The sequence below is a fragment of the Condylostylus longicornis genome, unplaced genomic scaffold (assembly GCF_029603195.1).
Source record: "Condylostylus longicornis isolate FDR11 unplaced genomic scaffold, ASM2960319v2 ptg000020l, whole genome shotgun sequence".
Classification (NCBI taxonomy): domain Eukaryota; kingdom Metazoa; phylum Arthropoda; class Insecta; order Diptera; family Dolichopodidae; genus Condylostylus; species Condylostylus longicornis.
Window position 1 is genome coordinate 222927 of NW_026577989.1, and position 144179 is coordinate 367105.

The 144179-nt window shown below is 24.2% G+C and overlaps 2 protein-coding genes across 3 annotated transcripts; one reads left to right on the forward strand and one right to left on the reverse strand.

Moving 5' to 3' along the window:
• The first annotated feature begins 8717 nt into the window (after positions 1 to 8717).
• LOC129606665 (sulfite oxidase, mitochondrial) lies at positions 8718 to 15321 on the forward strand. Its single transcript, XM_055517095.1, has 6 exons — positions 8718 to 8992; positions 9812 to 10032; positions 13388 to 13502; positions 13615 to 13956; positions 14075 to 14264; positions 14324 to 15321. The coding sequence occupies exons 1-6, from the start codon at positions 8958 to 8960 to the stop codon at positions 15143 to 15145; spliced, it is 1725 nt and encodes a 574-aa protein (XP_055373070.1). The 5' UTR covers positions 8718 to 8957; the 3' UTR covers positions 15146 to 15321.
• A 1623-nt stretch (positions 15322 to 16944) lies between these two features.
• Positions 16945 to 112948, reverse strand: LOC129606655 (rhotekin-like). 2 transcript variants are annotated; one of them, XM_055517081.1, is made up of 6 exons: positions 112552 to 112948; positions 18645 to 19087; positions 18395 to 18574; positions 17766 to 18174; positions 17484 to 17682; positions 16945 to 17407 (listed from the first exon to the last, which is right to left on the reverse strand). In XM_055517081.1, the coding sequence occupies exons 1-6, from the start codon at positions 112930 to 112932 to the stop codon at positions 17130 to 17132; spliced, it is 1890 nt and encodes a 629-aa protein (XP_055373056.1). In that variant the 5' UTR covers positions 112933 to 112948; the 3' UTR covers positions 16945 to 17129. The 2 variants fall into 2 exon arrangements, with proteins under 2 accessions (XP_055373056.1, XP_055373058.1); XM_055517083.1 differs by lacking the exon at positions 112552 to 112948 and adding an exon at positions 53801 to 54259.
• Positions 112949 to 144179: the final 31231 nt, after the last annotated feature.

The following is a 144179-nucleotide window of genomic DNA, read 5'->3' on the forward strand; positions in this document are numbered from 1 at the left end:
TATATTTGTTTTTTTATTAACTAGATTATATTCTACTACTAGATTTTTCTTGTATATTAAGACTAAATTGTTTTTATTGTATTATTTATAATATTTTTGACTAAATTTTCAGCTGACTTGGATTTTTTATTTAATTTACATAAATTATTTGATATATTAATATTATTTTCAATAATTAAATTAATTCCATTTGATGAAGAATGACAACGATTCCCTAAATTAATTAATTTTCCTTTAAAATTTTTATTAGATTTATTACATGTTATTTTAATAGTTTGATTACTACAACATCCGGTAATTTTAACATTACTATCATCATCATCATCAACATTACCAATATCATCATGAGTTTTACGATCACCATTTACATCTTTCTTAACATTTTTTTGTTGTTTTTCATTTGTTTTATTTTTTGTAGGGGATTCACTTTTACTGGTATTTTTTTTTGATTGAAATGATGATGCCATATTACTAGTTTGATATTTTTTATTTTCACAATTTTCATTATTATGACTATGATTATATTTTTTATAAAAATTTTCACAAAATATTTGATTATCTACTATTTTAAGTGTTCCATTATTACCGTGATAATTGACATCGGTATTTGACGATAATTCACTCATACATATTTTACCATTATTTCCTGTATATGATATTTTACCGGAATTATTAAATATTTTAATACGATTTGTATTTCCAATTATTTCTAAATTTCCCAAATTATGTTCAATTAAAATTCGATTTTCATTACCAATTATACAAATATATCTGTTATTAGATTTTATACGAAATTCTTTTCCATTACCCACATATTCCTTTTTTTCAAGAATTTCAGGATATTTTGTATTTGGCATTATTGCTACCACCATATTATAATAGTTTTTATTTACTTTCAGTTTTTTTTCTAATTATAATTATTTATTACAATATTTATTGTTTTTTCTTAGTATTATAAATACCGTTATATTTCTTGTTATTCTTAAATAATCCGATATTAAAAATTTATTTATTATTTATTTTTTTTTTTAATACTATCTGTTGCTTGTACTTTTTAAGACTGAATTATTTTTTATTATGGCATGCAAGTTTATATTGGTGTTGAAATCATTAGAATATATAATTGAATGGAATAACAAAATAAATACCTTATTGAACCGTGATTACGGCGGTGAATAACAGAAAAAAAAGCTTTTTCTTTTTATATTTCAGTGGTTGAACTTGAATTGGTTTTGCATTTTTTAATATTAACACAAATTATTCTTATAGGTACTGTTCACTTTAACTTAATCATCACATTTCAATTTAATTTCGTATTGTGTCCTTAAAATATTTTTTTAAAAAATTAGAGAGTTTTAATTTTAAAGAGAAGACAGAGAATAACAGATGATCTCATAATGTTGATTTTCAAGCAATAAAATTACATAAAGCATGAAATACTGAATTGAAATTTAAGGTTATTTACGTTTTTATGATACAAAAGTACATTTTACTTTTTAAGTTAAGCACAAAATTTCAATTGTACCAAAATTCATATTTCTAATCATTTTATAGTCCACCTCTGTTAATACTTATTCCATCTTTTGAATGAATTATTATTAATCGTATAAATTACGTAGCTTTATATATTTATGTGATTGTTTTCACCGATAACATGGTAATAATAACATAAGGTGTCCCATAATGATTTCACTATCGTTATTCGGTATCTCAATCTATCATCTATTTTTTGTTTTCATTTTCAAGTTAGAGTTCTTATATTTTCAATTTTATGTGTTATTTTTCCAAATATGTAAAATTGTAAAGCATTTACTCATTTTTGAAATAGGATTTCTCAAATTTCAAAATATCTTCTAAAATTTTTAATATTTAAAAACAAAGTGACTAAATTGCGAACGACAAAAGACCAAACTATCAGGATCGAACCATAAAATAATTATAGTGCACATTTTCATGATACACCTTATCCACATATGTTTATATGTACGTATGTAAAAAAATAAATGTATGTCCACGAATCATAAAACAAAAACTTATTTTTTTTGTTTTTGCTTTTTATTTTGTTTATTAGTAAAAAATTTTAGACAATTTTAATTTGCGGTTCTTTCCCTTGGTGAATTAATTTCAACTCACGGTAAACTTTCGTTAGTTTTACGAGTATGTACTCAATTAAATTGCTTGAAATTTCAATGTGCTTTTCTTTTTTAATATTGATATTAGTGGAAATTTGTTACCATACTTGAATTTCCGATAACGTTAAGCAGGCAAAAGTGTTTTTGTTTTTTTTTTTTTTCGTTTATTAAAAATTATGTTTGGATTTTTCTTAAGAATTTGTAAGATTAATTTCACTTTCAGCAACATGATTAACGCAAAATTTTAAATGACTATGCAAAAATTGAATATGTATGTATTAATGTACATATTTTAACGGTTTTAAATTGTGCCATTCACATACAGTGCATGTATTATACGTCATGTATACGACTGTCAACACTTTAACTGTTGTCGGATTATTATATGAAGATGTATTTGATCTTAATATTCATTGTTGAAATATCTACATATTTTTTACAAAAATCAAATTTAAGAGCCTGTCAAACTCGTGCATTACGCAGAACTTAAAAAACGCATACATTGCCCTTTCGTCAAATTTCGAACAAAATATTTTTCAAAAGTCAACACAGTCAAGCTCGAGTGCTAGCATAATCAACTACCATTAAAAGTGATATAACAATTATTTAATTAGTCAGATTACAATTTCGGTTTAACAAGGCATTCCGAATTTTTAATTAGTCTATATAAAAACGGGGGGTTTATATATTATATTATGTTATGATTTTGTGAGTGTTCAGCTGAAGTTCCAAAAAACAGTATACATTTCATAATATGGAAGTATTTCAAGTGACTGAATAGCGTGACATTCAAAGCTTAAATTTGATAATCCCCTGAAAATAATTGTGTAATTTTAATGCGGTTTAATTTAATTAATAATTTAAAAATCTAAACTGTATTCTGTAGAAATAACCGCAATAAAACGATCATTATACTAGAGTGAAATTAGATAAATTAAATTTTTATTTAATTTTGATATTTCTAAAGAAATTTAATAATAAATAAAATTTTAATTAATAATTTTTCTAGTTATTAGTTCATTTTTTATTTGTTATTTTTATATACAGAGTTATTCAATTTGACATTAATATTAAAATAATTAATAATAAACAGTGTAATTTTGTTTTAATTTTCTCAAATTTCACGCCTTAAACAAATTTAATTCTTCGAAATTTATGACGTCTAAAACTTCAATTTTTTGATAGGTTTCATAGAAACGCTATTAACAACTTTTAAATATCGCAAAAAATGAATTGGATAACGTGGTACTATGACAATACTAAAATAAAATTAACCGTTATTTTGGAAATTATAGAAATCTAGAATTTCAACTATTTTTATTCATTAACTTAAGCAAAAATTATTTTCCCCTTCTTCTTCAGTTTTTTCGAGATAACGCTACGCAATTATGACAAAATTTTAATTTTCAGCAACTCATTACATTGAATTTGTAAAATTTGTCAAATTTTAATAAAAGCAAAGAAGTGAACACGGTAGACAATAAAAATACTTTTATATATTTTAAATGAGTTATGTAATTTAATCATATAATTTTAGTAAATAAATTTTGCTTTTTTAATTTTTGTAGTCCTCCTAAACGTATGCAATAAAACGAAATTTTATTGTAGTAAATATCTTTACGTTTTAGTTGCGAAAAACAAGTGTTTCAAATTATTATTTTAAGAAAATTTATCACTTTTAAAATAATTCAGTGCTATAATTTTAGTATATTGTATGACGTATTTATAGTACTATTTTAAATGTGTGACAGTGCCACACATATCAGATCAATGTTATATGTATACTAGATTATTGATTAGATATCAATCGAAATTATATGGCTTGCCTGTTGTATTTATGTTTTAATACTAGCAAAAGACTTAAATTTTATTAATATTATTTAAATTTATGTATAACACATTGTAACCTTTTTGTCACATGTACTAATATAAGTATAACACTTAATAACAATATTAAATTGCGTACATGTTGCTTTAAACGTAAACATAGAATATGCAATGAAAAATTATTTAATGTAATAAATAATAAATTTTTCTTAACAAACTTGTAAAAAGTGAATGAATGTTTAACAATAAATACAAAATAAATAGTATACCAAATAAAAGACATACTATAATAAACAATAATTAAGATTATTTACCGCATAGTATATATGTAGTATATAACAGAAATGTAATCTAATTCAATTTTATATAAGGCTTACGTATATCACGTATACATAACAAAATGATTCAAGATTATATTTAACAATTCAACTTTATATAAAAAGTTTCACTGTATATTATGTACTATAATTACTACGCACACATATGCTAATATAGAAAATTTTCGAATATGTATGTGTTTGTATGCCTCTAATCTATTTTTTTATTGAATTCGCAAGTAAATAAATTCATTACAAAAAAAAACTACAGACATAGAAAAAAAATTCGCGTGTATAAATTTGGAGATTTTTGATCTCAAACTTTAAACTTTTTTTTTGGAAACCATAAATATTATTAATCAAATTGGGAGAAAGTATATGTATAAAAACGTGTAATCAAAAATTGAAAAAATTTTACATACATTATATGGACACCTACATTTATATACGTACAATAATTTAGGCAACAAGTTTTTTGTACAATTTATTTCTGTTCTAATCAAAATAATTTCATTTCCTAAATAAGTACAATACTCGTATGAATTAACTACAATATAAGTACAATATGAATTTAGTTTTATTAGAAAAACAAAAATTATTTAAACTATTTAAAATTTGATTTGTCGAACAGAAATCAAATGAAAACTAAGGGCTCGGATAGACATGGAATTTTTAGTTTCGCAACTGTTTGATTGCTTATTTCTTAAAATATTCCACTGGTTTATATTCAAATGCGCACACATGCAACTGTATGGTCGCAAGCAATCAAACAGTTTTTAATTTTTTACAAACTGATTGCAATTTTTGTTTAACGTATTCGATTTGAATTGACGTAACAATTTAGTTGGTTAGATGTGTGTGCAGCGCATTCTATAATCAAGCTATTATTGCAAAATTGAAAACTGCATGTCTGTCTGTTCCCAAATTTTAATCAATTTAAATTGTTCAATATTATACATTATTTATTTTCAGTTTAAATACATAAATTTATGAGGTAGGAATTTTAACATCAAACACTGCTCATTGATTTTGCTCGATACGAATTTAATAGGAATATATAATTTTATTTGATCTATCAAACAAAATGTATGATCAAACAACATGCACATCAAACAATCATACTAAAATTTAATCAAATCAAACAAAATCCATGAGTAATATTTGATAGTGTAAACCCTGATCAAAATTTATCTTTATTAAATATATAGTACATATATAGGGTATATATACATACATATATAGGATATGTAGTATATCAATTATTTTAAATATAACAATATTATCTTTAATATAAATTATTTAAATATTATAATAAACAAAATTTTGAGTTTTTATTTTTATTCTTAAACAAAATTCTAAATTCTACTGTTTTTTTACTTTAATTCCTTGTTTGTTAAATAATTATAACAAAACTAGGAATTAGGTATATATGTAAATATTTTGATTTAAAATATGGTACACAATAATATTTTTTGTTTATACATAATTAATGTATGTATGTATGAATGTTCCATCCTATATAAATATTGACATCGATCTATTTATAATATAATTCTAATCTAAAAGTTTAAAATACTTCTATACTCGTATAAATATATAAAATAAATTTAATATAACAAGTTTATTAAAGTAATCACGTAGACCAAAAATTTTGCAAGCCTTACACGTGTATTTGAAAAATATTAATTAAAAAGTTGATTATTGATAAACGAATAAATACCATGTGTGTATGAAGCTACATATGTATATGCTATTGTGCAGACATAAATTCTAGTATAAATAATAATTTATAAGGAAATGCGAGACAAACTTGATTTTTTTTTAATTATATTAAAAATATTTTTATGAATATTATAGAAGATGAAATGTTTACAAACATGTATGTATGTATAGGAATATATAAACTGCTAGTCTATTTAAAAATATTTTGGTTTTTTAAAGTCAAAACAAATTTTTTATTATATAACAGAATTACAACTCTTAGTTGGCTTCCAATTTAATTTTACATTTATGATTTTATCCGGTACATGATAATAAATAAAACATAATAGTATTTTAGGTCTTAATTTAAGATTATATAAAATTTAAAAGAATATAAAATTATTACACATTATTTGTATTGTCGTAAATCGTATTAGAAATATCGTATTAAAAATACGATATTTCTCACGTAATTACACTAAGTCCTAGAAATACGACATCTTCTCATACAAGATTTCGAGTTAGGACATGATATAAATTCAGCTTATTTTTATTCGGCTTGCGACATTATTTCTAATACTACATTAAAAATTTAAAATTTTTTTTTTGTTTTTAACCGATTTTATTGTTTTTGGAATAAAAATCTATATACCGAATTTAGTTATAAGACATGACTAAAGTACACACTTCAATAATGAACTCTTTCTAGGTAAAAATTCTAGTTAGTAGTTAAAAATACGAATTGAAGTGATATAATATCAACTTAATCAAATTTTTATTTTATTTAATTGGATTTTTTTGGTTTTGTTGTCATATTTTGTTGTTTTATTAAACTTTATTACCTTTTTTTAAAAAATAGGTCAATTATATTATAAAATAGTTTGTCTTATTCACTTTTTGTTTCCATACATTTTTTTTGCCTCCTCAAACGGCAATTCGAGTTACGACAGAAATTTCTGGAATCAAAAATTTCGTATCACAAGGACTTAGTATATATTTTTTCAAACAAGTAGTTAAGATTGTAAGGTTATATACAGAATTTTATCTTTTACAAAATACTAAGTTCAAAATATTTTATTTAAAATGCTAAAATTTATATAGGACAAATAAATATTTCTTAAAACAAAAATTTATTTGAAAAGAAACGAAGTTAAAATTATTTTGTACTTTAAATTTGAATTGTTTAATTATTTTATTACAAATTATACCTACATATATACATATATCAGCATATGGAATGATAAATTTAAATGTTTTCACCTTAAATTACCGTTTACACTTAGAGGCAATCATAGGATTTTGAACTCTACTGTAGAATTCTTCGGCAACTAACGTTATCGTGCTTTAATACTTACCTGACCAATATATTTTGGTATTGTATTTGTATATTCTTCATTTTATTATTCTTTAATATTTTTTTTTTATATTAATTATTCAGTAATATTAAAATTCTAAATGATTGTAAATGATCTTTGAAGAGACACTAAAATTATCCGAGTTTTTTTTTTATCAATTTTAAACATATTTTTTTTTTTAAGCGGCTCTTTAAAATTGTAGTCATATATAACAGTATAACTATATATTATTTTTATATATTGTATACCATACGTTTATTTCATATACATACCTAGAAAGCTGCAGTAAATAACAGAAACGTGCCCGGATAAAAATTTAACAAAAAATATACATGTCGAACTTATGTATATGCATGTATATGTATATTTATCACCAAAAAGGAAAAAAAAAGATAATAAAACAAAAATTAAATGTTAATAAAGAGAAAAATTACCAAAAAAAAACCTGTTTTAAATTGAATTTTATCTCAACAATTTAAATCTACAATTTTCAAATTAAAATTTATGTACATATGCCGTTTATAATACCCATGTTATGTTATGTTATATAATAAACTCAAAACTTTGGTGTAAGTATGTATGTATGGATGAGTTTCATGAAAACATTAGTACAAATTTAATTTTTGTTTTCAATTAAGAATGTTCCCAAAATTTTAAAAATACTTTCGAAACAAAAATTACAAAAATTAAATGTGCCTCTATAAAAAAAGCCGGCTTTAAATATAACAATATTTCATCCAATATCATACGTACATGTGTATGTAGCTATACTGTCTTTGTATTTTCACTGTATGTATATTTTTAAAAAAACACAATACATATCTATTGCACGTAAACAAATTATATTAATCATAAAGGTGAAATTTCTGAACCATAAATACCTAAAATTGAATAATGTTATTTTAAAAAAAAAAAACTAAAGCTTTCAATAACAGATTTTTTATAACATATTCAACAAAGTAATGTAAACATGAATTTCTTATTATACATATATAGGTATGTATATGTTTATAAGTAAAATATAGTAATAATTAAAAACCAAAATTAAAATAATTATTTATATTTTATTTATGTATGTATGTAAAACAATAAATTTTTTTTAAAAATAAATCAATTACATACTTACATTCTATTAAATCCAAATACAATAAAATTTACATATTAAAATACAAACATAACCTCCTAGAACATAATACTAACAGTAAATATTAATAATTTCAACATTTTTTTTCTTTCATTTCATCTATTCAACTCACCATACCAATATCCTCTTCTTTTTTATTTATTAAATTGAAATATGGTGAAAAATAAAAGCTTCTTTTCAATTTGGCTAAATTGAGAGCGCAAGTAAATATTTTATTCAGTTTTTTCTGTAAACTCAACCAGAGAAGTTGTTTTACTATAGATTTTTATAAAAATTAAAAAAAATAATAACAGTAATATTATAAGATATATTTATGTATATATGTATATGAGAATTAAAATTTAATTGAACTTTCACTAACAAAATTTTTATTTCGTATTTAATTTAAATATAAATAATAAAATAAATTGGAATTGTATAAATAAAAGAAAAATCTAGTCAAGAAAAATTTGGAATCAATTAAAAAAAACGAAAGATTAAAATGAATAGTTTGAGAGCACTTCAAAAATCAGCAGGGTAAGTTTAATAAAAATTAGTTCATATGTACCTGAAATATAATTAAAAATTCTATTTGGACATTTTATAAGATTTTTGGAATAGAAAATTTTTGTTTAAATTACAAAATAAATGAGGATGTATGTATATGCATACACTTATGTACATACATACAAATAATTTAATATCTACATAATAAAATCCACTTTAAATTTTTTAAATTGAAAATTATTTTGTTCAAAAAATATTGTTAATGTGAATATAATTTAACGCAAGTAGAATTTATTAATTTTATTGTTCTGCCACCAAATATTTTATAAGAAAATTGTAGTTTTTACAACTATTTTCAAATTGATGACGTCATATGTTAATAAATAATTTTAAATTTTTTTTAAATCCAAATCCCGCACTTATTTTAAATTTAATTTTTTATCTATGTTCTACCATTTTACACATGTTCATTTTTTTTTTTGTTGGGAATTCGATAAAGATGTTCAAATACGAAAACATATGATGTATTTTTTTTTTTCCTAATTGTATGTAATCAAAATGGAATTATGTATGTACATAATGTGTGTTGATATTATGTATATAATATGTAGGTACATAAAAATTTTTATATATTTTTATTTTTATTTTTAGAAGCTTTTTTGTTTTCATTTTATTTAATTTCCTTCTTGCCTTTGGTAATTTTTTTGAGTTTTGTGGTTATTTAATATAAGTAATAAAATATGAAAATCATAATAGTACCCAACACACATGTTAGAAAAATAACAAAATATAATTTATATTATTATGAAAACAAAATGGAAATTTAATTTACATATGATTTTTTTTTAGATATTTGCATAGCCAAAAAAATTTATTTAAATTAAATAATGGTGCGATTATATCTGGCTTACAAAATTCTACTAAAATTCTAAATAATCAAAGAACAATGGCTACTACTGAAGAACCTAAAAATGATAAACAAAAAGAAAAAAGTGGTAATATTGGAAGAGATTTATTAATGGTTATTGCAGCTGGAGGTGCTATTGGTGGTGTTTTATTCGCTTATATGGGTATGTATAAATTTTATCAAGTAATCAAAAATGATTTATTTAATGGTTTTGGAAATTATTTTAGTTATAATTATTTGTTCGTGTACGAATATAAGTATATACATATAATATATTTCTTTAATTATGCTTAATGACCCTCACTACATAGATTTTTATGTATTGTCTTGTTTGAAAAGTTAAAATTTTATTAAACATGCTTTATTATATGCATATATATAGTTATCATTTTATTTATTTTAGGTCAAAAGCTTTAAATTATCAAAATGGTTTTGAAATTACTTCAATATATATATATATATATATTGAAAATTTTTGGAAAAAATATCTACAATTTCATATTATCTCTAAAAAAATTGATAACAAAATTTTATAAATAATTTTGTTTTTTTTTTTTTTTTGTTAAACAAATAATTTTCTTATTTGATTATTTAATCATATATTTTTTGAAAATCCATATGATAATTTGAAAATTTTTATAAATTGAATAACTAAATGTTAAAACAGATTTAGTTTTTTTTTATTATTTTCTTGAAAATTTTACTGAATCTAGTTTAATGTTGAATATTAGAAAATGCTTAGGGTATTTTATTACCTAAAATTAATAGAATGTTTAAATAGATTAACTTGTTTCTATAATTCGAAATCCGATAAAAATTTATGGTTCGTTTGACTTTCAATAATAATATTGTTTATCAATTTGTAGCATAATTTTTGAAAAAAAAAAAAACATTTTTTAATGGCTACTTTTAAAGTAGTTTCATTGACTTTACATACATGCATATATATGAAGTGGTTTTAATGTGAAATCTAAACAAGAACTATAAAAATATTTTGTAAGAATTTACAGCAATAATATTAAAATCAAGGTTATTACAACATTTATTTATTTATTTAAATTTAATTTATACTTTTAGGTCAGTTAACACACGCAATACTTTGTGCATAATTTTAACTTTATTCCTATTAAATTTCGTTATTATAGATGGAATAATTAATTTAAACATTTATTCTTCTTTTCAAACATGAATTAAATTCAAATTAAATTAACATTTATCTTTATATAATTAATAAATACACAACATATTAAAATATTGTTTCCTATACTCTTAATAAAGAGAAACTAAATTTTTTTATAAAATTTGTAAAATATAAAAATTAATTTTCTTTATACAATTTTTCTTTTTTCTCTAATTTTAGAATACAGAGAAAGTAAAGGTGTATGAACACATCCTTTTCATATTTGTTCGCAAAAATGATAAATTATTATTATTTTTTTGAGAATTTAAATATTTTTATGATCTAATGAAGAAGCTTGATAACATTTTCAAATTATTTCCATTTTTAGTTATTAAAAATAAAATGTATTATGCAAGTTAAAAAAAATACCTCAAATATTCATTTTTTTTTATTATTTTTAAATGCATTTAAGCTATTTTAAGAAAAAAATTAAAAAACAGTTTTATTTTAAAATATTTTTAATTCAAAAAATTAATAAAATAAGAATAAAAAAAAATCTTCCAATTAATTGTATTGTAGATGTTTAAATAAACAAAAAATTATTTTTTATATCAATATTAATTATATAATAATATGAAATTAGAACTAACTATTTTGTATGATTTATTTTTAAAAAAAATATACGAATAATAAATGTCGGATAAAATAAAATTAAAGAAATATGATTAATACAATTTATTAAAAATTATATAAAACTCAAAATTACAAAACAAAAAAAAATAAATAAAAATAAAATTCATGGCACAATGTTGACGATTTTTTTTTTTTAGTTTTCTTTGTTAATATAAAGTACCTAAATTGTATATATTTCAAGGCAAAGCATTTAAAAGAGCCTTAAAGAAATAATTTCAGACTGCTATACCATTTGCTTTTAAAAATTTCGTCCTAAATCTTTTTTATTAAGTACTTACAAGCAGTTATGTTAGTTTAATAAGAAATGCCAAGGAAGTATTATTGAAAATCAAGTGCGGCCAATTAGTCATGTAATTGAAATATGAAAAAATTAACAATTGTATTTTCTTCGCTGCCGCAATCATGATTTTTTTTCCTCTTAAGAATATTTCTGATTTCAAAACCGAAATGCTACTTTATTCAGATTTTGCCACTGTACTTTTGGTAAGAAATTTAAATCTCAATATATTTTATGTAGAATTGCCGAAAACATCTTATTCTATGGTTAATTATTTGTTTAAATATTTGCCGTCTATAGGTCGAATACAAATACAATACATATTACGATTTGTAACTTACCAAATACCATCACTGCCATTTTAGATCTAATATTGTAAGTAAAATTATATTTTTACCTTAAGCTTGAAAATTTTGAATATCAAAATATCAAAATAAAAGCAAAACCACAGCTTCAAACTATAAGAAAAAATAATATGTGATAAATAATTGTGTTATATTCTAAAATGAGCTTTTTCAATACGTGAAAATATACTTATATATTTTTTTTTTAATTTTATATTTACTTATGTAAAAAAATATATATATCAGAAAGACGAAGGTCAAGGCTATTAAAACATTATGTATGTAGCTCTAGATTATATTGAATTTGAGATAATATGAAAAGTATATTTGTGAACATGTGTTAAGTATGAAAACAAAAAAATACTGTTAAAAAAATTAAAAATAATATGCTTGTATTATCCATATATATATATCTATATATATATACATATACATATATACAAAGTCAATTCTAAAACAATTCAACTTTAATACTTGTTTGGGAGATAAAAAAAAATTTTTTTAAATGAAAACAGAATAAATCATAAATTTCTCGGTATTTTAATAAAAATATTGTGAATGAGATGGTAATATGGTACATAGGTATATGCCAAATTATATAATAACTGAAAAAAGAATTACATATTATACCTGCTTCAGTTCAAATTAAAATACAAATTAATTTTAGACTGTTGAGTTTAAAATTTCTGGTCATGCTTCTGTTTATTGTTACGAGTATGTTGTTCAATTGTGAATAAATTTACATTTAAATTCTGTTATTTAGCCAAATCAGACTAGTATTACAAAATACTTTAACAATATTTCGAAATAATATGTTTATCTTTTTGTATTTCTCTGTATTTCTAAACCAATTTGATTTGATGCTTAATTTACTTTATAGTATAGTGTAGTTATAAGCAATATATGTTTGTATGTACGTATGCATATTGTGAATTTTTAGCCTTTTCTCGCTTTTTTCAATTAAAATTACAAAATATCTACATAAATGCTTTCGCTTCTATATTAAATTGAATATTTCCAAAATCACCTTAAGTTTAAATAGAAAGGATACGCAATAAAATTAAAAAATATTTTTTGATTATAGAAAACAAACAAGTACAAGCTCAGTCAACTAAAGACAATAATTATGAAAAGTATCATAAGATGGTACGTAAAGACTTACCTACATATAAAATGGCTGATGTTAATAAACATGATACGTGAGTTAAAATATCTTGAAATCGTATATATTTATGTATGTATATTTTATATGGTGTATTAATGTGCGTGCATATGAAAAAAAAAGACGTTTTAATTCAACTATTTATATAGAGAAAAATCAATTTGGGTGACATTTGGTGTTGGAGTTTATGATATAACACCGTTAGTCCCAATACATCCTGGTAGCAAAAATATAATGATGGGAGCTGGCTCATCTCTAGAACCTTTTTGGGAAATTTATGCTCAGCATAAGACACAACAAATTTATGAATGGTTAGAAACATATCGAATTGGTAATTTAGATCCAAAAGATACATTTGTAGCAAATAATGAAACAAGTGGCCCTTGGGCAAATGAACCAATACGTCATGCAATTTTGAAACCCGCTTCCAAGCAACCTTTTAACGGAGAGCCCCCAGCAGAAATATTAGTTGAAAAATTCCTTACGCCACAGTAAGTTTCTTATTCCACTGCTTTTTAAAATTTATTACCTTTGGCCAGATTTTATTCATTAACAGATCCTCCGTTTTTTGTAACAAATTGAAAAATATAAAAATATAATTTTTTTTAGGGAAATCTTTTACATAAGAAACCATTTACCAGTTCCTGATTTAGAGGAAAATTCGCATGAGGTTGAAATTTTGGATGAAAATTCGAAAAAAACCAAAACTTTGACTATGGCTGACATAAAAAAAATGCCGAAATACACAGTAACCGCAACTATAATGTGTGGAGGAAACAGACGTTCAGAAATGCACGATGTAAAATATGAAAAAAATAAAAACGCGTTTATTAAAATTTAACAATTATGTTTTTTTAGTATAAATCTGTAAAAGGTCTGTATTGGGGCAAAGCAGCTGTTGGTAATGCAAAATGGTCAGGTGTTAAACTTCGTGACATTCTTCTATCAATGGGAGTGAAATCAAATGAAAAGCAGCATGTTATTTTTGAAGGAGCAGATTTAGATCCAGCATGTAATCCTTATGGTGGATCAATAGCATTATCGAAAGCCATGGATGAACGTGGAGATGTTATTCTTGCTTATGAAATGAATGGTCAACCGTTGACACGAGATCATGGATATCCATTAAGAGTTATTGTACCTGGTGTTGTAGGGGCGAGAAGTGTTAAATGGATTTCAAGAATTAGTGTTTCAGATCACGAATCAGATTCACATTGGCAACAAAATGATTATAAGGGATTTAGTCCTAGTACCGATTGGGATACAGTTGATTTTTCTAAATCACCAGCTATTCAAAATATGCCAGTTACATCAGCAATTTGTATACCAAGTCCAGGTGAATCAGTAAAAGTTTCTAAGGGAGTAATTCAGATCAAAGGTTATGCTTGGTCAGGTGGTGGTAATAAAGTAGTTCGTGTTGATATAACTGCTGACGGTGGTGATAATTGGATTGTTGCCGATATTATTAGACAAGGTGAAGAGCAACCTGGAAAACATTACGGTTGGGTTATATGGCAAGCAGAAATTCCGGTAAAAAAAAATCAAAAAGAAATTGAAATTTGGTCAAAAGCAGTTGACTCCAATTATAATGTTCAACCTGAAACATTTAAAAATACTTGGAATTTAAGAGGTGTTCTTAGTCATGCTTATAGCAGAATCAAAGTTAAATTACAACATTAAATAATTAAATTTTTTTTTTTTTAGTATTTTTGTATATAGTTGATAATATTCTAAATATTACTTTTAGAAAAATATTTTGAAGGCTGAATTATAGAGTTTATAAAATAAACTTTAAAACATTTTTAGAATTGAATTCATCTTTTAAATAAAATCTTTTTTTAAATATTTTGTATTTATACAAAAATTATAAATATTTTGTTTAATAAATATTTTTTAAGATACTTTTTTGTAAGTTTATACTTATGAAGATGGAAAAGATGTTAATTACATTTCCTAAAAAAAAAACTTATTAGTCAATAATTAATTAAAGATCAACAATTTTGCCATGGATATAATCTACTGAATTATATTCTATACATGTAAATTTCGGATACTTGTCACAAAACAGTTTAACTATATTACTGCGTTCGGAAATCATTCGTGAGTAACTACAAAGTAAAAACAAACGCTACTTTTATTTGTGGATTAGGCAACTGTTATCAGTATTGGTTGAATAGAAGTGATTATGGATTGCATTTTTGAATTTCTTCTTTACCATCATAGTTGTACTCTTCTTAGACAATATGGAATAAGACCAAGTAAGATTAGTATTTAATTGATTTTTAAAGTATTGCAATAGTTTATAATGTGATTAAATAACAAAATTTAATTTTTTTTTTTTTTTTGAAACAGCAATTGTCTTTTTTATTTATTATAATAATTATATTATGTAATATGTAAGTATATTATCATTTTATATATGTATATATATGATATATATGTTTATATTAAATTTAAATTTATAATAAATCATATTTTATTTTTATTTTCTGAAATTTTTAAAAATTAATTTCTTATTTTTTTTTTTTTTTTAAATATAAGAATAGTTTAAGAAATTTTGGAAGTAAAATTTTCCATTGCTAAACATAATAGAATTTTTTTGCATTTTCACGTTAAATATAATTATATTTGCCATTTATTTAATATAATTAATATATAAAATTATTAGATTCAATAAATTTTTAATCATTATTGAAAAATTATAGAAAAAAACAAAATTAAACTCTTTAATTCTTTGAAATTCTTTCATTTAAATTCAATTTGTATTTTTATTAATCTTAAAAATTCACTTGAAATTTTTAAATAGAAGTTTATCTTGTAAAGAGCTTGTAAAAACTGAAATAGTTTAAAATAGAATACATTTTTTTAAAGAAATTTAAGAGAAAGCAAATTACATTTATAAGTTCCAATTTCTTTAAAGTATTTTGATGTTAAATATTTATTGCAAATTGAAAATACTTGATAGGAGGAAAATTCTTTTACATTTTTATAATTGGTATGTTCGGCCCTAATAACATTATTATTGCTAAATTTTTTATTGCAAATATAATTTTAATAAAGAGCTTTTTATTTAAGTATTGAATTAAAAGTTGCTTAAGCATTGAAAGGATTCAAGCACATTTCTTGTTACTTTATTTGTTTATTTTTAGAGGCAACTTTCGAATAAAGTAAATTTAGCTGATAATTAAATAGTTTTTCTTTTGAAAATACTAATTGGAAAATTTCATATTTTTCTTAAACTTATAATTAAATAAATAAATGAAAAATAAATCTAATTCTAATATTAAAAATAAAAAAAAAATTTTTTCTTCTTCTTTTCAATCTCTAAACAAATTGATACATAAATAAATCTAAATCAAAAAACAAAAAAAAAAAAAATTAAATGGAAAAGAAAATTTTATTTTTTAACTTTTAAAAGAATTTAAAAGTTTTTTAAAATACAAATTTTTTTTTGTTAATTTTTTAAATACATAATTTTGAAAAATTCAAGTAAAAACGGAAAGAATATTTTGGTGATTATTAATATTAATTATAAATAATTTTGTTTGCTTTCCAATATCCACTTAAAAATATTGCAGCTTTAAGAGTTCGAAATAAAAATTTTCTTTTATTTGATATTTTTTTTTTTTGGACCTCCTCCGTTTAGTATCAGTTTTCAATTTATTTATTTTCCACTGAATGGCCAATGAGATTTTCTAGAATTTATTGATCCGATACTGCTGGCACTAAGTGTACTACTGCTATGTGTACTACTTCTTCCTGATGAATATGTTCGATTTCTAAAATCATTTAATGTTGGAGAAGTATCGCCGGTACTATTACCATTACTAACATCAACATTTGTAACAATACCGCTAACAATATGAGAATTTCCATTTGAATTTGGTATAGCAAAAATATCCTGAACATTAGGTCGAGAAGATTGTCGATTATCTAATGATTCTAAAACAAAAAAAAAAAAAACATTTTCATATTAATTGCTTATTAAATAATCGAATTTTATTTTTTCGCATTTTACCTAAAATTGGTACTTGATCATAGAATGAACCTTGCCGCGTATTTCTAACAAAATAATTTCTTGGATTATATGGTACTGCCAATTGCATTGGTTCCGATTGACATACATGTCCCCACTGATTATGTTCTCTTATAGCTTTTTTAACAGCTGAATACCATTTTAGTGCATCTGGTGCTGTTTTTGTTCTAAGTATATATTCCTATAAGAAAAAAAAAAAATTAATAAAATAAATCAACAACAAATTATAAGAACAAAGAAAAAAAAACAAAATTATATCATTACTTCAATACTTCCATTTTCTAGATTTGTTACAACCAAATCAGTCTCTCCAGTTCTTAATTTAAGTTTAGTTTCACGTGTTATACCAACAGAACGTCTTGGTTGATAACTTCCTTGAAATGCTTTTTCATCATCCCAAATTTCGACTCTAAATGCTTGAAGTCTTGCATAACCTTGAATTGGTCGTGTCGGTTCTTTTTGTAATAAACATATTTCACCATTTATAGTTGATTGCTCATAAAAATCTGGTTGAATAGCAAGACGACAACAGAAATGACCAAATAACGGTAATTTATTACTTATATTTACTGTTGCATTATTTGGATTTAAACATAAATCATGTGTATGAGCTGTATCTGAAGCTTCAGCCAATGTTAAATGTGCTGTAGCTATTAATTCAAATTTCGGACCACTAAATTGCAAAATTAAACAAAAAAAAAAAAAAAAAATTAATTAATTTGTATGTATTGTGTGTATTTGTGTGTATGTATTTGAATAAAATTCAAACAAATTAATATTTTTAGATCCTGATCCTTGAAATTCAAAGAATTACTAAATTTCTTAATTAGAGAAAATTGAGTACTATCACAAATTCACTTACAATTTAAATTTCAAAATTAAATTTTTCTTACATTTTTGTATTATTTAATTCATCCTTTAAATTGGCTGCCAATTTTCTACCTACTGTTCTTGATATTGATGAATGTATTGTATTTTTTATTTTTCTAGGTGTTGATGCAATTGATAGATCAGATTCCATCATTACAGCATAAACTTCCAATTTTAATTCAAAATCTGGAGTAATATTTGTGCTAAAATTAAATATATGTAAATAAAATTTATTTAATCTTTAAATTATGCTATTTAGAAAAAAATACTTACAATAATATGGCATCATTAAAACAAAGATCAGTTAAATTTCTATCAACCGGTGATAATAAGGATGTATCATAAATTTCTGTTCCAATTTTAGCTAAACAAAAAACTGCAAATCTACGATAATCACCTTTATTTTTAAAGTGATCTGTATCACGCCACATTAATGGCATACGTATTTCACTTAATGAAACTTTACCGCGTGGCTTTGTTTTTGCCAATGTATCTTTATCACGTTTACGACGTTGTAATTCTGCCATATATGCTGTCATTCTTTCATTTGATGTTAAAAGATTTTTAGCTGCTTCTAACATTTGTGTATTATGTGTTGTATGATTATTTAATGTATTTGATGAACCATTTCTAGAATTATTACATGCTGCCAATAATTTTGCAGAACCTTCACGCATTTTTATTTCTAAATCAATTTTTTGTTCTAAATCAAGTTCCTGTTAAAAATAAAAATAAAAATTTTTAATATTATTATACCTAAGATTTTTTAATTAAATTTTTGAAAATAAATTATGAAATTTGTTTTTTTTTAATACAAAATTATTTTTACAAGTTCATATTTGAATTGAAGAAGTTTACAGTTAACAAGAATGTTAAAAATATTCCGAGATTTAAATGTGCCTAAGCATAAAAATGGAAAATGGATTTTTGATGAGAGCATAGAAAAATTCAAATTTATAGCAAAAGAATATGATGATAAATCTGAACCGGAAATTGTATTACCGAAACCATTTCAAATTGGAGTTTTTAATTTTAAATATTCAATGGATCAAGTTGAAGAAGTTGGTGTTTTTAAAGATAAATGAAATATTTTAAAAATTAACCTTATGTTTATATTTAATATTCTTTTAAGATTATAATGAGACGCATTTTTACCCGAAATCCTTCAACATTTGATAGTGATGTAATTACAATTCAAGATGTAAAAAATTTAGTTTTATTTTTATCGCCATCAGAACTAATAACCAAAAAATTTATTGATTTTGTCTTTGAAGAAACTTTTGACAAATTTCTAAATGCTTTAATAATTTATTTTGAATATTTTCTAAAAGTAGTTGAATTTTTATTAATTGAACGTAATAAAATTGAAAGTGGAAAATTATCAGATTCTGAGCTATTTCAAATAGAACAAGTGCTATCAGAATATTTAACACAATATAGATTATTAATAGCCAAAGAATATGCTAAAGTATGTACATATGTATATAATGAATATATTTTTAATTAAATAAAAATTTTGGAAATTTTATATTTTATAAAATCAAGATTCTTATGGGAACTCATGGTTTAAATAAATATCATCATTTAAAGCCTGGATGTAAAATATCAAGAACTAAATCAGATAGTCTTTTTCGTTCTGCATATTTAGAATTTTGTATTCAAATCATATGGATAACACATCATCGAAGGGAATATAAAATAATTGGTGAAATTTTCTCACCTAATTTAAATATAAAATTAAAATAATAAATTATTTTTATAGATAATGAAATGAGAAGACTTTTTGGATCATATCATTTTAATTTGACTGAAAGTAAAATCACAACTGAAGAATATATTAAATTTAATGAATTGGAGAAAAAAATACTTTATGGTAAAAATAATAAAAATTGTAATTTTAGACAACAAAATTCACCAATTATACAAGAAATTTTAAATATTTCAATTGAAAATCAACAAATCTTATGGATTGGTGAGAAAAAATATCATGGAACTGATATAAGAATTTTTGAATTGGAATTAGAATATGTTGTACCAGATAGTCAATTAGCATTAATTGATATTTCTCATGGTATTTTAGGACATCCAAAAATATTTTATAATACAATGTTATTATTAGATTGGGCTACTGTTCGAAATATGAATTATAGTGAAAAATATGATCCTTATCGTTTATTTAGGCGACCATATTTAAAAATACCAAAATATGAGGATTTTAAAATGTAAATTTAATTATAAATACAGTAAAATCCGGTTAGCTGCTCCCCTTTTATAACAGTGTTTTTGATATACCAGTACAAAGTTTCGTCGTCTCATTTTATTCCCCCATTTATTTGTATATAAAATAATTCTTTTAAATGCATTTTTTTCAATAGTACAATTTTACTATTGAAAAAAATAGTAAAATTGACTGAAATTTTTTTTTGCTTTCATATGAAAACAATTCTTTTTATAGCATAGTTACAAACCATTGCAAGCAATAAAAATTTTTATTAACAAACTTATACTATATATTTTGTTGCTAATATTTGCCACTAGCTGTCTCAATCTCATTATTTCAAAATAATAATAAGAAAACAATTGATGTCTATCGAAAAAGGATTGACTCCAGGAGAGTTCGGAAAATCGTTTAATATTCATAGAATAAGAATTTGGATGAATATGTATATATATACATATTTGTGTGTCATTACGATTTTGTTTTATTTTATTTAATAGCCGTTTAAGGCTGTTAAGCGGATTCAGTTGAGGGCATCAATTATGCTGCTAAGAGAATTCTTTTACTTGTTTTTGGCATAGCTATACCTAAGTTTTACGACAAAATATTCGAGGCAATTAACCGGACTTTACTGTAGAATATTTAAAATAAAATAAAAGAATATTTTTATTTTTTTTTTAATATAATTTTAGTCATAAAAATTATGAATCGTATTTTGAATTAAAGGATTTACGATATGAAGAAAATTATTATTATATAGAAAATCAGAAACGTCTTTGGTATAAACGTGATAAAATTATAAATAAAATGAAATCAACTGAATTTGAAAATGATATTTTATCAAAATGTCAAAAAGAAATTGATAATTTAGATAAACCGATTTTTATCGATCTTGAAAAAATTGTTAAGAAATATTTAGATGAAAAAAGAAAATTGAAAAAATCAAAAAGTTAAAATAAGATTCATTACAGGAAGATGTGTAAGAAAGATCATGTTCTATAATAAAGGCAAAATCTAATGTGAATATATTAGATAGCATTGTTAAAGTGTTGGCATAATGGTGCCCTATGTTAGGCTAATTCTTGAGTATGCTTTTCAGTAAGCTTGTGGATATTTCTCGTATTGAATCTGTTCAGAGGAAATTTTTGCGTTTCGCTTTGAAAGGTTTGGACTGGTCTGATACTTTTAGATTGCTCTCGTATGAGTTGATGTTGATTGATTTGCAGTTCTTGAGCGCGCGTAGGGGTTGTCACTTTCCAGCCGTATCCAAAGAAATAATCAAATATGCAAAAAAAAAAAATTTATTTTTTAAAATTTAGTTTTTTTTTTTAAGTTTTTAATAGCACCCCTGTTTTCAAGCTCTCATTGCAAATGCGCTGGAATATACAGTCCTGTCGATTACAAAGAATCAATAATAAGCTTTAGGGATAGTTTTTTTTTTTGTGAAACTGATCTAAGTCCACTTTTCTATACAGTGACGATAATTTTCGCAATTATCGTTGTTAAGAAAATTGAAAAAGAATTTCGATATTGACAAATATGAATTTTTGATCGCTTTGAATGGACAAAATAAGCTATTCATATATAACGTATATGTACACACACACATTTATCATGTAGTAAACATTTAATTTTACATATGTATGTATATATTTGCAATGCATTAAAAATATATAAATAGAATGGCCATTACACAATTTTCACTATAACTAATTACAATTTTAATATTTTAAATTTAAAAATTAATTAAATATTTTTAAATAACTATTCTTAAAAAAAAATTTTTCTACACTATTCATAAATAATGTCGCGTCTTCTTGATTTTACAACATGTATTACATATGTACAAGCATATGTACATATGTTGGAATACATTTTTATTGGAAAAACAAAAATTAATTTACAAATTATTCGTAATTTTATAGTAGTTAACGATAAAAGAACCCTTCTTCTTCTTCATCTTCCTCAACTTCGATTCAATTAAAATAACGAGAAGTATACATTCATGAAATAAAATATAAAAAATGTAGCAAATATAATATCCTTTTTACATTATCAGCATACTAATTTGCCATGATTTCATGTTTAAGTGTAATTTCTAAGCAAAAAACCAAAAAAAAAAAAAAAAAAAACAGAACAGAAAAGAACCTTCTTCTTCCACCTTTTATTCCTTTTATTGTTGTGTCTGGTAAGGAAGGAAGTAACATGTTGTTTTAATTTTTTTTTTTTCCCCCATTTCTTTGAATACAAAATAATATTGTAGCCTGGCATATTGAGCGTCATAAAATCATAATAATAATAAAAATAAAATTATACTAGAAAATTCTGAAAAAGGAAGAAGAATATTTGGTTTCCTACACATACGAGTAATATAATGGTTAGCGTCATAAAAGATAACAAGTATGTATGTAAGTTTATTGGTCTGCGTTATATGTTTATTATATTAAATATAGCCCTTGTACAATTTTAATTTTTTTTTATATAATATATACAATTAGACCTCAATTATATTTATGTATTTTGATAATAAAATTTAATGATCTCAGATTTTAATTTTAAAATTTAGTAATTTTCATTATTAAATTTAAATTTATCATTTCAAAATATACAAGATCTTCGATTTACGACGCATCTGATCTACAACGATTTAGATTATGACGTCTTTGTTTTTAAAATTTGTTAATTCTAATTTGCTGCATTGTTTTTGGCAATGGAAGAATTTAAATTTTAAACAGTGTCAAATTTAATTAAACTGTCAAATTAATTTTGATATTTTTAATACAATTTCCGAAAAAAAAAAAAAAAATCCAATTTTCGTAATATTTTGGGAATTATTCAAGATAATGTGCTAAACAAGAATTTGATCTTATTCAGCACATTATTAACGGTAAAGTATTGAAATTATAACAGTATTTATGATTAATTTCAATTTCACTTCGAAATATCATAATATGGAGTTACGACATTTTTAAAATTATTTTGTAATCTTATTCTTATTATTTAATTGTATCTAGTTATCAAATCGTTTAAACATGAAAAATAAAATTTGTATATATACATATGTTTGTAGATACAACACAAAAAGATATACATATATGTACTTAGTTAAGTGATTTTTTTGTAAAACAACAAAACAAAAATGGTATCGAACATTAAAATTCACTAAACGATTTACAACACATTTTAACATAAAAAAAATGTTGAACAAGTAAAAACGTTTCAGTCGGTATATAAACCGATTAAATTATACCCAACACCTTTCATTGTTCTATAGCAATTACTCGAACCTGCCAAACAATTCTATAAAAACTGCACAAATATGTTTGATATATAATTGGACTCATAACTGCCAAGTTTCATGAATGTGACTTAATCATTTTTCCCCAAATATTAAAAATTAACTTTTGGAGTTGCATGGCAGCTATCCGAACCCGATGTCCGAATTGGTCCAATTACAATAGCAGCCGTCCTTGGGATAAAAGAATCAACTTGTTAAAGTTTGGTGTCGATTGCATTATTCTTTTTTGAGTTATCGTGCGATCGGTTTGGTGTCGATTGCATTATTCTTTTTTGAGTTATCGTGCGATCGGACGGACATGTCTAAATCAATGCAGAATTTTACGCTGAACAAGAATATATGTACATGTCCATATCAAAAATGACTCCTTCAAGTGGTTACAAATTCCATACCAAAGCTAATATTACCTTCATGGTATATATAAAAACACAAAAAATATTGTATATTAGTTAAGTTCGATAAGGACATTTAAGTATTATACATAAATATAGTAGAGAATATAAAAGTATGAATGAATGCAATACACATTTATTTACGAACTTTGTTAAACAATATTGTAGTGAACTCATTTTGCTCTATTCAGTTGTTATTGAAAAAAATGCAGATATGTTCATAGTTACTTAAAAAATAAAAAAAAATTACCAGATGCAATTTATTGCATTCAGATTAAAGATACAATAAATTTCAAATTGAATAAAAATTTTTTTCTGATATTTTTTTTGTTATGAATTTGTTGTAGCTGACTTTTTGTTTTAGAACATTAAAAATGTTTTCTTTTTCTCGGATATTTGTTGATCTAGATTATTTTACTTCTTTGTTCTAAATTAAATAACACGTGCTATTTATGTATATCATTATTAAATTTAATCCCTCTCAATGAATATTAAAGACAATTAAAATTTGAATATTAAAGATAATTAAAAATTTAAATTAGTTTCTTTCATAATTCGTAAGCAATTTTGAAATTTAATGTTGTAAAAATTCAATATATTTGATTTGTTATAAAGCACCCTATAAAATATTATTGAAAATTAAATTGGACTGGAGTTCGAAATTTATAATATTATATGAGAATTCGCGGCTAGAATATGATTTGATTGTAATTTTGATCTATAAAAAATGTACTGTTCATATCAAACAATTACAATCTCTTAGCTTATAAAGCTAAGCTTTACAGTATGAAAATAGATTGTGAATGCAATGTAGACTAACACTATAATTACAGTGAGCGTAAATATTGATGATATTGGGAACAAAAATATAAAATTAAACTTAAATTACTCTAAAAATTCGGAAGAATTTTTTATTTTAACTCACGTAAATTAAGTTTGAATTAAAAGATCAAACATTGTTTATTAATTTTGTATGATATAAAAGTTTGAAAGAAATGTTCGTGAATTTTTGTATTATGTTTGTGAAATTTTGAATTTTTTATGTAATTGAGTATGTGGACTCAATTTTTTTTTGTTGTATGAAAATGAACTCATGGATTTGTTGTATGAAAAATTTAGAATACCATCTATTTCATGCCTTCAAATCTTAATTTATTGTACAAATCCTGACTTGGACATATTTACGTATGTTCATAAACCTCAAGTATGTCGGAACGGAACTTTCAATACTGTATGTGCACAATACACAAATATTTATTTAAAAACTATATGTTTTTCATATTTTTCCGCCTATTTCCCATTACAGGGAAAAAAATTAAAATAAATAATTTTAATACTTACATTATTTTTTAAAAATTTTATGCACTACTTAATCTCTATATAAAAAAATAAATTTTTGTTATTATTTTCCTTTTAAAATTTATTATAAAAATTTCCAGTTTCTTCTTATTGTATACCAAGCTACTGTTGTAAAGGGAAAAAGTTTTTCTTATATTTCTCCGATGAAAATGAAGAGAAGGAAAAGAGCCAATTCAAGTAAACAGATTTTATTTTTCCTCTGCTGCATATACAAATATACAAGATCAAAAAAAAAATATGGTAATATGATTCCTTATTTACATTACATAGAGGTTATCATTTTTTACAGCATTTTAAATATTTTGTAAATAAACTTGTTTTTCATGAAAAGATATGAGATTGCATTTTTAACGCAATACTTACATTGAATGTTATAGAATAAGCAGAAGTTAGTCAGGCTCATAATATAAATATTTATATTTATACATGTACATCGGTATAATTACATGCCTATATATATATAAAAATATAAGAGGTTTATTTAGAATTTATATTAGATGCAGCCGGTAGTTAAATTTAGTAGGCAAGGTGTACATATATATTAATAAATAATATTGAAGAAAGGAAATTTTGTAAAATATTAGAAGATATGTAAATAAAAATTTATATAGTTACTGTAAATAAAAAAAATTTTTAGAAACTCCTGTGATGTAATTCAAGTGTATTTGATTTTGTAAATTTGTAAATGGTTCTTTTTTTTTTGTTTATGTAAAGAAGTTTATTATTTATTTTAAAATTTTCGACTACTATCTTTGATATTAAATAATTATGGTAATCTATAACGAAATAATCTTTACTGCTCTTGAAATCTAAGTCATTTGAAGTCACTTGAAATAAATTTCATATAAAAATGTGTAATTAATGAGAGACCATTTTCAAATTCCATATATGTTGACTAATAATTTCAGTCATTTGCATGTTAAAATCCGTATTATAATAATCTCTCTAATATTGTAGATCATTAAAAACAAAAATTTATTTTCTTTATTTGTTTCATATTACGAGTATATGCCCGACGGATTGGGCCACGAAATATCCGCAGTAAGGTATGCTTGTGGTAAGAGTCCACTAAAATCCAATAGAAGTCGAACGGACTCACAATGAACGGCTCTCTAGTTTGCGACTGATCCCTGTGGGACGGCAGAAATTATATGTGCTGCCTTACACGAGGCGGAATTATTCTCAAAGGCTAGGAGAAGAAAACTCCGAAATAAAACAAAACAAATGCAATGAATAAAACACAAGAATTGTATACCCTAGATGGTAATCCAGTAATACTAGAAAATTTATACTCTTCGGAGGTTGGTCTCATGAATTCTGGTAGAGACTATTTATTATATGGATTAACTTGTATTATACGAAACTGTAGAAATCTGCAACTTAGCAATTTGTTTGAATTAAGACTAAACTAAGTGTTGAAATTAGAACAAATCTCAGTAATGCGATTAAGGTTCGGAAAATGCACACGACTACTTACTAATTTAAACATTCCAATTCCAAAAATTTCTTTTATATAGATAATTGTTTCGTAAATGGGAATTCCTCTAGTGTAAATGGGAAATTACAATATGGGAAATTTAGTACAAAAAATTCATTTTTTGTTTTGCAATTATTTAAGTATAATGACCAAAATTTTTGGGTCTCCAATTACACTTATTATGTACACAAACCATAAGATTTTATTTTTATCATAACTTTAAGATTCTAGAATCATTTAAGACGTTAGTAAAATTTTAAAGACATTGTAATTGTATATACTGTTATACATAGACGCTTGTATAACTTAATGTATTCTTAAAAGTGTTAAAATTTGATTGTCTCTTTGTATTTTTCATGTTTTTTCTGTTTTTTTTTGTTTTAAACTTGAATTTTTTTTTTTTTGTATTATGTACGTATATAATATGTGCTTAAACCTTGAAACATCAAAATAAAATAAAAAAAAAAACTTCTCTTTCCTATTTATTTTTTATCCATAATAATAATTTTAAATTGAATATTATATTGTGTATGCATACATGTAAATATGCATGTACATATACATACTTACATATATGTGATGTCTTTCAGCTGTTATTTTCATGTCTAGGCTTAGAACTGATTTATAGGTTGAAACGTGTATGAAAAACAAGATTCACGAATGACATTATAAACTATTTGTTTATTTATTTTACTCTTTTTTTTTTCTCTCCAGTCTTTTTTATTATTGTATTGTAATGTTGTTCCCTCATATGGTCATAAAATTGCATTAAAATGTCATTTAAAAACGTTTCTGTCTTTTAATTTTTTTTTTTTTAAAGCAATTTTCTTTATAAATATTATAACAATTTTTATATTTTCTCTAAATTTACTCATTTTAAAGTTATTATGATAATTTATGGACGCATTTTTTAAAGTCGTTATTTTATTGTTATATTATGCTTTGTGCCTCTTTAAAATATAATATTTGTATATATATATATATCAAGTGTATATGTATACATATATCATATATATATGTACATATGTTTATGGAAGTGAAGTGCATAGGAAATTTTTGTATACGCATTTATTTCAATTGCTATAAATGTTGTAAGTATATGTATATATATATGTATGTACATATATATGTATGTACATATATATGTATGTACATATATGTATAACACAAGTTGATAATATTAAAATTCTTATGTTATTTTTGCTTAAAAATTACCATTGTATAAAACCTTACTTAAATACACGGGGTGAACTTGTAACGTGGTATAATCTCTCGGAGGCAGAGAGATGGGACAATTTTATGAAAAGAAATCGCCCCATTATTGAGTGAACTTGTAACGTGGTATAATCTCTCGGGGGCAAAGAAATTCGACAATTTTATGGAAAAAAATCGCCCCATTATTGAGTGAACTTGTAACGTGCTATAATTTCTCTGGGGCAAAGAGATGGGACAATTTTATAAAAAAAATCGTTCCTGAAATAAGAGCGGGGGGGGGGGGGGGGGGGGGGGGGGGGGGAGATGGAGAGGGTTGGGTTCAACTGAATATTTAACCCTCAAAATCCCAGTTAAAAATTTTTGGTTTCGACTTAAATAGCTATATTTATAATTTCCATAATATTTATTAAACGATTATATTAACAAAAATTTATAGGTCCACTCTTTTTACATCATACATAATATGTAATACCTATATATAGATAGGCAACTAGTCATGAAACAAGAAAAATAGCGAGAGAAAATTACTTTTTCCTTGATAATTCGAAAAAAATAGCATAAATGAAATAAGAGAGAGAGAGAAATATTAAGGAAAATTACTTTTAAAAATATACCAAAATTTGAATAAATTGGAAAATATTTCGTACTCTTTAAAATGAAATAAAGAAAAGCCATGTATAATAAATTAAACTGTATATAAGTATATGTGTGTATTGTCCATACAAATGAACTTAAAACTCGAACTATAATAAATCTTTTTTTTTTAAATGAGTGAATGCAACAAAAAATATAAATGCGTAGGAAAATTGGGAATTTAGAATGACAATTATATTTGATAAAAGATTTAAAAAATTAATAAAATAGTAAAATCAAACCTGACAAAGAGTATTGGATAAGATATAAACATATGAGTGTATGTAGGTATGTATATACTAGTACACTAAAAAAATACATATACAATGTAAATGTAAATAAATCTGTCAAAATTGGTTTTATATTTTAAGGGAAATATCACAGATTTCTGCAATTTTCTTAAAACTGCAAAGCATCAAACGAGCAAAAACTAAATTAATTATTAGTTCCTAAAATCACCACAGAGAAATGCTATAGTAACAGTATGCACAGAATTAATTGAAAAATTTTGCAATTAATTTTTTACAATGTTCACATTTTAAACTTTAAGTGTAAATGCCCGTTAATGCATTTAGAGTGAAAGCAAAAACTAAAAAAAAAAATCTAAATCCGTTTCGCTATAAAGAAATTATTGTTTACATACTATTTCTGCACACATACGAGTAATAATAGATTTTCAATAAAAAGAGAGAAAAAAAAAGAGAATACAAAATTCCAAAAACAAAAATTCACAAATGGTCGTCACAATGCAAAAATAAAGCAGACACGCTAAATAAAAACAGAAAACAAGAAAAAAATTAATAAAAACATAATTGCACCTTGCGCTTTCTTGTCACTTCTATGGCATATGACTTATGTGCCATAAATCTACGTATATATACGTACACATATACGCGCTCATATACATAATATCGACGAAATTTGTTCATATTTGGAGGAGTTCCTGTATAAGGTCGTGTAATGTTTAACCATAAAGAAAAGTAAGAGAAAAAAAGAAAATCTAATGATAATTTTTATTTTTCTTTTTTCTATTTACGTTTTTACTTTTTATAGCGGATGATTATTGTATTTAAAGCACATTAAAATGCTAATTTTTAAATTATTGTGAATAGTTTCAAGTGTTTTTGAAAAAAAAACAAAGAAAATAATCCCCTCTATTATGTATATCGGTATCGGCCGATAAACGATAATTTATCGGCAAAATTTTGTGTTTGTATTACCAACATTGTTTATCGGTAAATTTTATCGGAGTCAGGAAAGCTTTTTTTCCCTGTATAGGAAACGTATTAGCTGGTATTATGAAAACGATAAATTGTCGGATTTTCCCCGATTTAAAAGCGGGTACAAATTTTTAGACGACAGATTTTTTTTTTTTGCAAAATCTTCATTTTATCAAGGAAACTGGTGTAATTAATTGCTTTTTTAAAATGTAAGCATTTTTTCTAAATTATTTTTTTTCAAAATGTTATTCATATATTTTATTTAGGTTTAAAATCGTAAGCAACAAAAAACAAATTGCGCGGTTAGTAGAAAAAATGGAAGAGGACTTAAACCTGGCAAGGAATGATAATCTGAAATTCTGGATAAATCTAAAAAATGTGTACATATTATATAAATAATAAAATCAAATAGGTACATAAACATACATTTTGTTGTCTAAATCCAATGGATTAGTTGAATCTCTTATATGTCGTCTTTGAATAGCTCGCGTTTCTTCACTAACTACCGTTTCTTCACTTTCAAAATATAATGCGCGCGACATTTTCCCAATATATGTATATTTTTATTTTACAAATTTAACAGAAAATAATTTGCTTAGAACAACTTTTTAGCACATCAAAACCAAATTCAAAATAATTTTAAAAATTTTTTGAAAATAACTTTTGAAAAAAAACAAATGTCATTGGAAAAAAAAAAGTTTTTCTCCAATTTACAAAAACAAAGATTTATATGAAAAAGCTTCTTTTAATCGGTTGAAATATTTTTATCGGTATCGGTTCATAATACAGAAGAAACCTAAAACCGATTAGAACTGCCGATAATATATCGGCCGATACCGATGTTCATAATAGAGGGGAATATATAAAGGAAATTATTTGGAAATAATTATATTAGAGCAAAAAATGAGAGAATGAAATATTTAAGTGGTTTGAATTATGTAAGGTGTAATTTTGGAATTTTGAACTGTTATAATAATTTAAAAAAATAATTTAGCAAGAATGAGGAAGACGAATTAGACATAAATGACAGTCACTTATGAAACAGTACGTAAATAATATTAGGTACAAAAGGTACATATTATATGTATAAAACTGAAAATTATACATGAGAAAAATGTGAGAATCATCTGAGAGCGCTCAATAATTAATATAGAGTTACAAGAAGTGAATATAGGAAACAAGAAATTTCTCATAAGTATCGATTGATTCTCGAAAGTCATCTGACAAAAAAAAAACTAATTTATAGATTTAATAGTCCAGTATGAACAGAATAAGTTTCAATTTTACAATCTTCATCAAAAGTTTCACTTTCTCTTTATATTTCGAGAATATTTTCTAATTAATAGCTTAAATATTTTTAAAATTCATGAAAATTATTCTTATTTTTTAATTTAAATAAACAATTAATTGCATAAATTATTTTCTTTGCTTAATCATCGAAATTATTTTTTTTCCATCATGTTCAATGAGTTTCAAACAATTACGCTAAATTTCTGATAATTGCTCAAATAATTACTTATATAAGATTACATCATTTAATTTAAGACTTATTATTTGGGTGTGATAAAAGCAGGCCATTTTTTTTATAGATATAAGAATACAACAGAAACGAAAAATTAATATAAGAATTAGCTTTGCCTTCGGTTTGTTATACTTACATATATTCGTAGGTACATTTCGTCGCCTGAGTACAATTTTGATCCACACACCATTTTCGGGATTTTCAATTAAGGAACAATTCTATAAGTTTCCGAGGTTGATCTTTCAGAATAATGCAATCCGTTTTTATGTATTATTAAAAAATTTTATTTTAAGACAATGTTGGGTTAAAATTTTTTTTTCAATTTTTATACATATTTGAACAATTTTTTTATATTATGGTATATTAATATTCAATAATTAGAAATTTTATTCAAATTAGGTAAAAAGTAATATTTATACTTAATATAGTAAATGTAATAGGGTTACTTTAGTAAATGTAATTTATAGTGTTTTAACACAAAAGTATTTTAATTAAGATTAAAATAATATTAAATAATTCATAGTTTTGTGGTGTGTATTTAAAAAATTTTCGAAAAAATGGCCACTATACAATATAGCATATTTAGAATATAATTGCAGTTCTGATGTTTCGTGGCCTGTAAACTTTGCATTCTTAAAAAACCAGTTTAAATATTATAAATTTCACAAATTTATGAGAGACACGCTATTCCAAAATTTTTGATTTAAATACTTAGCAGCTTCTATAAATTCTCAAACTTTTAAAATTAATCTTAATTAACCTATAGATACCTTCAACTTTAATGATAATTTCTTAATTCCACGTATAATTTTCGATGAAATCAGCAAAAAAAATCAAAAAATAAAAAAAAGCAGAAGCATCACCTGGGATCTGTTAAATATCATAAAAAAAGTTTTTTTTGTATCACAAATTTCCAGATTTGGAATCTCCTACACTATTAAAATTAAAATGATTTTTTTATTACAATGAAAAAGAGAAAAAAGGCTATACTTCTAACTAAAAAATTAAATAAAATTTAATTTCTTTATTCTTATTTATGAAAATGCTACTTTGCCTTTGATTTATTTTATCTCTTTTATTTGGGTTTTTAATGTGCAACGAACATTTGGATTAAATATTCCCCCTTTATTTCAATTATGTTACGTTTTTCCTTCTCCCCTCTAGAATATGAAATGTAAAATTTGTGGAACGAAATTTATTAAGGTAACTTTGCACTTCGAAGAAGAAATTCAATTTAGTTTTGATTTAAGAAAAATGCTTTTGTTTTTTCAATTGCTTAAAAATTTTTGTTTTTTTGTAGATCAATGAATTTTGGTAATGCATTAGCAAATATTCACTCCACGGTCCAAATCGTAATGTGCTATAACACAATAGAATTTGGATGTTATTGTCTACAAACCCGAAATGATACTGATCAAATTATGTTATATTGCTCCATTTAGGAAATAAATTTGTTGTTCAAAATTAACACCAGTTGAAGTTACACTCAGCGAAATCTTAGCGGATTCAATAAGAATGAAATATAGCCAATCCACTATTTTTAGAAAAAATTTAAAGAATAAAGAAAAAAGTATAATTTTACGGCTATATTTTTAGGTAACGAATTGCATTAGAAAAATTTTTGTAATACATATACATATATACACATAGCATGATTGGCAACATTAAAATAATTAACAATAATTTCTAGCGAGTCATGTAAAAAAACTATTAACAAGTACAAACCACCTCTAGGTACAAATATGGAATTTATTTACGATGGGAAAAAATATTCTCCTCTCAGCTGTTTAAAAAAAAATTACATTCAATGTTCCAAAATGCAGTATTCTGGACTGTCAACTGGGCTGGTATAAGGGCTTAAATGATTTTCACTGAATTTTTTTTTGCGGTATCATCCGCGTATATTTTTTCTCCTGCATATATAAACAGTACAATAGTAATGGATTAAACTGCGACTAATAAAAATCAAAATAAAAAAAAAAAAAAAATTTTTTATAACCTTTTCGTCTCACCATTAAAAAATTTTTTTACGCTTTAATAATGCTGATACGCACAACCAACACTTATTCTACCTTAACCGTGTTAAATTTTTAATATATACAAAATTTTATAATAAAAATGGTTTATTGTTAGTATTTTGAATGAAAAACAAAATTTAGAACTTGTGATTAAGATAAGACAAAATGTTAATGAAGACAATGTTGCATCTATGCAGATACGCCTTGTATCATCAAAATATTCTTTAAAATAAAACAAAATTTAAATTTTGCTATAAAAAGTTTGGTAAATTTTTTATGTTTGGAAAAAAAAAATAAAATTAATCCTACATTTTCCGGAATTCCAAAAATAATAAAAAAAACTGTTAAATGAAGTTTGTGTTTTCATAAAATTTTAATTGAATCATTTAAATTTTCCTGGTCAACAATAATTTTGTGACTTTCTTCACCAAAATTTTATATTAAATGTGTTTCCGGTCAAAAATCACAATTATGTGGTCAAAAAAATTAACAAAACTTTTTGTGGAAATTTTAGAAATTTTTAGAAAAATTGTCAAGTTAATGATTAACTTTCTTTTAATCTTATTTATTTTGAGAATTTTTTAATAAAATTCAGAATTTAGTAGTTGTTCTGAAAATGATAGATAACACATGTGATCTTTGTAATTAAACTAACCGTGACTTCAATAATGCGATTACCACGTAAACTTTACAAAGTATCACGTTCCAAAAAGTTAAGTAAAAAGTCTTGACATTGTACACTTTTCCAAAATGCGTTCTATACGTAATGGATACGTAAAATAAAAGTAAATTGGATATAGAAAAATCGAGCACGCTTCTCTTATACCTTGTCACATAAATGTTGCCAGAAATAACCAATTAAATAAACTAACATTTATTTTCAACATTTGCACAGAATTTTAAATTGAAATTGTCAAACAAACGTCAAAGTACGTTTATTAAGTCGATTAATATTGTAAAAATTGTATTCTGAAATGTATCAAAAGTTTTAGCAGTTTTTTTTTTACAATGTAAAGGTATTGAAAGCTCTGAGACGGTACTACAATCGTATTAATACCGTACTTAAACTTTTTATGGAGCATTATTAAAGTCACGATGATTGTCGCAATATCAAAAATATTAGAATTTTTAAAAAAAGAATTTGTTTAGTTTCTTTCCAATTGCTTTCAATAAGTTCCATATTGCACTTTCATATCATTGGCTAATTATTTAGGACTACAACCAATTATAACTCTGCTATAAGTACGAGTATTGAATAAATTTTTCGTATTTGTTTTGTCAATAACGCTGATTAACCCTTTAATTACTCATTAAACTAGACCAATGGTTTTGTATTTTCCATACCCTAGCGTTGCTTTAATTAACATTAGCTCTAGAAGGGTTATAATATAAAAAATTAACTCGATTTCTGAAAGAATGACACAAAAATTGTTTTGCTACATTAAAAATAATTTTTTTTTTTTTTTCAAAATACAACAAAAATTAAATTTTTCATTTCTTATAAATATTTTTAGTCTGTTGCAATATTAAAATGAAAATGTCATACGATTCGTTAAGATTTTAAGAATGAAAATTATTTTAAATTTTTTCCTTTCCAAAAATAGATTTTCCCTTTTTGAATCTTTGAAAATTTTATAAAAATAAAAAAAATAATTTTCTTTTTTCGTATTGTAAAAATAAAAGACCATAATGAGATTTTTATAAATTTACCAGAGAAAAGTATATTTCTCGAAGTATGCAGAAACAAATCATGAATTTTACATACTTAGTTCTTATATAAATAATATCGAATGAGCGTATTTAATTTTCCCCTAATTTAATACTACATATTACAATAAAGAATAGCATAGGTTCAAAATTTTACACTGTACACAATATGCCATTGAACTTCAATGAAAATTTCATGAAAGAAGAAAGTTTAGTTTAGAAATATAGCTGCATACAATGTAGACAAGAACAATTGTACTTTCTAAGAGATTTTATGTTCTATATTTTGTTAATTTAAATTTACAGTTGGATATGTAAATATATTTATATATATTTATAGAGAATTAACTTCTAGTGTAATTTAGAATTTGAAAGCATGATTTCTAATAATAGGAGCATTAATGTATAATGTACATACTTGCAATTTTAATGTGTTTTAGTATAGACATTCACCATACGAGTAATTTGTCTTTTCGTCACCAGATTACAGAAACTTCACAGTATTATAGATGTACATATTTCGTAACAGAAATCTCAACTTTTCAAATTGAAAAATAATTGGGTGTTCACGTCACTGTCACTGTCATTAAAGTAGTATGTATAATCTAGTTTAAACAACCAAAAATTATAAATAATTGACACTTAAATTAAAAATTTAAAATATTTTATTTTTATAAGCGGAATTTTTGCTTATTTCAAAATAATTTCAATAATCCTTTCTTTGGCAAGTATTTAAGTATGTGTATAAGTAAAAATATTTTATATATGAATGGGAAATTTTGAAGAATTCAAAATAAATTAAAAATTTAATTACTAATTAATTGTTGAATAATATTCTTAATTATACGAAATAATTTTTAGTATACATTTTAGAATTTATTATCAATAAATGAAAATAATTGCTATTGCCAAAAGCGTCAACAACAAAGAAAAGGTGAGGTAAAATTGCTGTAATCAAATTGTAATTAAAAACGTTGAGAACACCACTACCTAATTGAAATTCGAAATTTTTCACACCTTTTAACGAAAATGCTATAAAAAAATATTTTCTAAATCCAATTATTTTAATAACCTTAAAGTAATTTGAATAATCAAAGTATTATACTTTTTGTTTTGTTATTTTCTTTTTTTTTTTTTTTCGTATAATTCTTATTTATTGTCATCATACGAGTATAGTAACCATTATACTTAAATCAGACAATTAAGTTAAAAAATATTGTACATAAAAATAATAAATTAAGACGATCAGAAACCGCATCTCTTATACAGTAACAGAATATGACAATGATGAATAATATACAGACATAATAAGTGTTATATTTAAGGTATTTAAATATATTTATTGCAAAACAATGTCACCACCTTTTTAAAACATATCGGCCATATCTATTTCCGTCTTTCAATTCTTTTATGTCTTTCTATTACTATGAGATATAAGTAGTAGATTTTTGTTATACTACATGAGATATAGTAGATTTTCAATGGTTTTAACTCTTTTCTTCTTGCATTACAAATACAAAATTTCTTTTCTTTTTAAAAGTGTACATCGTATTTGAAAAAAAAAACACTTTAAATATATTGACCATAATATAGTAAAACAAAACTGCATTGCAACAACAAACTATTATACATATATATATATATACGGTATTATATATTATGTTATACAGTACAGTATAACAGTTTACGAAATTTTTAAACGAGTATAGTAAAACAAATTTAATACTTTCATTATCTTGAACATTAAACACTTATGAAAGATTTAATTGCATAACTTTTTTAATATATTTTTGTTTTCATTTTTTTGTGCAAAACCTAAATTTCAGTTATATTTATGTTTTGATATGCCCAACTAAAAAAATACAAAAAAAAATATAAAAAGAAAAGAAGAGAGAAGAAAAAAAAAAACCAAAGATAATCCTATTTCCCACTTTTATAAAATCATGATAGTTCCTTTCACATCATAGGTGGCAATATAATTCACTTATATGTATGTACATACTTGTATGAACATACTACGTATATGTATGAACAACTATAAAACATAATAAATATAATGATGATTTATGACTTTAATGCATAAGAAATGTAATAATAGGTTTTATGGTATATATATAAATTTATAGATAAGATGTATACGTCGGCATATACATATGTACATGCATACATATATTTTGAACATTAAGTAGTACAAAATTATACTGGAAGCAATAAATACAGTAGGAATATTAAAATAGTAAATACAGTAGGAAACAAAATTGAACAACAAGGTTATATAAGATGAAAAAGGGAGAGAGAGAGAGAGAAAAAAAAACGTCATTTATAATGTGGAATGAATGAATTGTTCCTGTTTTATGATGTTTCAATAAATATTTTGTAAATAGCATAATAATAGATAATATTGAATTTTTCTCAAAAAAACAGCAGAATTATTTAATTAATTTTAGTTGAGATTAAATTTAAGATTGATTTAAATATAAACGAAGATTGTCAAATAAAATTTAATATACGAATCGAACATAATCGTACGAATCAAACTAATTTGAAGTATTAGGAAGAGCATATATTCAGTTTTGAAAAAAGAACGGTATTTTTCTCTGCAATTTTTATGTATAGAAAGTAAGAGTAACCTATAAATTTAAATATTTATTTCATATATAATTTCAATTTCTCATAATAAAAATATGAAGCCATCTATAGGAATAAAAATTCAAATATGTAACGATATATTACCTCTCATTTACTCTTAATATATAATGTTACATAAATAAGTTAATTGAACTTTGTACATTGTGTCTAAGTGTGATTTGAAATTTAATGAAATGATTGTATGATTCGAGTTTGATAAGATTTGTATGATTCTAGTTTGTTTGAATTAAATTGTATAACTTGTTTTTGGTTAACTTCTTGTATGATTCAAATTTTATACGTATAAATGTAGTTTAAATATGGTTCAAGTCTATAAATGAATTTTTGTATGATTATAATTTTATCTATAATTTTTGTATGATTTCGACCGAAATTTTGTATGATCGTTATTAAGTACAGTTTTTTTTATATAAAATTATTTGTATATGAATTTAAAGTTAAAAATTTTTATAAATTTCAAATTAAATATTTTAAAAATTTTAACTTGGCATAAATGTTATTCGTTTATAAACTGTTTATGAACACCTATACTTATGCAATACAATACAAACGCTTACTCCTTACTACTTATTCGTATAAAATTCAAAGAATTGAAGAACTATAATATGTACATAATATTTTAATAAAAATCTTTATGGTCTTTTAACAATAATAATAATAATTTCATATTTCTTTTTTCATTTTAGTATAACCAAAACTATATACATATACAAAAACATAGAAGCTGAAAATTTTAAATAGAAAGAAAAATTAAAAACAAAGAAAAAATTAGTACTTGAATTTCTACTTTTTTTTCTTGTTAATATTGTTGTATATATATATGTTATATATATATATATATATATATATATATATATATATATATATATATATATATATATATATATATATATATATATACTATGTTATATACCGTTTTGTGCATTCAGTGATGCAAGTAAAAGTGCATCATAGTGGAAAAACTTCATTATATATATATATTTTATATACTTAGTTTAAATAAAAAATGAGAAAAAATATTAAATGATTCTGACATTGCAATCTGATGGCTGAGTATTTTCTGAATTAGGTCTATATATACATATATATATAATTTTTCTTATATTCGGTGTTATTATTATAAAATCTCTGTTCTTAACATGTCGACATATAATTTAATTTTTTATAAGTTATTTTTTTAACTACATTTCTTAGAATATTGAGTCGTTTTATTCGAATTCTTCAATCGAGATAAGGTCGTTTCATTGAAAATTTGATCGAAACTTGTACTATACATTTAATTCCGAAACTATAAATAAGAAGATTTTCCTTTAAAAATAAATTTAAAATTTGACCTCTTTAATTAGACGCTCCCTTTTTCGATTTACAACAATTAATTTTTTTTTTTTTCCCGAATTTGATTAAAATTGCATATTTTTAGGAACGTCATACAAATTTCATATTAAAATCCTATTCTATACATATCTTATTTCCTTTAAAAATAATTTGTTATACGTGTTATTTCCATTTTCAGTTAAAATGCTATTCACTCTTTACCGTATACAAATTATTCAAAATGAAACTTTAATTGATAACTGTAATTGAAAAAAAAAAAAGAAAGAAAAACAAAAGGTCAAAAAAATTTCTAATTTAAATTATAAATTCGAAGCAAGCATATACAAGTTTAATTGAAAAAAATTAATTATTGTCTCTTCACACAAAATAATATGCAAATTTAAATAAATTTCTATTATACAATATATTATAGAAGAAAAGAACAACAACCTCAAAAATTCTTATTATAAATTATGTACACATTTATATACAAAATTATAACTTTTATTCCATACACACATACATATACGTATACCTTAATATTTTCCTTTAATAGAATAAACATGAACTCTCTGTTTTTCTGCATGATGTTAAAATATTATTCTCTTTGCATTATCTCACTTATTATGACAGTAGATATATATGTATATTACCAATTGGCTAATTGCTTGTTTATGCAAAATATTATATTTACTTATATGTATATAAAAAAATAATCTCATATTTATTTTTCTATACATACATGTTTTAATTTAAGAGAAAGACAAGGTGGGGTAAAGAATTTTAAAATTGAATTACATTCAACTTATTCAACTAATAGGGAATCGTTTGCTTATTATATTGAGCATTGTTCCTAAAGTATATAGAGATGGCAAGAAAAAACAAATGATTTCACATGAAAATTTCATGTTATGTGCTCTGCTGATTTGCAACTTTTTAATAATTATTGTACTTCATCTTAACTGTTTTCTATCTAACTTTATTAATTATAAAATGTTATTTTGGGCATGTTATGCTTTTTGTTTTTTTTTTTTTCGAAAATTGCATATCAAGATTATGGTATTTTTTTTTTCTAATAACGATCATGTACTGTGCAATAATCGGCATTATCGGTATATATACACTATAGCTGAATTCATTCAAATGATGAACAATTTTCCTTCTCTTTTTTTGCTTTAAATTTTATCTTGTACACATAAAATTTACGCATGAATATTCATAACTATATTTTTCATTTCTATGTACATATATGTACATGTAAGAGTATAATAATATTTCTTATATATACATACATTATATAAGTATAACTAAATAAAATTATTTTTTATTATGGATGAATTTAATTTAAAGTACACATGTACTCGTACCTATGCATATTTCGGTTGAACTCTTTTCGCTCTTCTTTGTTCTAAAAAAAAAAAAACATCGAAAAAAACAAAGAAGAACAGTAACGTAAATTTTTATTTTATATTTATATATACATTTGTATATATGTTCACATTATATGTTACATAGATAAATCATATTAAGCACACCAAGCATGCAACTTTGATCTATTTAATATATTCAAATTTTTAACTACCATATTATATATAGTTATTTAATCCTTTACTGGCTGCTAGTAATTATATCGTTCATTTAACCCTTTCGAACCGGTTGATACACATATGTATCATAGTAAACTATTAAACTATTCCGAAAACTGAGTCGAATTGGTTATAAATAGTTTGATAATAAAGCATTCATTTGCAGCATTTTATTTTAATATTTAATTTTAGTAGTAATAAAAATTTTTTAAATATATAAAAGATATTTTGCCTCTTGATTAATATTATGAGAGCTGAATTTGTATAATTTTATTTGGAAGTTTTGAATACAGTTAAACTTTCAAGCAACAAACCAAGAAGTCTAAATATTTTTATTGTAAATTTGCCGTCGTCATTACAATTGTTCGTGAAATACAGAAGTTCGTTATATAATTGGTCGTTGAAGAAAAGTTCTACGCAGTATTACGAAAATATTATGTACATCAATTTGCTTATTCACACACATATGTACATGAATATTTTACGTATAACATAATATATAAAATACGCAACAGCGTAGAAACCAGTATCAAATATATGGTCATCAACAGAGAGTCTTATATATCAAATATATAACACACTCTATTAAAATAATGTTAACTATTATATTCTTTAATAAATACTATTGCATCTGGTATCCTTGAATAGCAATCATATATTATAAATTTTATTAGATTTAACATATAGATTATTTATAGAAATATTTCAATTCAAGTTAAAATAAAACACAAAAACTTATAAATATAAAATTGAAATTCCACACCTTTTATACAAATTATTCATATAACATATATCCAGTAGACTGAGATCATCTGATATTCAATAATTACAATATAATAATATTATATAAATATCTAAATTTAAAAGGAAAAAAAACATAAAATTTCATGCTGAGGGTCAATTTATTTTAAAACAAGATTACAATATTCTATACGTAAACGTAACTATATAATCTTTATAATATACATAAATATATACATATGTATGTATGTATAGACATATATAAACATAATCGTACCTAAAATTAAATTTTCGAACACAATATCCAAAATATAAAACAGAAGTGAATGAAATGAAATAGACAAAAATGTTAAGTATAACATAAAAATTATAAAATTATAACTGCAAATAATTACGCCCTCTATATATACTTTTCATAATTTAAGAGAATCTATATACATATTGTATATAAATAATTAAGATAGTATTAATACTGCGTTATACTTTAATAATAAGAACTCATTATATACTCACTATGTATGTGTGTACCTTCTGAGTAAAAAAATAATTAAATTAATTTAAAAATAAAAGTAAAAACTGTTATACTATTTTTGTTTATCTAATTATGCAGTAGAAAACCATACCCAATTTTTTTTTATTCCATAATAAGTTTATTTTTGTTGAAGTGATCCCTAGAGGTCAGTATAGTGTTTAAATGTTTTCATTTCAAAATATTATTATATTATAGCGATATATATTATATACGAATACTATAAAGAATTTAAATATACAAACGTACGTATTTAATTAATTAAATATAAACTTTAAAAAATTACATAAAATTACGTATATAATGTGAAGAGAAAAAAAAAATAAGGCATTAAAGAAGTGGCTATACTATTAAACGGTTCATTGGACTTGTATAACATTTTATTTAAAAATAAAAAAATTGAATAGAAAATTGTTATACTTATATAAAAATTTTAATTTGCCAACTAATATTAGATTAATTTAGATAATAGATTTTTTTCTTTCCTGTAAACACTATATTTATTTTAATTTACAATCAATTATCAAAAGAATAAAATTACCTCACCTAAAAAACATCAAAGCCGACCTACAACGTATACGTAATTGGTATAACACATAGGAATTGTATATGAATTACAACAAAGCAGTTTTATATAAAAACCTTAGGAATATAAACTTAGCAATATATACAAGCATATTGTGTAGATTTGAATAGAATGATTGTCACCTAAAATGTTATACATAACTACGAGTATATTCTAAATTTACATTAAGAAGCTTATACGAAAAAAAATATTACAAAGGAACTGTGCGCATTTAATGTTGACTATAAAATTGTTCGATATTTACCTTGACTTCTATTATTAAAAAATAGTAAAAAAAAAATAAAATATAAATTGAAATAAATGTTAATTCTCACAAACGTTAAGACACACAAACTCATACAAATATTGTAAAGAATTACGTAGATGAATAGGTGAATTTTAAGCTGATTACAACAAGATATTCGATATTATGGTATACGATTTGATATCGATTGAACAAAATAAAAAATAAAAAATATATTCATTTTTTATCTTTAATTTTTTTTTTCTGATTAACTTTGAAAGTGTAAAAATTTGAATTCGGAATCATTTGTTGTATACTATATTCTTATTACATAATATTCTACAGGATTATAAAGGTGGAAACATGATAAAAAAAATTAATGAAAGAAAAAACTATTAAAATAAATTAAAAAAAAAAAAGCTCTTTGAAAATTGGATTTTCCACTTTTAAAAGAAAATTAAATTGAATTTTGTATAATAGTTAGCACCTACATTTTTTTTTTTCCAATACGGGGGAGAGCTCATAAAAAAAAATCGACGACGCATTTTCTTTGAACTTCTTTTTTTAGAAATTAATTATAAGGATGGCAAACGTTTTCAATGTTAAAAATTTAAATAATGCGGCAGCACTTAACAGATAATTGCTAAGCTTAATCTGTAAGTGTTATAACTAAGTGATCTTTGAAAAATCGACCCCATTTAACAACTTAAAATTATCAAACGTGGCAGAGAACAAAAAATTGTGAAATTTTTCAAGATGTTTTATCAAACAAAAAATTGTGAAAGAGCATATTTTCGGAATTTTTTTAGAGATTTCAATAATCTTGACTTTGAAATAGTACGGTATACTTTACAAATTATACATATTATTAGCTGATACCGAATTAATATTACTGAAATCAAGGAATTTCGATCTTACTTATTGGCGAAATGAAATGATAAAATTAAATTTTCTAAGCTCTATGATTTTTTCGGTTTCAAATGAGTATTTTAAAATGGGCAAATATGGTTATAGAAGAAGTTAGAATTCAATTTTGAGGAAAAATTTATTCAATTGGATTAGAAAAGTTTAATTCTACTAAATGTAAATTTTTTTACAGTTTATATTAGTTTTGAATTTTTGAAAAGAACTGCTCCCACACAATATATAAATGTAATTATAGATTAAGTTGAGAAATTCATATAAATTTTTAATTATTACATTAAATATTTGAACTAAAGACGTTCGAATTGAAACAGACAGTATAAAAGAAATCCAGATATGATTCAAGATTTAAACAAGCTAAAAAATTAATACCACAAAACCCTTGTTTCATGATAATTCTATTCTTATTTCTATTCGCATTTATGATAAAATTTTTGCTAAAATATTGAATTTACTAAATTTGGAAAATGAGAAAAAGTAATAATATTTTTCTTGTCTTTATAAAAATTATCAATAAACAAATATTATTCAAGATTAAAGGAAACAACATTTGTTTAAATATAAACCGAGCCGAAAATAAACTTGAACTTGTCAAATATTTTGAACAGATTTTAATTACAATCATTTTAAACAAGAATTTTATAATAATTATTAAAAAAATAATAAAGAAAAAAATTATCATTAGAAATGCTCTAGGCTAACAGAATATAGTAAAGTTACGGAAGTGTGAATGTACATGTAATATATATGAATGTATACGTATATGTTTGTACAAGCAAGTTTGTTTAATTATTGTTTATTAAAAAATTTCGAAATATAAATTGTAGTGACAATGAAATTTGTGGAAGGTATGCATATATGTAGACGCACTGGTAGTATAACAGTACTTAAAATGAATAATTTCAATCATGATATTGAATTTATATTTTGGATATAATTCAAGAACTGTCATTCACAAATGCAGTAGCTATTGTTAATTTACTGTATTCTAAATGTAATTTTGTATTAATATAGATGTTTTTTTTATAAATACGAGTGTCCTAAGATAATAGTCCTAAATGTACAGCAAACTGAATTCAAACTGCGATATGGTACAATAATGACTTTAATTTGCGGTATAGGCTATAAGTAAATGGCAGTGAGATATTGCCATATCTGTTGGAAATATAGTAGATACAGAATTTTTATTTTAAATGCGGCAATTCTGATTACAAAATTTTTTTAATTTCCGTAAAATTTATAATATTTAATTTACTTGGCTGTTACCTCATTAATCCAGTTTAGCAGTCATCTTGTTTATTCAATTAGATTTTGTAAAAATTGTGCTTATTGCACTATAAAAATCGCTTTTCTTACATAATCCCTTTAATCTTTATATATAATCAATGAAAATACTTAGTAAAATCTAAAATCTACTTTTCACAATTCTATATTTTCCTATGCCTATAATTATAAAATGTCTATTTTGGTTTGTAATATTTTCCTGTATTTGTATAGGTACATTCGATTTCGATTATACAAATAAGAGAAAGGAAGTGAAAGTACCAAACATATGGTTTTATTTTTAAAATTTTAGAAAGAGAAAGAATATAAATATTGTGTATACACTGAAGTGAAGTACATTATACAAGACAAACTATACCTACATATATTCATACATGTGTACCTATAATCAACTAAATGAATTTAAAATAAGACCAAAAAGGAAGAAAATAAAAAAAAAACTAATAATCTAAATTTAGAATTTGAAAATCTGTTTAAACGGATGCACAATTTACAGAACATATAGCAGAAACAGGAGGAGCGGAGTAAGTAAGTTTTTTTTTTTATTTATTTTGGAATCCCAAAACACAAAACAAATTTTATTTTATTTATATAATTTGCATTTGTGTTAGTACAAAATTCTTGTTTTCTTCCAGTTGATTACTATGGGGCCTGATTGACGTTAAAAGTAATTTCTTGTCTCACAAAATAAATAAATAAATAATGGGGGATGGTATAAATATTAAAAATATTAAATAACCTTGAATTCTAATTAAAATTTAAAATAATTCAATAAAATTTTAATTAATTCACAATTTTGCATGTACGACGAATAATTTCTTGAAAAATTAATTTACACACTTACATGACTCGAATGTATTTTTGATTAAAGAATTGTAAATTAAAATATAAATTTTATTGAAATTTAAAAAATTATCAAAAATTTTTTGTGTATACCAGTAATAATTATCAATGATTTATTGTGTCTGATTTGAGAAATAAGTCGTGCAATTGAAACGTAACAGTAATCTGTAATATGTAAGCAAACAAAGTCAGATGATAATTTAAATACCTATAGTCAAAAAAAAAAACTTCACTTCATTTAAGCAAACACACATCAAACAAATTCAAACTTTCCAAAACTAGGTCTTCGTAATTTGGTTGGTGCTCGCTGGTATGTGCGCAATAGTGATATTCATAGGGGTCTGGGTGTCCCCAACTAAGTGAGGAGATAAGGAACTGTGCCATGAAACATAGGAGGCGTTAGTAGAAATTTGTAAATGTCGGGGCCTCCTAACTTATAGAGAATTTTGGCAAAATGATTGAAGGCAACGAGACCTCTTAAAGTAGCCTAAAATGCCTTTCTTCACAGAATATCGACACAAAAACACGATAGAGTAAAATTAAAGGTTAGTCAGTTTGACTAGTTTTAGGAGTTTAGGTCTGATGACAGATTGTGTCCGCCTATCCTTTGTCTTTCGATGATTTTTTTAACACCTGTATTAAAAAAAAAAAAATTTTTTTTTGATAATGACAACAATTTTAAAAAAACAATAAAAAGTTCATTGAACGTTGCGTTGTCAAAAAAGCAATTCGGGTTCTCGGGTTGTACATAAATAATATTGTGAAGGTTAACTTAAACTTGTTTTAACAAATAATTGTACAAAATTACTTTATTAAGTAAACGATTAATATTTTATTCTCCTAAAATGTTCTCTTTTTAACGCAAACTTTGTGTTAAAAACTAAAATTACTGAAAAACAGGAACGTGAACGGGACAACATTCCATTTACGATCTGAATTTCCTCATTATTTAAATTACTCTCGTTTATACTCTTTCTATTTCAAATTTTTTTTCAAATTCTTAAAATATTTTTTTTTCTACAAAACAATACCCAAAATGATAAAAAGGTTTTATAACAATAACAAAAAGAAAAATAATAAAAATTTTTATATTGTCATTTTAAAAAACTTTAATAATAACCAATTATAAAACATTAATTTTTATTTGAACAAGCGATCATAACTATAGCCCAGCTTTTATAGAATAAAAAAAAAATGTATTGTTCTAAATAGTGCCTTGAATGACTCGAATTTAAATTTTCCTCTTCCCTTTTTTATGTAATTGCTATTTCTACACTATCAATTGGTTTTCTGTCCTATCATATGTTTTGTCTTTTAGTCTTTTGTATATTCATTTAATCAATCCAATTTTTAAAAATTTTTAAATCTGAACAAATCCGGAAAAGCCATTAACCTTAATTTACACTTAGAAAAAAATGTTAAACATTTTGTAGAGACAAAAAAAAATTGCTTTATTATTTTTTGTATCATTAAAAGTTGAGATTAAAAGAAAAACGAAATAATTGGTAAAATTAGATTTTTCTTTGTTGGTTCTTCTGTATAACAGTTTGTATAACAAACTTGTATAACATAGCAATAATGAATTTTCAACTATAGAAATTCTTTATTTCATATAGAAATAAAAGAGTAGTTTAAATTAATTACATAAGAATGGTTTGTGCTCATTAAACTGTCATCGCAGTAATTTCAATTTTCGACGAAAAAAAATTTTTCGAATGATAAGAGTTAGTAGTATTTGGAAACTATTGAGCAATAAAAATAATTACAATTAATTAAATAATTTTTTCAATTAATTACAAAATATTATTGTAATCATAATTTGATTACATTAAGTACATATATTTTTTCAATTGTCTCAATGTAATTTGAGTTCAATAAAGGTTAAGGTTAATAATCTGATATGATTTTTTTTTAATTATTTAAAATTTATATTGTTTTGAATAATGCAAACAACACCCACAAAAATTTTCAATATTTTTTAAGTATAATTTTTATAATTACATATTTTTACTAACTGTACTCTCCATAAATGTACTCAATTAATTCTTAATTTCAAAATGAGTTTTTTTGCATTTTTCTCTTTCTCATGTAAACATAGCAAATTTTTTACATACACATTTTTGTTTTTGTATTTTTCTTATCGTTTTTTTCATATTTTTTTTTTAATGATCAGCCAAAATGAATGGTTAAAACAACAAAAACAAAAAAAAATTAAAATTTTAATGTCAATACACCCAAGCTTAACTCAATTTTTGGTGTGGTGCGGTTTAGCCATCTATGATCTAAAATTTGAATATTAAAGCTTAAAGCGAATTTAATTTGTGAGTAAAATAATGTTTTTCTACTTTTTGCTTTTTTTTTTTTTTTGTTACTTTCAAAATTAAACGATGATGTCAGATTGATATTTTATAATAGAAATGTCAAAAATAAAAAAAAACGGTATGTATGTATGTAATTTTGATTGTATTCTGACGGCCGATTTAATTGAGTTCTTTGTCTTAATATTTAGCAGGCATATTAATTTTTTATCACCTAAAGCCAATTTTAATATTATGTGTGTATACGTATATGTATGTATATATGAAGTTTTAAGAAACTAATTCCTTTTGATATTTTCGCCTTCAATTTAATTACGCGATGCAACTTAAATATGCTAAGAATTTTTCTTTATCGAATATTGATTTTGAATATATGTACGTAAATCTCGGATCATCATTGGAAGTAATATGAGAAGAATAATTTTGTATATTGGATATTGATATGGTGGATGCAACAGTATGTGTGATTGTAAGAATGGTGTCGATGGAGAATAACATTATAATTAATCATTTTTAATAAAATTCAAAATTTGATAGTTATGCATATTTCACATATGCACACATATACATATGTAAATGCTACATAATTGTACTGATAATAATTTATACTGTTATGAAAAAATAATAAAATTAAAAGGAGTGCTATTATTTGAAATGCAAAATGTTCAATAAATTGCATATAATAAAAATGACAAAAATCCTTCTGATTTCGGACCAATTGACAAAATTTTGGAACCTTATCATTAATGTTGAATAAAAATTCTTTTATCTTATGTCGAAACTTCATTAAAATTTCGTATGCCGATGCCAATGTCCATGAAAACGAAAAGAGAGGAAAAATGAACGAGAGAAGAGTTGAACATTAAAATTGTTGTTGAACTTGTATTAATTTTTTTTTTGTGCAAAATTCGATTTGATTCAAATGAAAATATTAATGGTATCATAGAGGACACAATATGTACCGAATATATTATGTGATCAAATGAAATAAATTTTATTTGCAAATACATAAAGAAACTAGGCAATGTGTTCGAATTTTTTTTTCAGGAAAGCATGTCTTAAATATATGTTAAATATGTTAAATATATGCTGGTTTATTATGTGATTTTGACATAAATTTGATATTTCTGAGTTTTGATCGCGTAAAAGTCAAATATCTGAAAAGGGAATTTTGTTAGGACGAATTGAATGTTCTAATGCCAAAACTCGAATTTTTGACAAAATTATCACTTACTACTTAACCCCCTTTTTTATTGTTGAACCCTCTTCTTGTCGTAAGACATAACAATTTCAATTTATAGTAAATTAACTACATTTTTATAAACACGACATTTAATTGCAATTTTATTTCTATCTTCTTGAAAATTTTTTCTTGACTTTTTTTTTTGGAGCTTTTTAAAAAGAAATTTAGGTTTTCTGTCGTTTTTTTTTTGTATAAATTGAATTTAATGTAAAAGTGGTAAATGATTGATGAGTTTTCAAGAACACTGCATGGATTTTCATATTATTTATTTATTTTTTTTTTCAATACTGTTGTTCTTAATTACATTTGAATCTCGCCCCGTCGAGACAAAAGATTATGTAAGAAAAAAAAATAATTATGTATGCTTTCGCATTTTTTGCATAAAATAAATAAAAAATCCGAGATAATGCCACATTATTGATTGAATAAATAATTATTTAAAATGTATTTATGTGTGTTCGTACATGAATTTGTATACAAATGCAAAAAAAATAAAATAAAATAAATAAACAAATAATTTTCAAGCTTTCTAAAAATTCTGTACAAGGCACACAAACTCTCTCTCTCTCTAGCATACTTTTTGTTCTTAATTGCTTTCCATTGCATATTAATGAATAAATATTTATCTTTGCTGATTTAAAGTTCCATTTTTTATGTGAGGGCAAAAGGATAGCATATTTTTCGGAAATTAATTTTAAATTAATGGAATCATTTAGATTTTAGAGGAACGATGATGGTAAATGTAAATTTTAAGTAAAGAATATATAACAAAAAAATTTTTTTTGGAGAAATTTATTTTCAATAATAATGAAGATTATTTGAGGAAATTTTTGATAATCATAACTTTTAAATGTGTTTTAATGTACAAAATAAAAGGATAATTAATTAAAGGAGAAATATCTTAAATGTCATGATTCGGTAAAAATATAATTATTATGAAATTTATGCATTTAGAGACTAAGTTACATAAATATGAAAATAATTTTTTGAATACTAGAATTTGGGATACCTTAAGGATAATTTTCTTTAAATTAAAGTTCAATTTAGAAGAAAGCAAATTAAATTTATCCGAATGTATTAGGTGGTCTGTGTGATTTTGACCTTAATTTCTTATTAATCATTGTGATTCCGTGATATAATTAGTCTGGAGTTCTTACATTCAGAAAATGTTATAAATTATTTTAATGTTGTATTGCTTTACAGAGAAATTATAATTAAGTATAACGGTTTTCCTTTTCCTGTGGTATTTATATCACATTATGTTATGGGAAATTTTAAGCAATTAAGTATTGAAATAGCAGACAAAAACTGTGTCAAAAAAATTATTGTTTGCACAGAGCCTAGGGTTAGTTAGAACTACATGCAACGCGACAAACTGTGACTGGATCTCCATCGCACTAAGGATATGATATCTATTCTCCGGAGAGAAGTCTTAACGGGACGTTATCTTAATGGCGAACGTGCCAGGAGGATGATTCGCCCTGCGAATGATCTTTGCAGGAGTTTCTGTGACGGATTGGCAAAAAACAGGCGAAAATACTGTTAATAATTTTTTTACAGACTACGGCCCTGGTAGAAATGTAAATGCCAAAAACCTTGCCCGGTGTCTGAAAATTTCCGAGTGGTTCATGTAAGAACATGAGATTTTGTGGATCCATTAGTATCACAACGTGCCAGAAAAATGATAATTTAAATTACCGTAAAAGCTGTTGATAAAACGAGAAATTGTAAAATTATTAAAATAAAATTCTGTAACGTCATTATTACCATTTATTAATATGAAAAAAAAAAAAACTAAAAAATTTCTATCACGATCCCGTAATTATTAAAATTTTTTCATATTTTCTAAGAAAAAAAAAACCAAACACTAAATAATCCTTGATAACTACTTGATAGGAAGATCGTATCATTCTGATACGACGGTTAAACGGGAACAAGAAAATATAGATCGTGGGCTGATTCTTCTTCTAAACACCATCATTTTTGTTAACCACATATACAAACTCACATATTATATGCAAGTAAACAACATTATAATATTAATAAATTATGAACTACAGGCTTAATATCGTGATCTTATCAATATTAGTTAAAAGAAATTAAATAAGAGATTTTTTTTTTTTTGAAACCATCAGTTATCATTTTTATTCCCTGGAGATTTTTTTTTCATTCAAAAAGAGAACTTTACACATTCGTTATGCTATATGGGATTATTTCCTCAATAGGAAGATATTATTAAGGTTCTGTAAAAAATCTGTAAACTTGTTTTTTTTTTTATTTTTCAAAACTTCTTATTAGAAATTTTAAATTTTAATGTACACATGCATATGCGATTGTCCATTAGTTTATAAGAATACATAGAAAGAAAAAAACAATAATTTTTTCATTTTAAAAGAAGTTTTTTTCAACCCACATTTATTACTGTTTTTTTTTATTCTTCTGGTTTCCATAGAATTGTCTGCCATTACAAAGTTGAATTAACATTACAAGTTCATATACACATACAAGGTAATAGACTTTGTAAATAAGTCGTAGATATATGTGAAGATTCTAGAACTTAAGAATGTTATTGAAGTTAAAGAGTTCTTAAATGAATCAAACGCGACCCATTTTCGTGATTTCATTTTGTTTTTGTGTTCGAATTTTTTTTTTATTCTAGTTTTTTTTTGTATTGTTTGGCTATTGTTTTAAAGTCTATAAAGAGCAATTTTTGGACAAGAAGTTTTGTTTTAAGTTTTTTTGTTTTTTAATTTTTTTTTAAATCTATTTTCATCTTCAAACACGAATCTCATCTCTTCTCATAATCTCATAAATTTCTTGACTAAATTGTTATATTGTATAACTAAATTTGTTTTACCTGCTTATCGTTGAATGAGCGATTTTAAAAATAAAAAATTTCCATCAATTGTGAGATTCAATTAAGAAATTGGGAAGAACACTAATTTCTAAAAACTAATTTATTTCATAAAAACAATGAAAACTAAAAAATTTGGAGAAGGTTATAGTGCAGATATAATTTGAATTTTGCAGAGTGCTATTATATTGACTGACGTTATATCAATTGATACGATTTGTTGTAGCAGACGGTAAAATGAGAAAGTAATGGCATGCCATTAGAACTATATGCATTGTCAGTTTTTACAATTGTCCAATTATTTATTGTAAACTATGCATTGTCAAATGACAAGTTGCAAGCAGATACCATATATGAAATAATAAATGATGACACTAGTTTGACAGATGAAGAAAGTAATATTTGACAGATATTTAATATTTACAATTTGCTTAATGTCATTTCAAATTATAATGCCACAAATAGAGTAATTTAATAGTACAAATTATATTCTGGCAGTAAGAGAACTAATTGTTAAAGGTGGTGCTTATGCCCTACGTGTGAGATTTTTTATAATTATTATAAATTCCAAATATGTATTAACTATAACAGTAAATACAGTGATGGAAATAACAAAAATATTTGGGCTCATTCTGTATATCGAATCGATAAATGATAGTTTATTGTAAAAAGTTCGATATTTACCGTACTAATTTCGATATTTATATTGTAAACATAAAACTTATGCATGCAAATGGTTCTTGTCTAAAATAAAATTATGTAGACTTTTACGTAATAGTGATTTGATATTCGGAATAAGCAGCACTAATTGGTTTTATATCTTATAGGAGAGTACTCGTATTAGAAAAAATTTATTTTTGCAATTAGTTGCACTTTAATTATGAAAATGGAAAAATTGTATTATGAACATTAAATCTTCTACATTATTATTTTATATATATATATATATATTATTATTATTATTCAATTAAATTATCTCAGTCTTATGTTCTATATAACGTATATATACTCGTAAATCCATTTAGAAAAAAAAATTTATTGATTCTTAACCTAGATTTCTAATCGAATAATTTTCTTATTACATTAAAATAATTTTTAAAATTGCTTTTTAAATTGCAAATTATGAAAATTTTTTTTTGAAAAAATACTTTATAGCTAAATCTTCTTTTGGTTAAGTTTTCGTTGCCTTAAGTTATTTTAAAAATTTATTTAATACTTAATTTTTAACAAAATAAGAAAACAAGAAAAAAAAAAACAAAATCAATGTAAAACTTACCTTTAAACTTGATGCAATTTGCCTAATATAATATAAATCCAAATCTTGTAATACTTCAAGTTTTGGTGTAAAATCAGTACTAGAATTATTTTGGTTTAATTTTTTACTATTACTGATACAATAATCATTATTATTGCTCATACTGTTACAATGATTATTGTGTCCATTACTGTTACTATTATTATTTATATTATTATTATTATTGTTATTATTATTATTACTATTATTATGATTATTAAGATTATTACAGCTGGATGCTGTCGATGGGGTACTACCGCCAGTACTATGACGATTATTTTTTTGTGACTTAGAATTATTATGACTGCTGCCTCTTAGAGACAATGCCGCTAATGGCGGAAAACAGGATTCCATTTTTATATATTTTTATTTTTAATTTTTTTAAGTTTATGTCTTAGAATAATATTATTTTATTATTTTTTATTTATAATTTGATTTTTCTTATAATGTAAGGTATATTATGAATTAAATTATATATGTACGTGTATGTATTTGATATAATATGGCTAAATAAATTATTATTAATTTTTACTGTAATTTATTATTATAATTTTTGTATAATAAAAAATATTTCTGAGAGAACTGAGAGTTTCTTTTTGTTGTTATTTAACACTTATTTTTTTTCCAATTTTTGATTATTATTTTTCTTGTTGTTGTGTTGTTGAATTTTTAAAGAGTTTTTTACGTTTCATTTTTAAAAAATAAAAATGAATTTTCATGAATTTTTTGCTAACAATTTCATTTATTTAAATAAAAGTTTTAATATTGTTTTTGTTTTTGCTTTAAAATTCTGAAATAAAAAATTTTAAAAATTTCATTTAAAATGAAAAGTTGTTTTTTTTTTTTGTTCTAGAACATGTATGTGGTTATGATATGATTAAAAAGGTAATATTGTTGTCGTGCGGAGTTTGATAACAATATTATCGACATAATGACTTGCAATTTATCTCATTTTTAAGTTAGAATATTTTAAAATTTTAACAGGTATTCTAATTTCATCAGAACTATTTAAAATAAGTACTGTTAAGAATACGAAACGTTTATACAATAATATCTAAAATTACAACTTGTTCTTCAAAAATCTTACTGGTTTGTGACTTGGATACAAATATTTGAGCTTTAAATATGAAATGATATACATATTCAAACATTGTGGTTTATAACCTTGATCATTAATCATTATTATTCATTTTTTCGACAATTACTAAAAATATTCTCATTTTGATAAATTATTGCAGTTACGATTGCAATATTTAAAAATTTAATTAATACGAATTTTCTATTGAAATCACAACTAGTTATTACAAAAGATACTGAAACATTTGGATTATCATTTTATAACAGCAATACTAAACACTTCAATATTGCATTTCAATATTGAGCTTAAACCTTAACACACAAAAAATATATCTTAATATAATAAAGAATCAAGGTTAAATGAATTAGTCAATCAAAATATATAAATCCAAATTTAATATCACTTAATTTAGAACTATAAATGGCATATTTAACACAGAAAATTATTTCATTAACAAATTTTATTATTGTAACTTTTAATGGTTATTAAATGAAAATTTTTATAATTTTTAATCATAAAATTCATTAATTTTATATTTTAATATTGGAGTTGTTCTTCAAAACTGATACTTTTTTAATGAGACCAAACAGCAGCAATTTTTGCTAAACAAACTATTTCAGTTAATAATCATTTAATGTCAAATTTTGAATTATAATTTATAACCTAAAAAAAAAAAAAATTATTTTGAAATTTATATTCAAAAAAAAAAAATATTTTTTTTTTTATAATGAATTGAAATAAAATAAATGTAAAGGAAAAAATCAAATTTCATTTTGTTTACATATGAAATGGCATCAAATTAAGCGGATTATGTTTGATGATCGATGAATAATAGCATTCAATAGAAAATTTTGTATAAGAAAATAACGGTAGCACTATAAGAAATTAGAGTTGCCATTTCTTTTTTTATTTTGGTGTATATTACTTTTGTAAAAACTATTATATTTAATAACAATTTAATTTTCGGACCCAATATTTTTGGGTTAGAATTGTTTGTAATAAAATATTTAAAGTTTGGACAATATCTAAAATTAAGAGCGATGCATATGTCAATAATCATTGTGATATCATCAAAATTGCAATTTTAACAGAAAACATGACATTTCAACATCATTAAAAAAATTCCGAAAAAAAATATATTATCAACATAATATACTAGATTTATATAAGATCAATTCATAAACCTTTCACAAATGACATAAGTTTTTAGTTTTAAAATTTTATGACAATTAATAAAACAGGTTAACTTTTAAATATATAAAAGTTTAAACACAATATTAAATGTTTTGAAATTTCTAACTTCATTCCACAATATGAAAAAAAAAAATCAATCAATTAATTCGATTACAAATAATTTAATATGAAATATTCACAGCAAGAAATTATAATTTAAAATCTTTGCCAATTCTATCACAACATTTTATAATTAATTACCGTGTGCGTTATGAAACATTTTAGACAATTAGAAAACGAAAAACCAGTAACTTTATGCTGTTTCTTACTAAATAAATATTTTATATTATTAGAATTAATTTTTTATTGAATTAATCAATAAATACACATGTATAAACAAAAAAAAATTTCTGTATAAATAAAAAAAATTGCTCTAAGCGTAATATTTTCATTCAATTATAATAGTTGCATACAAACAATTTGCAATGAACAAAGAAATATCAAAAAAGCAATGCCGTTTTGCACGTAAATAAAAAAAAATAAAATTTTTTTTTATAATTCTTATGTCATAAGACTATTTGACACTTTTGACATTTTTATGACTCAGTTCAATTTTAGCAGTGTGCAAATTGTGATCAGTTCAGATCATAATTTTAGTAAAAAAAAAAAATATTTTTTATATTTAAAAATTATTTTATAAAAAAAAATTCAAGAAATACAAAACTTACTTTTACAACACAGACAAAAAGAACACAAATTTTATGTATGAGTCGAGTGCTTTTTTTTTATTCACTTTACAAAATTATTAAATTTAAGAGAGAAAAAAATTCACGTGACTGCCTTAGGTCATTATATTTTATTTTATTGTAAACGAAATTTCAGAAGAGTAAAACAAAAAAAAAAGATTGAATTAAAAGGCTTGACTCTTAATTTGATCTGAAAAAATTATTTTTATTTTTTTCATATTTTTATTATTTCTCTTCAAAGATTACATCATGACAATATTTTATTGAGATCACTATTGTTGTTCAGGATTACATAAAAGAATAATAAACGTTTTGATAATTCGAAAATTAAATTTAGTTATTTTTAAAACTGATAATTATTACGAATTTAGTGAATAAAATGACACCATTATTTACATTACACTAACATTAACTCTTTCCGACCCTTTGTTCATATTTTTTACTTTGTTTGAAAAATATGATTATAATAATACGATATTGAAAGAGTTGCTGACATTTCCCATTCAATAGTCAAACGAAAAAAAGTGGTTAAGTTTTTCGACGTCCCGCTAAACATGTGTCTAATTATAAACTTACTTATGGAGAGCTTAAATATTGTATATTGATTCGGGTCCTTTTACAATATTGTCACAGAAATAATTTAAATCGGTAAATTGATAAAATTAAATTAGGGTTAATAAACTATCACAAAAAAAAAAATTTAATTGGAACACTTGTGATGAGTAAAGAGTTAAAATTAAACGTGCGTGTAACGAAAAACTGCCTTATAAATTATCTAGACTGATTATCAGTGTGTCCCAATAATTGAATGAAAATATCAATAATAAAACTTTAAATAATAAATCGTAACGCATTGAGCTTATGAAATTTTCAATGAAAATATATATATATATATATATATATATATATATATATATATATATATATATATATATATATATATATATATACTCGGATATATATATATATATATATATATATATATATATATATACTCGGATATATATATATATATACGTTAATATGTATAAAATAGCACAAAAAAGTTAAAAGTTTATAAAAAATTATGTTATTATTAATATATATATATATATATATATATATATATACATGTATGTATGTATGGCCGAGTATGGCCATTATAGAAAAACATTCAACCAATTTTTTTTATGAAAAAAAAAAATTTTTAATCAAAAGCTTTTTCGAATTTTGTTTGTTCTTTTGTCTTTGGTCAGAGACGTCATGTTAAGAGCTTCCTTTATCAAGTCAATTTAATTTAATCAATTAAATAAAGATTTTTTTTTTATAAATGAATTTTAATTGAGATCTGATTTTAATTTAAAAAAAAAAAATTCATTTGTTAAAGATTTAAATTTGATAGAATCAATTGGAAAAGTTTTTCATTTTTGGCATTTTAATAGTTTCAACATTATATAGGAATGTTGTGTGTGTGTTAAAATAATTACTATATAAGTAAATAAATAAATTTTAGTATAACTAATGTTTATAAAATTAAATGAAAGTAAACAGTAAGCAATTAAATAAGTTGGAATTTCTCTAAATAAAATGATACGCGCATAACGATTTACAAAAAAAAATAATTTAGGCATTTTAGAAATTTTTTAGTTTTAAATTGAAAATTTATGATTAACGCATTAAAATTACGAAAAATGTCACTTATCAGATTTTATCAATATTAGGTATTTAATTTTTTTAAATTCCTTAAGCTATAATTATTTAATCATATAAAATAGTTGAGATTATATAGACCTTTTCATAAACGCAAAGTATATCACGATAGCAAAAACTGCGCTATACTTGTGTTCATAAACAAAATGTTGCTAATATAGTTTGTTCATAAACATTGCTAAAATTTTCAGTATATGTATAGCGAAATTCGTGTCAAGCAGTTTGTATGACAAAAATATAGTCTGTTCAGCACATTATGCCTTTGTAGTATTGCGTTTTGTAGCTATTGTTTTGCTATATTGCGTTTAGAAAAAATCTCTTGTACATTTATTTATTTATATAAATATTTTATTTTGACTTAGCTAATGACAAAATTTCTATTATGAAAGACATTTCAATTTTTCTTAAAAATTTTCCAAATTTAAATTTCTAATAGAAATTTGGAAAGACTTTATGAAATGAAAGTGAATTTGTAATTTTTGTTTAAAGATTTGGTAAGAATCGAAAAATTAAACTATACTTATTGGTATTATTTAAGTGACATACAACATAGCCATGTTTAACACTTAAATTCAATTATTGAGCTCAGCTTAGATTTACTTTTGACGGTATAGTTTAAACATCATCATTATAAATTATAGACACAATCCATTAACATTATAAGCAATTGATTGTGTCTATAATTTATAGTAAAATTAATGAAAATTTTAATTAAAATTTCATTCAAGAACCTGCACAATATTTCAATTATAAATTTGAATTCAGTGTGTAAAAATCACTTGAATTTTAACACTTTCACACAATTTTATTGAAATTTTTTTTTCTCTCCATTTTATTGTCAATATTCAATTTTATTTAGAATCGAATAAATTTTCTTTTTCTTAAATAATTCTTTTATTATATTTCATTTTCATTTCATTTATTTTAATTTTATATGTCTATATAATTAACAACTCAATTTATTCTGTCATATCTACCTATGAACTTATATAGAAGTAATAAAAACTCCATTAAGAGAAAAAAAAATCTATTATAAATGATGGGATTTATTTAAACAAAAAAAAAATCAACAACAACTATACACCGGTAATAAATGAATAGGATAGAGAAACTTAATTCGATACCTTTTGAAAAATGATAATAAACAACTTAAAAGAAGAATAAAGAATAAAAAGGTTTGAATTTAAATTTCCACACGAAGGACATCTAACTATTTATTCTTCAATAAAATCCAAAAAAAAGAACAAAAAATCAAAAATAGAAAACGTATTTATTCAGAAAACCTCAATCCGATTTAATTCATTAATTTAAATGCGTAAATTAATTTATAATTTCAACACATATACAACCTACATATATAAAATATCCCAATAGTATATATACAACACATTGGTATACAATTTGAATAGAAAAGGGAATTATGCGTTAAAAATCATCACAGAAGGCAATAATACAGGATTGTGAATAAGATCTGCTCTGTTCTTTGTATAGTAAATTTTCATGTACGTTTTTAGCAATCATTGATATTCACGATTTACAAATGAACCAATAAATGAACATCGTACCGTCTCAACAGTATACAAAACATAAAAAAAAAGCAACAACAATTTTTTTTTTTCTTTGCTTTTTATAATTTATTATCATGACACAAAAGAGAGAGATACCCTTCTCTCTTCTCTGGCATTTTTTTGGTAAAAAAAAAATTTAAATGGAAATGAAAATAAAATAAGAAAGAGACAAACCAAAAAAAAAAAAAGGATTTAGTATTCTTAGTGAGTTTTTTTTTTAAATTTTGTTTATACCTATGCAGCATTTCTCAGGTTTGAAAAGCAAAAAAAAAAAACATAAACCATTTCTACGTTAGCCTTCAGAAAAAACCTGTTTCTTATTTTGTGATTTGTTGTTTTTGACATCGGTCTTTCTATATTATGTTGAATTCATGAAACAATGTTATTAACGAGGGATCATAAAAAAAAAAAAAATGCTAAGGTTAGACACCTCAATATAATAGATGTTGAAAACCAACTCTGAAAGTATGTAAATTTTATTTAAAATTCAACCCTTTTAATTTTTTTTTCTTATGAACTTTCTCATGAAATCATTCGTTCTCATGGTAGGAACTTGAAAATTCAATATTTTATTCATTCCATTTACATTTCATTACAAAATTTTCCATTTCAATTTCAATTAGAATGTTAGTTTAAATATGAGGAATTCAAAAAAAAAATTGGCCTTGATCTTTATTTGCAATAAATTTATTGGAACCCTAGATAGAATTCCCAAGCGATCTTAAAAAATTATTGCTATAGACGGGTAAAATGTTTGATTTACATAAAGTAGAACGCTTCTTAATTACAATATTTTCTAATTTGATAATTCTATTGCATACTTTCAGGAGAAACATTTTTAACCGAATAAGGCAATTTTTCGGATTTCGGAGAACTATGATCTAAAGGGAAATAAGGGTAAGGGACTAAGAATTTTCTGAAAGAAAAATTTGTTTTTAGACATAAGATTTATTTTAAGATTTATTTTGTAAACAACAGATGCACGCGCACAGCAGTTATGTAAACAACAGTAGAAAAATTAAATATTCAGTAAGAATTCAGAATTGAACAACGTCTCCTTGTTTAGTATTATTATAATTATAACAATGAATCATAAAAAAATTTCACTATTCGATCAAAAAATCAAAAATTACATGAATCATCGAAACACACCTCTTATTAGAATATAAAAAGAGATTCTACAAAGTCCTTTACTTATAATATGAGTACATTTATATATGTACTCACTTGGGTCTGTTAAACGAAATTGAAGAAAAATAAAAAAAAACAAAAAATTATCAGAATTATCAGAAGAACGTATCCCAATTCAAATTTTCATTGATTTTTTCATTTTCTTCTTAGGACCAATGCTACGTCTTTTTGTTTTTTTTTTTTTTTGTGTACAAGTACATCTTACATTTTCAATCACCTGAACTTTAGTTAAGGTTTCAGGTGATTAAGATTTCTGTATTATTTATTTACTATAGTAAATTGAGTATCGTTTATTGGCGACTGTTCTCCTCTTCATGTTATCGTAAGTTTTCGTTTACTTTTTTATATATAAAAAAAAAACAAACTCCGGCCAGACAAATGAAAATTTTTTTTTGGTTTTTTTAATAGAAAATCTTAAATTGTATTGCAGGGATGACTTTATCAAAAAAGAAAGAAATGATCCAGATAGATGAAAAAAAAAATTGTATTGAGAATAACAAATTTAGAATGAAAGAAAGGATTGAAGAAAAAAGGAACGTGTTAAGGGGGGGCAAGGGGGGCAATAAAAAAAATGAATCTTCTTAATTTTTTTTTTTATTTTCTTTTTCCTTTTGTGATTGAGGGAGGCAAACATCAAAAAAAAAAAAAAAAAAAGAATTCACTGCAAGTTGAAAAAAGAAAGAAATAAAAATTAAAAATAAATAAATGTGCCGTCAGCATTTGAACTTTTATAATAAAAGAAAACAAAAACTGTATGGGATGAAGATTAGTTCATCCATCACTTGCACTCTTATACAATGTTACAAGTAATTACATATTATGGTGTATTATATACAACTCTTTTTTTGGTTTGGAAAAGGTCCAAAATGATAACAATTTTTATTTATTTATTTTGGTTTTCTTCACCCAATAGGACAACGCTAGAGAAAAAAAAAAAGCCAGAGATGATTAGTAATTTTAGATTGAAGAAATTTTTCACAGTTTCACTTGAATTTTTAATTTGAACCTATACCATATATAGCAGGAGATTCATTAATTAAAAAAGTGTAATTAAGTATTTTTTGAAGCACATTTCTAACAAAAATGAAAACGATTATTCTTGTAGTAGTTTCATTTATTCCGAGTATTGTTTTGCGAAATTTAAATGTGTACACCTTTAAAGATAGAAGCTGCAACTTAATGCACAAATAAATTTTTAAATTTCTAACATAATCTCTAAGAGAAAACTAAAATTTAACAATTTCTAATAAGTAATATATTTATGCAAGTGATTTCTTTCTTCTATTTTCCAAATATTTAAGTATGTAGTATATTTTCTGAGAACAGATATTACACTTTGATCTTAGCCATAAGGCCGATAAAGCGAGAAGACTTCTTTGGTAGACGGATCACGGGTATTCCAGACATTGTAAGGCAGAACCGATATTCACTGAGGGTTCTATCGTGGTTTGTCACTGGGCATGGGACCTTTAACTCATATTCACAAAAAATTGACAGATCAAATACGCAGCGATGTAGATTCTGCGACCAGGATACTAAAGACTCCACTCATGTTCTATTTGAGTGTGGTGGCTTGGCCCACACTAGGTACAGATTTCTCGGGGTCTTGAACTTGGATTCTAATGAATCGTAGTGCATGACGGCCCTGTTAAAATTTATCGGCAGGCTGAATCTTGAGTTCTAAACAACTAGTGCGGAGTTGCGCAAAAGGCCTGTATGGTCGAGGTGCTGATTAAATTCGCCCCATACATAACATAACATATTTCCTGAGAAAATTCAAATAAAATTTAGTGAAAGTGTATCGAATGCTCAATATTTACCTTTATCTTAATATAAGTATGAAATTCAAAATCATTTATTTAAACTATTTCTTATATATTTATATTTCATTTAAAAAAACAAGAAAATTTTGTTCAAGCCTTAAATTTTATAATTATAACAAAAAATTAACTAGAAAAAAAAAATTCTATTCAATTTGGAAGAGTGAAAATTTTTTCAGTCACACCTAAAATGATTTTCATCTAAAACATACATATGCGAGAGGTACTTATACAATTTCACAAATAATTACTCGTACTCATATTTTAAATACTCACATGAGTACATTAAATGCACATATAAAATGTGCTGTGTACCAATAACATTTTTTGTTGTAATAAAATCTTTAATTGACCCAATGTTTTTTTTTCTGTTTTTGTGATCCCATATATAATGATAGTTCCCATCTATCTTATAAGTAAATAGTGTGACAGAAAACATTAACAAATAAAAATTTATAGTGATAGAAAAGAAGAAGAAGAAGAAGCAAAAAAAAAAGTTTCAACCCATCTACTTTTTTTTTTGTTTTTTTTTTTTTATTTAAAGAACTTTCACTATTTTCAAAGAGATTTTAAATAAAAAATTATTGATATCCCATTAAAAACTATCAAAAATCGCTTAAAAAAAATATCACAAATAAAATGAAAGAAAGAGAAATCGAATTCTTTTTTTTATAATTGAAAGCAGTTTTTAATTTTTTTTTTGTCTTTCTATTTATTGATTTTATTATGATTTCCCATGTATAATGCAATAATTTAAACATACACACATGTATAATCATTAATTTTATAAACCATTAAAATGAATTTTAATTGATCAACTGTTAGAAAAATTTAAAGTACACACATAGGCATTCATAAACACTATACATACACTTACATATACACGGTTATATTGAACTGAAATTGTAATTAAAAAATCATAAATTTAATAAGACAATGCTTTCATACTCTTGTATAAGTAAACAAACTGTTATACACACAATATTCTTTTTAATTAAAAAAATAAATTTGAATAAAATCTAATGAAATTGAAACTATAATGAGCTCTTTATGTTTCAAGTTTTCAAGAAAATTTCAAGTTTAAATTAAGTCTCAAATATAAAAAAAAAAAATTTTCTAAAATATTCTTAAAATATTTTTTTTCTCTCTCTCTGAAGAGTTAACACTTTGCTCTCTAAAATGTAGAATTTTAGAAGTGCAATTAAAGAATGTAATGATGTAATTGTGTTGGAGTTTAGAATTACAGAGTAATTAAAAATGTATTGAAAAAAATTTTTTTAAAAGTTAAGTAATTATTAAATAAACACACCCAATAATGGTTTAATTTATAATCATTAGAAATTTTTAATCGGAAATACTACCTGGGAGTAATTTTTTTTGGATCACACTATGTTGTATGTATAGAAAATCTTACTTCTTATTAAAATCTTAATCTTATAGGAGAGCAAAGAATTAATATGAACTTTTAATTGCCGTAAAAAATCTAATAGTTCAACAATGTGAATAATTTTGAGTGAATATCTTTTAAAAGATTCCGTAATCAAATCAAACTGTCACATCGATAATATGCACTATTAAAAGGTACTTAAATTTGAAATGAACTCATCCTTTTAATTCTATTTATCATATTTCTCGAATTGTATTTATGAAAAATGTAAAAATAGAGTGCTTTTCGGAATAACAAATTTTGTGCCCTCATAGATAAAGAAGGGACACAAAAAATGGAAAATGTATGTAAATTATATAAGTTCAATACAATTTCAATTTCATTTCTTAAAACTGTTGTAATTTTAAAAGGAAATTTTAAGTTGTATTACAAATTATTATAAATACACATGTACTTAAATCGTAAGTTTATGAAAATTTTCAACATAAAATCGTATATAATTTGTATCTATGTTATATACAGTAAATTGCTATAAATAAATCTATTTACTTAATTATGTAAATTTAAATTGGAATACTTAAGCGGGGAAATCAACTTCTTTATCAATTCTACAGTTAGTATATGATGTGAGATAGTGCAACTAAATGTTGTCATAATATGTTAATGCTTACATATACATTCTTATATACAATAGAACATAATATTTTAATTCAAGTATATATTATACAGGGTATAACAAAATAACAATTAAGATTTGAATTTTTATGTAAATTATTTGTTTTATTTCAGAATTTGTTCAAAATTTTAGAAGAGAGAACATAGAGAACAGAGATAACAGAGAAAGAGCCTCAATTGGATCTAAATTGAAAATAATAGTTAAGCAGACCAAACCTATAAAGTAAAGGAATAATGTAAATAATTCATAAAACGTTCCATTAATGAGAGAGCACGAATATGCAATTGCTATTCAAATAATAACATTAAGAAACTGAATTTTAATAATACTGTACAAACACATTCTGGAGAGAAACCATTATAATATCTATGCTACTCAATTTTATGCCACTCTGTATTTATCTTAAAAATTATTCAATTCGATTTAATTTTATTGAATTTTTTTATTTTTTTTATTATTCAAAGTATAATATGCACAATTGCATAAAATAAGAGAATTGCAAAATTTTTACATGTAAACACACTAGTATATACCTATATACAAAATAATTTATAACATACAGATATGGATGTAATATCTTACATTATTGTAATTTACAATTTTTTTTTGTGTAATTTTAAAAAAACAATTTTTCGTGGAATTTTAAATTGAAATGTATGAAGAAAAATTACTTTAGGCAAATTAATCATAATTGAATATTATAATTTCTCTTTTGTCTGTTGTATAATTTCTTCAATTTTATCCGCTCACTTTAGACTCACCGATATAGTTCTATTAAAAATTGTTTTTATTCCAATAATATTTAATTTATTTTTTTTTTACATTTCAGTGGCTTATAATTAAAATTTTATAGAACATTTTATTTTTGTATTATTCTTTGTTGTCCGAGTCTCGTTTTATTGAAATAAGATTTTTAGCAAATGATTTTAACCTTGTTCACTTAAATTAGAAGATAAAGTTGAAATTAATTGAAGATAACAAAAAGAATAAAAGAACATAAAAATAAATTGAAACTCATATATGCGAGTAAAAATATGGTATTTTCGTCACTATAGTTCGGTAGAAAGAACGTAAAAGAAATTTTTGAATTAACAATTGAATATTCTTAAAAAAAAGACTATTCTAAGTTTATTAAATTGGATCTTTGGAGTGGTTAGTAACAAAATAATTAGTAAAAAATGAATTAAGTAGGGAAATTGTTTTTATATTTTTTGATTTAGATATTAAAATTATTTCTACAAGTTACATGGAATAAATCGTTTCCAATGCTAGAGCCGAGAATATAATCAACACGTTTATTCAAAAAATTCCTGAATGTTGTTAGGAGAAATTAAACGCCAGTGAGCTTAATATAAGCCAAATCTTAAAACCTGATAAGTGGAGATAATTAGAACAGAAAAGTAATCGTATTAAAATAAAGACTATAGTTACTAGAACTTGAAATTAACTCTAAATTCGACTCCAAAAATCGAAAGACCAATGAAAATGAAATACTGTGAAGTTTTATTAATTCACTCACTTTGTCAAAGAAATCGATTTGTGTATTTTGTTTGTATTCTTGTCTATATAATTATGTTAAACTAACAGTTTTCTCGAAGTTGGTTCTTCTTTTAAGTTAAAACTTTTTTATCACAGGTATTCAAATTATTTTCTTTAGCTTAAGAACAAATGCAACCGTGAGACCTTTAAAATATTTAGCAGTTCAAAGAACATATTGTTAATTGAAGTTAAAACTTTCGCTAAAATAAAGTATTAGTCATATGAAAAATATTATTTTAATATTTTGATTTTATTTATTAAATTCGAAAATATTACACGAATACGAAAGTCAAAAAATCAATCGAAAATCAATTGAACACGTCCCATAAAAAAAAATGAAAAAGCAACGTTTTCACATACATATTAACATACGTTATATGTATGTATACATTTACGGTAAAAATTTTATCGTAATAATTAACAAAAAACAGCAACAACATATACTCCACCGCGCGTAACAATAGCGAAAGAAGGACGTAAAACGAAATGAAATAGATATATTTTTTTTATTTTTTTCTCCTTATTTTTTTTATTCAAGTAATTTTACATATCTGTAGGTATTAAAAAAATTATTAATAAATTGTTACATGTTTGTATATTAAAGTGCAAAAGTATTGTACAAACAATGCGTTGCGTATACGTACAATCTGTTATACTCTTTTAAAATTAAATAACACCTTTTTTGGGGGGACCATAAAATAATTTTTGTGATTTTCATTTTTTTAAAAAAAAAAAAAATTATACTTTTATTTTGACATATTTGGCATTTTAACAATATTCAACTTTTCAATATAAGCATGATTTGCTAAAATACTTACAAACATACAAAACAACACAGAAAAAAAAATTGCAATCATGTTTTTTTTATACCTACATGCATTAATCACAAAGGGAAATTGTTTTTGTTTTGTTTCTTTTATTATTATTTAAATTTATATTCAACATCAACACTCAAAGAGAAAATAAAACAATGAGATTTTTTTTTTGACATTTAATAATTGAGTAACAATAAACAATATTGAAGGAATAAAAATACTTACTGTCAGGTCAGGCATTACTATCAATAATATGAGAAATTTACCTTTTATAGTTTGACATAATATTAAATAATAATAAGTATTATTGCATTATAATTATTATAATCCTTAAGTTTTACACTGATAAAGGAATTGAGATTATGTAATTTCGTGAAACTTTCGTTATAAAAAATTGATATGAGTAGCAACAATTACTTATTACAATATAGAATTTGAATTGTTATTTCTATATAAAATATACTAATTATATTTTTATGTAAAATTTAATTTTATGTTAAGCTTACTAAAAAGTTGGGAAATTTTAAGGATTCAATTTATTTTATTAATTAAGATTTTGAATAAAGCAAATGATAATTTATACATAAATCAAATCAAAAACTTCTACATACTTAATACACCTTCATTGTAATAACTTATCGCTTAATTTTCTTACTTGCCATTGTATTCAAAGTATCGGAATGTCAAAAGCATTGCTTTAATTAAACTTTTAATATTTCAGTTAAAACAGCAAAACTATTTAAGTACTTAGATAGTTACTGATAAGATGTTGCATAAAACGCCTTACTTTATGCAAAATAATATAGATATGTATGTACAGTAAAACACGATTAAGTGGATCACGCTTAAGTGGATTTCACGCTTAATTGCATCAAATTTTCGTGGCTTGTACTTTTTTCGATTTTTTCATATAAAAAAATTCGTTTAAGTGGAATTCGGATAAGTGCACAACACGCTTATCTGCACATATATTTTTTCCCTCATGTAATACTTAATATGTAAATTTATTCGGTTAACTGCACATGCCTGTTTTTATTTAGCATAAATGTCAAAAATGAAAAACTACACTCTCAACTACAAAATAAGAAGAGCAACACTATGTAGCTACACAAAATATTTTAGTTTCTGTCATTGTCAAATTTTGAGTGTTGAAAAATTAAAGTTCAGAACCAGTTTTTAATAAATTCAATTCTTTGACATCGGAGGTAATTTTTTAAGTCGACTTCGTATAAGTGGAAAACACGCTTTAGTGGACAAAATTTTCTTGGCTAATCGATTTCCACTTAACCGTGTTTTACTGTACTCTATTTAAAACCACAAAAGGGATGCTCAACTAAGTATTTTAAAAAAGTAGAACAATTTTTTTAGGCCATTACAGCTCTATTGAATATAATAACTCCTTCCAGGAAAAATTTTGGATAGACCATTAATGCGCTGAGCGCCTCAAATATTAATTATTTTCAAAAGTAGATCAAGTTGTTAGAATAAAAAATATTTTTAAGTTTGAATTAAAATTTTTCAATTAACACAATAAATGACGTAATTTTTAAATTTTATTTCGGCAATTGTATACAATAATTATACAGGAAGATTATATTTCGGGCAATTATTTTTTTTTTAGGCCATAAGCGATATTTATATATGATAGACCTCAAAAATTTACAATATTGCAAACATATGGTCGTTTTATTTTAAGATAAATGCTTTTCTTTTTTTGGAACTAAAGATCAAATTAACTTAAAGTTTAAAGTTGTATGGTGAATAATAATTGTGTATAATAATTCAATGATATCATAATTATAATGGAATATAAAATTCTAAATAGTATACGGAAGTAAAAAAAAAACAATAAAAATACAAACAAAACTTGTCAAATTTATAGACGCGAAATCCAAAATTCCATATGTTCGACATGATTATCGCCATAATTTAGATTAATTTTTTTCTCTTAGCAAGTTTTAAAATGATTCATTTCGAATTTATTAATTTCAATATTATTCTATATTTTTGTAATCAAATTTTAGTATGCTTATTGTTTAATTTTTATTGGCAAAAAAAAAAAAAATGGCAAGATTAGTTCGTTACCACCGTGAACTCGAATTTTATTCTTTTTCTATTCTACATTAGATCGGTTTGATCTAATTATAGAAATGTAATTAAGATTTAAATAGTTTTTTTTTATTTCTTCTTTATCATTTCTTAAGTCTAGATAATATGCTCTATTTACTTATAGGAATTATTATTGAATTGAGAATTTAAAAAAAATAAAATGGAAATTTTCTAATCATAAATTATTGGAAATTATCTTGGTTTTTTTCTTTTGTAATTTTACCGGATATCATTTTGATGTTTTGTTCTATTAGCGAAAATTTTTATTCTTTAAAATGATTATTAGTTGAAAATATAATAAACTTAATGGAACAGCCAATTTATAAAAAAAATGCAAAATAAGTTCGACAAAGAAAAAGAAATAATTGATTATTACGGTTGATTATTTGTTGTTTAATAAAGAGCAAAATGATCTTCTTATATTCAGTTTTAAGTCATTATAATGAGTGGAGTGTACAATTAAACATAAAATAAGTTTCTTCAGTCTAGGAGTGAGTAATATTTAAAATTTTCGATATTTAAATTTTGAATATGATTTTAAGAACAACCATAAGAATTATTTAAAAGCAAATGATTTAAGACAGACTGATTAAGAAACTGTAACTCCAATTATGAATGTATTTACTGCGAGAAGAGTTTCATGAACTGTAGTTGACAAATGTCAGTTTTTCGTATTCAATAAGGCGTAGGTTGAGGTCTGTCGTCTCTGTCTTGAAAATAACAAAACCGAAGGAGTACTTATTGTGTGAATTCGAGGTATTAGCTCGCCTACGATTGAGATGCTTCGATAGGGATTTTGTGACCCGATGGAAATTTCGCGACTTAAGGTGACTGTTATACTGCATTTTTTCAGGGGTCTAGATAAAGTTTTAATGTAGGTGAGAATGGAAATCATAAAAGATCATGTGGGTCGATGTAAAAAACGTGTAAAGGCTTTGGTCAACTATAGGTAGTTTTTCTTAATTTTTTTTTTTAATTTAGTGTTTTTTTACAGAATAAAATGTAGATTTCACACAAAAATGAAGAGATAAAATTGAAAAATAATAAAAAATTTTTCAGGAAAAAATATGTTAAATAAATTGTAAATTTTTAGGAAAAGAACTACACAATTATAGAAATCTAAAAAAAATTTGTTCACTAATTGACAATTCATGATTGCGTGACTATTCACTAAAGACTTGTCAATATTCTTTTCTGCTTTCCTTTAACTAATATTAATTAATCAGCCATAATTGTGACTTGTATTCTTTAAAATAACAATTCTTTTATAAATTCAATTCAAAATATATTTTGCAACTGGTTTACAATGAAGATAATGTGCAATCTATGAGTAAATTTAAATCAAAAGAGAATTCACTTCCGTTTTTTATAAAAAATCAAAATAATTCAAATTGTATAACAATTATGAAAGAGAAAAAATTTTGTTCACAATTGGCACTAAATTTATTGTTAAAAAAAAATTTTTTTTCAAAAAATTTAAAACTTAACACTCATATTTCATATTAAGTAATTAACACCTTACAGATACACCATATCACACTACTATATTTATATACGATATTAATTAATAGTTGATCATTATTCATAAAACATATTAAAGTTTTTTTATGCGCGCAAAACGTGTATAAAACTTAATTGGGAATTCACTTTTAATCGACAAATTTATAATTAAAATATTCAAATAAAATACAAAAATTAATTTTAATTAAAATTTTCATTTGAAAATTGACAATATCTGACACATGGAATAAAAAATTTGAATTCTTGCACACACACGTACATACATGTGTATGTGTACATCTAATAAATATTAATAAAAAGACGAACAAAAAACAAGTTATAAAAAAAAAAAAACTTAAATTCAAATTTTTGTCCATTAAAAGTATTAAAACGAAAAAAAAAATGAGCCCTGAAATGCGTACCCAAAAAAAAAAAAAAATCGACACATACTTACACATTTCGCATACAAAATTGCTCGGTGGTTTCTCTAAATTTAAATTTTAAATCATTTCTCACTTGTATTTTTATTAATTTTTTTTTTTTTGGTTAAAATTTTGACCTTCAATTCTGGATTTACACGAATTTTCAATATATTGAATAATTTAAAAAAAAAAAACCATTATTGAATTTCAAATGAATTCAAAAGACTAAGAATAAAAATTCAAAATATTTTAAAAAAATAATAAGTGAAATAACAAGTGAAATAACCAAAAATTATTCGAAATCGAAATCGATTGTATTTACCAAAAGTATCGATCAATTTCATTTGTAAAGAAGTACAATTCATAACACAGTGTAATGGTAATCTTGTCCATGAAATGACATTTATATACGAAAAGCAAATGTACTTTATATACACACTTTTATGCATATATTAATTATTTGCAAACAGAAACAGCTTTGAAAGCAGGGCTGACACAGAATTTCTGATGAAGATCACATAAATTTCAAAAACAAAATAAACCATCTGTTATTGCCGTATGTATATAATAATCAACTTGCAACAGTAAAAGCTTATTTATAAAAATGTGGACAAATATTCATTCCGAATTTTAGTTAAATTTGCATTAAGCGATAAAGTGAAACTGATTAAGACAGAACCGATACTTTTGAGAAAATTTACAGGCTAATCGTGTACCTCGATTTCTTTAACTCACTTTTTAATGGATATTTCATTTTACTTACGATTTACTAATGGAATGCGTGCTATAATTTTTTTCCACAAAGTGAATAAATTTATAGCATTCATTTAAAAAAAAGAGATACACAACACCGAATAATTCTTCTCACTCACCCGAAAATTACGTTATACAAATATATATAATAGTTACTCACTTTCTTCTCAATTGCCGTGTAAAATAGCGATATAGATCGATTAGGCCCTTATTTTAAAGATTTTTGAAAAAGTACCACCGCACTTATAGAACTCAGGTTAATATTATTCTTATATTTCTTTTAAAACTAAGAATTTTTCGAAACAAACCAAGTTCCCAGAACAGATACATATATCATATAGATCTATAAGGACAGTTCAAAATAATTTTATTGTTATATTATTTTGATTTTGTATAAAGTGAATTACTATATGGCCCGCAATTTGTGATTTATTCACTCTCATCATACTGGAATTTGTTATACTTGTATTTAATTGTATGTAAGTATATTAAAATGTTTTATCATTGATATACACAAACAATATTTATATAATAGTATATATACCACTCTACTATAACTAATTAAATTGAATAAGTTTGCTTTCATTTTCATTTGAATACCTTATATGCGGAAAGGTAAAATAAAATTGAAAAAATCTCAACAGTGAAAAAAGATGAATAAAAAAAAAACAGCAGAACTCATGGGAATCACACGAAATTCTATTAAATTGTTTGTAACGAAAAATCAAATATTAAAAAATCACGTTTTATTTTTGTATCATTTTTTTTTTTTAATTACTTACAAAATTGAGAAAATGAAAGCACCTTTTTTTTATGTAATTATTATTTTTTCTTATAATTATTATTTTTTTTTATTCTGCATTTTCAACGTAAAAGTGCGTAATATTGAAATTTCAACAAATGATTGAAATAAATAAAAGAGGTTGTTGAATAATAAAATCAAATAAAATTAAATAAGAGGAAATTTTAATTAAGCATTGAATTTATTCTTTAATATTTTATATAAAAATTGTAATAAAAATGCTATTAAATTGCATTATATACCTACTGCCTGATAGATGGGTTTCGAGTCGATTCTTATATACTTGATAATGTCATAATATCTGATTATTACAAGAAAACTTTAACTCAAGAATTTGTACAGCAACTTTATGAATGAAAATTTCAAATTTTATTTTACATTTTACAGTTATTCATTAAAAATTTGTTTGACAATAAGTTCCGAACTTTAATAGAACACATTCAATTAAATTATAAAATACTTATAATTATATTTAAAATTATTATTTCCTTTAATTATTTAACTGTATAGTGTTGACGAGTGCTCGAGGACCTTTAAAATTTTGATTGCAATTTCTTTTCGGCAAAATTTCGATTTATTAAAATTAATATGTCGATTAATTATTATTAAAATTAAACTGATTTTAATTCGACTCCCGATATAACTGATGATATTATAAAAGAAACCTGTTTATTGAAACGTGAACCTAAAGATGATAAAATAAATAATAGGAATATTTTACTTTTTTCGAGATTAGCCATTTTCAAAATTTAAGAAAATTATCTAAATAATCGACTCAAATAATAATCAATTGAACATTACCATATGTCGAACTTTAAAAGGGCCATTTTTCAAAAAGAAATTATATTTTATATTAATTCACAATTATATTATATTAATTCATAATAAATATCTGCTTATTTCACATAATAAAATTATATAATAATCAAAAACATGAACTACTTATTCCCTGACTACCTGTTCGATGCTCTTGCATCAATTCTGCTTATACGACGATCGTTTTGCATCATAGAATTTGTCATATCGTAAAATTTTTTATTTTTTTTTTGTACAAATAAAGGACTGTTAAATTAAAATATAAAAACTGTCATCGTGAATGAAAATAAAAATAAAAAAAAAAAGAATGTACGTTAGAATTTATAACCACGTTTCTGGTTTTTTGTTTCTCTGGCTGTTTTTTACATTTACTTACTCATTGTTAACTTTTTAGTTTTATTAATATTCAAGATTCGCAGAAAAAACATGACAAATCAACGTTTATGACTAGTAATTCTATTATTAATGTTTGAATTTAAAATTCTAAAGTAGCTTTAAGAAAATATTTTGTTGTGTGGAAGAACGAAACTTAATCATAAAATTCTATTATAAAAAATTTTTAAAATAAAAGTTTTACATGAAATGAATTTTTTAACTATTAAATTTTTTTTTTTTATTTTGTACCGAATTTTTAATGTTAATAAACTTTCGGATTATCATACATAAAAATTCAATGACGTTCAAAATAAAATTTTCGAACGCCTTCACTTTAGGCTTAATATTCATAATTCAATATTCTTGGAAACAAAAAAACAAGTTAAAAAGAACCAAAATAAAAAAAATTTTTAAGAGCAATAAGAATTTTTTTTGTTATAAGAAAACTATTTTCAAATTCAAATTAATAAGAATACTTATTTCTAAGTCTACAGGAATTTTAACTGATTTAAATTACTGATTTTGTAAATAACTCTGCATATATACATAATACTCAAAATACACAATCATGTCTACTTATGCATAATTATACATTTTTTGTTTTCATAAATATTTCAATTCTTCTTAGAATTTTAACCGCCTATAGGCCGGGTTTTATAACACATTACTATTTATTTAACCCCCTGGTATGAAAATTTTTAGTGAAATTTCTTATATTTTTTAGTATTTTTTTGGAAATGTCAATCAGAAATTTGCCCATAATGTGGTCGAAAATCCGCAAATAAATGAAACTGAGCCTGTGATGGAAAAAATTTAATAATATTAGTAATTGAATCAGAAACGTAATATAAGTAGTAAATGAATCAGTACCTATACCTATAAAATTAAGTTTTTTTTTTTCGAAAATCCTTGTCAAAAGTCTGTGTTCTTTACCATTGTAATTTGATAACAATATTAAATAAATTTCCTTATATTCTAATTTCTGTATAACAAATATGTATATTTTACAATTAATATGTACCAGACTAAATTAACATTAAAACTGCAAAATTGGTATAAGCTTTTCAATTCTAAATTAAATTAATTTTACAATAAAGACTAATTTCGAAAATTCTGACTCACATTCGGTTAACATAACTGTGTTAATAAATGTTTAAAATCAATTTTAAAATCTAAATTTTTTAAAAATGTAAAACAAAAAAAAAATAATTTTAAAAGTACTGCGTGCGATTCCATTCGATAAAAATATTCAAATTCAAAATTATGATCTAATAATGCAAATATTTATTTGAATAAATAATGAAAAAGGAAAACAGGTTAAAAGAAATATATTAGTTAAAAGGTAAAATAAATACAAAAAAATATAAAAAAAGAAAACAAAACAACAAAAGGGAAATTTTTATTTTTGTTTGGTCTCTGGTCAGTTTTAAGTCACCTGATAAACTTTCTGTTTTCAATAACACAAGCAAGAATAGCGGGTGAATTTAAAATTGTAAATTAAAAAAAAAAAAGGTAATTTTTTTCTAAGGTCTTAAAAATATTTTGGTGTTTTTGTTTTTTTATTATTTTATAGTTTTCGTGATTTGCATTTAATGATAATAAATTTTTTTTTTTTTCTGAATTTTATGAGTACAGTTAAAGATAAAGAAAAGTATAATTTAATTAAAATACAAAAAATATGAAATTTGATTAGAAATTTTTTTACATTATTTTTAAGAACAATAAAATTTTTTATTTACAGTTGTATGTACATATATATCTAAAATTTAACTGTTATATTAAAATTTTAAACAAGCAAAAAATCATTATAGAATATAGAAAAAGAAAATCTAATAGAAATACTTAATTCGTCTATACAGTAAAACTTTTATACAATGAACCATTCACATAATGAAATTTTTTAATTAACGAAGAAATTATTGTGTAAGTGTCGGCAAATTTGCAATTTAATTTAATTTTATATTTAATGAACCTATCTCATTCGTATCAATAAATTTTATCAACAAAATATATGTATTTTACGTGGTTCGTTATATAGAACTTGTACTGTATTTTAAAAAATGTACGTATACCTGTACGTAGTTCAAGGTAATCCAAGTAAGTTGTGAAAATATTAGAAATTTTGTTCTTCAATAAGTTAAATTTTTAATTTTCTATCTTATAATCTTTTCTAAAGTCCTAAATTCAGTGAAATTCACCTAAAGGCGATTTTTGACATTTTAATGTATAAAAAAAAAATTAAAAAAAAAAAATCGAACAAAACTTTTCCAAGTCAATCAACTACTAGGCATACTTTCTATAATTTTTTTTGAATTAAGTAAATATTTTTACTTTAATATTCTTAAATAAAAAGTAAAAATAAGAAATTTTAATAACATAAAAATTAATATTGAAAAATGAACTAGAATTTTATACTATAATTAGTATAACAGTTATATAAATTGTTATATAAAAGTTATATAAATTAGTAAACAGTTATATAATCATACTATAATTAGTATAACAGTTATATAAATTGTCATATAAAAGTTATATAAATTAGTAAACAGTTATATAATCATACTATAATTAGTATAACAGTTATATAAATAATATAAAACAGTTATATAAAAAATTGAATTTTTTTTTTCAAAATATTTATTTCTGCTTTAAGAAAAATTTCTGTTATACTGAAAGATTTTGTTATACATATTAAAAAAATTATATGTAGTAATTCTACTCCAATTTCCTACATATATATACATGCCTACACATTAATTTAATTTAAATTGTGGTGTGTACACCTATCAATTATCTTGAATACTGAGGCATTTAAAAAAAAAAACAAAAAACAAAATATTTTACCCAAAATGCAATTTGCACCAAATTTAATTTTTTTTTTTTCAAATTTTTTAAATTCTAAATTTTTTTTGTGGTTTCTATTACAATCTATGTATTCAAATTGCTTACATCAGTTCAAAGATCATAGTGTTATGCAATAATATTGTATATAACCTAAATTAAGGCATGTATGTAGGTAATTAATTTGATATTCGACTATATAATTTATAAAATTTATATTATAGATAAACTTAGCTATTAAGTAATTATTAATTCAACACGAATTGGTTTTTTTTAAGTGATTTAATTAATAGCCTATAACGAAATAGTTTCAATAAATTCTGTACATATATGCAAAATTTAAAAAAAATTTATTTTGTAAATTTTTTGATTTTTTAAGAAATTTTTTAAAAATAACTAATAACTATAATTTACATATTTAAATTTTATTCCACATAAATTCTATTGAAATTTAATTTTTGCATGTTTATTTCACATATACATAATAAATATTATGTGGAATTTAAAATTGGCAAAAAAAAAACAAATTTGCAAATTTATTACATAAAAAATTAGAGAGAAAAAAAACCTTAACGCGGAATTTTTCGTGAATTAAAATTTCATTTAAATTTCAAATTTATTTGAAAAACTCCTTTTTTATTATAATTAAATTTATATAATTAATGAGAATAGATGTATGTGGTGCCGAATTGAAAATTAAAAACCGCTCCTATTTTATAATATCACCTATACAGAAATGATAAAATGAATACGTTTGGAAATATTTTTTTCTTATTTTAACAACAACAACAATTAATTTTAAATTTCAATTCAACTTTTTCTTTCTTTAACTAACATTTTTTACTCCAATTCTCAATATTATATTTACAATTACTTTAATTTTAATTATTTTATACAAATTAGTACCAATACCAATTTTAAACAAGAGATGATTATAAATTTCCACGATTATGTCTGTGAAATTTTTAGATTGCATATACCAAAAAAACAATCAAGCGCCAATAATTTCCGTTCAATCAAAAAATATGGTTTTAAAATTCAACAAAATTTACAAATATGCTAAGTGCATTTGGATACTGATTACATTTCCTATATACTACTGCAACCAATTATACAATAAAGAGTGAGTGGATCACATATTATACACGTTTCCCGCATATACAAACAAAAACTAACAAGAAACCATTAAAGCTTGTTAATAGAGTGGGTGACTTGTTGAATTTTAAATATACAAAAAGTATGAGAAGAAAGAAAAACAAGTCTTAAGTATAAGTATTTAAAAAAAAAAAAATTATGGAAGTAAAAACGAATGCCTACCAATGCTCTTAAGTGAAAATTTGTTTACCAATTTCTTTGTTTATTAAAATCAGTCACTAATAATTGCTATGGTATGTAAAGAAAATTTTTATACACAAGTCAAAAATTTCATTTGACATCGAAAAATATTAAATTTGTAAGGGATTTAATAGTATAGTATATAAAAGAATAACCCGAAAGAAGTGAAAATACAAAATTTTCGAAAATTATAGAACAATTTCAATGAGATTGTCAAAAAACATTCCAATGTGCCCGAAAGGGTACAGAGGAGTTCAGTTAAGTGTAAAAATTAAAAATATTGATCCGAATTATTAAAGACGCATTACATAAATGACGTACAATTTTTCATAGAATTTTTAAAAAAAAATTATTATAGACACAAACCATTTATATGCGTTGGTTTACGTTTATGATATTTTCTGTCAATAATACCTTCAAAATTTAAGTAAGTACTAATTTATTTGAAATAAGTTCAAAATATTTAAACCAAAATTAAAAAATATCTCATTTATTCCTGATAACAATCACCATTTAATATAGTGATGAGTCACAAGTGTAATTAAAACAAATACAAAAATAACCCACCCAAAGTAAACCAAATCGCAACCGAATCCTATACTGGAATCTAGCTATATAAAACAAAAAAAAAATATCAAAAATATTATAAAAATTGCAAAATTAGAAGAAAAAAATAATCCTAATTTTAGGAAAGTTATTCAAATTCAGAAAACACACCTCAAAGCATCATGTTAGCATAAAATTAAATTTCTAAGAAAACATAAGTTTTATAATATGCTTTTCTTGAGTCAATACAAAAAGTATTTATAACATGTACACATGTATGTGACGTGACGCTTTTAATTCATTCAAAAAATATTTTATGATAAAATAAAATTTAAATGAAAGCTGAAAATCACTTAGCTTTGTTTACTTGTGAGTATACAAGAAAAAAAATTAATTTTAATACAATTTTTTCTCCTTTTCTTGCTTCTTCATCGTTTTAAAAGCGCCGAATATCTAACGTTGCCGCAACTTGAATAATTTTTATAAAATTTTAGATTGTCTATTGTTGATTAAGTAATTTAGTGAGATAAGAAAGTTTTTTTTTTTTCTTATAGTATTGTTATCGTGTATGTATAGTTATTTATTTAATTAAAAATCTGAAAATTACGTACGCAAATAATTAAAAGCATATTAGGAAAAATTTTGTTGTTTTGTTTACGTAACGTAAACAACACATTATGGTTGCTAAATTGAATTTAACATTGAAAATAAATAATAAATAAAATACTTAAATGAATGTACATATGTGTGTTTGTTTGTAAATTAATGTTCATCATTTCATTTATAGTCTACATATATAAGCGGAAGTTTAAAAACAGACTTTTTGCACAATATTAAACAAATTTTTTTACAAATAATAAATAACCATAGATTATTTCTGTATGAGATGATTCCAAACTAATATGCACTATTGAAATTGAATTTGAAAAATTACTAAGTAAATTTATTTTGATTTAGAAAAGAGCTGTAGTAGAACTGACAGTTTATAATTACTTTTAATAAATAAAAACACTGAATAAGTATATAATTTTACCGTTGTTGCTTTCAAATTTAGTAAACTGAGACATGCTGAAATTAAGAAAATTGATTCTAAAAATCTTTTGTATAATTTTATATTTTTGGTACAGCTCATACGACATCTAATATTAAATTTTAATATTAATAATATTCGTATAGATTAATATAAGAGAAAGTAACTCAACAAAAGATACCACAAATATTAATTTTATATTAAATTGTAATAATTAAGTACTCTTCGAACATGTTGCAAACGCATTCAAACAAACTGTAAAATTAAATCTGTAATTTTATTTCTGTAAAATAAATGTTGAATATACTTAAGAATTTTATTTTTCTGTATGATAAGCTAACATTAATGAAATTAAAAACAGTATTAGGGATCAGTCAGACATTGTAATTTTTAAGTTTTGCAACTATTACTTGATTATAAAATCATTGTGCGCACATTTAAGCAACTTAATTATTGTGGCCAATTCAAATCGATTACGTTAGCTAAAAATTTTAATCAGTTTACAAACTGTTTGATCGCTTAATTGCATTCGATCATACAGTTGTATGTGTGTGCGCTTGAATATAAGTCTATGGAATATAAAAAAAGCAATCAAACAGTTGCAAAACTAAAAATTGCATGTCTATCTGCGTTCAAACAGTAGTATCATAACACAAATTTTCTCAAAAATTTCAAAAATTATGTTTCATACATTTAAACAAATATTGTTCGAAACCGTAATTAAAATGCCTTCTAACATGTTGTAACTCAATTCAAACATATATACAAATAGATATTATAAACAATCATTTATTTTATCTAAAGGTCAATAAACAATTTGTATATGTATGCATTTATAAATATGCACTAACATGTATACAAAAACGTTCATTAAGGCTATTTTTAATTACAAAATTATAAAGTTTTTTTTTTGATTTACATGTACATATGTATGATTGCATGTAAATATACTCGTATCCGATCTAAAATTAAACTTTAAAATCAGATTAAATAAAAAAAAATTATGTAAATTGTTGGTTAAACTTATTAATAACTTATAATAATAATTATAGAACATTCGTTTCCGTCTTTTCTTATTTTTTTTTTTGAAATCTTATTGTAGGATTTACGTTTTTTTTGTGTTCTGTTTTATAGCATTAAGAAATATATATGTATGCACAATATAAATTATTAAACGCCTGCTATACTATGTATAATGTATATTTTATTATAAATACAAAAACTTATGTCCAATTCCCTACAATAATTTTAGAAAAAGAGAGTAAATAAGATACACAAAAAAAACCAACCTCCTACAAACTTTTGTTTCAAATTAATTACATGTGGATGAATTAATTTTAAATTAAAAATTCCAAGAAATTTTAAGCAAAATAATGTTCTCAACAGAAGCAGAAATAAAAATAATATTTTCGTTTTTTGTTTTTTTTACACATGACATTTATTTTTATTTCGATTTTGTCACTGAGGGTCGGCTATTTCAATTTAATTTTTTATTTTACAATAATTATTATTACATATGTACATATATATACAAATTTAACAAGATGATTTGGCTAAGAATAACAATATTGCAAAATTTTTTTTAATTTTACCCACATATGCATATGTTAATTATATAAAATAGAACTTGTTGAATTCTCTTGGTTAAAGTATGACGTAAATAATTTATTAATATTATTATAAATAGATATGACAAAATAAATTTCATAATTTGAATAAGACAAGCTTCAAATTTGTGATATGGAGGGAAAAATATTGAATATGAAAATATAAAATATGACAACAATTGTTCAAGCTTTGAATTAAAATGAATCTAATTCTTAACAGAAGCAAAATCTACTTGTTTTTTTTTGCAAAATGGGCAAAAATCTTCTATATACTTATATACAAAATATCAATTGCCCAAGACAATTGTTGTGCAAGCAATTAAGATGTAAATTAAAAATTATTTATATACCAAAAAAATTTTCAACAATTAAAGTTCGACTTTTCACTAAAGTAAAACAATTACTATTAATAGTTAGCTATACTAAACTATTACTTAAAAGTATGAGTTCATTCTTCAAGGAACACATACAACCATAATTTTCGGTTAGTGAGTTATACAACCACAATTTTCGGTTTTCGTTTCTTGAAATTTTTTGGTAAATAAAGGATTTCTATAGTAATTTAAACGCATTTAAATGATTCACGCAGTTCTAATATAATTTTAAAAGTAATAAAATTGAAAATAAGAATTTTAGAAAATATTTGACTTAAAATTTAGGACAAACATTTAATTGTTTGAATAGGTTTGTATTTACAATAATGGTTTCGGCTTTTTGGGTATATCAAATATCAGTATCGCTTACTTACTAATAATTTTTTTTAGAATGAGGAAGCCCTCCAATTATAATAAAGTCTTAAAATTTATATTTCATTCGAAACCGAAACTACACAATTAACAAACATAGCGTTCTTTTCATAATTATTGAAATAGCAACAAACAATTAGTTCAAGTTCGAAATTATCCCAACCTTCGAAATTTTGTTTTAGAACTTTTATTATCACTATAGCTATTAAAAATTTATTATTTTTTATATTAGTATTTCCTTCTAATTATTAAAAAATAAAAATTTTAAAAATTATTTTCATTTACTTATTTTACCAATAAGCTGTGGTTCCGAGACTCCAATTCACTTAATTTTTATTATCATAAATAATTAATAATACAAAATAAAAAAAAAATAAAATTTTTAATTATATTAAATGACCTAAATTTTTAGAATACTTTTTATATTGGTTGAACTTTAAAATTTATGTGACATTTAAAAAAATCTTTTAATTTTAGAATATTATGGCATCTTTGCGAAGAATTACATATGGAAATCTTATGAACAACATATAAAAAATTTTTAAATACTTAATACCTAACTACTCGTATATGTGCATGTATAACAAATGTGAATGTAAAATAATTTTCTTTCTTATTTTTATTTCTTTTAATCAATGAAAAATAAATTTTCTCCCTTTTATTTTAACACAAAAATTTATTTAATGTAAATGGTTAAGAATTGAATAAAAATTTTTTAATGAAATATAATTGATCCGAGTCTCTACACACAAATATTAAAAATTTCTAATCAATCCCAATTTAATTTAGAATATTTTAGAAGTATCTAAGCAGAAATAATTACTTATATATATATATTTTTTTTAAAGTTATTTATTGTCAAATTAATTAAAATGATTAAAATTTTTCAAATAAAAAAGAATATTTAAGTGTTTTCAAGTTTATTCACCCCAAGAAGATCATATAACAGATTTATTATTCTAATATAATAGTATATATAACAATTGCCGAAAATTTCGTTAAATAAGAATTTATAATAATATTTTGTATTTTAGAAATATGTTAAGTTAAAAAATTACACAGAAAATATAATAAATAAACTGCACTAGGGCACGTGACGATTACGCTTAAATATTTATTCTTTTTAAAGTAGAGCACTACATAACAAATAGTACATAATAAGAAGTTGAATAAGCACAAATTGGCCAAAGGTAATTCTCTTGGCTATAACTGATTCTTCAAATCTTTAAGCCTCTAGTGATTGATCGAATATAATTTATTGTCTTTGATCTATTACTGATCCTTCCAATTGCTTAAATAATCTAGAGGTCTTAGAAATTATAGAATTAATTATTCACCTATGAAATTTTTTATTTATAAATTATCAACGCTTTGCGTACTTTGCGTACTTAAGCCTCTTCGCTGCTAACAATAAATTTGATATCAATCTTTACAAAAAAAAAAATAGCAGATGCTTATTATGCAAACCGCAAAATATGGTGTTTACCCAATAGCTTATTCGCTTTTCCATTTGTCCTGTCGAAAAAAAAAATTCCCCTTCCCAAAACAATTTAAAATTTGTTTAATATTTAAAGCTAAAATTTAGAAAAAAAAATCTGATGTGGTCAGCACATAACCGACCGCATTGTGTATTGTCTAGTTAAATGAAAATGTTACAGAATATTATAAAAATGTCTGTTATTTACTTCTTTCCAATTTTTAAGGACATTAGTAAGCTTATTAAGTTAACATACTTAGAAAAATGTAAATTTGGCTCTTAGTAGAGTTTCGCTTTGTGCTACCCGAATTCCCTGAAATGCTCGCCAGTTAGTTTCGGTAACAACCAGAACTCAAGTATCAAATTTCAAGAAATTCCATCAATTTGTTCTGTGGATATGGTGAAAAATGTAAAATCGGCCCGCAAATCAGTTCTCGAGCCCTGATCAAAAAAGTTATATGTTCATTGCTTTAATATGAGGTATTCATATATTAAATTTCAATGAAATCGGTTGATTATTTCTCTTTATATACACAAAAGTGTATGTTTGGCCCGTAGTAAACGTCTAGTTGCCGATGCCTGATCTTTCCAAAAAATTTACATGTTCATTGTTTTAATACGAGGAATTCAAATATTAAATTTCAATGAATTCGGTTGATTATTTCTCTTTATATACACAAAAATGTATATTTGGCCCGTAGTTTCCGATGCCTGATTTCTTCCAAAACATAAGAATTTTTGCGGACGGTCGAGCTGAGCTTATATATAAAATTTCAAATAAATCGGTTGAATATTTTCTTCAAAATGTTCAAAAATGTAAAACAGGCCCGCTAAAAAGTGCAGTTCCCGAGGCCTGATATATACCAAAAGTTGATCGATCCGTGCCATGGTGGAAATAAACTTACATATAAAATTTCATCAAAATCGGTTCAGCCGAACTTGAGACACACGCGTGCACACACAGTGTACCTATTGTTTACACAATACGGTCGGTAAAAATATGAAATGCATTAAGTTTAATATATAATTTAAATATTTGAATAAAATAACAAAAAAAAATTCATAAAAAATTTTATCTAATCCCCCTTTTAATATGAAATTTAAAGAGTAAATATTTGAATAATGAGAAAGTTTATTTATGTATATATGAAAGCATGTATGTATATGCATAATATGTGTGAACTACACCTTCATGATATATTGCACATCATACATCACACAGTTATGTGGTATAGTATTGCAAATTTACATTTTCGTTTCTATAAATGGATTAGAAATATACTTAAAATGATTTTAATTTGGACTTAGTTTAATTTTTCGCAGAGCTTCGATTCCAAATGGACATCATGCAGAAAACTTTAGGAATATTGCCAATTCAAGGTCGCTCTAGGAATATCAAGCATATTCAACCTACAGGAAATTTAAAAACGGAAAAAATTATAACCTTTTTCCGTATATTATAAAATATAATATACGGAAAAAGGCTCGAAACGTCTACATAATATTTGTAGGTCAAGTCCTTTTCCGAAAATCTAAAGTGTTATATGGCCGATGTTTGAACAAGACATTGAACGGATATTACAGAACTTTTTTAAAGTTTTCAATGATTTGCGGCAAGACAAAGTTATTCAAGTTTTTTAAAATTCTTTTGAAATATTTTTGTTCCAACATGGAATTTCACAGAAATGATCTTCGAGGACAAAAGTTTTATAGAGCATTTTCAAAACTTTTTTCAATAATATATAATGATATGCAGCAAATGTTTATGCCGATTTTATTTTCAAGCACTTATGAAAATTCCAACAATTTCCAATACTTTCATTCAATTCCAATTCATGTTAATCACTCTAGAGTTAACTGGGACAAATTTTTATTTATTTTTGTTATCTTTTTAAACTTAATAAAAATCAACAAAAACATCTGGTACGATTCTCTTTTTTTTCTCTCTCTCTTTTCTAATATTCAAAATAAACTTTAAATGCTAATAAAGAGCAAACAAAATGAAAAAAAAAATATAGAAAATTTTCTATTTGACGTATATTAAAACGTCATATTTAGGTGCTTGTCAGTTTGTGCTCTAATTTTTCTTGCATTTACTTTTTTTTTTATTTTTTAGTTTTTTTTTGCACAAAATTATAACAAGCCCATTTACTTATTATCTTTTAATATTGGACGAGTTTTTTTTTTCTTGTTTGCTTTTGATGCGTTGGCGTCAATCTTTTTTCCATTCATGTATCAATAATTTTAAAAAAAGAAAAGTAAAGCATAAAAAAAAAATATTAAAAAAATAATTACATATTCATATTTTTATTACAACAACAAGAAAAGCAAAAAAACACAAAAATAATAAAAATTTCTATAAATGGGAACTTGTTTGATAAAGAGTTATGAATGGCGGGCTATAGAAAATGTTTTTTTTTTTTTACAAAACTGAATTAAGTTATCACAAAAAATGAAAATTGCTTTTTTGTGCGGTTTTATTTAACGCCTAAATATTTAAATGTTTATTTGTTTTAACAAAAACAAAAAAAAACAAAGCTATCAAGCTAGCAAAGTTTATAATTATTTCAGATGTGTTGCCCACTTACTTATTCTCAATTGAATGGAATTATTTTTAAAAAAATCTATAAGTATTTAAATTTACTCTAATTTTTTTTTTAACACTAAACAGAGATCATGTGATGGTGTGAAGGTTTTTCTTTCAAAAATTTTTAGCAAAGTATAATTAAATACAAATGTTAATTTTTTTTTATTTTTAAAATAAGAATAAGTAAAAGTCTTATATTTTATTAGAAAATTTTAGGTGTGGATTTTTGAACTAAATAATCAATTAAATGATTTACAAGAAAATGTTTAGCTTTAATATTAACAATAACTTTACCTACTAAAGAAATCTTCAAAGTGACGTTTGATGGCATGAAATTCTAACTTTCAGGTCAATAAGAACAAACATTAACACGTAGTTTAATAAATAAGAATACCGAATAAAACACGAATAAAACGTTGTCCGAAAAAAATTCAACAATTCCGACAACTGAGCAATAAAAATTAAACTAAATTTATTTAGATGTTACGTCAAATAAACTCCCGACAATTGTTTCGATTTGACCCCATTAAAAATCGTTTCTGCGTCAAAGAACCTGTGATATTCATTCAGAATCAGAAACACGTACTCGAAGAAAAGAAGAATCATTTCCTGCACCGCTACGATATTCGAATACGTATTAATATTCGACTTCGATTTGCCAATCAAAATTGTAAATTCATATTCGATTAAACATTACAAATCAATTACAAATACGCTTGCAATTTGATTTAATTGAATCATTTTAAAACTCAACATTATTTTCGTAATCGATATTTTTGCATATACATACTTTTCATTTTCGAAAATTGCATACGTTACATTCGTTCTTCAGATTATATTAAACATTTTGTTATAATTTAAAATATTACTGAAACTATGTCCTTAATAGAGTTAGTAATAGTCATAAATTTTAGTATTATGAGAAAGATCTTATAAACTTATCTGAAACGAAAACAAAACAATAAATTCGTTTATAATCCGATTGCATTATTTTCTTTATGATTTGAACAAAACAGTTATTTCAAAATTAAAAAAACAAAAGGCGTGAATTTAATGGTATGAATATTTTATTTTTATAAATATCAAATTTATATCAGTTAAATTATGAGCATACATATACACGCATATATGTATAACACTACACTTGAACAAAATGAAATTATTACAACATTTTATTTTTTTTGTTTTTAACCCATAAATTGCACCCTACGGTACAAAATAAATAATAAAAAAAATCGTCTTTAATTTGCTTAATTGCAAAATTGTATCACAAATGCAATTTTTACATTAATAAAATTATACACATAGAGCATAAATCGAGGGGTGTAAAGTATTGAAATTTATGGTAAAATCGATATTCCACAATATTATAATCACCATTAAAGATAAAAAAAAAATTTCCCCTTTTTAATTCATTTTTAACCCTAAATTGTCAATTTTTGCTTGCTCATACGAGTATAATGCAGTCATATTGCGTTTTTATTACTTTGTACTTTTTGTTTATGACAAAAATTATTCTGTGCAAGTAGCATACAATGGCAACTTAAATACACGGATATGCATGTATATGGTTAAATGTACTGATCATTAAATTGGTATGTTGGTAAAAATTTTATTTATAAATATTATTGAATGTTTAGAAAAATGTCATGCAGAGAAACAACAACAACAAATACAATAGCAACAAAAGCAAGACTGCGTATTGACGAAAATTAAAAAATAGAAAAAAAAAAATATTTAGTTTGTATTCTTGTGCGGTGACAGATAAATTGAAAGAAAAAAAAAAAAGAGATGGAATACAAAAAAACGCGGAAGCGTGCTTTAAAATTTCGTTAAGGAAATCTAATCGTACTTATTTGTATTCAATTTAGAGGGTGAATTTTTTTTTTTTCTATTTTTAATTACTACATTTTTGAATTTTTTTTTCGTTTCACTTACAAGTGGCGGCAATGTTTTTCTTTTTTTTATTTAGAAATGCTAAAATTTTTTATGTACACGCACCTACACACACATATACATATATGCGTATTTGGTTTAAATGCGTGGTATTTCGTCCTATTTAAAATACGTCAATAAAATTGTACATTATTTTTAACAAAATTAGTTTACAAATTTAAAATTGAAATTTAGAACATGTGAAAAATTTTGTTTTCTATGAAATATCATAAAGGTACTAGAAAAATTATTTTAAAATTATTTAATTATATTTTTAATTTTCGCAATATTTGTTGTTATTTTTCGTTATATTCGAATTCAGTATTGACCTAGCCAAAGAAAAGTTTCATTCAAATGAATATACCATTCTAAATGCAAGTGTGTAGGGGTATAATATGTACTCCTAAGTAGCCTACACAAAATAATAGTTAGTCACATTTATTCCGGTAGGTGGCTTTTCTTTTAACGCATACATATATGGAAAAAAAGTGTAAAATATTTAATATTAAATTTATAGGTTAGTTTTGGCTTCTATTTAAGTAACAGGATTTCTAAACAAAACAGTGTTCCAATTAAAAATTGGTTAGTGGCAATTACTACGGAATAAATTAAGTAAATATGTTTTTTAGAGAGGGCAAATAATAGAATCTGAATATAATTAAATTAAATTGCAGCATTTCTGTTTTCTATGTAGTTTATAATTCAAATAATAAGTGTAATTTAATGCTTAATCAAATATATGAATGTTATTATGTTAAATGAGAAATTAATTTTAAATTTTCCATATAAATTTAATAATTTTTAAAAATTTTACAAAATAATATTTAAATACTTCCATCGCAAAATATATGGGTACTACATTAGATAGTAAATTACCTTTTCTTAAGGGGAAATTTTTATTTACTTAATAACGCAATAACTAAATACAAAAAATTAAATCAAAAGGTATAGTTTTAGCTCTATGGGTTTTTTTCTACTTTCTCAATTTTTGTATATTTCAAAAATAAACATAAAGAATTCTCAATAACAAATTAGATAACATTAAAAAAAAAAATAAAACCTTAAGAAATATTCAAAATTTTAAGCTCGAGGTGTTTTCTCGAAAATACCTAGAATAAGAAAATCATAAAAAAAAAACTTTCATTAAAGTTCATTTTTAAAAATTCAAATATTTATAATATGTTTAAGAGGTAATTTCATTTTAGAAATAATTACAACCTAGGCTTGTGACATGGGATTTTTAAAGTATGCAATTGGTAGTAGGGTACAACCATAAAATAAAAAAAAAAATCCGGTTTTAAGAATTAAATTTGAAAATTTCAATTTCCATTTTAGGGTTTCGGACTCATTCAAAGCACTTTAAATGAAAATTTCCCATGTTTCCTTTAAAAAATAAAAAAAAAAAAAATAAGAATAACAAAGAATTTAATTACGATAGTCTCTTCTCTCTTATCACAGATAAAATAGAAGTCTTGTAGCTCAATTTTCAAATTTTGTTGTTAATTTTGAATTTTCTTCCTTTTTGTTTTGTTATTGTTTTTATTAAAACACATCAAAAATGTTTTTAGATTATCAATTTTCTGACTTCTAAGAAAATTATATTGAATAAACAATAAATAACAACAATAAAAGAACATTTTATTTCACAATTCATGTTATTTTTTTTTTTGACTCTAAAAGTTAAAATTGAGTAAATCACAAAACAGGTAGAAGGTTTATTTTTCACGATCATTATTATATGTATTTTACCTGTTCTTGCTTAAATAAAGAGTTTTAGGGTGGTCAGACTGCTAATAAAAATAAAAAATGGCTGTAACATCTCCATTCAAACTATATTGCTTTAATACACATAAATATACGCACAATTACGGCAACTATACACATAATTCGTAATTGGGGTTTATGAATAAATTAATAAAAATATTTCCACTGTTCAAAATATAAATACTTAATAGTTTCCTAATAAATTCCCTAACAGAATAAACCAAATTTCAATATTTATAATTGTTTTTTTTTTCTCTGCAAAAATTTGAGGACTGTAAATAAAACCGAGGTCCCTAGAATTAATATAGGTTAGAGTTTTTTTTTAACAGTTTCAATAGATTTTTAGAATCATTGTGTTATTTTTCTTAATAAATAATTTGACAAAAATTTTTGAGATACGGGGTTTCGTACTTTGTTGTGACAGAATGTCATTGATGTTTGGTTTTTAAAAAACACCGCGTAATTATTACTTAGATTATGCAGTAATAAAATGAAATCACACCTTTGAATCGAACTGAAATGTAATAATGCCGTTTAATTTAGATTAGAGATTAACTGTCGAATTCAATTACAAATTTAAATTTCTGAATTGAATTTTCGAACCTTTAGTGTTTTTTCGACTTAAAATAAATTTCTTTTAATATATCATTTGTTCCCAAAGGAAAAAACAGCAATTGGCAACTCGATTACATGCTTATCTAAATTTTACTTTCTTTTTCTTCTTTTATTTTCTGTAATTATCAAATCTGACATTCAAATACACACATACACCATATCATATACAGATATATATAAACGTATTTGTCTAATTGTTACTATCTATAACGAATATCTTATAGTGCATACAGTAATCTAGTAAAATTAACTGATGACTTTGAAAAATAAAAGAAAACTATAACTAAAAATTGTATGAAAAGAAATAGACAGTCAATGACAAAGCGGTTTGGCAAGTTCTTAACAGAATAACCAGAAGACATTAATACGAAGAAGAAAACAAAAAACTCCTGTTTAGGTGTCTAGTGAAAAGTTGATAAAAGAAATAAAATCCAAGAGAGAAAAAAATATATATTTATTTATATTGTTTAATATACAATATGTACACACACATCTGCACCAAAATGGTGTTTTTTTTTTTTTTGTAAAAGGATACCATATATGTAACAGGAAACATGGATAGAATTTTTAAACAATGTTTTTGTTTTCTGTTTTTCATGATGCCTTTTCTGAATAAAACTTGACACGGTTTACGATCACTACGGAATTTGTAGGTATGCATAAGACATTACGAAAAAAAAACATAAAAAAAAATATTTCTTAATTGGATTTTCAAAAAATCCCATCATGCAACTGTTGTATGTTATGGGCTATCATAAAAACCAAAAATTAGATTTCGTTTTTCTTGTTTTTTTTTTTTTATTTTCTCATACAATAATAAAAAGCTTATAAGGGATTATCTAATAATAGGGATTGCTATATAGATTATAAGTATTTTTGTTAGAAATTTTAGAAATAAGACGCCATTTGAAATTTTAAAAAACTATATGTACTGGAGGTATTCTACGATAATAAGAAACAATTTGATTTTACATTTTAGAAAATTGAAAATCTGATGTGAGCAGCACATAACCGATAGCAAAGTATACTACTCGTAATAATTCTCTTTAAATATTTATTCAAAATTGTGCGAAAGATACATAGTAAGAAGGATTTAATATAGCTAGAAAAATGTTCGATTTCCCTCAAAATTTCTTCAGTTGAACTAACTTCAGGTAGCAGACAGAATTCAAAAAATTAAATTTTGAAAAAATTCATCAATTACTAGTTCCAAGATATGGTAAGAGATGGTAAATATAGTAAAACGGTTCAGTCCAAATTTAAATACGTGAATGCACAAACTGGCATACCGGCCCACCGGCATCTTCATAAAAATAATTTGATTACGCCAAAATGCGTTCCTATTGAAAACTTGAAATTTAAAATTGGATGTGATCACATAGCCTTCCATACTGTATACAATGCGGTCGGTAAAAAAAAATGGTAAAAAAAAACTTGAAACTTTGTGATTTAATCTTAAGATTTTCTTTTTATATTTAGTTAAAAAGCCGGGATAAGTGGTTAATTCTCGAATTAAAATAATTTCTTTTTTTGTTTTCCTTAAATTTTATCTACTCAAATGTAGACGTTTACTCATCCTATTTAGATAGAAAATTAAAGGATAGTGTCCAGTGAATAAACCGACTAAGAATCTCAAATAGATGTATGTATATTGCTCGAGGAAAATCTAGAGTGATCCGTTACTGAACAATTAAGATAAAGATCTTGAACGCTATAAGTAATGGACGTCAAACTATAATTCTTCCGAGAAAAATTAGAAAATAAACTAAAAAAATAAATGAACATTTTTAGTTTCGACCATTGCCTACTTAAGTTCCTTTCAATTTTTAATAGTTTGCATTATAAATGATTAGCTAATTCTATTAACTGATAAGCTAATTTGCTCAATGTACTAGTAAACAATTCACATAATTAATTTTCTTATTCTTTTATTCATAATCTCTATATTATTTCACAATTACACATACATACTTTAGTTTATTTCTTGTTATAAACAAAACAAAATATTTTTTTTTAAGATTTTCTAATTAGTTCTTTTTGTTCTCAAAATAATGACATTATGCCCTAGAATTATGAAATTTATATTTTGCGACAACAATAAAACTGGAATAACAATAATAAGTTTTTTTCATAATTTCAAATGCCTTAACATTTTAATTTTACAAAAATACTTTGTTAAAAAAGATAAATTGTAATTAATTTTAAAATATTCATAAAAGAATGAGAACTTGTCGGATAGCGCACTTAATTAATTTTTAAAATGAAAAAAGCAAAAACTAGAATTCTAATTTTTTTTTTGAATTTAAACCATATGGAAAATATTCAGTTTCTGTTATTATAAAACAAGTTCTTTATTATAAAAATTTGTTTAATAAAATCATTGTTGGGAAATTTGCCAAAACATATGAGAAATAGACAAAAATACTACAAAAATGCAAACAAACAAAAAAAATCTAAATTTTAGTCGCGTGAAATTTCAATTCAAAATAAAAATTAAGACAAAAAAAAATTTTTTTAAACCAAATTCCAATAATTTTTAAAATTAAAAATAAAAATATTTTTAATGATAGTAAAAAATTTTACTACATACTTAGTGTACGTCGTCTGTGATGCTTTATTATGAATTCTCAAAAACGCCAATGACGTAACCTTTAATTTTTGAGCAGAAAAAATAACAAAGAGAAAATGAAAAGATGAAATGGAATGACCTGTGCCAAAAAAAAAGCCAAAATAAAAAATTCCCCAAAAATTTATGAGTAGAGTACCGTAGTAGTAAATCTGAAAGAAGAAAGGTGTAATTAAAATTCAGTAAGAGATGAAACCGGCAAGCAGTACTAAAACAGGGATCTCATTTATAACACTAACGTACGTATGTGCACATTGGACATAAGGTAAACAATAAGTAAATATTCAGGTATCATAATATATGTACATAGTACATACAAACATACTTACATATTTATTTATTTATGTATGTTTGTATAATGTACATATTTTTCAAATTTATTTTTAAAATTATCATTCTCTTCTCTTCTTAAAAATTTATTTCAGAACCACAAAAACGTAATTGATACAAGAAAACAAAATATATGAAGAAAACAGAAATAAAAACCAGATGTAGTGCGGACTTGCCAAACATTATATTTACACTCATACTGAGTTAGTCATTCATGTATCTCTATAAAAGACATATACATATATAAGTAATATTAATATTCCGTACGTAGATTTTTACTGCAAAAATTAGTCAGATCAATTTTAAAGTTGGGGGGAAAATAAATGTTCGTATGTATGTATGTACGTATATGAAAAAAATAAAATAAAATCAAAATATTGAAAAATTATTTGCTAGTTAAAAAGTTTACAATTCAAAATTATAAAAAAATAATTTTCAAATGGCGTTTTCTTTCTTCTACATAGAATCAGAGTAAAAATGTAATTGAAATTGTCAAATTTAACAGCTTAAAAATGTAAAAAGTACTGAACATCGAAGAAGGAAATTTTTATAATTAAAGCTGACACAATATTATGAGTAGTACTCTTTAACAAATTTTACAAGTTTTTATGAAAGAATAATTTGAAACAAAACATCCATTTTCTGTTCGTCGCACTACTTGAAGTGATAGAATAGTAAAATAGAGAGTTTTAGTAAAGTAAAAGTATTTTTGAATTCGTTCATATACATTACAAAAAATTATGATTTCTAAATTCAATTTAAAAATCATAGAGTTGCACATTATGTTTAAGCTGATTTCAGTAAATTGCGGTTAAGATGAATCGAATTTGAAAACGTAGCATACTACAAAGAAACAGGAGCTAACTAATTGCCTAAATTTAATTTTTATTTTATTTTTAATTTATGTAATCGCAAATGTATCAAGTTTAAGTAATTTTAATTTAGAGTTTAAAAAATAAATATATATATACATATTTTGTACTTTCTTATAAGTATTTACAGTTGTTTGATACTTGATTCAAAATTATCAAAATTTATTAAAAATTTATGAAATTTTAATCATACGACAACATTGAAAATAGTTTCAGAATCGAGACTTGATCATAGTAATAATATTAATAATTTATCAAGCAAAATGAATTTTTAATTATAATTTTAATACCATAAACAAATATACCTATAAGTCTTATAAGGCACAAAATCCAGGAAAAAAAAAATTATTTCATAATATGAACAAGTTATAAATAAAAAAGAAAATCTCAAAAAAAAACAGGAAAATTTTAAGAAAAGGAGTAAAATGAGAATAACAAAATTGTTATTTTTTTAGGATCTGGATTTTTTGATCTTCAAAGAGTTATTGTATGTACAATATAACCTGAAATTTAAACCACACACATGTTCTTTTTATGTTTTTTTTTTTTTTTTGTGTTCTTAATATCTTATATAATTAGGTATCTATATATTTTTAGTGATTCAATGTCTTTCCCTAAATATCTGCATTTTTATTCATGAGCGTCTTAAATTTTTTGCACAAAAATTGTGTATGAGTACTATGCCAGTTTATTATAAATATATTATATAATAATTTATTTCTTAAATATTACCTAAAATTCCAACAAAATTTCCTTATACAATATTTCACATAATTATTTGTATTTGATATTTTTAAAGATTTTATTTAAATAAGTATGTAAATTAATTTTAAAATTAAATGTTTACTTTTTTCTTCAAATTGTAAAAAAATCTTAAATTGTTACAATTCGACGAGGTCATTCATTAATAAAAGTGTCGTTATTGAGATCTATTTATTCATTCATTTTTACATTATAATATGCATGTATTACACAAACGTACATACATACATATATTTCGCACTGTAAGTATTTTGTTTATATTATAAAAAAAAAAAAATTTAAATTTACGAATCACAAAATTAAATATAAAAATTTTTTCTTTTCCTTTATTTAATTTTAATATTATTATTATTTTTTTTGTATTTTACATTATTTCTGTTACTTTATTTTTTTTTTTTTTTGTAATATTTTAAATGATTTATTTATTCACTTAAATTAATTTTTCGATCACGATATTTTATAATATTTGACAAAAAAGTATTGGATCACTAGTATGAAAAATAAATAAATAAATTTTTTTTTTACATAGGTATTCAATTATCGTTGTAAATCGAAATTATTCATTAAAATTTGCATTTCATCTAGTCGATATTTTAATTGGAACAATTTGTAACAAATTCTAACATTTTTTTTTGTGGGAAAATTTCGATTTGAAATAAGTACATAAGGCATAAATCCAATACAAAAGCACACGTAAATACTTAAAATTAAGATTAGTAATTAAATAATTTTGACCGGTACTGTTTTATTTAAAATAATCAGAAACTACAGTTTCAAATTAACCCTTTGCACTCGTATGTCCCCGTGTAGGGGACAATAGACGTTTTACCGTTGCACTCGTATTTCCCCGCATAGGGGACATCGGTCGTTTTACCGTTGCACTCGTATGTTCCCGGATAGGGGATATCAGTCGTTTTACCGTTGTGTTCGTATGTCCCCGTACAGGGGACATTGCAACTCTAACTCATTTATCGCCGAATCGGCACAAGTATTTTATCTTTTGTAGATATAAATATGTTAGAAAGTATACGTGTACCTAATTGGAACTATTCAAATAAACCGGAAGTTCGTACCGGATTCCATTAAATAAAAAGAATTTTATCCTAATCGATTATAAAAAAAAATTTCGTGTTGGTAGGTACTCTTCTCAGACAAAAATACGAGTGCAAAGAGTTAATATAGGAGTAATATATAAATACAATCATTAAAAATTTGAAATTTTTATAGTGGCACTTAAGTGTAATGTCAATCTACTTTGCAAAAAAAAAAAAAATGTGACATATTTGACAGATGGTCAACAAATTTGACAAAAATATTAACTTAACGTATGCTACAAATATAGTTTATAAATTTAATATACATACATATGTATGTATGAGTAAACTTTTGATTTCTCGAATAATCTGACATAATAGAGAGTATATTACAAGTTATTAATTCTACTCTTTACTTTTTTTTAAAAAAAGTATAAATTTATTTTTGACAGATACCTATATTAATATTATGTATGTACATAGGTAATTGTAAAATCAAAATTTCAAATTCTAATTTAAATTTGACAGCTGGTTTTTAAATAATTTTTTTTTTGTATTGGTTAAATTAAAATTTTTATTTTTACTCTTAAATTTCAATCAATAATTTATTTACTACTTGTGTTATTTATGAGCAATCAAACAAATTACATACATATGTATGTATGTACATATGTATACTGTTATTAATAGTGAAAAAAATTTAATTTACGGACAATAACAATAAAAAAAATTTTATATTTACATACCTACATAATAATGTAAGTATATACGAATGAATTTTGAATTTCATATTTTTATCTTAAATACAAAAAATTCTCTTGATTGCCTTCACAGTTCCTTATTTCTTTTACTTTTAAAATATGAATTGAATATAGAAAAAAAAAAATATTTTTAGTAACAAATTGTTCCAATTAAAAAACACAAATGAAAAAGAAAAATTTTTTTTTTCGTAATTTTTTTCTTTTTTTTTTTTTACCACTTTACGAGCCAAGAATGTATCAAAAGAAAAAAAGTTTATTGACCAAGAGTACACACCCGCGATCAACTACTATCACGATTAATTATTAGTAAACAAAAACTGTATATATATATATATATTATTTTGTTCAAATTACCGGTCAAAAACAAAAGTAAAAATACAAAGAATTTTTCTTTTAAAACTTTTTAATTAATAATGACGAGAAAATAATAACATCTATTTTGTGACACGTTAATTGTGACGAGCGAATAATTCACTACCTACGTTTAAATTAAACAACGTCTCATTTTAGACTAAATTTCTGATTGATTAATTTTGATCATTTTACATGAAAATTTGAATGAAATGAATTGAAATGAAACAATTACCGTTGTTTTGTTGGTTGATACTTGATTATTTTTGTGAGAGAATGAAATAAATAAAATAAAAACATTAAAAGATGTAATGTAAAATAATAAAGTAAACAGAGTAAAAGAGAGTGCAAATAAGAGAAACGAGTAAACAAAGAGTATACACTTTGTAGATTAAAGATTTACTAAATACACATCATATTCAGAGATAGCTGAATTGTTGTATTATGAAAATTTCCATTTTGGTATTGCAACTCTTATAAAATAAGAGTTGCCAAAATCACCCAATTGGAGTATTTTAATTTTATTTATTAATTTTGAATTTAAAACACTTATATATTAATTTATTTAAGGGATTCCGAATGCAAAACCCAAAATTCGTAATTAAGAATTTTCAAATTAAAATTATAACTAAAATGAATGTGTCAGAAAAACATTGAACAATTACCGAGCTACGTTATTGTGACATGTTGCTTGTCATTTTGTTAGCATTAAAATGGATGCCTAAGAATTTTTAAGTTTTGATGAATTTTCAAATGAAAAAAATTGCAAACTTCTTATTTCTGTACTTATATATGTTTTTGATATGTGCAGATTTTTAAGCATCTACTTTTCATAATACTCGACAATACTTTCTATGCTTATTACTCTTTTTTAACGATACCAATCTCATTGAGAAAATAAATGAAAAACTAAAAAAAAAATGTTATTTTTATTTTATTCATTTCGCTCTCTTCTCTTCTCTTACATATGTTTTTATTAAAACGATTTACATAGGTGTGGGTTCATTTTGTTTATAAATAAAGAAGATTTATTTTGAATTTTTTATTTTTAACGTAAGAAATCATTATTTATGTATAAATGCATATATGTACGTACATTTTTATTTTTGCTCAAACAAGCGCAAAAAATATGTACTCATATGCATTTATAACAATACTGTTAGAATTTTGTAAATAATTAGTTGTATAAAAATAGCAAAATTTATTTATAATAAAATTATGCCGCTTGCGAATTATGACAACAAAATTAAAGATGATTTAAAGAGTTTAACAAAAAAGGATTGAGATTACATGCATATTAATGATGAATCATTAAGTCCTTGGTAATTCAAAATTTAATAAAAACAAAAAAAAATAATGAATCACTGGTTAATCCAATGCTGTTTTTAACCAGCAAAGGATTATGAATTTCAAAATTTCTCTAGTAATTGCCAAAATAATTTTGTTTTTAATAATTTCAGTCACAATAAGTCACAATAATATTAAATGAGAAAAAGTTCTTATTTTACCGAGGAAATTTCTCTTTATAGTAAATTTTTTACAGGAACGACAAAAACGAAATTATGTATACAAGTATAAAGCATTCATTGCACAGCAAAAGTGTGTTGTTATTAATATTTGTGTTGCTGTATAAACGAATACATATCTCGTATAATTTTTGAAATATCGTAAAAATTATACTTTCAGAGAGAGAAAAAAAGCGTACTAGTGAAGACACAAACCAAAACAAATTCTTCTAAAAAAAATAAGTACTAATTTCATATTCAGCAAAATGAAAATTGATAACGTAAATAAAAAGTTATTATTTTTACGATAAATAATGATTATTTTTCCAGAAAAATAATTTGGATTATAACCATTATACGTTAACAGGTATAATAGCATGTAATAGTGTAATTTTTTGTGTAGTAAATTTACTGTAAGAAAAGGTAGAAAAATTGTAGCATTTTTTGCATTTTGTTTTACAGTTATTCAAAAATTTTAGCAAATTATATTGGTACTTACACATTAAAGCCATTCATAAGCATATTTAGCACACTCACCTAAAAATAAAAAAAAAATTTAAATTATTAAATGGAATTTTTATAAAGATTATAAAATAATATTCATTTAAAATATAACATTAAAATTTATTTTAAATTTCAGTGACAGTATTTAAATGTGAAGGATCGACCCATAAATTGAGGCACTGATGGTCCTGTTGTCAAAACTAATTGCCTTGTTTTAGCCATCCTTTGGAATACTGGTTGAAAATTAAACCTTATTAAAAAAACATTAACTCAACATGTAAGAAAATGTACAGATTAGATGACAAATTAACACGCAGCATAACATGTAAAGGTAACATTCAACTTCGTTTTATTATTAAATTATGATATCAATAGTATGGTAAAGTGCTATTAAGTCATTTATGTTTTGAATCATAAATTATATGTACATATGCACTCTTTTTACTGTTACATTTTAATTAACATGGATTTATTGTAAATATTGTAGACTTTTCAACTTAAATATGGGTAAACTTTGGGATATCCAAGCATGCTTACATAAAAATGTAGATGACAGTTAAATATGAATTGACACATAAAAAAAATTTAAACTTGTAATAATTTAATCTTGAATTTTATGTTTAACGTATATGGCTCAAATCCCTTATGGTATTGTGTAAAATAAGCTCATTTAATATTAAAATATTGAGTGCCACATTGGCACTGACTATACGTTTATTGATTCGGTCAGTTTTTACTGAAGTCACAAGTATTTTTTATTCTTCGACTTCAATGCTTCGAACTTAATCGATTTCAGTTGTTCCGTTGTACCGTTTCATAACTAATGTTTCTAATACTCGTATCAACATTAAATTGTCAAAATTTAAAAAAAACAAGTAGTTTGTGACTGTTCTCAACTGAACGTGAAGACACTCATAATTTTTATAACTGTGAAATACTTCACTTTAACTGCACGTGTAAAAAGTGCCATTGATTGTTGTGGAAACACAAAACAAAATATCTCTTACACTCTCATTTCAAGATTCCATATATTCTGACATTGTTATACTCTCTCTTTTTCTATAATACAATAAGTAGTTAATGTGTGCAAATGACTCATTGAACTCACTTTAGTTCTAGTGTATGTTAGAAATGGAAACAAAATTTTATTATACTCCTCAAAATATGCCTACATGCGCCAGTTCTAAACAAACTAGAAGTTGAAAACTTGAACAAGTAAATGCAATAAAACTATTTTTACTTACATATTTTATTGTTAAATTAAATTTAATATTTTAATTATAATATTTTCTTAAAGAAATATATTAATGTCTAAATTTATTTAAATACACCTTTTTTTGTATGGAGTGTATTTTTATGTGCATTGAACTAAATTTTAATTAAAAAAAAAAAACAAGAAAAAGTCAATATAACGAGAATAGAAAAATATTAAAAGAATATTGGTGCCCCATTGAGAAATGAGCGAGAGCTCAACAGTGAAATCAACATGTAAAAAATATAAAATTCAGTAGAGCATAACAGTATGTTGCTCCAACATTGTATTTTACATACTTTCAATTATGATTTATGTATATTAAAAATTATTTAATGGAATGATTTAAGTTTTATAAAAATGAAAATAACTTGAAGACGCTATGTGCATTCTAGGAAGGAAATGTCACAAAGTTTTTATTATTATATACACGTTTTTAGCGATTGCATTGTGTATACAATAGGTAGGTTATGTGATGGCAACAAATTTTACATATCGGCGGAAACGCACTTCTCCATGGTAGGGAAGTCTAAATAAACTATTCTTAGCAACCTGTTGGTCTGTCGGTTTGTGTGTGCACGCATGAATCTCAAGTTCGGCTGAACCGATTTTGATGAAATTTTATATGTAAGTTTATTTCGACTATGGCACGGATTGATCAACTTTTCGGATATATTAGGCTTCGGGAACTACACTTTTTAGCGGGCCTGTCTTACATTTTTGATCATTATAAAGAAAATTTTCAAGAGATTTTCTTAAAATTTAATATTTAAATTCTTCGTATTAAAACAATGAACATATAAAATTTTTTGAAAAGGTCAGGTTTCGGAAACTTATCTGAAGGCCGGTTTTACATTTTTTACCATATCTACGGAACGAATTGATGGAATTTTCTTGAAATTTGAGGTCTGGTTGCTACCGAAACTAACTGGGGAGCATTTTAGAAAATTCGGGTAGCACAAAGCGAAACTCTACTAAGAGCCAAATTTACATTTATCTAGGTATGTTAACTATAAGCTTACTAATGCCCTAAAAATTGGAAAGAAGTATTTAACAGGCATTTTTATAATATTCTATAACACTTTCACTAGACAATACAAATTGCAGTCGGTTATGTGCTGACCACATCAGATTTTTTTTTAATATGGCAGAATGTACCTATAAAACCAAGTCTGGTTTTTAGCAAGATGAACTTACATAGAAGTTACTTTCACACACAATAATAGTAAATTTTTTTTTTAATATACAGTTAACAGAACGCATAAGGTATAGCGGCGCGTGTTATAAACAATTTTTTATATTCTTTGGAATTTAATTATGACTTTTTATTTTAATTTTTTTTCTTGCTAATTAATTATTCAACTTGAAAGTTTTGGAAAAATTTTATCTTCCTCAAAAAAAAAAATCTTCAGCTAAATTATAATTTCACTCCAATTATTATTCTTTTGTATGTTTTTGCTTCAATATTATAAAGATTAATGAATTATCCACGTGGTGGTGTTGTGTTTACTTTATGGTGCATTATGAAAAAGTTAAGAAAAAAAAACATTCGAACTTTCTACTTTTTTTGTTGTTTCTTATACTGTTGGTGAAAAAAAATATTTATTTTGAATAAAACAAATAATTTTTAATAGAAACAAGAAAATCGAATAAACATTAGTATATGTGACAATATTAAGCGTTAATTGTTTGTTAAAATAACAAATTTGCTCTGAACAATTGTGGTCGAGCATAAATTTTGCGGCTTCTAAAGAAAACTCAGCAATCTCCAGCATTATTTTACAGCTAACCCGGCTTAGTTAACTTGAGGCCATCATAATAGCCCAGCATTTTTATATTTTGCTTTCTTTTATTTTTATTTGAATTTTTCTTTTTATTCGAATTTTAGAATAATTATGATTTTTACAATTAGTCGGTAAATCCTGTTGTTAAAACAAATTAATTAGAGAAAGAAGCTCTCTTACATTATGTTGTAATTACTATGTGTCGTACACAAAAGGTTCACTTTTGACGAAAAATTGTCGGAAATTAAATGAAATTGACAGCAATTAATAAAAAATTTCTAAAGTATTATTCATTATAAAATTCTTTGTTTATTTTTGTTTCTAAGTTACGTAACTGAAAAAAAAATTATTCGCATATACGAGTATATACACATATGTATTGCAAAGATTTTCGAGATTTACAAGGTTACATAATTTTTTCTTAAAACTTTTTACTGAATTTATTTTTACAAATAGCATTGTAAAAACTTGTGTACTTAACGCCTAACAGTAGTGTGCCTACAAAGAAAATCTTTTGTGTAACGTGAAGAAAACAAAAATCGCTTTTCCTCAATTATATATAGAAAATAAATATATTTAAGAGTTTGGTATTCAATCCAATGCAAATAAATTTAATTCACCATTATTGATACTTCAATATTCTTGTAATTAATTTTCCATATATGCAAACATTATATAACCTTCAGTTTTTTAAATGATTGTAGTTTCTCTATACTATGCTGTAAACACTTTTTTTAGTAGCATAATAAATCAAAGATGAAGTTTACATAAAATTTATGTACATATGTGTTTAAAATGTGTGTTTATGTAAAATTCAGATGCACTTATTGCACATCTTCGTAATAATTAGTAAATGAATAAAGTAAAAATAAATGCCTCACCTATTGAATTTTAATTTTATGCTGTTAATGCTTCTAATGACAAAATTCATTATTGTAAAATATTTCGAAAGAATATTTTAAAATATGCAAAATTAATGTGTGACAAATTGCATTTAAAAATAATTTTTTTTTTTTTTAAATTAAAAGGAGGTTATCTACGATTTTAGATGATTTTAATTTCATGGTTATCATAGAAAATCGTAAAAACACAACCGCCTTTTTCGCCTTTTATAGCGTTACAGTCTGGTGTGAGCCTTAGCCTGATTTACAATACGACTCCAGTCATCCCCATCTGTTGCCAATTGTATTTTTACATTTTTCTTAGATTATCGATAACGTCACCTCTACATCTTAACCCCCGTCTTCCAATATATATTTGGATTCTCAATTTTTGTGCTTTAATATACCTCACAATATTCTCATTTTTCATTAAACTCATTAGTTCTTAATTCCTTCTTGTTTAGTATTCGTTATTTTCAATTATTCTCGACCCAATAATCGCCCAGCGATAATATAAAAGTCTCGGAACAATAACTTAATATTGGATAATTAATAAAAACATTATCTCCCTCGATATATATACATTGTTCCTCGATATACGTCGACTTTATATATCTCGTTTTGATATACATCGGCGAGTTATTTGTTATTCGTTTTTAATATACGTGGTTTCAGATTTAATATAAACCACTGAGAGAAAAAAATTTTCTTGGTACATTGACCCAAGTCCATAAGTTTGCTATATTACAATTTTCCCTGTCAAAAAGCTGACATTCGGAACATCATATTAGTATAAATTCGATTTATAATTGATTTTTTTCTATATGAGTTTTCGGTATACAAAAACGATCAAGGGATTTCGATATCAAGGGATTACAATTTATTGAGTTAATATAAGTGAATAAAAGAAACTACGTGTAACATATGTACATTTTGAATTGTTTCTATTAGAAAAGGCTATTGAAATGCATATATAACAGTTTCGATATATACAGAACTTTCAAAATTTGCTGAGAATTTAAATAAGTCTAGACGAGATCTAAGTAATATTAGTGAATCAAAGTAAAAAAATGATTCAACGCAAATAAAAAATAACAAGAAACGGATTACTTTCTCCAGTTCCCTACCCAAGTAAATGAGAATCACAATTAATTTTCCGGAAAAATTCCAAATTTCATAAGAACAAAATAAGGGTATACAAATTATCATAGAATCTTGAAAATCTTGCACAATAACAACGAAAAAAGAATTAATATTGTGAAAACTACACCTGTTAAATATGAATCTATTTATAAAAGCATTATTCTTCCAATGTATAATCATTTAAAATTTTATTGATTTTTTACATTACATGAAAATGTCACTATCTTCATCATCATCACCATCTTTCACTCATGTAGTATATAGAGATAAATAACATTCACTACTATTTATTCATTTCCTCATGAGCTGTTCACTACCATCTTATATTATAAAAGGAGGTGTAAATTATTACAAAAAATTTTTTATACCGTTTTAATCTAAAAAAAAAAAATAACATTCAAATTCCTATTAAACGCAGATCAAAAGGAAATAATATTGAATGGTGCCGTCATGTCCACTACAAATTTAATTAAAAGAATTTCCGTAAGTATAAAAGATATGGAAGAAGAAAGAAAAAAAATTTTTTCTTAGAAATTTTTAATTAATTCAAAATATAAAAAGACCAAAATATTGCGAAAGTATAATAAAAATTTTTTACAATAGACACGATTAAATTCGCCTAACATACAACATTTTATAAATGGGAAAATCACCATCAACTTACGCGATCATGTAACTGAGATAGTGATGAGCACGTTAAAAAAACACAAAAATTTTATACCATGTGACATATCCAAAATTTAAAATCTTTAAAACAAAAAAAAAAAATACATTTGCACATATCGCCAAATAAATAATGAGAAATTCCTTAGGTTTAATAAAACTATTCATAGATGGCATTAGTAAATAAATTTCATTTTTGTTTCTGGTATTTTTTTTTTCTTTTTTTTGTTTACCTTAAAATGTTTTGTTGAAATTAAAAGTCATTGAACAGAAAATCACAAAATTTATTTCATATATGGTGTTATGGTACGTAAGTTACAATATTTGTCCATACGATATTAAATTTTTTTGCCATTTTTATTTCAAAAAATTTTCTAATATTGAAAATAAAAACAAAAAAAGAAAAAGCCATCAAAGACGGTAAAGTCAAATAATATTCAATTTTATGAACCATTAAAAATAAATGACATAAACTTCATCTGCACAGCATAATAGAAATATAAACGAGTTTTTATGCTTTGAAAGCAACTGAAAAAAAAAAAACAAAGAAAAAAAAAATTTAAAATTAAAAGATTTAAGTGAGAAACTTTTTGTTTTATACATGCGTTCCGTAACTCTTTTATATTTAACTGAATGGCGCGCGCGCGCGTTAAGTTACTCTTTCATATATGTACACATTTACTGTTCGAAATTATTTACGTTTAATAAAAGAAACGGTAAATTTTTAAATATATTATATGAAAGTATTAAAGAGTAAGTAATATTTAAAAATATTAAAGGTTAACCATGCTAATGATTTAGTTCATATTTTGTGTGACAAAAAAACAAAATTGAATAAGTCAAAATCTTTAGTAATATTAAGTTGAAAGTTGAAAGATTTTTAACAATTTTGGGAGATTTTAAATTAACATTCAGTTTTAAGCTAAATCATTAAATTACTTATTATTAAATAGATTGTAGATTGTAAAGAAGCGATAACAGTGCACCGCTACCAGAATCTATTGTGCCTTCCACCTAGATGCGATACAAAGCCCTACAACACCCCCTCAAGGCCAACCTCTCCTGATGAATTCGAGCTACTTTGAAGGGCTCCGCTGGTGTGAGCACGTAGTTTACCAGTATCTCCCTTCTCATGCGGGCGCTGCCATCAAAAAGTTCACCGAGAACACCTCATCCTACCCGCAAAACCTGCAAACATCTTCACTTTCTAGACTAAGCCTTCTAAGGTGAGCCCTAAACCTACAATGCCCCGCCAAGATCCTGGTGAGAATACTTACCTGATTCCTGCCGTGCTCTGTTATTTTCCTGAAGCATATAAATTCATAATTTAATGAAAAACGCGGTATTGACTATCTCAGTTTTAATCCGATTTGATTTTTACCGGAGAGTTAGAATATTAAAGATAGTTTGAATTAATATTCAAGTTTTAGAACATAAAACAAATGAGAAATGTGAAATATCATACAATTTATTATTAATCTTGCTAAGAATTTCAATAAAAAAGTGATGTAAATATTGATTGAGTATTTAAAAAAAAAAAGAAGAAATTGCAAATAAATAATTTATGAACATTGTTTAAGATTTATCCTCAAAGAATCATTAATTCATTTAATTTTCAGTTTTTGATTTTATGTCGAATATAATTTTCATTTGACTAATATGTTTATAGTCTCGAGTATGGAATATGATAGACAATCATTTCCTGAGTTTATGATTGATAGAATTAAATTTAATTTAAAAGGATCGTTTAAGAATTTTCTGAACTACAAGTTTGTATTTCTATTCTATTTAATTACATTATTATGCAAATTATTTATTTATAGTGAAACTCAATTTAATGCGGCTATTTATTTTATAATTTGTTAATAAATTAAAAAATTTCACGCTCATGTTATCATTTAAAATAAATTGATTTTTATTATGATTTTAAACGATGCAATTTGAGCACACTATCAAGTCGAAATGAAAATTTATTATAATAGAGTTAACTACTGAAATAGTTTACCTGTGTTAAAGATTAGTAAGTTTCGCCATCATCGTCATTATTAGCCTTGTTTCAGTTTGGAAGCATTTTAGTGTATGTACACCACATATTTGCATGTATTAACTTAAATACGCAACATAATTATATACATACAGCAGTCCAAATACATGAACTGTAACATAACGTAATACGTAACGTAGCATGTAACGTAACACGTGACGTATCACGTAAGGGAACACATAATGTAACACGTAACACAGACCATAACGTTACATGTAACGCACAACTTAATATAAAGCATTGTAACACGTAACGCAAGACCTAACGTAACGTAACTCATAACGCAGGACCTAACAAAACATAACGTAACTTAACGAAACCTGATTTTACATAACGTAACGCAACACTTAACGGAACACATAACCTAACGTAACGTTACACGTAAGGGAACATGTCACGTAAACCTTTTCCGGACATTTGATGTCAAAGCGAGAATAAACCAAAGTCATAAATAGAATTTCTATAAGTCCTCGTGTATAACAAGATGTTCCAAAATTCCTCATATAATTATGCTTATTTTGGCAAACGCGAAATGTCCTGCAAGTTTTCACTAAATACAGTAAAACAACTACTTAAATTTTTGAATTTTTTTGAATATTTTTTTAATAATATTTTAATTTGTTTTCAAAATAAGGTGGTACAGGAAATTTTAACGGAATTCAATATGTATGACTCTTTACTGGACTGTCAAATGAAGGCATTCAACAAATATTTTAATCTAATAAATTAAAAGAGATAATCAACAACCTATGTGGCACACTTGTATTTCCCTATTTGGCCATAATCAAATATTTAGCAACATTGGCAAATTTTTAAAATATTTAATTAAAGCAGCGCGTAAATGATGCGGCAATTCAAAAAATAAAAAATACTTTTGAAAAACAATAAAATTATTAGGAAAATTTTCATTTCCGGAAGAAAAGTAAAAAAGACAACAATGTTTAAAATCTTTTACAATAAAAACAAATTATTGCTTTGTAAGTGAGTGCTAATATAAATTAAGATAACCACAATAGAAGAACAAGAAAAAAAAGGTTCTTGTTAAGTGTTTTCCATTAGATTTCCTCATAAATATTCCATGTGTTTATCAAATCTAAATTACAATGTTTATAAATTTTTCGTCTTATCTACATATGTAACGGGTTGAAGAAAAAAAAGAAGAACACACTGCAAAAGATTTTCTAAACTAAAAGGAAAAATAAATAATTCAAATAAATGGTTAAGTGCCTTTATAAGAGAGACCCCTGTTAAAGTAGAAACAAAAACCAGCACCAATATTTCTGTTAAGAATTTTCAAGAACAGAATGTGAATCATATAAATTAATTTTTTTAGTGATTTTATTTTTTTGTCCAAAATTTTTTACTAGAAATTATTTTACTTCTGATAAAAACAGGCTCAAATTATTTAAAACTCTTCTATATTATTGTTGTAAGTGTAATAAATTATTAACAGAATAGTGTATAATATATTCCTGCATTTGAATTTAATCACGCATTTTTGGATTTTTATAAAAGATTCATGAGAATTTTCCTAAAATACTCAAATTTATATAGTAAAAAATTATTTTTTATTTTGAGGTGGGTTCATTGAATTAGTATCTAATTGTATGATATTTAAGAATTAGAAAAAATAAATATTATGTTGAAATTTTCGAGGCTATTCCTTATATTCTCAATTAATATTTAAAATCAATTCAAACTAAATTCGAAACAAGAAGCAAAACACGAAATCGGAAGAATTTTATAAAAAAATATTAAAAAATTAGAAAAATCTCGGTTCGACAAATAAATATAGCTACTCGTATTGAAGCTAGAGTATAGTGCTGGTGACAACATTTTTTCTCAGTTTTCAGCTCGTGTTCCGGACTATTAATACGCTTTAATTTTCTCAATTCTACTAGCATAGTGAATTTTATGCCACTAAATTTAAATATATACTAATTATCAAAAAAAAAAAAACATTTTCATAATTTAGCACTTAAAATGAACACATGGACACACAATGAATATTTACTATAAATTAAAAAAAAAAAAACAAGATAACAAGTGCTCATCAAAGCATTACAAATAAAATTTTTACATGATCATTATAATTTGAATGCTTATTTGTGTGTATGGTTGAATAAAATAATTATTATTAAAAATAATAATAAGTATTTTGAATATTATTATTAACGCCGTTGAACCTTAAAATTGCAAATTCTTGTTTTCTGTTTTTGATAATTCCAGTACTTGTTGATGTTAAATTATCGTAAAGTAGGTAATTATTTAAAATTTTGTAAATAAATTTTACTTGTACAATACATAATTGAAAAAAAATAATGAAAAAAAAAATGGGAAAACAATATTAGAAAATATAAAAATAATTATTAAAATATCAGAAATAATTTCAAAACAACAATAAGGCACGCTTACACTCAAGAAAGAAAATGTATAAGAAAACTATGTTATACAGAGCAGCGCAGAGCATAAAAGAAAATTTAATCTAAAACGAGAAAAAATAGAGTTGACCTTTTCAACTCTGTGATACCCATACGAATTTGTTATCCTGTGTGTGAGTAAATATGGCATAACTGACTATGGGACAGACTATGACTTTACGTTGCCGTATTACCATATTAATTTATGCAAAATTTCAGTACTGTTGAAAATACCATGTATGCCAAACTACTATTGAAGTTGTATGGCATCTACCAGAAAGAGCCAAGCAATTTTAAGAAATTTTATCAAACACATCGGCCCTACTAATATATTCTTTTGTGTGAAATTTCAATACCATAATTTTATAGTTTGTGAGATATAGCCAAATAACTTTTGAAGTTGTATGACAGCTACCCGAACCCCGATCATATCCAATTTAAATAGGGTTCTGGCACTTACTACAATAAATCATTTGTGTGAAAATTTGGTGATTTTAGCCTTATTAGTTTTTGAGTTATCGCTGGGACGGACGGACAGACAAAGCTAAATCAACTCAGAATTCGACGCTGACCAAAAACATACACTTGAGTCTATATCTTAGAGCATTATTTCTTAGCGTTACAAACGGTAAGGCAAATTTAGTATACTCTTCGAACATATGTTCGAAGTATTTGGGTTCGGGTATAAAGATGATAAAAGAAGACAGACGAAAATAAATATTTTAATAATCAATCAAAACTTCACAGCTCCAACTTATTAGAGTTCTGAGCTTAAACAAGCAAATTTAAAAAAAAAAATAAAAGTTCTCTAATTTAAAAGTTCACCTAATGCTTATCAGCTTTTTTTGAAATTCTAACTAGAATTTCGAAATCATAACATATTTTCCTGAAAAATTATTAACTCAACTTTTCGAAAAATCTTATACTTTAATTGAATAATTTATTTAATTTTTCAAATTGAATTTCATTTAAATTTTCAATTGCATTTTGAATACGGAAAATTTGAATGCAAATTGTCTTGTATATTCGTTGTTGTACAAAAACGAGTTAAGCATTTTTAACATAATATCGCTGTTAAATTTTTGAGAGTTTTGAACTGTAAAAATTTATTAATACCGTAGAAAATCAATGATGGCCTATGAATGTATTCGTTTAGATAAAATCTAAGCATTACAATTTAAATAGTATTCTGACACATACTTTAAATCACTTTTTGAAAACTGCACTGCAATTATTTAAGTCGCCCGGGTACACGAGAACACTTTATGACATTCTTATTTCTCACTTTTATACAAATGGAGCGGGTAATTTATAACACTCTCTGAATATTGTAAAATGGAAATAAAAATTTATTGAATATTAAGTATATTGAAAAATTCCACAAACATGAAAATTTTTTAAAATTTTTTTCTGATAACCATCTTTCAAATAACATTCAAAATTTTTATAATTTTATTATCTATTTATTAACTAAATAATATCTTGAAAACAAAATTAGAAAAAAAAAATACATATTTGATTTTCCAATTATATAAAAAAAATTTCATCATATTATTTGATATTGGTATATAAAAAGTTAAGATTCATTCTCAATTCTCTTGACCAATTTTAGAGAAAAAAAGGCATTCAAATTGCACATATTTTATATGTTCTTAACCACTCCTATGATATTAATACAATAAATAAAAACAAATTTAATAAACCTGCTGGCACAGCCACCCTGATTTTGTATATACCATGCATTTATGTAGTTTTGAAATTAAAATTATTATTGTGTCTCTTGCATTGTCTTGCAAGAAAATTGTTGATGAAAAAATTCAATAAAATTTTTATATTGAAGAAGAAGCATCCTGCACATATTGCATTTTTTGTTGTTTGCTGTTAAGTACTTACTTATATTACATGTATATTGTCATAAAATTAAATTTTAAGGTGCGTAATTTGCAAAAATTAGCACAATATTCAAGAATCTAGATAATAATTTAAGATAATAAAAAAAATTTAATTATATTTCAAAATTATTAATTTTTTTTTTTATTAATTACAGCTTCGTGTACATGCATATTATGTAAATGATTGTGGCGATGGTGTAAAAATAAATTGCACACACGAAATTTTTCATATTTTGTACTATTATTTTGTGATTTTTATTATACACGAATAAGCAAACTCCTTTGAAAATTGCAATTGTGTTTATAATGTTTGTATATTTAAAATTATTAAGGAAAACAATAACTATACAGCAATTACCTTAACTAAATATTTTGTAATCACATAAAAATTTGTGTGTAATGAAATTTATGGATTACAAATTGTAAATGAGACGTATAGGTAATTGAAATTATATACTCATAACACTTGCATAATACGGAACAAAATTTTAGTAATTCGAGATTGACAACATGACATTCGTAATCTATCGAATTTCGGGGCTACGAACTGTAGTCATGATAGGTTTGATTATTCATACGAAATTTAAGGCAATATTTAAGTCTACTTTATTGCTAAATTTCATTTTCAAGCAAAAAATCATAATTTTAAACATCTTATACTCACACTTATTTTCGTGAAATTTATTTACACTGGGGTCTACTAGACCCCAATGTGTAATATCGTAAATATATGAAAAAAAAATTTTTGCTAATAAAGTTTTTTAGATTAATAATAAAAAGAAAATTTACGTAAACGTCTCGGTTTATTTACACTCATTTTGAAAGAGAAATCAATAAATTAAATTCTGTATAGGGTATATTAAACCTCAGTGTCAGTATCCCGGGTTAAAAAAAATTTCCATTATACACAATTGTATAAAAATTTAATAAATTTTTTTTTTTAATTATACAAAATTAATTTACTTACCTTTCTTGTACAGCTTAATGTTCTTTGTGATCTAAAACCGTAACCTAAACCATCATAATTATTATTTGAACGCCAAAATGGATCAACATAATCATCTAATTCACTTTTTAATATTTCTAAATCGATTTTATTAACGCTACCACTTTTTTTCATACCAAATTTACTATCTTCAAAACTGTCACTTAATAAATTACGATATAAATTATTGTCGCGTGCTGCCAATGCATTCAATGAACGCCGTTTCTGTTGTTGATGATGATTTATGGCTGTTTTTAATAGATTATTACGTGTTATATAAATTTCATTTAAATTTGAATTTGATCCATTATTATTATTAATATTATTATTTGTATTATATATTAATTCTTCATTATTTCTCATATCAATATTTTTATTATTATTATTATTATTAAGATTATTATTTAAATTACAATTATTATGATTATTATTATTATTAGAATTATAATTATTATTTTCTTTATTTAAGACATGATCTTCATTATTATTATTTTGATTTGAAATTGATTTTGTATTCGAATTTGTTTCGACTTTAACTGTTGTTATTTTATTACTTGTTATTTTAATTGATTCATTTTCATTACTATAACATATTTCGGCGATATTAGCAATTGATGAATGTTTTAATTTTGATGATAATGATGAATTAGATCCAGATAATGATTTTCGACTAAACATTTCAATTAATTGTTTTGCTTTATTTTTAATATGATTACAATCATCACAACCATCACCAACTTCATATTTATTTTCTTCATTTCGATGTAAATAAAATGAATGTCTTGTTATTATACGTTTTGATGATGTTGTTGAATTTCGAAATTCGATATTATTATTTGAAGTTTTTTCTCTTAAACTATAACGTTTTTCTATTTCGAATTCATCATCTAAATTATTCGGTTGTGTTTGCTTTTGTTCTTGTACTATATTTTCATCATCAAATGATTTCGGATTCAAATTTACTGTTGTGAAATTTTTTTGAGATATTGGTGATTTTGATTTTTTTCTATTTAAAAAACTATTTGGATTTGTTGGTGGTTTTGTACGTATCGGTATACAAGATTTTCTAGAATTTTTATCATCTTTTATATTTTTATTCTGTTTATCATCTTTTTTATTATTTTTTGATTTTGTTGTATCTGTTATTGATGAATCTTTATTATCATCATTTAAAATTTCGAAATTTTTTCGTAATTCTTTAACAATACTTTTACGATTTTTCGAAAATAAATATTGACGATCAAAATCATCTAAATTAAATGATTGTCGTGATGTTAATTTTCCGTCACCGCCATTTTTATTTTCTAATATTTGTTTTTGTTCTTTTTCAATTATATTTGTATCAGTAATTGTCATCGATTTCGATTCTTCTGATGTTTGTGACATTTGATTAACTGTTACTGTTGTTGGTGTTACTATTGCTGCTGTACTTGTCGTTGTAACATCTTTCGAACTTCTACATCGTTTCAATAATGTACCGCGAAAGAATGATTTATTTTGATTTTTGTCACAATTTTTTTGATTTATTATCAAATTATTTTTATTGCTACTATTATTATTTAATTCATTTAAATTTGTATTACTATTACTAATATAATTCAATGAATTATTATATAAATTGGCAAGAAATAAATTTCTTTCACTACTAAATTTCTTAATTGTAGTCGAAAGTTTTTTATCAAGATCATTTTGATGATCCGATACAATCAAGAGACGTAATCGATTCATTGTTTTAAAATATTACTAAATTTTTTTTTTAAATTTTTAATTATTTCATATATAATCACTTTTTTTTAATAAATTCTGGTTCATTTAAAAGTAAAATAAAAAAATTTGTTAAAAAAACAAAAAATTAATAACATGTCGTAACAATATTTTCTTTATTTTTCTTGTGATTTATTACTCTATAACTTGCACGGTTTATTACGCTAAACTTTCTTATTACATTTTTTTTGCGTGAAAATTTGAAGTTAAAAAACAAAAATTTTATGAATCATTCAGTTTAACTATTTGAATTTAAAACAAAAAAATACATTAAAATTAGTGTAATTAAAAAAAAAAAAGAAGATAGAAAATGGTATATTTTATCTCGTTTTCACTAATTATAATTTGCTGTACGCGCGAGTAATGAAGTATTTGAACTTAGAGAAGTGAATATTGTCAAAAACAACAAAAAAAATTGATACATTTCTCTCTCAATTTTGACATACTAAACGAACATATGAGTAAAAGTATACACATGTATATGTAAACGTAGTAGTTAGTTTGAAAGTAAAAGTTGTAAAAATTATAACAACAATTTAATTGACAAGCGGTAACATTGAAACACATCAAATAATACTCAATTAACTACAATAAAAATAAAAAAATTATACATTTTGAAAATAATGTGTTGCCTGATCTTGAATTTCTATACTAATCATATATAATTTAACCAGATTCCATATATAAAAATTAACCATATTATTATACATATTCGGAAAAATATTTGTTCAAATTGATAGTTTTTGACTTCCAAAACCGTAAGTGCAAAAGTATTTCTTATACATAGTATAATTGTCAGAAATTTGTTATGGGCGCATTATTTAAAATCTAAGAAATTTATTTAGAAATTTTAACTAAGTTTAAGCGAAAACACATACATACATACCGGACATACATACATACATACATATCGGAAAGGTGTTATACTAATGTCACGAACACAATGTCGCTATGGTAGGAAATGTCACAAAAAGAAAATTTTAAATTGTGTCATAATCGTGTTTGCAACTAATATTTTGCAACTTCTTCGATTGTAAATTTGCATATACAAAATTTTCTTAACGGCTGTGTAGTACTTTTCATTTGTTTCATCATGTCCTGTCATATTTTATGGTGAAAAGCATAATAATCTGATAACTATTACAGACATATGATGCTAAATATGATCGTATTTGAAAGAAACACATTGTATTATTGGTACAACTTTTACGACATTCAAAAAATTTTACATTAACTGTGATGATTTTTCGTCACAATTCGGATGTCACCGATAAAAGGGTATTGACAAGAAGGTTAAATTATTTAAAATTACCATAAAATCACTTTTTTTTTTTCTAAAAAGTGGATATGTTACTACTGTTAAAATTTTCGAGATTTTTTCATTACTGCCTATTTACAAATCAACAAACTATATGCTTTTTATAAACAAACACTAATAATATTTACTGCAATTTATTGTACAATTTTGTAACAACACTATAAACAAAAGTTTGACAGATTATTTTTTGTTTTGGCTTTTGAAACATTTTCGTAAAAATTATTCCAATAAGGAAGATTTTATGAGTATTAAATTAATAGTGTAAATTTATTTTTCTCCTCAATATATTCACATGTAGTATACACTTGCAAACACTTGTAAATAACTTAAAATATGCGATTTTTCAAACTTTACACATGTCAAAATCAGCTTAGTTTTTTTTTTAATGAAATATGGGCACGTAAAAATTTATTTTTATCTCTTTTGTTTTTTGTTAATTTCACTTTTAATAATGGATCATTAAGTGCTGCCATTTAATTATGAAAAAAAAAAATAATAAAAATAAGGAAATTTTTTTTAAAGAAAATTTAAGTGAAAACTAAATTTTGCTTTTTTCTTTTTAGTGTGAACCATCTTTTATGTTTACAATTATGTAGTAAAATCGATTAATTAATATACTCGTATGTAGTACGTTAATGGAACACTAAAATTACTGAAGGATATGAGATTTATTTTGAAATTAAAAATTTTGTTTTCATTTCCTTAAATTGTAACTTAAAATTAAATTGAATTTTAACACTGAATATTAATTACAATAAAGGAAGACCATAATGAAGGAAGAGCATTTTAATTACCATATTAACGTATTTAAAACGAGTTATGGAATTGTACAAAATTTTGAACGCGTATAGGAAAATTTAATGGTTACTATAAATGAAATGCAAAACAAAATAATTGTTTTTTAAGAGATTTCATAAAAAAATTAAAGAATAGCTTTTAAAGCTATAAATTAAAATTTCTTAAGAAAATTCGTTTAAAAACTGATAATATCGTATTTCAGGAACCAATTAATCGCAAGTAATCACAATTACTATGGACGATTACGATGCGTGATTTTTCAGTGCCTATCCATTTAGAATAATAAAGGTAATGATAATCGAGAAAAGTATATTTTCAAATAAAATTTATTTTTCTTTCAGTCATAGTTTTCCAAACGGATAAAATTAAAAAATTAATTGCTGACAACACTTTGGAACAAAAAACATATAATAAATCAAATTATTAATACCTTAAGGATTATTTTTAAGAAATATGTTTAAGTGTATTATTCCTATATTAAGCAACTCTTTGCATTACAGAAGAATGTCTACAATAGGCATGGATAACAATTTCTTCATACCTCTGTAGCTTAGTTGGTAGAGCGTCCGCCTAGAAAGAAATAGGTCACTAGCTCGAGTCTAGTTCGAGGAGAAAAATTTTGGAATTTTTCTCCATTTAACTCCTTATTTTGATTACGTTTTTAATCTGTTCTGCAATAGTATAAAGAAATTTCCATTGGGTTTAGCATTTTAAAAATCTACTATGGCAACATGTTAATCTCACAATTCGTTCCATTATTTATTAGGCTTTAATAAACGTTCGTGTAACGAATTTAACGAGCAATATAGATACTCGAATTTCGGTAATATCTTGACTCGTTCGTCCACATCTTGAATATGCATTACGACAGGTTTAAATATATATTATACTAGTACATCAATAGGATGGGAAGTGTTCAAAAAATGATTTTGATATTGAATTTATACAACAGTTGGCAGTTTCTCTATTACATTCCCGTTAAAGTTTTAGGCTTAAATGAATCAGTCTTCCCCATATGCAAAAAATGCAGTACGTTGCTAATTATTTATTTTTCAAGTTGTTCATTGATTTTTCCAGTTTTCAGGAACTTTTTCTTATTCTATTTCACAAATCAAATTTCGAGAAATTTTTCAACAAACTGATCTTAAAGGTATACGATAATTACGTTATTACAAGCAACCTTTTCATATTACATTGCCCATTCTTTTTTACGACAGCATGTAAAATTATTAATAATTTACCGATTTGCTGACTATTAATTTATTTCGAAGAGTAAATTTATTTATTTAATCAACATTGGAATGGAATTTATGTAAGAACAATAATTTCAAATTGCAATCCGATGTCATGTTCAAAAGTCAAAAACAATTTTTTTTTTTCTTTAATTTTTAATTAACTCTTAGAATTTTAATGATTCAATTTAAAATCAATAAAAAAAATTTTTATGTTTTTCTTAACTATGTTAAAAAACTTCTATTAAAAATTTTATTCATTGACATACTATTAACCTAGATTTCAAATTAAACCACTTTTTCATTTGATTCTTTCAAATAAAAGAGCAAAAGAAAAAAAAAAAACAGTAAAGGAATTTTAGCAAGGCTGTAGGTAAGTATCTGTAATTAGCACTTTTCCAAAAATTTTTTGAAAAAAGTGCTTATTAGTTTCACTCTGTCCGTCCGTCCGTCCGTCCGTCCGTCCGTCCGACCGTCCGACCGTCCGACCGTCCGTCCGTCCGTCCGTCCGTCCGTCCGTGTTTACAAAACTTCTACATTCTTAAAGATAGAAAGCTGAAATTTAATACGTACATAGATCTTTACTAGAAACTTATTTTCGTAGAACAAAATTTTTACCTATCTCCCCCCCTCTAGAAGTTATACCCCCCCAAAGCACTAAAAATAGCCTATTTTAACTATTTGTTGCAATGAAACCATAAGCATTTTTGAAATTTTGCAAACGCAGAAAGGCAGTAGCTTCCTTCCCCTAGCGCAGTATACTATAGCTAAACTTTAGAAAAACAAAATGGCCGTTCAAATTTACCGTTATCTAAAGTCCTTTTTTTCCAAATTTTTGATCTCGTTTTTCTTCTAAACCCCATAATGTAGAACTTTGAAATTTTAGCAGCTTTTAGACATTAATAAATAATTCATTTCGTTAGAAGAAAATTTTTTTCCATCTCCACCCCCTCTCAAGTTATGGCCTCTTGAAATTTGTAAAATTTGCATTTTCGCCGCCTTATATTTCTGAAACCGCAAGCTTTTTCAAATTTCTATAAACGCAAAAAGTTAACCTTAAATTCCATGATATTAAAAAATATAATTATTTTTCTTAACTCATACAATTAAACCTTAAAATCGAGCATTACGTTAACCCCTGCTTATATTAATTTTTGCTTTATTTCAAAGACTGCATAAATCGTTCATCCTAAACATATGCAATCCTAGAAATAGTTTTGTATATGAATGAAAATAATTTTAATAGTGTGATAGGTATACATACTCGTAGACTGTATTTAAAAGCAGAATTTTCACTTGTTGAAGGGAAAAGTGCTACAATACAAACCATTGGTTTGACTCAACTTTATTTTTTATTAAACCGTTCCTATTTTAATTTTTAATAAAATATTTTACAGTTCCAGTAGATTTCCTTTGATTTCCTCTTGGAATTTCTGTACTATACACTCATATTTCATTTCCTGAATGAATTTCCTTTTTTATTTCAATTGAATTACTAAAATATTTTCATCGGTATTATGATGAAGTTTCCAGAAGTACAATGATATTTTATTATAAATGCAGTAATAAATGAATAATAATTAATAATAAATTAAACTATGATTTTAATTGTTAGTTGAATGTGAGTGCTAATTAAAAGATTTGTGCCGAATTGATTAAAATGTACCCGTGCAAGTTATTTATACAAACATTGCAATCAATTTATTTGATATTTTGTAATTTTAATCCAATAATAATAATAAAATGTAGAGTACAATGAAGATGAAGAAAACACCTATCATTTTGAATTTTTTTTATATGAAGAAAAAAAACTAATAATGGAAGAGTGGAAAATTTAAATTTAAAATGGACTTGTCCATAGTTTTTAATCTAGTTGTGAATAAAAACTAACAAACATGTGTTTTTTTTTTTCATTTTCTTCAAACTATAAGAATTAATTTAATAGAAATTTCACTTTGAAATTTAATTGATTTACTGGTATTTTATCTAATTGCAGTTAAAATGTACATTATTAAGTATATATACGAGTAATATTTGAGTATCAGTGGCGATTAGCTTCATATTTGTTCATAAACATCTTACAAAAAGGAGATCTTTTTAAATAGCACCCGGCCATAGAAGTATTGGTAAGCGTACATGACTATGTCAGTTAATCATTGAAATGTTTTTAGAGTTTTACACTGTATAACGTCGTAAATGATAGACTGTTTACGATGGTTTTACCAAACGAAAACATATGGAAAACGGAAATGATGAAAAATTCAGCTATTGAATGGAACTGTAAAGTAATTTATTGAAAGCAGAATGACAGGAGAAAAACAGGGTTGAAAACAGAATTAGCATGATGTTGGTTCAGATGTTTTGGAAATGATTCCGCAATTAATGTCCTTTAAAAGCTTGGTTGCTACTCCGACAACTTTTCAGGCGAAAATTTTACCACTGTATATATGCGTACAAGAGAATGTTCACAGGAAGAACGACAATAAAATGATTATTAGATTTGTAAATAAAGCTAGATGATAATTAAAGTCCTTGATTCTAGGACAAGATTTTGTTTAACCCGTAAAAGCCGACAGAAGTTGATAGAACTAGATAGAAATAGGGAATAAAATACATATAGCAATAGTATCAGATGACATTAAATTGGCAGAACCAACTCTTTATTTCGCAACATGGTAAGTTTTACGTTTATTATAAATTTGCGACAGAAAAATCTAGAAGAATTCTAAAGATAAAATGCCGTCTGCAACTGATAAGGATTTATTTAAGCAATTTCTCAAAATGTGCATACATCTTGTTGTCATTGGCAGATTTCCATTCTGATAATGGACTAAAATGGAAATAGAACATTACAAAAGCGACTAGTGGTAGGTTGTATAAAGCCAGTTGAACCCTTATTGATTCTTTCACCGTCCCTTCCGAATTTTAAGCAGATATCATTCAGAAGTAATCAAAATTATTGGCAACAATCAGAGCCAACAGCAATTTTATACTTCTACAAGTTGCCACTGATAATGATTTTATATGTATGTACATATTATGTATATACATATGTACATATAATTTTTTTAAAAAATGTTAACATACAAGTTATTTACGTCAATTTCTAATTTATTGCTATTAATATTAAAAAAAAAAAAAAATTATGATCATCTTCATTGGATTTTAAAAAGCTGCAAATTAAATGATCATTGCAAGTCATCGTATACAATGTATATATATGTATATAATATTGTATGTCGAATCAAAATAGAAATAGATCGGATTCAAGTTCTTATTCTACGATATTTTTGTGTTTTAAAATATTATCAAAAGATAATAATAATTTATAGTAATTTATTTTATATAGTTTAAGTAAAAACATTCAAAAATGTATGAAGCACACATTCAGACAAAAAAAAACGAATGTCTTTAACTCGGAAACTTATATTTATCAATGAAGTTCACCTATCTTAATACCAGTTGCATTTTTTCTTTTTTGCTTCTGGTTTGAACTTGCTACCATAATATTCCATGTTCTTTTTTCTTCGATTACCCCTATAGCTATATTTATAATAATAATCAATAAGTCAATGTCAGTCTAGAATTTTAAAATAATCAAACATCTATAGAGAACTGACAAAAAAAATAAGCAAAACAAAAAATAAAATTTATTATCACATAAATTTATGAATGATTAATTTTCTTAGATCAATTTGATTTGAACAACGTACAACTTATTGAAAATCATAAACAAGAAGAGTAGAATAAATTGTTTTTTTTTTTTGAGTGTATCATACAAAATGTATGATAATGTATAGTTGATAATTTAATGGAAATTCTATTGAACTTGTTACCTATAATAAATCAGTATAGAAAATTGCATTAGTGAAGAAATTTTTTTTAATAATAATTTACACATCAATAATTTTTTTTATTTTTTAAGAAAATAGCATATAATCAAGTTAATTTTAAATAAACATTTTAGTCTGAAAATATAGTTATTAAAATTTATTCATCCTAAAGGCGGGTTTTAAGTGATATAGAAAAAAAAAAATCATAGCAAAATGAAATTACAGAATTTTTTATAATTGGAATTTAGACATTGCAAATTGAGTTTATAAAAAGCATTTAATGCAGAGTTGTTTGGTATGAGATCTCATTTCGAATCGAATAAATATAATTAACATATATTGGGAGGTTTTCTTCCAACTACATTGTTTCTAAAAATTACTAAATTTTTGAACATCGACTTTTGAACATGATCGTTAGAAATACTACAAAAATCGGAAAATGAGGGAGTTTTAAAAATTTTTAAAAATTCAAATATCATGTTAATTATAATTGTATTTCATAACAAAAATATTTAACAACACAAATAATAATAATTGTATAGAATTAATATAACGGTTTTAGTTTATTTAACCAACAACTGTAAATCTGCTTATTAAGGTAGTAAATCATAAGCCTATTACTGTTTATTATAAATTCCGTAAAATTTTATAAAATTTAATTTCTAGTATATATGGAGAAAATATGGTCTACCATTAATTTTTATCATAATTTCCATAAAGTCTATAATATTCTGGTTATTAAAATGCATTTATTATATTGCATTAAAATTTCTTTAATGCGTGAATTTCTTTTAAAAAGTTAATCACATTCTAAAAAATATATAAAACATATAGAAGAAATACATGTATATAAAATGTATAGAAGAGATAGTGACTATTTAAAAAAAAAATTTTTAATACAACAAGTTTTAAATTTAAATGAAAAAAGAAGAGAAAATAAGATGATTTGTGGGTAAGTGTTTAATATTATTTGTGTATGCATATATGTGGTACTCGTATAGGTACTGTACAATATCGTCAAAGAAATAACCTACGTTAAAACTGAATTTATTAAATAAAATAATAGGCAAAATAAATATAAACCAAAATTCGGTTATAACACAAAAGGACGGTACATACCATTGAAAGAGTGAAAGAATGGTACTGAGTGATAATGTATAAAATATCAGATATAGTTAGTCCGAAATGCTAAAAAAGAAGTGTGATTTATTCGTACTTGTTAAGCAAAAATATACGCATAAAATTCTAATTTGCAAAATTTGACGTGGACATCTTGACGTTAGAGGAAACGAAGGAGCAGATATACTGACAGACGGGTCGCTTTGTGGGGTCGGTACCCATATGGCCGCATTAAACCAAGCAAAACGTGCTAAGAAGCAAATAAAGAAGAAAAGGCTTGAACTATGAAAAACACTTTCAGCGTTTCGGCAAATAAAAAAGCTTTTGGTTAATTACAAGCGAGTGCGTTTTAAGGTGATCATGAAAATGCCAAGGAATCATGTGATAACTTTCACGGATATCCTAACAGGACACTGAATTCTCAATAAACAACTAATGAAACTGGACTTATGTATTGAAAAATATTGCATATTCTGTTGGGAAGGGAAGGAGACTTTGTTTCACCTTCTCAGTAGATGTCAGGCTTTGATCCATAAGGGAAAGGACAGTTTGGGAGGATCTTCAATGGCAAGAATATCGTTGTGGGTAAATTTCCCGAAAAAGTTGTTGAAATTCAACAGGAATGTGATATTCAGGAAGGTATTGAAACAAGACATTGTTAGCTCAATGGGGGCACAATAGATCTTTCATATCGCAGTGCAACATTGCTCAAATTTACTCTTACCGTAACTGAATCTTTTGTTTGCGTATGAAATCCTACATTATGCAGCAGTAAAAGCTGACCTATAAATTTAATATTAAGAATTTTACATTTACATGTTATGTAAAATTCTACTATAGCTAAGCTACTTCTCCAGCATTCTCGACTACATACTTATTTGAAAACAATATATTTTAAGCATTTAATGAACATTTTTACGAATACATACTTTTTGTGTTATTTTAGATTTTTAATGGATCTTATTTCCTTCGACTTAATTTTACTTGGTACATTTTTCATATTTTTTAAATACTATAATACTTTTTATCACTTGTATACGGCAATTATTTTTAATATAACTTTTTAAAAAAAAGTATTTTATTTAACTTTTGTCGTCTACTAATTGCCATTATCATTTTTGATATCTTTGTATATTTACCAAAGAATAATTGGTGCAGCAATTTAACATCATAAACAGAACAGTGGAAATATAAATCAAAAAATGTTAAAGTATAGCTGGAATTGAAGACTCTAAGAAATTTACTCTAAGTAATTAAAATACTTAAATTATGTATAAAATTTTAATGTTAAAATCATTTATCATTTATATTTTGCAATAACGATGATTTTGTTGTTAATTGTAGATTTAAATTGTAATTTAAATCTTCATTTCAAAAAATCCAGGATTATAATTTTAGATTTAATAATTTACGAGATATTTATTTTAGAATTTCTTCTCATAATTAAACTGGTACAAAATCACATTATCTCAATTTTCTTTATGAATGTACTCTTATATGAAATTTTAATCTTCAGTATTTTTGATTTCAAAATTGTAGAAATTCAGTGTGTCAGTATGTTTTTTACGTTTGATTTCTTCTAATATTATTTTTACTAGCACAACTTTGTTTCAATAATTCTCTAACTAACTGTTGATATTATAGTAATTTTAGAAAAAAAAATTAAGACCCAATTAACATGATAAACACATTAACGTATATGTAGATGGAAAATTTTAAATTAATCGCTTCAATGATGGCTCTGATTTTTCATATTGTAAAAACAGGCTTGCCTTACCATAAATACCTAAAAAACAAAGTAGGTACTTGTTACATTTTCTTGTTATTTTAATTTCAATTTCTAAATTTATGATGCACGATATTAAAATATTAATCATAATTATAGCATATATGTATATTGAAAATAATAATAACATAAATTTGTAAAAAAAATTTCACGCGACCTCACATGCAATTCAAGTATGTAAGTACTACTTATATAAAAAGAACAATCCTATACAATAGATACAAGACTAAATATTTGTAACAAATATCATAAATTAAACTTAATATCAAGATTAAATTGACCTAGTAAGGTGCACTGTTTTATTTTTCTTCCCTCTTAATAATATCTAAGACAAAATAATATATTGTATGCAACTTGCACAAAAAGTCACAGGAGAAAATAGAAACAAAATACTAAAACATACTATATAACTGCATTGGTAATGAGAGAATAATGAAAAAGGAGAATTATTCGTTACATATTAGGGATGGAAACTTTGATACTATTGTAGCAAATTGAATATTTTCATAGAAGTAAATTTGTATGGTGGTACGGAATACGTAAAATTCAAAATAGTTCTTGTGTTACGCCGAAAAGATGGATTACAAGACTATAATTTACCGGCAACTTCACATCCAATTGGAATATTGCAAATTTTTAAATAAATTAATAATTTTACTATAAACTAAAATTTAAATCGTAACACGGAAATGATGTAACGTTAATTAACGTTAATGCTACGTTTGATTTAAAATGAGTAGATGCTTTAGAACTTAGAAAACGTCCAAGGTATCCAAGAAAATTCCAGCGAACTTCCAAAAATAAATAAGTCTTGTTATAGTTAGATAATTTTTTATCCCAATATAAGAAGTGTTATATAGTGTATTTATAGTATTTCGATTGCTGACAGAATTTCTCAAATTAAAATTCATTCCAATTCACAAACGTGCACAAATTTAAAAAAAAAAAAAACACGCAAGAGCGAAATCATTAATATTGAAAATTTTACTTGCAACAATAACAATAAACAAAATGTAATTGAAATTGCAAGAAATTGCCTAACACTAACGTTCTACATGACAGTAATATACATGTATGGATAAAGTATGATTGTTATTATAATTTAGTACATATTATAAAAATGGTTTGGTACGTTCAGAAAACTTAATGTTGTACTATAAAAATTTTTTTGAATTTCCATCACTGCTACACATATACGAGTAATAATAATAATAATTGAGAAGAGAAGAATTAATAACATAGTGTGTGCGAGTAGGTTAAATTGTGAGCTTGAGACAAAATATACTAAAGATTTTCATATTAATATTTAAATTAAATCAATTACTCTTTAATTTGTATGCAATTGCGTTACGATTTCTTCCGGGCTGATAATATTAAGAATAATAATAAAAGAGAAAATTAAACTAAACAACTTTTCAACTAAATTTTACATATACACTTTTAAATTATTTAGATCATCTCTTATATTCGCATATGTTTAGGCGGCAATGGTTCCGGTAATATTGAATAAAGAAATATTTAAAAAAAACGCATATGATTAAAATAATTTTTTCTTATATCTAATAATAAATATGGTAATGAATTTTTTAATAAAATTTTTTTAAATAAATTTAATTTTAGAATTTTGTTTGTTTTTTTTTTTATTGAAAAAAAGTTGAAGAGAAAGTTGTTAAAATTGGTCTGATGATGGAATATGTTTTATTAGCTTTTTATAGTTTCATAGATCATTAATAATGCAGTTTTGAGAAAAAAAATTTATTTTTAATCAAAAGTGGTTTTCTTAATTAAAATAAAATTTAAAAAATATTCAAATTAAAAGTGTATTTTTCTCTTTTCTAATAATTTATTATTTATTAACATTAACATATAGTTAAAGAGCATATTATATTTGTATGTGTGTATACAAAAATTTTTTTTAAAAATTATGTTTAATTGACCAAAAATATATGGAGGAATCGTGTAAATGACCTGTTTATAATAATTTACTTACTGCGCTCTCATATGAATATTAAAGTGTTAGTTGCGTTTTAAATCTGCATTAATTTTGGAAATTCGCGTTTAAAATTTTTTTAAATGACCTCTTTCTCTGTATATATATGTATGTATTAAAATATATAGATTAAAAGTGAAAGAAAAAATTTATACAATTAAATTTATGATTTATTAAGAAAATTAACATAAAATATAAGGATAAAGTGGAGGAAAGTAAAATTTCCTGAATTAAAAATTTTGTAATAACTCTAATTTGCCTATTATAATTATGTCAAATATAATAATTATATATATACATAGCTTAACAAGTTACGTATTATACAGAGACTTAAAGTCAATTTGAATTTTCGAAATTTGAAGTATAACTCCGTTAAATAGGATTTGAAAACCTCAGAACAAAGGCTTTCTGCACCGTTGTAAAGGGAATATAAACTTTGGTATTAAGGAGTCGTCTGTGGTATGAATATGTATGTATATATATTCTTGCCCAATGTAAAATTCTGCGTTGATTTATCCTTGTTCGTCTGTCCATCCGTCCATTCGATCGCACAATAACTCAAGAATGAATAACACCAAACCTCCACAAATGGTTTCTTTTTTTTCCAAGGACAACTCCTACTTCATTTGAATCTATTCGAACAACAGGTTCGGGTAGCCGCCATACCACTCAAATATTAATATATTTTAATTGAATGCCATACAAACATGAAATTATGCCATACAAACATGAAATCTATTTCTAAATATTTCAAAAACAAGTTATTACGATTAAATTTTCAAGGTGCCAGGTGAAATTAGATCGTCCGAAACATTCTTACTTGGTTTTCTTAATTTTTCGATTCACTTTAATAGTTATAATTAAGTAATCTAATAGAAAACAGTAATGATGTCTTCAGTTGATGAAATCTTCAGTTTTCCGAATTTTTTAACTAACTGTTTGAGCAATTTCCATGAAAAATGAAATTATACTAATAAATATTAAACAAAATTCTTATTAACCTACATACATTTCTCTTTTTTATTAAAAATCTTAGAAATCATTATTATCATAACATCAAAGAGTACTATAAATAATAATGAACTGTTAAATATTAAAATCTTAATATAAAATTTTTAATCATATTATAAGAAATCAGTGTATAAGTATCTGTAGACATTAAAAATAATAACCCCATTAATGAAATGTTATAAAGCATTTATTTACATTCACATACATATATATGTACATATATGTATGTATTTATTATGATAATAGTTTAACATGACTTATGCGTATAACAATCTAACTGCTTACAACCATTATAATTTTGTTCTGCTTCTTTCTTTTCCAACATGCTCACATATCTTTATACCTATATTGGCAAATCTATTGGCAAATGTACAATCATACAACAACATATATGTAGTGTATTGTAATAAATTTTGCAATAAAACTTGCTCAGATTTTTTTTTTATTACTAGAAAGTTCTAAATTTTTATTTTTATGTTATAAGAAAAATTGTGTCAAATCTATAATTCTATTTCATATTACGTGTGTATGTTCTTAAATTCACTTTAGTTCATTAATGGTAAAAAGAGTATATTTTTTATATAGAACAGGGATGGTCAACTTTAATCTCAACAAGTTGTGAACGAATTATGAATTTCGAAAAGACAAGGAAAATTTTTGAACAATAAAATGTTCGAATAAATTTCTTGGATAATTTTATTTGGAGTTCGTCCACAAATCACAGTTGAAATACACTTAATATAAGATAGGAGGCGCTCCGGAATTTCTACTTTTTTTTGAATCAGAACGTGATATTCTTTTGAAATGAGAAGATCGTTAATAACTCGGTTCGTTCATAGTTTGTAAAAAATTCAAATTGTATTCTTCAAAATTTTTTTTATGTGTCTACCGAATATTAAAAAAAAAAACCCGACAGCCTGAATATTAATGTACCCTCTGCCACAATGTTTTCAAAAATTTTTCCAACTGTGGCGTATCACGGTCATGTAAGAGAACTATCCCAAAGTTCGAAGTTATTCTAACAAGTCTCGCCAATCCTCAACACCTTTTCCAGCTTCTTCTGTTCCTTGCGTATTTCTACTACTAACAATTTGATATATAATCAATCGGTCTAATCATAACTACCTAAACCTTAGCACCTTCCTTTTCCAAAAAGCATTAATTTTTGAGAAGAATATAAAGAGAAAATATTACTGAAACTTCTTGAAATAATTCTCGTCAAAAATATTTTTTTTGAACTTATTTAAAAGTATTCACAATTTTTGTGCGGCTCGCGAATCTCTGTTATTATTTTGGAACAATTTAAAAATGTTTTTTCACCGAATCTGTTTACGTAAGTTAAAATTACACATGCGTATAAATTTGAATGAGCATTTTAAATAAGCATTCAAATTTTAAAAAGTTTTCTATACCACAATGGTTTGAATAAACATAATAGACTCGGTAACATTTTTGACAAAATACCATTTAATTGTGCTAACCAAAATGACAACCAATTCCACTTTTCGTTTGTTGTTTTGTGAATGTTTAAAAAGCATATTTCAATATAAGGAAAATTTTGAATTTCAGATGAAAAAAAAAGAATATTAAATTCATGTTTGTAACTGGAATTATTCAAGCAAAACTAACATTTTAATAACCAGTACTCCTGACATAGTTCAACTTTTAAACATTTATCATTTCAAGCCTACAAGATAATGTTTAATGGTTGCAGAGGAATATGGAAGAAAAAAAAATTACAAGCATTTTATAAATACACAAGAAATGTTTTAATGAATTATCAACTTTTATATAAAATTTATATATGTATCTAACGTTCAGGCTAAAAATTTTATCTTGAGTGGTAAGTACATATAGTATGAATGTATGTAAAACAAGTGACAAGTTTCACGCAACAGGTTTCTATTATTAATTTTGCTATTTTTCTTTTACTATTTTATTGCCTATTTATTTTTGTTCTTTTAGTTTTTTGGTGTTAAAGTTTTAAAGACAAAATATAACGAGGCCAGAGTAACTTGAGAGTTATTACCAGATTAGAATGCATTTTTGTTGAATAATATTTGAAATATGGAAAGCATTTGAATTATGCAAAAATATGGAAAGAAAATTTAATACGAATCGAAATTGAATTTGGAATGCGTAAAAGCGTAAAAACTGCTCCTTTTTCTGGCGGCCCTATGCACGAGTAAGTATAAGTAAAAGCGCAAAAGTTGTATCCTTCATTCGCTTCTTTATGTAAAGACTTCAGTTTATTATAGAATCTAAAATTAATCTCATGTATTTAGACTGATTGTATGATTGATGAGAGAAAAGCCTCATTTTATCAAGTTTTGGCGGAACTGTACTTGGTATTCTTTTCCTTTCCTGTTGAAGAGTACAACCTCTGTTATATATAGAGATTCATTGTCAATCCGCAGCCAGCAAGCGAGTTGATCTTAAGCACTTATTGAATGACCCTCTTTAGGGCATGGAGATACCACTACCAGAGATAGCAACTACCAGGTTTCGGCATAAACGATTATTTTGTAATTTTCCTGTCCCAGACGTATAAAAAGTTGATTCACCACAAGATTCCAAAGAAGAAGAAAAAAAACACGTCCTGCCCTAGGAGAGTGCCCTTTCCGAAAAATCGTTCGATACACCAAAATTTTATACTTTATGATGATTTTCGCTAAAAAGTTTATTTAGTTACAAATATTTTATAATCAACAAAAAATTAAACCTTTTGTAACCTTATTAATATGTTCCGACCAGCTGTTTTTTTTTTGCTTACCCAACTCTTATAAATTTAATACCAAATTAATAACACCTTTTATAAGACAAGTTGGCGGGCATGCATGTAATCAAAAGCGCATAGTATAAGAAAATTTAGTTCAATTTATAAGGAAAAAAAAAATATTACGAGATAAAATAATAAAATAGGAAAAAATTAAATGGAAAACAAGCAAAATCAAAAATAATAAATAAGCATATAAAAAGTGTGTCGTCCAGACAAGTTTGCCACCTTACATAGATTTTCTGTAAAAAAAAAAAATCTTTCCAAATGAACAAATTAGAGGAAATTTTTAATGGACTTTTTTTTTTGTAACATGCATATGAGTGCGAATGCATGTATGTATGTCTGTATAATTTATTGTATAATTTATTTCTATTAAAATGTCCTCAACATAAATTTACCTATAATGCAAAATTTCATATTAACGGTTAAATAAACTGCATAAAAGTACATTACGTAAGCACTTTATTTCGTAAAATAAATGCAGACACTATTATAATTGAAAATATATAAAAATTAACTGGTTATAAAATGAACATTTTTCATGTTTTCTTATGTCTATTTTATATTATTTGCATTTCCTGTTTTTATTATTATATACTTACATACCTATACAGTAATATTCGGTGTTACAAGAAATATGCGCACGCCATAAATTCAAGCTCTCTATAAACTATACTCAAAATTAACATTAATTAAATTTTTTTAATATTCCTTCAATAAAAATTATTAAATTATAAATTTAATTATATTAAATAAGTAATAATTATTTTTCTTATGTAATTTTTTAAGTAAAATATTTCTAAAACCTACATGAATTTGATATTTATTTTTACATCTACATATATGAAAATATAAATATCAATATTGTTTTGGTTTTGATAAATTTAGTCAAAATCTATTACTTATTGGATTATTATTCTTCCATGTAATATGTACAGTTCGATATTTACGAAATATTCTACAATTTTAAAGATGTGAGGAATATTGACGACATCCCAGAGTTTCTGTGGAGAAAGTTCTCGCAGAGTACAGATCGTACACAGACGCAGAACTGAGTAATGTTACAATTGTATTGGTATCGGTTTTTTAGATGACGGATCTCAGGTTCGAACCCTGATAAGGTGACAATTAAAAAATTGTACTGAATATTATATGCATAGCTTAATATTCCATTACTGTAATTTGGAAAATTGTTATTAAAATATAATTTCCATAATATTAAAGCTTGTTAACTCAACTACTTTCAGCCAGCCAATTGTTAACTCAATGATTAACGAAATTACAGTATGACTCTATTATGACGTCTTGCAACAGCTGAATACTCTGTATTAGGGCGAAAAGACGGGTAGAGGTGAAAAAGAAGAAAAAAAAAACAAACTATGTGATATTTTGAATAATTTTTACCTTAACAAACTCCGAAGCAAAGACCTTTGAAAAAATATAATATTTATAATAAAGGGGTACAGGTAGTTTTCCAAATAATCAATAACAGTTTTTCACTTAAATCTTTTATATTCTATAACAATAGAAATAACTTTATGAATAGTTTTGCATACTAATATAGAAAAGAATTTGAGCATTATTAAAATTTTTTTTCCTAACCAAGTCGATTGTATTTCTGTTAATTTTTAAATGTTGTATTCTTACGGATAAAACTCGAGTCAATAACCCGTTGAAATTGTAATCACCTATCTTTAGAATAATAATAATTTTATCAAAATTATTGATTATTTCCTGAATTTTATAAAAATTATTTTTGCTTTAAAAAGCAATACAGGTGCCAATTATTTACTAGATGCATGTATGCATATATATATATTTTACGCATATTCTACTTAATAATTATTTAAGAATTTTTGAGTGGGAAATCAAGAAGAATCCGATATTTTTAATTATCTTGATTGTTAAATAAAAATTTTAGATAAATGATAAAAAATTTCATTCTCACTATAATTGTGAAAATTTTCTCATTAAATATTTGATTTATATATTATTTTCGCATGAATAGTAATTATAGAATAGTAATAATATAATTAACATATATGCTAATTAATAATTACAAGTATGTTAATGAGTCCAAGACGAAGTATATGCTGTCAGCAAGCAAACTTGCCACTTTCCATCATATTGGCCAAAATATTACTGTTGATACATATAATTTTGAGGTAGTTAAGGAGTTCATTTACTGGGAAGCAATGTAAACTCTGCCAATGACATCGGTGTGGAGGTACGACGCAAAATAGCTCTGGCGAACCGCTGCTACTTTGGTTTGCGAAACCAACTGAGTTCAAAACTCGTATCCAGAAGCACTAAGCTACAACAGTCTTACTTTATGGCACGGAAGCTTGGACATTGTCTAGGACAAGTGAGCAGTGCCTTGTTGTTTTTGAGTGGAAGATTCTTCGTCGCATATTTGGTCCTATAAATGAGCGAGGGGTGTGGAGGTCGAGATATAACACCGAACTCTACGAGTTGTACCAGGACATGGATGCAGTCAGCAAAATCAAGGGACTACATTGGCTGGGCCACGTTCAACGAATGTCCTCTAACAAGGAGAGTTTTCCAGTCCAGACCCGAGAGAACAAGACATCGAGGCAGATCGAACCTTCGGTGGAGAGACGAAACAACGGCGGATTTAGAAAAATTGGGTATCTTCAACAGGAGGGGAGCCGCCCAGGACCGCGGTGGATGGAAGAAAATATTGAGTCAGACTCAGGACCTTCATGGTCTGTAAGGCCTAATAAGTAAGTAAGTAAAAAAAATAATTACAATAAAAGAGAAGAAAAATAAATGCACTTTGATTAATTATCAAATCCCAAAATAGCCTGATAAAATAACGTGGCTTTTTAAATTGTTTTTATTTAGTAATATTGTTTTCCTTTTTTATTTTATCTATCTCTCTTCTTCTCCCAATTCTCCTTTCCCTAGTCTCCTCTTCGTCATTCATATTTGTTCTTTTTTCCCTATCTATCCTTTCCCGCTATATCCCTCTCTCTCGACACCTTTCTATTTCCTTTTCCTTCTCTCTCTTTATTTCCTCTTCATCTCCCACCTCTCACCACCACCTTTCATCTCCCTCTTTCCCCGTGTTTCTCCATCTTTCTTTCATCCAATTTCTCTTTTGCTCTTTCTCTCTCGCATCTCCCACTCTCCCAGTCTTCCTTTCCTTCAGTCGCTACATCTATACATATATCGGGTGTTATAGACCAAGGACAATACAAAGAATACATAGTGTTAAAGTATTGAATTGTCATCGAGAACTAATATGTGCATAAAATTTAAGAAAGATTTGGCATTTAGAAGTGACCGAAAATTTATTTACAAATTTTTACCCAAACAGACAAAGACGAAAACAAGTTAAGAAAACTTGAAAATATAAGAGAATTATATATAAAATTTTTCTATAATTTTATACAATCACTAAAATAACAAACACTTTAATTATCTTGGTTTTCTTCTATAGTTTTAAATTCTAACTTTATAGAAATTAGTACTTAATTTCACACAAACAAACATAATAATCACCTCTAACAGTTTTTAACCTCAAATATTTGGAAATGTGTAATTTAAACCATAATTTTCATCACAATGAAATATTTTAATTTTACCCGAATCATTTGAAATTAACGCAGAATCTTCCTATTCTTCCTCCTCTCATTAAATTTGAAATGACCTTGCAATATGCAAAAAAAAAAAAAAAAATTAAAAACGAACAACGAAAAATTGAAAACAAAGAGAAACAAATGCACATTATTTTTTTCTCTTGGTTTTTTTTTTTATTTATAGGTCATCTACTCATCTCCCTAGTGGTTTCGTAGAATTTAATTCCAAACACATTAATCTTTTAAAGATAAAATTGAAAAACCATTTCCTCTTCAAAGCATAACCGCAATAGTATATAAGGAGAAATAACAATAAGAATAACAGCAACAAGAGAGTTAACAAAATATAACAAGAAGTTTTCTCATATTAAGAAAATATAGGTTAGTAATAGCATAGCAATTGCTGTTCTTCAAATCGCTTTTGCGTTTCTTTTCTTTTTTTTTTGCTTTACCACTGGCATTTAAACCATGTAGGCTTTAGTAATGTTATAAATTACGATTTTCTTTTTCTTTTATATTTTGTTTTCGTTTTTTCTGAATTTTTTTGTTTTGTTACTTAAAATGCAAGAAATTCATTATAAATGCAATGCATTAATTGCATGCATTCTTGATTTTTATGTTATTGAATAAATGCAACAAGCGTAAAGACAGTAACCATTGCTATAATAGAAGAAAACAGAAAAAAAAAAACAGATTGTTTACATATGAAATCGTTATTTTTTACATTATATTATTGATTATGCATACACATACTCACACACACACAATTATGCATGTTAAATAATTTGTTCTATATAAATTGCAAATTATTGCAAATATATAAATTGTATCATTTCATATTCGTACACGTATATGATTAACGCGGGATGGGCGGGGAATAACTCGGTATATGTAAAGCTTGTTTAATCAAGGATTAAATAAATAATTTTAGTTAAGTGTTTAATTAATGGAACACAATTTTTTGTTTTTTTTAATTCACTTGATTAGGTAATGAAATTTTTTGTTTTATGCTACATGCAAGAATTCCGCTGTTATATTGCTATAGTGTGGCTAAAAGAATTTTAGATGTAACCAAACCTACTATAGTCATATAATTCAAAGATTATAATAATTTGTAGAAATTAAATATAAGATTTAAAATAAATTGTAATACAGAGAAAATTTGTTGAAAAGCGGCAACAAAAAAATTTGATTTTGATCTCGATATATAGGATTAAAATATAGCAATAAATTGCTTTCAGATTATAATTATTAATTTATTTCATTTTATATTCTTAATATATAGAGAAAAAGTGCCTAGATATGTTCTTTTAATAATTTAAAATATTAGTGAAATTAATTATCGAAATTTTAATGGAAAAATTGTGTTAATCTTTCATAAGCAAATATATTTTACATTGTACTCAAATTTTTTGAAATTCAAGAAATTAAAAGAAGATGTTGGCTTAAATATATTTGATCTCATTTAATCGTAGAAAATCCGTAAATTATGATGGGTGTATTTATAGTTATCTAATCCTTGAATTATATTTATGCTTTTGAGTATAATATCTGGTACAATAGAGAAGCATTAGTCAAATTTTGACAATTTATAGATTAAAACTAGTAAAAACTCAAATTTATAGTTAAATAAACATACTTTGGCTGTTAAATAATATTAAATTAATTATTTTATGTCAAGAAATTCCAAGAATACTATAGAGGATTTCAGTTAAAAGATGTACTTATAGTGTTTTCACACTACTACATAATTATTATCGAAATTACGCTAAGAATTGTTAAAATTATTTTAAATTACATTATTATTATAGTATTGAATGATAAAAATCAGAATGAAATCAAATAAATTACCGAATTTTTTTCATTTTCTTTTTCTTAAGTAAAATTAATTTTTGATTACCCACACATATAAGAATTTTATTTCCTCTATAAAATTGAATCCGTTTCAACTTTCAATTATTGGAAAAACAAAAGTAGATCAATTGGACCACTTTTCTATCTAAAAAAAAAGGAAAAACATAAACAAATAAAAATCGAAGGAAAAAAAAAACTGAAAAGAGTATGGGAGTTATACAAAACAACCATAAGATTACCTAATTTAACCATTCTCACATATTTTTAAACATTTCGAATAAAGAAATTTTCAACATAATGTTAGCTTAAATTAAATATAAATATATTAAATAGATGAAGTTGAATTGAAAAAAAAAACAAAAATTCAACATGAGGTGAAGTTGAATTAAAAAATATTCAACATGTGGTGAATTTAAATAAAAAAATTTCTCTACATGAAATGAACTTAAATAAAAAAATAAAAAGTTCAACATGAGGTGAATTTAAGATAGAAAATTGATATGAATTTAAACTAAAAAAAAAAATCTTCAGCATGAATGGAAATTGATTTGAAATAAACATTCAACAAGAGGTAAAGTTTAAATGAAAATAATTCAACATGAGGTAAATTTAATATAGATATAGAAAAAAATTTTTAACTTGCGACTAAAATTTAAGTTATTGTTCTGATACAGAAATGATTCAAGCTCAATTACCCGAATTCATCACCATTCACGCTGAAATATACACTCAAATTCATCATTTCAAACTAAAATCAGAAAAAATTAAAACATTATTATAGAAATTTGAAATTTTATACACCATACATATATTTAAAATAGAAATCAGAAATTTTAATAATATTATAATTTATTGGAAAATCATTAATTCGATTCAGCTCAGTTTTAAGATTGCATTATTCACTTGTATACACTTTTAATGTGATAAATTGTGCTACACATTAAACAGGAGCAAGGAACTAACTATACAAACTTTTATATAAATATTTTTTTTTATGCATACAAATTCAATTTTTCTTGCGTATAGTTTATTTAATCTATACTGTGTGACCCCAATCTTTCTAATTTTTCGGCCTGATTTTAATATACAAGCAAAATAGAAAAGAAAAAAAAGTTTACTTTAATATTTCACCGTCCAACAACTTGATTTAAATGCACTTTAACTAGATACCAACTTGTTGTAGGTTGTTTAAAAAAAAAAAAAATTAATACATTCAATTTATTTTGTCGTTTCTTCTAGTTGTTTTTTGTCTAACATACTTAGTAAGTAAGTACATAAGTAGTTCACAAGTTGATAAATTCTTTTGCATCCAGTATCAATTTATCTTTCTATTTTTTTTTTTTTTTTGGATAACAAACAATCGATATAGATTACAATTTAACATGCGATCAAATGTCATTTTTGTTTTTGTTATTTTAAGATCGAAATATTTGTAAGAAAAGCAATATTGTGTATCTGTCACATACACACACGCATAAACATAAATGTTAAAATTGCAATATTCAAAAATTATGAATTCGAAAATCTTATATACCATATTATATAAAAATGTAATTGCTTTGAAAAAACAAGTTATTCAATTCAATTCAATAATAACCAATATTTCTACAAGACATCTGGGAGCCATACAGAATTTATATATAGAATTTACGTATAAGAAAACTAAAATCAGGCAATTCAATTTTGAAGAATTTGGAGAAAATAAGAAAAAACGGTTGAACTCGGATAATAACCTAGACTTTAGTTGAATAAATTGATACGATTTCGAAATAAAATTGGATTCCGTGTAAAATTTCCTATGCATCAGAATATACTGCCGCCTTCAACAGAATTGTTAACTCTCTGGAAGTTTTTCATATGAAAGTGTTTATTGTAATAGCATAAATATTACAATGAGCACCCTAGTTCTCAGCCAACGGTATATTAATTGTTCTCAGAATTTTAGAATTTTAAATTTTTTTTGAGAATTTTATTAAAATTTTGAAGAGAAATTAGCCGGTATATTTTGTGTTTTTCGAAAATTGTTAAGTACACCTGGATTGGAACACAAAATACAATGCATATACAATGTAATAGTGCCATTTTATTTGGTTCCGATTACCGTAAAGCAACACAACATTCTAAGACACAAAATTTTCTCATTTTTAATAAAAAAAAAGGAGTTGTTTGTTTTTGATTCTTGCACATACATACTAGCTATTTCAGAACGTATCTAAATATGAAATAGTTGTAGTATTGAAAATTTTTGAATTTTCAATTGAAAAACACAAGAACCAAGATTATTTTCTATTTATACAAAACTATATATGTATGTACATATATAAAAATGACCTAAATGTTAAAATTATTTGTTTTCTTGTTCAATTATAAATTATATTTATTTATTTAAAATCAATATTATTTGAAAATTTAATTAAATTTAAAGAGGCAAAATTTTATTAAGAAAAACTAGTTTATATATATACATATAAATACATAGATGTATATGTAAGTGGAGCAAAAAAAAAAATGTTTTTGCTTTTCAAGTCAAAAGAATTGGTTAGTTGAATTTATTATTGTAATTTTTAGAATATACAAGACAGGATTTATACGCGTAAAAAAAAAAGAGGAATCAACTAGTTTTTATTTAGGACAAAATATTCATAAGTTTTCGTAACTTGTATATATGAAAAATTCAAAATAGAAAATTCATTTAACCTAGAAAATGAAATTTTCTAATGATTTGTGAAAATTAAATGTCCTTATTCTCAGACAAACACTATAAAAAACACATTTTTAATGTTAATTTGTTTGTACAATTTCCATTGCTATGTTAAAATTTTAAGGATGTCAAGTATATACGTCTTTCTTTCTCAATTTATAGAACAGTTTTGAAGAAAGAGAAATGTTATTTTGGTGTCGAAAAAATTCAGAATTTGGGTAAAACGAGGCATACTCGTAAGTGATTAATGTAAGAGAACTTGTTAATGAAAAACGTGATAACAACAAGTAAATTATTAACAGATTTAAATTATTTACAGATTATTTAAATACTATATTTTAATTATCTGTAAAATTGTAATTGATTATCAATTTGTTATGCAATTCACAATTTATTATTAAAAAATAATTTAAAATAACCACTTAAGAACATAATTTTTATATTTAGTTTTGAAATGTGTGAATTATAGTAGTGATATTGGTGTTGAGAACTTATAATGGTGCTAAAAAAACATTATTTTAGCATTGAAAAGAGGTTATGAGAGAAAATTTCAAAAGATGTTATAGTAAGTGCGGTAGTAAATTATTGAAGAATCTTGATTCTACGGTTATTTTTAATAAAAACAGTTATGAAGTGTGGTACATTTTTAATAAATAAAAGGTAAAAAAAGTTAATTTTGATCTTTACTAAAATTAAATTACCTGAATTTTTAATTAAAACAAAGAATAATATTCCGGATAAAATTAGAGCAAGAAGAATAGAAGCCCAGTCTTTTTAAATGAAAATTTTTCAGTCTTTTTGAATGAAAATTTTTTAGGCTTTTAAAACTGTAAATTACATGACATATTTATTAAATTTTTTTAACGCTCTTAGAGTGACTATGTATACAGGGTAGGATTCTTTCAAATAGGCGAATCATGTTCGCTTATATATATCACCGATATTTTTATACTATAAAAATCAGCATCCATTCAAAATGAAAGCAAATAATTAACAATCACTGGCTTCACTTTCAAATTAGCTCTTTAACAACCAATAAATCTGACTAATTCCATTTAGAATTGGATTCTAAAAAAGAATATATAATCTATGCAATTCTATATATATGAAATCGTAAATGATTCCTTAATAGTGTTACCATATATCAAACGCTTAACTTATTAACGGACGGTGCCTGTAGATATACGTAATTTTTATTCTGACTTCCTAGGACGGATCAGGCAGATTTAAATTTTTCTTTGAATTTTAGGTACGTTGCGAGTTAGTTTTTCTATTTTAAGTACATTACGTTATTTTTTCTTGTTGTCATTACTTATTGCACTATCTCCCTGTTGTACCTACAGCGTAATTTTGATTTTAGTATTTCTAAACAATTTTATAACGGTAAAAATGGCAAACTGCAAGTAATTGTTAGAAAACTTATCCGGAAGTGATGTTGAATTGGATAAAGATTGTTAATGAAATATTTAAAGAAATATAATTGATTTAAGAAAATTTTATTGTGGTTACAACGACATAGATCAATTAATTAATGTTAATTTAATTCTTTTGAAAAAAGCCTGGAAACTAAGAAAGACAGAGCAGATTGGGCCCCGTCCGTTAAATGTTACGAAATCAAAAGTGAGTAAAATTTTTTTATTATAGGAGTCTATCAATTTTTAATATGTAGTATAAAAATGTCATTGACCAAAAAAAATGTTGACTCCTATAATAAAAAAAAAATTTTTTTATTATAGGAGTCTATCAATTTTTAATATGTAGTATAAAAATGTCATTGACCAAAAAAAATGTTTCGAAAAATTTTTGCTTTTTTACATTTTTCTGAAGAATTTCAATTGCAATAAGTATAGATAAAGAGCACATATTTAATTTCAAATACAATAATAAAGATTTTGAATTTTTATTCTAATCTAATAGCTTATCAAAAATCGTAGTACATTTGCACCTAATGCAACGTATATTTAACGCAACGTCCCTCTTATACTAAGAAACACCTACTTAAAATTTGTTATTCACATTAATGTATACTTGGCATAATAGTTGCATTGAATCTCAATATTATTATGTCAGTACCTCATTGCGTAATATAGTATTTTCTTTCCGATAAATTCCATTTTTCATTCATTCATATTCAGTGATTGTTTTCTTTTATTAAAATTATTAAGTTTAACCATTGTTATTCTTATACTTTGTATTCAAACAAAATCTATACCTTAAGTTCCAATTACCAATTCATTAACCTTTAATTATATAGCCTTATAGTTCTTATGTATACTGCAAATGATTTTCGCCAAAACACTTTTAAATATTTTTTATAAAATTGTTTCAAGATTAAAACCTTAATTAACCGCTAATGAAAAGATAAAAAAATCCTTGACCATTAAAATTCGGAAAAAACGATGTGAACGAACATAAACTTCATTTAAATTTTAAACATTAAAATTATGAAAAGAAAAGAAAAAAAAAATGATTTTTTTACTAGATATTTTAATTTTCATAACAGCTTCCAATTATCACACATTTTAACCACATTTCAATTTTAAATTTTTGTAATTCAAGAAACAACAAATTAGATCTCACCAAAAAATTGTTTGAAACACGACGAAATATTAAAAAAAAAAAAAATTTAACCCTATAATTTTCGCAACGAAAATTTTTTTTTTCCTAAAAATGTCAAAAATTTTAGCGTAAATGTCAAATTTTTTTTTAATCTTTCAATTCAATTCTCTATAGTATTTCGAATATTTAGCAACTAAATGAAAACAAAATAAAAACAACATGAAAATTCACCAATAATAAAAATTGAAGAAAAAAAAATGCCTAAATACTAAGCAATCATTTTAAATTATCCAGTGAACTTGAAAGCCCAGTAGTAACACAATAATTATCTATTATTATAATCGGCTAAAAACGGATTCACGCTTCAATGTTTCGGAAGTTGCAAAAACAAAAACACATAAAAATCAAAAATAACACAAGATAATTTTTTTTTTTGTAAAAAAAAAAACAAATTTATAGGGTTTTTTTTCACTAATTGTTAGGTTAAAATTTACAATAAAAATTGAAATTAATAAAAAAGAAAAAAACTCAACAAATCAACATTAAAATTGTTTCATGATTTAAATTGTATAAAATTGATGAATCAGTGACGAATTCGGCTCGAATGTTTTCAATGCAATAAAAATGGTTTTTTATATAACAACAACATTCTTGACACAAGATTCGCGGGGTGCATTGGTATACTACATTAAGAATAGAAAATTCCTTTTATTTTGAATTGATAAATAATCTTTTACAATTAAAGTTCGGAACTCACAAGCAACGTCATTTGAAAGATGAATTTCGTATGTAGAAGATATTAAAATTTCCAAAATCAGTTTCGAAAAACCGAAATTGAAAATTATTGAATATTTATTCAATTATTATAGAAATTCATCAATATTATTCAATATTCGATTATTGAAAATTAGTCAATTGCAAATTTGAAATATTTGAAGGAAAATTGTTAGTAAATATTACAATACAGTTATTATAGTTATTTTACAGTTATTACAGTTACATTTACTATAACATATGGGACAACCTTTACCCTTATTAACTTGACAGCCTCGCCACTGCATAATATACTCTAATTATATATTTTTTATTCACGATTTAGATAAAAAAATCATTACAGAATTGTTTTCTATTTCAAACTATACCAAATAAATATTTTTTTGTACCCGTACGAACGTATGTTCGAAGGGTATATTAAATTTGCCTCACCGTTTGTAAGAAATAACGGTCTGAGATATAGACTCAAGTGTATGTTTTTGATTAGCATCGAATTCTGAGTCGATTTAGCTTTGTCTATCCGTCCGTCCGCCCATTTGTCCATCCCAACGATAACTCAAAAACTAATTGAGCTAAATTCACCAAATTATCACAAATGGTTTATTATAATAAGTGCCAGAACCCTATTTAAATTGGGTATGATCGCGATACTGGTTCGGATAGTTGCCATACAACTTCAAAATTTACTTGATTATATCTTAGAAATTATAAAAGTTGTGGTATTGAAATTTGGCACAAATAAATATATTGGAAGTTGCATGGCTCCTTCTGGTAGCTGCAATACAACTTTAAAAAGTTAGAAATTATAAAAGGTGTTGTATTGAAATTTCACACAAGTGAATATATAAGTAGGGCCGACGTGTTTGTTAAAAGTCGTTTAAGTTTCTTGGCTCTTTGTGGTAGCGCACTACTGAAATTATTCTCACATTGGATAACAAATTCGTACGGGTATCATAGAGTTGACACGGTCAACTCTATTTTTTCTCGTTTTATATAAAATAAAATGCAAAAAAAAGAAACCATATTGTTTACATCTAAGTACTATAACTATACAAACATAAACATACATGTGTACTATAAATCGATTACTATTTCATTCGAATAATGTCCAAATAAATTTTCGAATATAATAAAAATATCTACTTTGACTAAAATATGTTATAAATAGGTGCGCAGAGCACATAATTTAAGCAAGTAGTATAATAATAAAGATTAATATAAAAAATGAATGACGGCCACACCATAAAATATATTGGTATAAAAATTAAAGAATTTCATATTAAAATAAATTTAATATGAAAATGATTTTTATTGCAGAATTGTCTGCATTGTTGATATTATGGTATTAGGTTAGACCTATATTATTTAATAAATAATATAGGTTAGGCTTTAAAATTTTTAAATTACTTTAAATTAAATTGAATATTTTAGAATTTTTATGAAATATTTTTCATTTAAATCATGTCATTTATATTTGCTTATACCTGGGGATTATGTAATGTTCTTTTAATTATATAAGCTGAAAATTTTCATATGTATATGTTTATATAATGTACATATATACATATTAATTAAATAAGCAGATGATTGATTTGATTTTAATAATTATTTTAAAAATATTAAATAGGAAAAAAAATTTATTTCTAATCAAATTCTAATTAAATTTGTATTTTTTGATACAATTGTTTCGCCAAAAAAAAGTTTTTTTTACGGAAGTAATTTAGAAAAATTTTTAATAATAATTTCCGGATAAATTTAAATTTTTGTTATTTGAGGATTCACGTCCCGTATGTGTGAGAAATTATTATAATTAAAAAGTGATTCCTATACTTATATGAAATTAATAATTTTATCAAAATAGCAATCTACACAAAAATTTGTTATACACTGTAAAAAAATTTTTTTTAAGAATATTGTTGACAGATTAATTGAGTACTTGATTAAACATAAAATAATTATTAATTCGTTACTGGTTATATTAAAAATTTGAAAATATTAGATTTCGCTAGATTACAATGCATAATAATGAGGACGTAAAAATTCACTTCAAAGTTTGGCAATTGCAAAAAATTAACGGGACTTTTATAAAATTAAAACTTGTTTTATTTTCTAATTGTTGAATCTGCTGTCTAGCAACATTCACAGTCGTTAATGTTAATTGGCAATATTAAGTGCAGTGACGATAAAATCAAGTTATTTTTTTGCTGTTGCTTTATTTTATAAACGAAAGGACTGAAGATCTTTAGTTTGTTCTTTACAATTTTATGACAATATGCAATTATTATTTCAAATGTAATTAAATTAGAGATTTTAGAGAAATTCAGAGATATTAGAAAATTTTATGTTTTTCTATGCTACATTGTGCTTTTACTTTAATTAACGTACATAATTTATATTTGATTTGCATTGAAAAATATCAAAATTAAGGAATATAGAAGAGTGATTCTAAAACAGCGCAACACGATCACAAGTGTGACCGGTGACAGTATA

What these genes read in the sequence shown, in the direction of transcription:
- LOC129606655 (XM_055517081.1), bottom strand. Translation starts at nt 112,932, where the DNA reads ATGAGAAATAATGAAGAATTAATATATAATACAAATAATAATATTAAT. An exon ending in GAATTAAATAATACAAAAAT is followed by an intron (nt 18,175 to 18,394) that starts GTAAGAAAAATT and finishes TTTGCAATTTAG; the next exon opens with TGGTCCGAAATTTGAATTAA. An exon ending in TGATCAAGTACCAATTTTAG is followed by an intron (nt 17,408 to 17,483) that starts GTAAAATGCGAA and finishes TTTTTGTTTTAG; the next exon opens with AATCATTAGATAATCGACAA.
- LOC129606665 (XM_055517095.1), top strand. Translation starts at nt 8,958, where the DNA reads ATGAATAGTTTGAGAGCACTTCAAAAATCAGCAGG. An exon ending in GCACTTCAAAAATCAGCAGG is followed by an intron (nt 8,993 to 9,811) that starts GTAAGTTTAATA and finishes ATTTTTTTTTAG; the next exon opens with ATATTTGCATAGCCAAAAAA. An exon ending in GAAAAATTCCTTACGCCACA is followed by an intron (nt 13,957 to 14,074) that starts GTAAGTTTCTTA and finishes AATTTTTTTTAG; the next exon opens with GGAAATCTTTTACATAAGAA.